Source organism: Salmo salar, chromosome 05 (assembly GCF_965601325.2).
Source record: "Salmo salar chromosome 05, fSalSal1, whole genome shotgun sequence".
NCBI classification, from domain to species: Eukaryota; Metazoa; Chordata; class Actinopteri; order Salmoniformes; family Salmonidae; genus Salmo; species Salmo salar.
The window spans coordinates 50,789,451-50,933,629 of record NC_138295.1 but is presented as its reverse complement, the minus strand read 5'-3'; the positions used below and the strand labels follow the sequence as shown (position 1 = coordinate 50,933,629).

Here is a 144,179-nt window from a genome sequence, read left to right as displayed (position 1 = left end):
CACAGAGAGTAAGACACAAACAGAGAAAGACAGGTCTGAACTAGATATATCCTGTGACAGTGGTAACCAAGGATGACCACAGGCTACCCAAGAGGACAAGGGTTGGGTGAATTACAACTGACACGCAGAGAGAGAGCGAGAGAGAATGTGTGTGTGAAAGAAAACGCTAATGAAACACTGATGGTCCCTGTAAGGCAATAGAAAAAACATTCTACTTATAAAAACTACACATATGGATATTACACTTTACCCAGCCCTGAACTTTCCCTCCCTCTGTGCTCATCCATAAGCATGAGTAGACTAGAACCTGAATCCTACTTCCTGTTCTGAGTGATCACTTGTGACATGGAAGTCTTCTCTTATCAATTCTGATTAGGATCAGAAGCCAACACTACATCACAGACTCACTGGCTGATTCATAGTCAGGGCCCACTACTAGGTTATGTCCCAAATCACCCCATATGTCCTACACGGTGAACTACTTTTGACCAGAGCCCTGTGGGCCACGGTCAATTTTTATTTAACCTTTATTTAACTAGGCATGTCAGTTAAGAACAAATTCTTATTTACAATGACGGCCTACCCCGGCCAAACCTGGACGACGCTGGGCCAATTGTGCGCTGCCCTATGGGACTCCCAATCACGGCTGGATGTGATACAGCCTGGATTCGAACCAGGGACTGTAGTGACGCCTCTTGCAGTGCCTTAGACCGCTGCGCAACTCGGGAGCCCAAATGTAGGGCACTACATAGGGAATAGGGTGCCATTAGAGACTGCACAGAGTGTGAGCGGACATCACAGACCAGAACGAGAGCGTTTCCAGTCTTTGGGCTTTAATCCATCTTGGCTCTTGGCATAGATAAAAGATCTACGTCTGGAAGACAGATGCCCCGAATGACCCTGATAGAAGAGGAAGTAAGCGAAAGTCAAGAGCTTCTGCAAAAACAGAGAAATCGACACCATTGGGTCACACAAGTGCACACACTTCCTGTAATTATTTTGCCTGATATGACTTGAGAGATGTCACAATTCAAAACATTGCTACCAAAGTAAAAACATCCACACATTGGTTTCACAAGCATTCCTCAAACACCTCTGCCCATATTGTGTTCATCTAGATGTCAACGTTATAGGATACAGCACCAGTACACGAACAATCTTCTCTTCCAAACGTTTTTGTTATGTCAAAACACCCCAAAATATATAATGCAATCACCACCTTCCGTAGACACCTGAAACCCCACCTCTTTAAGGAATACCTAGGATAGGATAAAGTAATCCTTCTAACCCCCCCCCCCTTAAAAGATTTAGATGCACTATTGTAAAGTGGTTGTTCCACTGGATATCATAAGGTGAATGCACCATTTTGTAAGTCGCTCTGGATAAGAGCGTCTGCTAAATGACTTAAATGTAAATGTACTTTACATCCTATAACGGTATTTGAAAGTTTGGTTTTTAAAATGTGATACGCCATGTGTAACATACATTTATAAAGTTTACTTCGCTACTTGAGTCATCTGTCTCCGCTCTCACTCCATGCCGCTTTCCACACAGACCTAGCCCCGTCCGTCACTCAAGGAGTGCATGTGTTATTCCTCAACCACGAGACACTTGCGTTCAGTCTGCATCCAGCACATACAACAATGTTGATGACAAGGATACTGTTTTCACTTTGATTCTTAATATAATTCGAACTAGCGTTCCACAACTACACTATTAGTTTGTGTTTTTTACATCTGCAAACAGCTAGTTTGTATTTTCTTTGCAAGTTGTGTCTAAATCTTGTTAGCCGCTAATGCTAATCACTAGCTAGCAAATAAACGTAGTCAGAGCAAACGTAATTAGCTATAACACACACACTGGTGACGGTGTAGACCTAATCAACAAGTTTGTGCAACAGTATCTTCTAAATCAGAGAGGAATACGCGAAGCATAATGTAGCCAAAGATTATTGGGTCCCCTTGGTAACACTTAACAATTTTGGTTCCTACCCTGTCACAATAACTCCTCCTTGGCATTTTTAATTGTTGTCACGTCAAACACTGTATTCAAAGCTCCCACTATTATAGTCCAACTATAGAATTTTAATAATGATTATATTTCAATGACGCCAACAGTTCAACGAAGTGTTTTGCTCTAAATCACATGTCAAATCGCAGTTGCAACATTTGGTTAAAAATAATGCCTATAAAAGCATGGAAATGATCTCAAATGAGTGCAGAAAATGCAGAAACGTATGAAAATAAAAATGGGTTGAATTGATCAGATATCCACTGGATATCATAAGGTGAATGCACCAATTTGTAAGTCGCTCTGGATAAGAGCGTCTGCTAAATGACTTAAATGTAATGTAAATGTAATCAGTATAAACAAAGACCCATTGAAATCAGATTTGACAGTCACGCACTGATATAGCAAATGTAGAACTTGTATTATTCAAAAACTTTAAAAGAAAACATTTAAAACGTCATACCATCCCAATTTTTTTCAAATACCGTAACATGATATTTTGGCCACGGGAACCTGGTAAAATTATGTTTACGTTTGTAGTGTGGCTAGCCACTGATTGGCTCTGAATGTACTGTGCATGCTGTCAAGGTACTAACCACGTTTGCGGCTAATAAGTGCTCTCAAATATTTTGCTGATGTCGACAGCAGATAAGTTATAGTCCTAATATAGCCAATTTAGCAAGCTAACTTAGAGAAAAACGTTATATTAAGTAGTTAGCTAGCTTTAGCCATGTTTGGTGCTCAATGAGAAAGATGCCAGTAACTAACCAGTTGAGCTAGCGAAGTACAATTTCGTGTTAGCAAAAATACTCCAAGAGTCTCTGCATTTCAGGAATCACAGTGGCAAGTACCCCTAGTGCATTGTTCAATTACTTAGCCATTTAAAACATATATGTTTTGAATAAAACTCAGTTTTTCCCCACTGCCCTCACTGGCTTTCATGTGTTCACAAGGTGTTGGACTCGACGACAGTTGCTATCCATTGGAGTGCTGCGATTGGTTGCCCAACATTCCAGGGCGGGCTTAGCGAAGGGAGTTAGGGCGATATTTTCCTCTCGCTAAAACAATGACGAGTTTGCCATTTTTTTGCCATCTGTATAGATCACTTTGCACCCATGTAGGCAGGAGTTTCATGAGAGTGAGTGTAGAGGAGAAGGCTTCTTACCTTCCGATGACATTTGAACATTTCCAATGCATCTGCTCAAGCAAACCATAGACTCTCAGGGCTGGTTTCCCAGGCTAGCCTAGTCCTGGACTAAAGATCATGGTCAATAGAGAGTCCAGGATGTGGCTTAATCTGTGTCTGGGAAACCGCACTCCAGAGCGTTTCATTTGGACAGTAAAGCTCAACATAGTCAACTCTAAATTCTCTGTATAAAAACAAGTAGTCCAAATCATTATTCCTTCTTTCGTCTGCTTCCCTTTGGAATAACTGAGAATCATCATAGAGAAACTCTGCCAGTCACTTGCCGCTTTCTTAGTGACTGTGTTAATTCTAAAGAGATACCTCACAGAGTTTGAACTAATTCCTGTATAGTTAACCATCAGCTACAACATAGGCCTAATTAAAGACACAATCACCATAGATACTATCTCCTTACTCCAACGAATTTGTTTCTCACCAAGGTAACCAAATGACATTGACGCTAGTAGATTTGTTAGTGTCAGATTCCTGTCTGATAGAAACAAGAAAATGCATGAGCAAGGCAACACACTAGAGACATCTAGTGGACAACCCTGGTACTTTGGGGTAGAAGACTAGTTCATAGATTTCTATTTTATTTAACTAGGCAAGTCAGTTAAGAACAAATTATTATTTACAATGATGGCCTACCGGGGAACAGTGGGTTAACTGCCTTGTTCAGGGGCAGAACGACAAATTTTAACATTGTCAGCTCGGGGATTCGATCCAGTAACTTTTAGGTTACTGGCCCAATGCTCTAACCACTACCTGCCGCCCCAAAATTCATCAGCAATAAGGGCATTTATCCCTTGGCCATACACAAATGCTAGTCTATATTGTGTGTTTATATAATGGTCACCTCTATGTGTGTTGGTGACGATGAACATAATATATGACAGACTGTATGTGTGCGTGTGCATAGTCTTACCCGGCGGGTCTCTCTGGCTCACTGGGGGGCTCAGCAGTACATTTGAAGTTAACCCTCCTGGCAGCAGAGACCAGAGGCCCCTGAGCTACTGGTCTTCCCGGGGCCCCTAGACCCCCGTTCCTGACCCGGCTCTCCTCCTCCACCAGGAGGTCCCGGAACGCTCGAGACGAAGGGGGTGTCTGGAACGGAGTGGCCCTGGAGAGAGGAGGGAGGTGGAACCACATTTGATAATCAAAAGTTCTACTTCAAAGCATTAAAAAGTACTACTTTTACAGCTGAGGGAATAGGCAGAGTTTGTACTTGTACATTTTCAACACAAATGAGAGACCGGGACAGGACCTATTTTATTACATAGGGATTGTCACACCAACCCACCACCTTCTGTGCTGGCTATGATATCAGGAGCATTCCTTATGGAGACGGGCTTACCATGCTTTCACACTCTTTGAGGGAGTAATCACTGGTGTCGATTTGGATAGCACGCCCTCAACACTGCCCTCCTTGGTTGCCATGGCGATCATCTTCCTCTGCTTCTGGGAGAGCTTGGCTGGGAGAGGGGACTGCTTGCTGCTGCTGCCAACACTGCCAGGACTTTTGGGAGTGGCTCCGAGACTTTGTGTCTTTGAGCTGGCTTCCATATCCATGATTGCCCTGAGATCCAAGACAGGAAGTGGCAGAGCAGGACTGGAGAAAGAGAGAAACGACACAATGTCACATACAGTTCCACCCCTGACCTGGTCCACAGTGACCTGGCTCACCTGGCTGTGACCTTGGGGATGTGCTCTAGGGCAGAACTCTTTGGGGGTTCGGCGGGGAGGCCGTTCCTCATGGTGGTGGTGGGGGTGCTGGGGGGAGTCTTCAGCCTGGGACCTCCTCCAGCCCTCTCCTCCTCGGGCCTGTCGTGGAACACGGGACTCTGGAGTTCTCGGGGGCTGCCCACACCCATGTAGCTGCCCTCAGAGTCAGATGTCATCAGCTCCTGCAGAGACTCCATGGAGTTGGTCTTTCCTGACTTTACCAGGCTGGGAGAGAGGACTGAGACTAGAAGAGATATCATAATCCATATCAGCCCAACTCCAATTAAAGGAAATAATTATTACGTGCCGTGACAGAGTGTGTGTGTGTGTGTGTGTGTGTGTGTGTGTGTGTGTGTGTTATACCTGCAGCAGGTGGGCTCTGGATGATGTCAGAAAGAGTGTAACCCCCTGAGCTGTCGGAGCGTCGCCTTGGTTTTCTCTTGGCCTTTAACTTAGCCTTCTTCAACAGAGTCTCCCTGAGAGGAGGGAGATGAGACAGATGATGAAGAGGAACAAATTCGGCCATAGTTCAAATGTTAGGGAGGTTACTGGCTGGATGCATTTCATTCCAAAACATTGGAACCTAGTTTCAGCACCAATTCAGTCCCATCTCATTCATGACAGGGAGTGAACAAAGGAGCAACTTTGTGGAATGAGATGCAGCCACAGTGTTGTACATAGTTTGATAGACGGTATAGTACCTGCAGGAGTAGTTCAGTTCAGTGTCAGCATTAGAGCTGAATGAAGAGTCCCTGTCCTCGTACACACTTAGGTCCGGGGCGTCTGGGTAAGGCGTGATGAGTCGCATCTGCATGGCCGGAATCTGACAGGAACAGGACGGTAACAGGTCAGTTAGTCAGAACCAACGGTTGTGTTCAGTTCAGAACCCATGGTTGTGTTCAGTAGGAATCGAATGGAAGAAAACAAGTTTAACAGGGAGGGACTATCTAAGGAACCATTCAATAAGAAACCCCTATTGTCGTTTTCTGTTTGGAACAGTTTCTGTTGAGTTCCCCTAATGTACATATGCCAGGTATCTCACTATGCAGTTATGGCCACGGCACTGAGGAGAAATGACTCACCATACTCCTATAAGAGGTAGAGAGCTCCACCAGCACGTCATCACTCAAGATATCCAGCGCTCTGAAGAGAGAGTGTTACGGATATATAAACAGAGAGGGAGACAGAACAAGAGAGGGAGGGGCGGAGAGAGGGAGAGAGAGTCTATTGAAGAATCCATAGATTTCCAATTTTACCAGAAGTGGCTAAACACAAAACAAACCACACAAAGAGTTATCGATCCAAAATGGAGATGTATGGGTAAACCACTTCTCCAATATTTTTGGCCCTATAACAAAGAAAAACAGCAAAAACATGTACATGATCAAATACAAATCTTAGAATCAACTATTAAAAGACTACCTGAACCTACTGGATTCTCCAATTACATTGAATGAACTACAGGACAAAATACAAACCCTCCACCCCAAAAAGGCCTGTGGTGTTGACGGTATCCTCAATTAAATGATAAAATATACAGACAAATTCCAATTGGCTATTCTTAAACTATTTAACATCATCCTCAGCTCTGGCACAAAAGTGGAGACAAATTTAACCCCAATATGAGTCAACAGAAACCTTGGGAAAATCCTCTGCATTTCATTAAGAGCAGACTCCAACATTTCCTCAGCGAAAATAATGTACTGAGCAAATGTCAAATAGGATTTTTACCTAATTACCATACGACAGACCACGTAGTCACCCTGCACACCCTAATTGACAAACAAATCAAAACAAAGGTAAAGTATTCTCATGCTTTGTTGATTTCAAAAAAGCTTTTGACTCAATTTGACACGAGGGCCTGGTATACAAATTGATGGAAAGTGGTGTTGGGGGAAAAATATACAACATTATAAAATCCATGTACACAAACAAGTGTGCGGTTAAAATTGCAAAAAAACATTTATTTTCACAGGGCCATGGGGTGAGACATGGATGCAGCTTAAGCCCTACCCTCAACACACACACACATAAATTAATTGCCGAGGGCACTAGAACAGTCTGCAGCACCCGGCATCACCCTACTAAAATCTGAAGTCAAATGTCTACCGTTTGCTAATGATCTGGTGCTTCTGTACCCAACCAAGGAGGGCCTACACAGCAGCACCTAGATCTTTGACAGATTATGTCAGACCTGGGCCCTGACAGTAAATCTCAGTATGAGTAAAATAATGGGGTTCCAAAAAAGGTTCAGTTGCCAGGACCACAAATACAAATTCCATCTAGACAAGGTTGCCCTAGAGCACACAAAAACAATACATACCTCAGCCTAAACATCGGTGCCACAGGTAAGCTGTGAACGATCTGAGAGAAAAGGCAAGAAGGGCCTTCTATGCCATCAAAAGGAACATACAATTTGACATACCAATTAGGATCTAGCAAAAAATACTTGAATCAGTTATAGAACCCATTGCCCTTTATGGTTGTGAGGTCTGGGGTCCGCTCACCAACCAAGAAATCACAAAATGGGACAAACACCAAATTGAGACTGCATGCAGAATTCTGCAAAAACATCCACTGTGTGCAACATAAAACATCAAATAATGCATGCAGAGCAGAATTAGGCCGATACCTGCTAATGATCAAAATCCTGAAAAGAGCCATTCAATTCTACACCCACCTAAAAGGAAGCGATTCCCAAACCTTCCATAACAAAGGCCAGCACATACAAAGAGATGAACCTGGAGAAGAGTCCCCTAAGCAAGCTGGTCCTGTAGCTCTGTTCACAAACAGACCCCACAGAGCCCAGCACAGCAACACAATTAGACCCAACCAAATCTAGAGAAATCAAAAAGATAATTACTTGACACATTGGAAAGAATTAACAAAAAAACAGAGCAAACTAGCATGTAATTTGGCCCTAAACAGAGAGTACACAGTGGCAGAATACCAGACCTAAACTTAAGGAAAGCTTTGACTATGTACAGACTCAGTGAGCATAGCCTTGCTATTGAGAAAGGCCGCCAAAGACAGACCTGGCTCTAAAGAGAAGACATTTTGTGGGCAGTGTGCACATAGCCTGAGGTGGAAACTGAGCTGAACTTCCTAACCTCCTGCCAAATGTATGACCATATTAGAGGCACATATTTCCCTCAGATTACACAGATCCACAAAGAATTCAAAAACAAATCCAATTTTGATAACCTCCCATATCTACTTGGTGAAATACCACAGTGTGCCATCACAGCAGCAAGATGTGTGACCTGTTGCCACAAGGGAAACCAGTGAAGAACAAGACCATTGTAAATACACAGAGAGCGCGAGCGAGAACGAGCAAGAGAATCATCATCGGTTTCCTAAGTAGTATACAGCATGTTCACATTACATTTACATTACATTTAAGTCATTTAGCAGACGCTCTTATCCAGAGCGACTTACAAATTGGTGCATTCACCTTATGATATCCAGTGGAACAACCACTTTACAATAGTGCATCTAAATCTTTTAAGGGGGGGGGGGGGGGGGGGGGGGGGGTTAGAAGGATTACTTTATCCTATCCTAGGTATTCCTTAAAGAGGTGGGGTTTCAGGTGTCTCCGGAAGGTGGTGATTGACTCCGCTGTCCTGGCGTCGTGAGGGAGCATGTTCCACCATTGGGGTGCCAGAGCAGCGAACAGTTTTGACTGGGCTGAGCGGGAACTGTGCTTCCTCAGAGGTAGGGGGGCCAGCAGGCCAGAGGTGGATGAACGCAGTGCCCTTGTTTGGGTGTAGGGCCTGATCAGAGCCTGAAGGTATGGAGGTGCCGTTCCCTTCACAGCTCCGTAGGCAAGCACCATGGTCTTGTAGCGGATGCGAGCTTCAACTGGAAGCCAGTGGAGAGAGCGGAGGAGCGGGGTGACTTGAGAGAACTTGGGAAGGTTGAACACCAGACGGGCTGCGGCGTTCTGGATGAGTTGTAGGGGTTTAATGGCACAGGCAGGGAGCCCAGCCAACAGCGAGTTGCAGTAATCCAGACGGGAGATGACAAGTGCCTGGATTAGGACCTGCGCCGCTTCCTGTGTGAGGCAGGGTCGTACTCTGCGAATGTTGTAGAGCATGAACCTACAGGATCGGGTCACCGCCTTGATGTTAGTGGAGAACGACAGGGTGTTGTCCAGGATCACGCCAAGGTTCTTAGCACTCTGGGAGGAGGACACAAGGGAGTTGTCAACCGCGATGGCGAGATCATGGAACGGGCAGTCCTTCCCCGGGAGGAAGAGCAGCTCCGTCTTGCCGAGGTTCACATATCATAAGCCATACATCCAACATCAATATCTCATTTACATAAGTATTCAGACCCTCTGCTGAAACTCAAAATTGAGTTCAGGTACATCCTGTTTACACTGATAATCCTTGAGATGTTTCTACAACTTGATTGGAGTCCACCTGTGGTAAAATCAATTGGTGGGACATGATTTTGAAAAGGCACACAGTCTATTTAAGGTCCCACAGTTGACAGTGCATGTCAGAGCATAAACCAAGCATTGAGGTCGAAGGAATTGTCCGTAGAGCTCCAGACAGGATTGTATTGAGGCACAGATCTGGGGAAGGGTACCAAAACACTTCTGCAGCATTGAAGGTCCCTAAGAACACAGTGGCATTCATCATTTTTAAACGGAATAATTTTTGTTACCACCAAGGCTCTTCCTTGAGCTGGCCGACCCAGCCAAACTGAGCAATCAGGGGAGAAGGGCCTTGGTCAGGCAGGTGACCAATAACCCAATGGTCACTGACGGAGCTGTAGAGTTCCTCTGTGGAGATGGGAGAACCTTCCAGAAGGACATCCATCCCTGCAGCACTCCACCAATCAGACCTTTTTGGTAGGAGTGGTCAGATGGAAGCCACTCCTCAATAAAAAGGCACATGACAGCTTGCTTGGAGTTTGCCAAAAGGCACCAAAAGGACTCAGACCATGAGAAACAAGATCCTCTGGTCTGATGAAACAAAGAGTGAACTCTTTGGCCTGAATACCAAGTATCACGTCTGGAGGAAACCTGGCACCAACCATATGGTGAAGCATGGTGGTGGCAGCGTCATGCTGTGGGGATGTTTTTCAGCAGCGGGGACTGGGAGACTAGTTAGGATCAGGGGAAAGAGGAATGGCTCAGGTCCTCAGACTGGGGTGAGCCAAGACAACGCAGGAGTGTCTTCAGAAAAAGTCTCTGAATGTCCTTGAGTGGCCCAGCCAGAGCCCGGACTTGAACCTGATCAAACATCTCTGGAGAGACCTGAAAATAGCTGCAGCGACACTCCCCATCCAACTTGACAGAGCTTGAGAGGCTCTGCAGAGAAAAAAAATGGGAGAAACTCCCCAAATACAGGTGTGCCAAGCTTGTAGCGCCATACCCAAGAAGACTCAAGGCTGTAATTGTTGCCAAAGATGCTTCAACAAATTACTGAGTAAAGAGTCTGAATAATTATGTAAATGTGATATTTCAGTTATTTTATTTGTAATACATTTGCATTATGGGGTATTGTGTGAAGATTGATGAGGGGAATTTTTTTTTTTAAATCTATTTTAAAATAAGGCTGTAACATGACAAAATGTGGAAAAAGTCAAGGGGTCTAAATACTGAATACTCCGAACGCACTGTATACACACACACTCACTTGGACTCGAGCAGGGCAGCCATGTTGAGCACAATGAACTGGATGCAGGATAGTTTGAGCTGCTCAGCGTTGTACATGGCAGAAAACTGTAGCAGCTCTGCAGCGTTCTTCAGTGTCACTGAGTAGACAGAAGAGGAAGCCATTTTTAAAAACAAGCAGGACAGTGCTCTCACAGGAGTGCTTTTTAAGACAACAAAGCTGTTTGATATCATGTTGAGAGGCATGAGAGAGAGAGGGCAGAAGAATGTGACAGGAGAGCAGAGGAGGCTAAGAGGACAGAGGGAAGATGAGAGGACGTACGGTTCTCAGTAATGGTCACTTCACACATCTCCTTCAGTCGGGTGATGAGAAGCTGATCGGCCACCACCAACACGTTGCAGACAAACTCCACATTCAGAGACTCTGGAAGAGGATAGAGACTGTTTCCACCATGTAGCTTTCAACTACCTTGTGCATCAAGATCAAAGTCAACATGATGAGGTTCATAAATAGCATTATGGGTAGCCACATGTAACTTATTTTTAAATCAATATTTATGTAATGCACTTATTTGACAGGGACAGCGCACATGTATTTCAGAGTCAATGTATTTGTACCCAAGTTGGCAAAAGAGCTATTTTCCATCCATAGTCCCGAAGCATTTTTCACTGAGTATTTGTGTGTGTACAGGTTGTATATGCATGATCTGGTGTGTTCTGTGTACCTTTGATAGTGGGAGACTCGTCAGTGTAGACATAATCTAGGATGACCTGAAGTATATCTGAGCTGGTGGGCATCCCCAGTGCACTACATGAAGTGGCCTGTGGGGAGCGCACAACAACAACATTACCAACACTGATCACAAGTAGCAGCACACTTACTCAAGCACAATGTGAGACAATGTTTTTCAGAGCCAATGAGTCAATGGTTACTTCTGGCAATATTAAAATTAAGCTTTTAGCGTACAATGAGCAAGACCTCCAATTGCCAACAACTAACAGACATTTTATCATTTGTATAAACTAATATAGATTAATAAAAATGAAACGTCAAAGAAACAAAAAAAATACGACATACCTCTATCCAGGGGTTCGCCAGCATACTGTGGAAGTACTCTGAAACACATACATGACATATGTTTACAATACAACCGCCTCTAAGAAATGTAAAAAAAAAACAAAAAAACCCACTTCAAATCATCTCCCAGACACTGATTAATCTTAGTGCTTAATTAAAAATCATTTTCAATTGAGATTCTCCATTGAGCATGCTTTTAGTCCAGGGCTAGGCTTAATCGGTGTACGGATAACCGGCCCCATAGCTTCAACAAATGACTGGCAAATCTAGTGTCAAATGTCAACAACATTGAATAACCCAAACCCACAGTTCACCCCTCACACTCCAAGAAACGCAACAATATGTTGACACACTGTAGCTCACCAAGTCTGGCACACAGCACACACTTGTGACAGGGGAACTCCTTTCCATCCACAGACCTCAGAGTGACGTCACAGAGGTAGGAGCTTGGGGGAGACACAGATACAGCTTACATGGAGCAATATCTCCTCTGATATTTTACCACCGTGATTATCTGACAACAATTGAATAGAATCACAAAACATTGACTTGAATAGGAATGTCCATTCTAGTAATTATCTTTCTATGAACACAATATTGTCTCAGGTAATCTGCCACATGGCAATTACTCACCACTTTTTCTGGTTATATCGTGGCTTGTTGGCCGTCATCTTATGCACTACATTGATCTTCCCGTTTTCATATTTCACCCCGTCCAAACTGTAATAAATGTATTTAACAAAATACACTACATGTTAATAACCTCCCCTAAGGTCGATGCCCATGCGGAAATCAATTAACATAATATAAAATTGCCATCAAAATCCGACAGTTAGAGACTTTTTGTTGTTGTTTCATGGGCTGTGTCTCAATCCAACGCATCTGGTGATGTCCTCCTTCCGCATGTGCAATAGAAGATGGCAGAGCTACAGCTGTGTTTGTCAGACCAGGAGACATCCCGAAAAATTGGTTTTCACAAAATGTACGCAGTGTCAAAACGGTGGTGGCTAGAAACTATTTGAACACAAACGTGTTCTCGGTTTTGCTCTAAGACACCCACACGCTTCACAGGACTAGTCTTATGTCGCTAACACCGCCGTCTCAACTCCGAACACTTTTGTCAAGTCTGAACGGTTTGAGCTACAAACTAATATGACCCCACCATCAAAAGCTAAGACTCACAAACGTGTTCTCAAACGCCCACAAGTTTCACGACTCGTCTCAAGGTAACCTGGTAAAAAAATTAATGAAAATTAATAGGATTTTTTGGGACAAGGTTACACATGTAACCTTTTTTTATGCTTTTATAGATAGATACACACTGTATCTCAGATGCATATCAGACACCTCAAACCATACTTCATTTTGATATATTTTTTGACTGTTTTGTCATGTATGAATGTGTTAACAAATTTATTTATTACATCAGCCGATGTCAAAGTGCTATACAGTAACCCTGCCTAAAACCCCAAACAGCAAGCAATGCAGAAGCACGGTGGCTAGGAAAAACTCCCTAGGAAGAAACGTAGAGAGGAACCAGACTCTGTTATTCAATGCATTTAAGGCTAATAGCAGAAGTCCAAATTCAATGTTTCAAATATATATATATATAATACCTACAGGTATCGTCCCCCACAAATGTCAAAATCGGGCAAGTGGTGTTTGAGATATCGCATGTGACTAACGTACATACAGTTGATTACTATAGCGCCCCCTTGGGTAAATCAGTGTAATTTTGCAAATGCTGGATCTCTATGGCAAGGCTATCAGTCACACGAGCTGACAAAAATCGGCCAGTGTTGACTGAGATATCTCATGGGTTAGCTAGACTTATGTCCTGAGCAAATGTGCCAAATTTCCTCACTCCGAGTCAAACAGATCAAGAGATATAACATGTGCCTGTAATGGCGCCACCGTGTGGTCGATATGAGTCTTGACAGTGTTTGTGTTCTTGCACACGAGTCTTGACAGTGATTACGAAAATGTGTACAACATTTTTTTTAAATACAAATATCCTTGACTGATTTATATGCATTTATGTGCCAAACCACACCCACGTGAATGTTTACTGGTCATGTTGTTTCTGGTACTAGTTTTAAAATTATTGCGTCGAGAGACATTTTTCCATTGATGCCACATATCAAGTTTCATCATTTCAGTCATTCGGTGCCAGAAGAGCTGCGTTTTAAGTGTTTTTCACAAAATTCTAAATGGCGGAGAATCCATCATGGCGGACCTTGTGTCCCTGAGGCAAATTTGTTCCTTGTGGGGAGAAGGACCTGTTTCGAATTTCATGACTTCAGATCAAAACGGGGTGAGGAGCATGACCTTTCAAATCTCATTTTATAGCACCACCATCTGGTCAATCAGTATAATTTTGCAAATGCCGGATCTCTATGGCAAGACACATCATTCACCCAAGTTGTCAAAAATCGGGCCAGTGAGGTCTGAGATATCGCGTGTGACGAACGTACTTACGGACAGAGACAGACCCACAGTCCACTACCCGATTTCATCGTGGGGGACAACAATCATAATCAACTCAGTCCTCACCGTGCCGACAGACTGCCCATGCCGAGCTTCTTGGCCACGCCCTGTAAGGTCTTGACCGGGTTGACTCTTCCTCCCTCTCCAGCTCCAGCCTTGCCTCCCTTGCCTTTTTTCCCAGGCTTGGTACCCTTGCTTTTGGGCTTGTCTCCGTCCCCTCGAGCCGAGGGGGTCAGCGAGCGGTACACTTCCAGGGCGGAGCGGTCCCTCAAGTTGCCCTCATGGAAGCCCAGGTCCTGCAGGCTGCTGATCAGCTGCTCCTGCTCCGGGTCTGGGCCCTGTTGATTCTGGTTCTGGCCGAAGACTCGAGGGCAGTGGCCCTGCACCAGCAGATCACAGGAATCCGTATAGATGAACTTCAGGACGTGCTCCAGCATCTCAGGGCTCACCGTCTCCACCACCAGCAGATCACAGCACACCGCATCCTCGCTCCTCCTCACCTCCCAGTCTCCCTCCTCCCCGTCCAGCACCAGCTGCTTCCTGAAGAACTCAGATCTCATGGACAGGAGGTACTTGTGGGCGGGGAAGGTGCGGTCTCCGCTTTGCAGGGTCACGTCGTGAATACTATCCGTCTCGTCCGCTTCCTCCAGCAGGCTCTGGAAGTGTTGGGAGAAGGAGGAGGGAGACACGCTGGGAATCTCATACAGGCTGGGCGGGGGAAGGAGAGAAATCAGCCATTTTGTTCACTAGGCACGAAATGCTCCAAAATTGAGTTAGTACATCCCTGTTTATGTGAATTTACCCAACAAACACTTCTTGTCCATTTCAAAACCTTTTGTTACAGTGTGGCCTAATGAAGACGATATAGTTCAAACGTTTTAAAGGAGCGACAACACACAGAGAGGAACAGTACCTGGTTTTGGGGTCCGACTGCAGCACTCCAAAGTTGCGTCCCTTGGAGTCCATGGTGATGCTGACCGCACGGTGGACGTAGGGGAGCTTCTCCAAGCGGATTCGCTCGTACACAGTTCCACCCTCAGGGTAACCACACACCTCCACACTCCCATCTAAAGCACACAAGGGAGAAATACTTTAGAATCACTGCATTGCAATTTGACTAACTTAATTCCCAATGATTAAAATACAAAACATTTCAGATTTATCTTGGATGATACACATCATGAAGTACAGAGAAATAGTAAACAAGATTACTTTTGAATCTAAGTCTTGTTTACCATTTCTCCATGAAGTTTATCATCCACCATACATGTAAAAGAGGAAAGTGTGAAATAATACTGGTAGTACTCAGAAGTATCATTATGTCATCGCTGAGCTATGAGAGTAAACAATTTTCTCATCTCACCTTTCTTCTCCACGCTCTTCCTGTACTCTCCGTGCCACTGTCCGCTGAAGCCCTCCCCTTCCTGTGTGACAAACATCATGTTGTTCCTGCTCAGGGCAATGTCCGACATGAACACCTGGCGCCCGTACACCCACCTGCATTGTCTCACCGAACCACCCACTGAACGCCAGCAGAACACCTGATGGAGAGAGAGAAATCAATTGAATACAACATTAATAATCCAGAGGGACAATTAGAAAGGCATTGTCAGTGAGTGGCGACAACAAATACATTGAATAACCATAAAAGACCATACAGGTCAACACATGTCATCATCCAAACTTCATAACATCCACACACAGAAAAAAATAAGTGAGAAAGACTGGGATAAGATGATCAATGACTCAAATACATCAGCTAGAGAAGCAATCATATGGAGTGAACATTAAGAAACCACCAACAAATGACTGTAGCTAGGCACTACTAAGTATTTGGTATTTTTCCAATGTATCGGACCCAGCTGGTCCTTACCCGCCCAGCTTCATCCAGGGCCAGGATGGCCACCTTCTCTCCACCTCCCTCGTTCAGGACCTGGGGGTCCACACGATGGTCCAGGCTGCCTCCGCTCACAAGGACCTTCCGGATGTTCAGTTGTCTGAAAGAGAGGCATCAACTATGAGTTGACAGAGAGCGAGTGACTGAGTAAAATGATTACATATCTCACGCTCTCCCTCTCCTGTTAACCCATAAGAGTCTAAACTGAAGATCTCGTACAACGCTGTGTACTACTCCCTTCACAGAACAGCGCGAACTGGCTCTAACCAGAATAGAAAGAGTGGAAGACCCTGGTGCACAACTGAGCAAGAGGATGAGTACATTAGAGTATCTAGTTTGAGAAACAGATGCCTCACAAGTCCTCAACTGGCAGCTGAATTAAATTGTACCCGCAAAACACCATTCTCAACGTCAACAGTGAAGATGCAACTCCGGGATGCTGGCCTTCTAGGCAGAGTTGCAAAGAAAAAGCTATATATCAGACTGGCCAATAAAAATAAAAGATTAAGATGAGCAAAAGAACACAGACACTGGACAGAGGAACTCTACATAGAAGGCCAACATCCCGGAGTCGCCTCTTCACTGTTGACGTTGAGACTGGTGTTTTGCGGGTACTATTTAATGAAGCTGCCAGTTGAGGACTTGTGAGGCATTCGTTTCTCAAACTAGACACTCTAATGTACTTGTCCTCTTGCTCAGTTGGGCATCAGGGCCTCCCACTCCTCTTTCTAATCTGGTTAGAGCCAGTTTGCGCTGTTCTGTGAAAGGAGTAGTACACATGCATTGTACGAGATCTTCAGTTTCTTGGCAATTCTCACATGGAATAGCCTTCATTTCTCAGAACAAGAATAGACTGATGAGTTTCAGAATAAAGTGCTTTGTTTCTGGCCTTTTTGAGCCTGTAATCGAACCCACAAATGCTGATGCTCCAGATACTCAACAAGTGTAAGAAGGCCAGTTTTATTGCTTCTTTTTCTGCTGTGCTAACATAATTGCAAAAGAGTTTTCTAATGCTCAATTAGCCTTTTAAAATGATCAACTTAGATTAGCTAACACAACGTGCCATTGGAACACAGGAGTGATGGTTGCTGATAATGGGCCTCTGTACACCTATGTAGACATTCCATTAATTTCTTTTAACGCCGTTTCTAGTTACAATAGTCATTTACAACATTAATGTCCACACTGCATTTCTGATCAATGTGATGTTATTTTAATGGACAAACATTTGATTTTCTTTAAAAAACAAGGACATTTCTAAGCGACCCCAAACTTTTTAGCAGTAGTATATGTGTTCATGAGTCTCACCTTTACACAGAGGGGTCATATTAGTATGTAGCCCAAACTGTTCTGCCACTACAGACAGACGTTTTGGAGACTGGCTATACCGACTTCAGACGAGTCCCAAGACACTTGTGGGGGTCGTAGAGGAAACACTATCGTGTTCGTGAGAGTAATCTTTCCATAGAGTGGACATAATATTTTGTAGGCCAAACTGGTCAGATGATCCAGACGATTTTGTGATTAGACTGATTTTCGGGATGTCGCATGGTCTGACAAACACTGCTCAAGGTCTGTAACCTTTCACCGCAAATGCGGAAGTGTTAAATAGGCAGATGCAGTGGATTGAGACGCATCCAATGCAAAACAGATATCTCTAGCTTAAACTGACATTATGGGGATTTTTGTATTATGCTAATTAGATGGACCTTAGGTTAACGTCATCTCTCTCCATCATAAAGAAAAATGTAATTTGGAATTCAGTCAATTCAGGAGGTAAATTTAAATTTGTATCCCAATTCTCCTCAATGAGAAATTGGAATTGCGGTTTACTTCCTGAGATGACCGAAATGGAATTGACATCAACCCTGGTAGTCACTTCTCCACTATCGATGTAGTCACCTGGATGCCAACTTCTTGCACTGATAGTTAGCCAGCAAGTAGACATCTCCTTTCTCTGTCACCACCAACGTTGCCCCATTACTGGCCACTGCCATGGCGATGGTGACGTCCTTGTGGTAGAGGGCGGACACCTGGCGAGGCGCGGTCACACACCTCTCCCCGTTGGGGTCCATCAGGTAGCCTAGATGTCAAAAGTCAATCATCACCATGTATAATGATAGGGGAATAATAGAGCATATCATTATAGTTGCCTTGGCTTAGCTTCAAGGGCATTGGACACCAATGTTTTGCTATGGTGTGCCAGTCATAATGACTTACCCAGCTGCCCTCCATTCAGTCCCACTGTGTAGACAGCCTCCCTGGTCCACAGCACTGTGTGGAATCTCCCTGCTGCTACACCAATCACAGTCCTGCCTTTAAGGTTCTTGGAGAATACCTGCATCCCATTGGTCAAGACCAATGTCAGTCAACAACCAATCCAAACTGTAATTCAGCATACCACACATTCAAGTGTCTGCTCTATGTACATGTTAGTCTTATGATGGGGGCCAGGGGCAGTGAGTGGCACGTTCATAAATCATTAATATAAAACACTTTGTCAATGTGATTTCAGCATTTACATAAGTTTAAGTTGATTGAAAAGGAGAACAAACAATTTATGCAGTAAGTATTCTTGCATTGATTATGTTTATGCAATTGTCATAATAAAATGAGACCCCAGGAGTTTTTCCTTAGCTTGTCCTACTCCGGTCACATGGTAAGGGGAAACTCCCCATCTAGCTGCCTAGCTATGATGGCCAGGTGCTCTCTTACCTGTTTGGGCAGGTGGCTAGAGGCGGGCGGGGGAGCCAGGCCCAGCTGGTGGAAGGTGTTGAGGCCGAAGGTGTAGACATAGCCCTCCTCGGTCAGCACCACTGTGTGATCCTTGGCTGCAGCCACCTGGGAGCAGTGATGGGACAGGAGCCCCTCCACCATCCGAGGAACCTGACAGATGAAATGCACATGAGCCCAAAATCCACAGCCCTATTTGACTTTTTAAATATATCAAATACTTTGAGCGTTTGCTTGAGCCTGCTCTGGAGTACCTTCAAAATGGAGCAATATTGAAGTTTACACTTTTGGAACTATTCCATTGTGCCAGATAAGCTCAAACATTTCAAAAACTATTTGACCCCAGGTTAACAAAATGATGTTATAGAGAGAGGCGGCGGCAACTAAACCCCAGGTACACTCAGGGTGGAGTGGTTACAGCTAACCAAGCTAGAAGCATGTGAACACAGTTAGACAGCCATACAGCAGGTAGCCTAGCAGTTAAGAGCGCTGGTCCAGTAACCGAAAGGTTGCTGGTTCGAATCACCGAGCCAACTATGACAGATTTTGCACTATGTGCCCTTGAGAAAGGCACTTAACCCTAATTGCTCCAGGGTCGCCGTCAATAATGGCTGATCCCTGGTCATGACTCCCTCTCGAAGGGTGTCTCAGGGGGGAGTAGGATATGCAAAATACACATTTCCAATTCACACGTGTAGAATATACATGTGAAAAAGGACAAATGTAAGCACCAACCTAATTATTATAACACAGGCCAAACAGTCGGAGTAGGTCATAGGTCAAGCATTTCACTACACCCGCAATAACATCTGCTAAACACGTGTATGTGACCAATAAATTATGATAGGTCAGATATAATACATCAGAGGTGTGGACTCGAGTCACATGACTTGGACTCAAGTCACAAATATGATGACTTGCAACTCGACTTTGACACCAATGACTCGTGACTTGACTTATGACTCGACCTGACACCCTCCCCAAGCCTAAATATTAAATATGATGCTATTAAAAAAAGTGTGCAGCGCATCAACTCCTCATTTAACGAATTACAGTTTGAATCAGACAGCAGCCAATCAAATTGTGCCAGCTGAGAAAAGGTTGTGCGTGGCAGTGCAGAGGAATGTCAGCGGATGAATTCAGATGGAGCCCTTGGAAAGATGATACCCCAAAATATTATTTTTCGGATATAAAGACGACGCTGTATCAACAAAAAATGGATTACAGACGGAGGCGCTACAATTTCCAACTTTGTTTGACATTTGAAGCAGCACAAAGAACGGTAATTTAGCCGACAGCTATATATTTTATAACTTTACTAGCGTATCATGTAGGCTTGTGTAACGTTAAATCAATGAGCCTCCACACAGTCAGTCAGTCAGTCAGTCAGTGCGGGAACATTGCACCCAAGATTGAGCTACAACTGGCTAGGCAGTTGGTAACCTAAATCCTGCCTGATGTTACTGCTGTTCCTAAAATAAGGTTGGGCGATTGTGTACAAGCCTACGTCGCCCGATTGCGCCCCATTGTGATCCTCAATAGTCGTACACTATTGGGTGAGGGGTGGTAATAAATAGATATTTTTAAAAGCATTCATGATTTGCGTAAATGTAATATACTAACTATTACTCTTGTTAAAAATATTAAATGGTATTACATTTGGTGAGGAGTACATTATGACTTGTTTAGGACTCGAAACTCAAAGTTAAGGACTTGAGACTTGACACTTAATGGGCTTGACTTGAGACTTGACTGTCTTGACTTGGGACTTGAGTGCTAAGACTTACTTGTGACTTGTAAAACAATGACTTGGTCCTACCTCTGCAAAACAGTGTAGTATTCTCACCAGATATGTCTGTTCGTCCCCGTGTCCCAGCCGACCTCCCTGCCCGTGTCCACAGGTATACACCCGTCCCTTCTGAGACAGGAACACTGAGTGGAACTTACACAGCACCACCTGAGAGGAAAGGAGAAAAAAAAAATGTGGTAATCAATAACGTAGGTCTATTCGGTGAGACAAATTTTGCTCCGTTGTCAAATACTCTTTACAAGAACTCAAAGAAAGGACATCAGCATGTTTGATTGTGCGGGTCTTTCCATTTCCGTGGCCAAAGCCCTCTCATAGTAATAGTCAAATAGTGGTGGTACTATAGCCCGGGGAACAAGTGGAAAAGTAAACATCATTACTAATGCATCACTCCCCTCCAGCTCGCAATAGGGCGAAAGGGATGTTTCCCCGAGTATCACATTGATAACGAGACAGCCCCACACACACAGCCGTGGCTCATTTAATTAAAGCATGTCATACTGGGATAAATATTTAACACTCAGCACCTGCTGAACTGTGAGCAGGAAGCACTGAGGACAAAGGCTCTCTGCCTCCATGTGGGGGGTACCAGTAGGTCGCTGAGAGGTCTTGAAATGGGACCTGCTCCCCACTGAGCAAAGGTCATGAAAATGCACAGGTCGTGAAAATGTGTATAAAATATAGAAGCTAAACAGCAACCTGCCATAGGACAATAATGAAACTTAGAGAAACTCAAAAGTTTGGTCATTACATTTCAATATGACATCTGATATATCTAGAATGTATCTAACCCAAAGACTTTTGTCAAAATCTGTAGTAAACTAGGAATGCGTGCCATCCTATGGCATCATGAGCTGTAGCAGAGCTCTAGAGCTGATGTCATAGGATTGCATTCCCTAGCATAGCTCCCTGTAAAAAGGTCCTTCCTGTCAGAGTCTAAATAACCGCTGGAAAACGGTTCTAACCAGAGTTAGGGTCTACATCTTTACAACATTATATCATAGATCTCTAGAACGTTACCTAAAAAACACAAAGTTACCTTACAAGGTTTCTTCCTCAGACGTCTCAACGCCCTCTATACCAGTGATGGATTCTGGGTTCTAACTCCTAAACTTTGAATAAGGGTAAATTATCAGGTATCATATTGAAATTTTAAGTGATTAGGTTTAGGTCTACACCAAAAGTTACCAATCATGTGGCAGCACTGATAAGGGGAGAGAGCATGGATTAGTGATGAAGGGGGTCGAGGTCAGGTCACGTTAAGGGAGAAGGAAGAGTTTTTTTTGCCCGCGTCACTTAATTTCCTGCCTAACAGAGATGTAGTGTTGAGAGGAGGAGGAGAATCCACCCCAAATTAGGGTACATATACCACCACTATTGTAAACATGTCTGTTCCGCTGTTTGATCCTTTAGGAAGAATAAACTTGGTTTAAGCTTTCATAGTGTCCATCGAGTTCTTACTCTGATAATTAAAACATAACACCAGGGACCATCAACTAGATTAAGCCGCAGCCAGATTTGTTTTTGAGCGGATGATGGCGGCAGGAACATTCAGTTGAAGTCGGAAGTTTACATACACTTATGTTGGTGTCATTAAAACTTGTTTTTCAACCGCTCCACAAATTTCTTGTTAAGAAACTATAGTTTTGGCAAGGCGGTTAGGACATCTACTTTCTGCATAACAAGTCATTTTCCAACAATTGTTTACAGACAGATCATTTCACTGTATCACAATTCCAGTGGGTCAGAAGTTTACATACACTAAGTTGACTGTGCCTTTAAACAGCTTGGAAAATTCCAGAAAATTATGTCATGGCTTTAGAAGCTTCTGATAGGCAAATTGACATCATTTGAGTCAATTGGAGGTGTACCTGTGGATGTATTTCAAGGCCTACCTTCAAACTCAGTGCCTCTTTGCTTGACATCATAGGAAAATCAAAAGAAAACAGCCAAGACCTCAGAAAAAAAAATTGTAGACCTCCACATGTCTGGCTCATCCTTGGGAGGCATTTCTAAACGCCTGAAAGTACCACGATCATCTGTACAAACAATAGTACACAAGTATATAACACCATGGGACCACGCAGCCGTCATACCGCTCAGGAAGGAGACGCGTTCTGTCTCCTAGAGATAAACGTACTTTGGTTTGAAAAGTGCAAATCTGTCCCAGAACAGGACAAAAGGACCTTGTGAAGATGCTGGAGGAAACAGGAACAAAAGTATCTATATCCACAGTAAAACGAGTCCTATATCGACATTACCTGAAAGGCCGCTCAGCAAGGAAGAAGCCACTGCTCCAAAACCGCCATAAAAAAGCCAGACTACGGTTTGTAACTGCACATGGGGACGAAGATCGTACTTTTTGGAGAAATGTCCTCTGGTCTGATGAAACAAAAATATAACTGTTTGCCCATAATGACCATCGTTATGTTTGGAGGAAAAAGGGGGAGGCTTGCAAGCAACAGACACCATCCCAACCGTGAAGCACAGGGGTGGCAGCATCATGTTGTGGGGGTGCTTTGCTGCAGGAGGGACTGGTGCACTTCACAAAATAGATGGCATTTTGAGGAAGGAAAATGATGTGGATATATTGAAGCAACATCTTAAGACATCAGTCAGGAAGTTAAAGCTTGGTCACAAATGGGTCTTCCAAATGGACAATGACCCCAAGCATACTTCCAAAGTTGTGGCAAAATGGCTTAAGGACAACAAAGTCAAGGTATTGGAGTGGCCATCACAAAGCCCTGACCTCAATCCCATAGAAAATTTGTGGGCAAAAACTGAAAAAGCTTGTGCGAGCAAGGAGGCCTACAAACCTGACTCAGTTACACCAGCTCTGTCAGGAGGAATGGGCCAAAATTCACCCAACATATTGTGGGAAGCTTGTGGAACGCTACCCGAAACATTTGACCCAAGTTAAACAATTTAAAATGCTACCAAATACAAATTGAGTGTATGTAAACTTCTGACCCACTGTGAATGTGATGAAATAAAAGCTGAAATAAATAATTTTCTACTATTATTCTGACATTTCACATTCTTAAAATAAAGTGGTGATCCTAACTGACCTAAGACAGGGAATTTTTACAAGGATTAAATGTCAGGAATTGTGAAAAACCGAGTTTAAACGTATTTGGCTAAGGTATATGTAAACTTCCGACTTCAACTGTAATTACAAATCATTTGTAAACTGAAAATTGACCGCAAGACGCCCAAAAATATCCCGTTTGACTAAAACAATAATTTCAAACCTTGCTTAAATTTGGATACGACACATCTCTCTATTATGCTTGGGAATACTTGAAACAGATTTCTTAAATTAAAATCACTTGGAGCTGATTTTCTGGTGTTTTTACAGTCTTTTATGTCCAACAATGAAAATTACATTTTTTTTTTCTCCGTAAACTTGGGGGCCAAATAAAACAAGGGGCCACGAGTTGGGAAACCCTGCTCTATACTAAAGAGAGGAGACAGACTGGGCAGTGACACAGGTGCTGTCTGGTGCCAATAGCTGTAATCACACTAAGAGCCTCCACATGGCCATCACTGACATTGTAGAGCAGACCGCACATAAGGCCAACGTGGGTTAAACCATGCAGAGCTGGGCTAGACAAAGCCAGACACAGAACCCAAGCCCAGTGCACCTGTCCTACTCCTCTCATTCATTCACCCTCTCACTCAGCAGCTCACTCAAAGGAGATTACGACTGATATTTCAATTTCTAAAACCCCAAATCCATAGTGATGGGAGGACAATGATGTCAGTCAGTGTTTCCCCTGTATTCATTTAGGCGCACTGCCTCAAAATTGTTGCAACCACAAAAAAATGAAATAAGGATCAGGGGAAAAAAATACAGCAATGCTAATGATAATTGTCTTCTGGTAGATGGAAAGGCTTTCCCAAAAACCTAATCAATTAAAACGTTAACTAAAAAGTAGCCTCTGCCTACCTGGTAGAATGATTTCATGAATATTTGCATCAATCGAGTGGGCATTTGTTTTGCTAACTCTATCACGTGTGCTACAGAAAAACACAGCTAACTAAACAGTGCTCGGTGCATGTGCGCTTGAATTAAAAGGTAACTACACAAACAAAATGTCTTAGATGTTGCCCAGACTTCAAAAGTAGTCTCCTGATGTGGTTTTAGCATTGTTAATAGAGAGGTTCATAATAGCCAGTTACCATCGCTGTGATTTTACCCCTTATACCGTACACAACCACCCAATAAGAACTTTGTTTCCTAGTTTCTACCCATGCCCGTTGTTCCCGGGAGAGCAGCCTGTTGTCAGGGGAATATCCCAGGAGGGGGTCTGTTTTGCAGGAGGTGCGGGGGGGGGGGCAGGTGACGTGTCTGTTATCCAGGAGACGCAGATGGTACAACCGTGTTTTTACATAAGCATTGTTGTGATGGATCCCCCTGGTGAGCCATATATTGTGGCCAAGTCTATGTGGAGGGAGGAGGCCCCAGGGAACTAGGGTGTTTAAGGTGGGGAAGCCCTATAATGACTCATGTGACTATCTAATGGCTGGTGGCAAACAGAGGCAGAACATCTTCTCCCCTTAAGAGGAACGGAACAGAGCGTAGACTGAAAATAATTCAAGAGAACATTTATTGGATCGGTTTGTTTACCTGTTTGACGTAAACCCCGGTCCGGGCAAACAGATCCACAATCTCCGGGTGATGCCTGCTCTCCTGGTTCCCATGCCCCAGACTGAAATTGGTGTTATTCCCCCAAGTATATACCTCAGTGGGGTCTGAGAGAGAGAAAAATAAAGTTAAAAAATAATGCCTGCCACAGCCAAGACTTCCAACACTATTTTCTACAAGTAGGCAACAACGAATGACAACTGTCTTAAACTACGTGCTTAAAAGAAACATCCACTTTTCACTTTTTATCATGCATAGTCTAAATGAGAGATGGATATGAAATGATAAGCTATCCTCACCAGTCTTTGTAAATACCACGTGTGCTGGTCTGTCCTTTATGGTTAAGTCCAGGACAGAGAGGCCCTCCTTATCCTGGGTGGAGAGAATGCCGCCATGCTGCAACACAGAAGCACCATTCTAGACTAGAGCCACAATATTATTTCCATTTAACTACACCTAGCTGTAGGCCAGTGATGAAGCAAGCAAGAATAGAGTAGCTACAGAACAAAAGTACTGCCAATGGAAGCCATATACATGTCTTCCTCCACATACCAATCATTTACAGTGGCAAGCAAAAGTATGTGAACCCTTTGGAATTACCTGGATTTCTGCATAAATTGGACCAACATTTTTATCTGATCTTCATCTAAGTCACAACAATTTAGAAACAGTGTGCTACAACTAATAACACACAAAATATTGTATTTGTCTTGTCTATATTGAATACATAATTTAAATATTCACAGTGTAGGTTGGGAAAAGTATGTGAACCCCTAGGCTAATGACTTCTCCAAAAGCTAATTGGAGTCAGCTAACCTGGAGTCCAATCAATGAGACAAGATTGGAGATGTTGGTTAGAGCTGCCCTGCCCTATAAAAAAACTCACAAAATGCAGGTTTGCTGTTAACAAGAAGCATTTCCTGATGTGAACCATTCCTCGAACAAAAGAGATCTCAGAAGACCTAAGATTAATAATTGTTGACTTGCACAAACCTGGAAAGGTTTACAAAATGATCTCTAAAAGCTTTGATGTTCGTCAGTCCACGGTAAGACAAATTGTCTATCAATGGAGAAAGTTCAGTACTGTTGCTACTCTCCCTAGGAGTGGCCATCCTGCAAAGATGACTACAAGAGCAGTGCAGAATGCTCAATGAGGTTAAGAAGAATCCTAGAGTGTCAGCTAAAGACTTACAGAAATCTCTGGAACATAATAACATCTCTGTTGACAAGTCTACGATACGTAAAACACTAAACAAAAATGGTGTTCATGGGAGGACACCACGGAAGAAGCCACTGGTGTCCAAAAAAACATTGCTGCACATCTGAAAGAGCACCTGGATGTTCCACAGCGCTACTGGCAAAATATTCTGTGGACAGATGAAACTAAAGTTGAGTTCTTTGGAAGGAACACACAACACTATGTGTGGAGAAAAAAATGGCAAAGGACACCACACCAACATCAAAACCTCATCCCAACTGTAAAGTATGGTGGAGGGAGCATCATGGTTTGGGGCTACTTTGCTGCCTCAGCAAGCTGTCCATGCCCTATCAGACTGAAAAATGAATTCCCAAGTTTATCAAGACATTTTGCAGGAGAACAAAATGCTATCTGTCTGCCAGTTGAAACTCAGAAGTTGGGTGATGCAACAGGACAATGACCCAAAACACACAAAAGAAAATATTTTTAAAAATGGCTTCAACAGAAGCAAATACACCTTCTGGAGTGGCCCAGTCAGAGTCCTGACCTCAACGAATGGAGATGCTGTGGCATGACCTCAAGAGAGCGGTTCAACTAGACATCCCAAGAACATTGCTGAACTGAAACAGTTTTATAAAGAGGAATGGTCCAAAACTCCTGACCGTTGTGCAGGTCAACTACAGAAAACTTTTGGTTGAGGTCATTGCTGCCAAAGGAGGGTCAACCACTTATTAAATCCATGGGTTCACATACTTTTCCCACCCTGCATTGTGAATGTTAACACAGTATGCTCAATAAAGACATGAAAACATATTTTTGTGTGTTATTGGTTTAAGCACACTGTGTTTGTCTATTGTTTGACTTCGATGAAGATCAAATTTGATGACCAATTTATGCAGAAATCTAGGTAATACAAAAGGGTTCACATACTTTTTCTTGCCACTGTATGTAAAGGCCAAAGGAGGCCCAGTCATCTCAACATTAGTTCTGAAACACAGAGGGAGACTCACCTTAACAAGTGACATGAGGCAGTGGATGTGTCCGTAGAAGACGCTGCGGTGCAGGGCGGTCCAGCCAGACTCCTTGTCCTTCACCATGAGGTCAGCGCTCTTCCTCTCCAGCAGCCACTCCAGCAGGGCCCTCTTGCCCAGCGAGGCGGCCAGGTGCAGGGCCGTGCGGCCGAAGGCGTCCCTCAGTGTGGCCGCGTTGTGGCAGTGGGTGTTGAGGAAGGCCTGCAAGCGCCCCTCTGAACCCTGCGTCAGCGCCGCCACCACCTCATCTGCATGCCGCATGGAGCGGCACTTTGGCGTGCAGTCTGGGGTTGCCATCACCACGCTCATCCTGAGTGACTTCTAAACTTTGCTGTGAACTCCCCGCTCTAATGCAGTCACAGAGACCCTGCTCCCCCCCACACTCCCAACTCTAAAACAAACACTGAAACAGCAACCCTTCAGTACAACAAACCCTAAGATAATGCTTTAGGTCAAGTCAGTTTGACTTTGAAACTATAATGTAACTGCTCTCGGAAGAAAATAGAAAAAAGTGGGAGATTGTTTTGGGGTGCTAGAATTGTGCTTGTGTTGAGGTTCCACCGCACCCTAGCAACCCCAGGGCCTTGTTTTAGGTCATCTCAGTCCACCATGTCAACCCAAAGCTCAACACAACCAAATGTGTTTGAAACATACAATGGCATCAGGAATTCATTAAATAAACGTCTATAACTACTATACTTACATAAAATACAAATATACTAGAAATATTTCTTAAAAATACTTTCTCCTTTAAAAATTTGTTTATTTTTTTTAAATACAATATTTTACAAAGGGCAACAAGTTCATTAACCCTCCAGAAAGTCTCTTCAAATAGTCCATCCAAATTGAGGGGAAAGGCCCCCTTTCCCCCCCAACACACACAAAACCCTTCTCAAAACTCCATAATTGTATTAGGAACCTGGGGAAGAAAGTGTGGACACAGTCATTAGTTGTAAAACACTGGAAGTACATGCAAGGCAGAGAAAACAACTGGATTCATAGCTACACAACATAAACCTGGCATGTACTAAATTTGTCCACAACGCCACAGAACAGGCTTATTCAAAGCGCCAAGAACAAATACATGCTCTGGAAAATCCAACATACCAAACTTGCTCTTTAACTGTACTATGTTACATAGATTAAACGGTTAAAACCTAGCAAGCAATGTTGAAAGGTCAACAGAGGTCAAAGTACAGTTCAGCACCCCAGATATGCAGAGACAACCAGCAAGGATCAATTGACTTGACCCTACTATGCCTATAATAGTTGCCCAGCTAGGCTGTCTATTGACTCCAGGCCAAAAATACTGCACAAACGTTTTAGTAACACGACAATAAACAAGGGGATCAAAACAGGAACATGCAACTGCAACAGTTTTCCACTGACTGTTTCCACATCATGCACAGTTTGGAGTTGTGAAAGTGAAAAACATGAGTATAATAAAAAAGGTATTTAAATAAAGATGCATTGGTCTACAAAATACCTGTCAGATGTATGGTGTGCATTAAATGTCCACAGTGTAGTGAACATAGCTAACATATCTTGATTAGCTAAGTTACTAGCAGATACAGTCGATGCTGCTTCCATCTACCCTACTTGCTAAGTTACTTAGTTGGCTAACTAACAAACATAGTTATCCTAACGTTAAGTCTCTTAAGGAGAACAGCAGACAATAGGCCTCCATTATTTTTTATTCACTGGGCTGCTAGTTACAATGTAATCCAGTGGTATTGCAACTAGATATATACATCTACACCAACATTTTTCACCATGATTTAACAGTTTCCTGAATCGTTCATTCTCTAAATCATGGCTAGTTACCTGGTACATTGATAGCTAGCTAGCATTTGAACTTGGAAAGCTGAAAATTAGCTACAAACCATTAACATACTGGACAATCTCTCAAATACTTTAATCTAAATAAAACTTGTTATATACGGCACGGGTGACAATGTAGTTGGTTGTTACTCTGATATGACCATCGAGGTCTGAATGACGTTACTGACGTGGTGATGTTTAGTTAGATTAGCTATGCTAGCGAGTTGCAGTGAAAATAGATTGCCACGATCACATTTCACTTTCTCACCTGTCGCTAGATGAAGACGAAAGTGGTTATGAAGCTTGCTCCAATGATACACATCCACTGTGTCATCGTTTCAAAAATATACATCGCTAAATGCTCCTATTAAACCTGGATATTTGGGCAAAACAGATGCTATTCCACAGTTAAGTAAGGTTCCAAAAAAGGAGGAAGGCTGGGCAACACGGAGACTTCTGATTGGTTGAGAGATCTTGCAATCCCGTTTTCAATTGGACGGTTTCACTATAATCGCTTTAGATTACCATACGAAAGTCTGGTCAAACCTCCGTGGTCTGGTTGCATTTGTCAATGTGGAGTTGATTAAGCACTTTATATTGAAAACCTGGCACAGGTACTAAATGACTGCATTAAAAATATGAACACCGATATGTGCACCAGTCACAGGAGAACGTATATCTTCTAGCCACATATGTAAATCCCTGATAGCGCCCTCCCTCTGTCACAGATGATTGGCACACTGTCAAAATAATTCCTCTCGATGATTGACGTCACTGCTTGGAGAAATAGGCTGTCTTTTAATAAACGAAAAGTGACACATCCTCTAAGTTATGAGCTGGGAGTAGACTAATTACATCATGTATTGGTTGTTTAATCAACACAATATGTTTTTGCATGAAGGTTCCTGCATGAAGGTTCCTGAAAAGGAAAAATGATTTCACCTCCACATCTCTTAGTTTCAAATGATGGTCACGTGGGCTCCAGTTAAGAATAGATAAGGGGTCAAGGTTGGAGCTAGGGTTAGACATTGGGTTCACACCAGGGCTTGACACACAATTACATATTGATGAGTCTTTCCTTCTCTAGTCACACATTTACTTTTTTTGCTACAATAGCAGCATTATTCTTCTTAATCCTAGGAGAACAATTCTGCTGCTGACTAAGATCAGGAGGCCAGTCATTAGAAACCACCACTAATGAGGAAAGAGTGCAGTCAGAAAGACTTTGGTACATACTTTGGTAAAACTTTAAATTAGGTTATTCTTCAAAACATATGCCTGTGTAGTTATGAAGAGTTTCAATTGAAAACACTATATATCCATTTTCAGAAATGTTGGTAAATACACTTTTTTAGTTTAAAGAACGAAGGAAGGAGATTGGTGTGTTTTTTCACCATCTAATCATGGCATGGGGTTGTTTTAATGACAGGCATGTATTTGTTTGAAACCTATCACTAGATTTTATTTCATGGAGACAAACATTTTGTTGCAAAACGAGATACAATACATGCCCAAAAGTATGTGGACAACCCTTCAAATTAGTGGATTTGGCTATTTCAGCCATACCCGTTGCTATTTCAGCCATACCCGAATCACGCTTCACCACCTGGCAGTCTGACGGACGAATCTGGGTATCCGGGGGTATCATCGGACGGGGCCACAGTGTCTCCTGACCCCTCCTGTCTCAGCCTCCAGTATTTATGCTGCAGTAGTTTATGTGTCGGGGGGGCTAGGGTCAGTCTGTTACATCTGGAGTATTTCTCGTCTTATCCGGTGTCCTGTGTGAATTTAAATATGCTCTCTCTAAATTCTCTCTTTCTCTCTTTCTTTCTCTCTCTCAGAGGACCTGAGCCCTAGGACCATGCCTCAGGACTACCTGGCATGATGACTCCTTGCTGTCCCCAGTCCACCTGGCCGTGCTGCTGCTCCAGTTTCAACTGTTCTGCCTGCGGCTATGGAACCCTGACCTGTTCACCGGACGTGCTACCTGTCCCAGACCTGCTGTTTTCAACTCTCTAGAGACAGCAGGAGCGGTAGAGGTACTCTCAAAGATCGGCTATGAAAAAGCCAACTGACATTTACTCATGAGTTGCTGACTTGTTGCACACTCGACAACTACTATGATTATTATTATTTGACCATGCTGGTCATTTATGAACATTTGAACATCTTGGCCATGTTCTGTTATAATCTCCACCCGGCACAGCCAGAAGAGGACTGGCCACCCCTCATAGCCTGGTTCCTCTCAAGGTTTCTTCCTAGGTTTTGGCCTTTCTAGGGAGTTTTTCCTAGCCACCGTGCTTCTACACCTGCATTGCTTGCTGTTTGGGGTTTTAGGCTGGGTTTCTGTACAGCACTTTGAGATATCAGCTGATGTAAGAAGGGCTATATAAATACATATGATTTGATATGATTTGATGTAGTGTTATGTTTGCCTCACTCTGAGAAACAAAGTTGCACTACAAAGTTTTACACAGTTAAATGTGACACATAATTACATTTTAATAAAGAACTGTACAAATGTATTTGTGACTTAAATATTAAGAAAATAGGCCTATATTTAACCGTCATATGAGATCTGGGCTCTGGTCAAAAGTAGTGTACAATACAGGGAATAGGGTGCTATTTGGGACGAGACCAACTAAACGCTATAGCATGAGGCTGGATTTATTATGGGTAGAATTTATATGTTAAATATACAGGATACTTCTATTCCAGCTAAACAATGGGATATATATATATATATATATATATATATATATATATATATATATATAGCGTTTTGCAGAAGAAAAATAACATTTTAATACACATCTAAAATCTACGAATTAAAAATCTGAGAACAGTAATATTTTACACACACACAAAGGTACCCATAAACATATATTTCTGATGAAAAAAAAAAACGTGAAAAATTGGTGGATATACCATTTTGGAAATAAACTATTTTTATGCTGCTCTCCTTTATTTAGACCAGATTAAGTTCTTAACTTTTGGTACAGGAAGATCTGGTGAGCAGCAGTTCAACTATTTTACAAGGGGATAAGTTTATCTTATGTAATTACAAAAACATTACATTTGATCAATAAAAGTTATGTTAATAGGTTTTTATCAATTAACATTTTAATAGAATGTTGTTACTAGAGTAATTACAGTGCAGGTAGCCTAACGGTTAAGAGCGTTGGGCCAGTAACCAAAAGGTCACTGGTTTGAATCCCTGAGCCGACAAGGTGAAAAATGTGTTGATGTGCCCTTGAGCAAGGCACTTAACCCATATTGCTCCAGTAAGTCGCTCTGGATAAGAGTGTCTGCTAAATGACGTAAATGTAACTACATGTATAAGAGCATGAATTTTACTGTGTAAACCTATGTACTATCTCGCTCTCAATCACACACACACACACACACACACACACACACACACACACACACACACACACACACACACACACACACACAGCAGTGCTTGGTTTCTCTCCACCCCAGAACTTCATCAGTGTTATGCCCTGGACCCTTTGTGCTCCTCATCAATCAATTAGGATTATATATTGGCTGTTAACTAATATAAATTAATGATAACTGTCTAAAATGACACATGGCCGCGAGAAGATGTTCTGGGTTGGGGGTGCTGTCGGGTGAGGGGGATCTAGTTCACTAATTTTGTGGAACCAAAAAAATAGTCATATTTTATTTATTATTATATATTTTTTATTTATCTGCAGCATCCTCAGAACCCCTACTTCCCACTGCTGGCTATGCTCACATTTTACTGCTGGCTATTCAAAAAAGTGCAGCCCAGTAGGCTATAGTACATTAAACCACCCACATTATGCACTATCTTTTGATTGTCATTCCCCTCTAAAAGCACATAATAGCCTACATTAAGTGAGGAAGTGCATTACACAACCAAAGTGATGGATTTTCACTTGACAATAATCATTCAATTGAATCATAAAGTCTGAGACTAATGGGTTCTTGTGTTCTGAGGTTTAAAATTGCATTCCCTTAGCTCTCCAGCACATTGGCTGAGTGGCCCAGATATCTACAATGTATCTGAGATGTAACTAATGATATTAAATCATATGCAATACTTGTTTACAGTTTCCAATAATTGAGTATAGTTGATGATGTGTTTGATTTTGGATCGAAAACCTTTCATTAGATCAAACTAGGCTACTTCTGCTATGAAGCGGTGTTTTTTTTGGTGCACACCCATAGCATTTTCTTGACCATTAGGGAAATGCCCAATAGAGACTGCAAATATTGTGATTGTATATACATTTAAATAAATAAAGGAAACAAGAAATGTGAGCAATAATAAGGATATATAACAAATATTGAATTTGCTGAATGCCAACATTAAGTTACAAAAGTTTCATTGCTCACCCATTGTAATGGAACATGGTATAGCCTAAGCCTTGCAGTGGTTTGGCCGTCGCGGATTAATTTTTCGCATACCCCACTTGCAGAAGGGTCTATTCTGTTGATTCGAGGGAAGCATCGTTGGACCAAGTGTGCTCATATACTTTTGTTCGAACATTATATGGTGTTTTCTTTGTTTTATTGGACTCCTCGAAATCTAATGGCTGTTTACGCACTTCACGTCAAAGGCTGACTCGAGCGTGTGCGAATACATTTTAGTGAGAACTGTGCGATAAAACGAACATCAACCGGATTTGAAAGCCCCACAAACACGAGGAGCATGATGAGAGACTGGTTGGCAACAAAAACTTTTCTCTTCGTAAATGTATGCGAGAATGCTGTTTAGCTAATGAATGTAATCGTTGCCACCCAGTTTAAATCGGAAGTGAAGATATTTCCTTCAGGAAAAAGGTTGAAAAGTAGCATTTTGCATGTGGAGGACAGGAACTTGAAGTTGGATTGATTCGGGGGGAAAAAAAACATTTGTACACGTTCTACGCGTTGTGCTTCGTTTCATATATCAGATTCATTGGAACCACGGGTGAGAAAATGCGTTTTGTGAGCTCATTGTTATGTTGTAAACTTGAAGAAACCCGAGAGAATACGACTCTGCTTCGTTTGTGGTTTTTCTTTGCTGTCCTTGTTTCAAATTCAGCCTGTCCTGACAAATGCGTCTGTTTCACATCCACGGTCAAATGTTTGAACCAGGGTTTATTCGCGGTTCCACAGCCATTGCCAGCAAACACTAAAACCCTGTTCATTACTGGGAACAACATTTCCCATCTCACAGCTGTGTCTTTCCCTGTGCCTCTTGAGCAGTTAACAGACTTGTATCTCACAGGAAACCAGGTGGAGCTGGTGGACCACAATGTATTCAACAACTTGCCAAATCTCAGGCTGCTAGACTTGAGTAACAACAGGATTCTGCATTTTAGTGCTCAAGCCTTCCCTGATTACAACAAACTGCTGGACCTTAACCTCAGCAGGGCTTTTTACAACCGTACTTCCATGGATGAGCTCTTCAGTCTGCTACGGAGTGGCGGAGCCCTTCAACTTACCCGCTTAGACCTGTCCAACAATGACCTGGTGGTCCTCCCTGAGGACATGTTCTCCCGGCTCTCCAACCTCACCATCCTCAACCTACAAAACAACTCCCTAATTTTCATCCAGAAAGGGATGCTGAGTGTTCCTCGGCTCCGTGAGTTAGACTTGAGGAACAATGCCCTGAGGGAACTACCCAACACTACACTGATGGACTTAAGCCTCAAGCCTGGGCTTCAGGTGCATCTGGCAGGAAACCCTTGGCTCTGTGACTGCAATATTGAGGACCTTGTGGCCTGGCTGAAGAGCTCTGAGCAGGTCACAGACAAGCAGAATATGACCTGTTCTGACCCGGAGGTTCTGCGGCAGTTACCGTTGCTCCAGATAAAAGAGTTGGAGTGTACCTTTTCAGGTGAAATGAAAGGTGTGCTGGAGACCTCGTATGTCTTTCTGGGCATGGTGCTGGCCTTGATTGGAGTGATCTTTCTGCTGGTCCTCTACCTCAACAGGAAGGGGATCAAGCGGTGGATATACAATATTCGGGATGCATGCAGGGACCACATGGAGGGATACCATTACAGGTATGAGATCAACTCGGACCCCAGGTTGGCCAGCCTCAACTTAGACATTTAAGTGGACTGCTATGTAAGCCAGGGCCCCACAGTGACTGAGGCATTATGACTTGTCAAGAGCAAGATATACATGAGCAACTCTTTAGTTCCGGGGTGCTTCAGCCTGCCTGCAACCCCCTCCATGGTACTGTCCAGACTTCTACATCAGTCATGACGACCCACAATCTGCCATCACGCATGCCCTTGGCCCCTGCAACGCAGTGTCTGATTATTTGTTTTTACTCCTTTTCATGCAGTTCAACGTTCCATGGATTGAGAATCATGACTCAGACGGGGTTTGTGAGCGGGCTCTCTGTATTATAAAATGTTCCCTTCCTTGAGCAAAAAATTATGGTACGTAAAACTCCAACTAACAGACTTATTTTGACTGGTATTAACTAGGCTATATACACACATCTATATCCTTTCTGCTGGTTATATTTTAATCACGTTTTTGTTTCCACTTTCCTCCCACTGCACAGTGTTGCTATGCTTGTTTAGATGTCTTTATTCCTTTTTAATATGTGATTATTAAAGCACTTGCTAATTTCTCATTAGTATTGCACTTGTTAGGTGGACATTATCAACATTTTTCATGATGTACAGCTGAATAAATTGTATGGCGTTGCTGTTTTCCTTTCTCGACTGAGGTCCTTTAAACTCCAGAGACAGGAATGTGGAGGTATTTTGGGCAGCAGAGATTCAGGGTCATGAAATGGAGAAGTGCCCACTCATTGCAGATTCAAACACATGCAGACAGAGGTCATCATGCTACAGTCAGCACCAACCATACCACACAGGCAAGACTTTACATGTCACCTCTATACATTAACAAGCTCTGTCAGCTCGTGCAGATGAGACATTACAGGCAGAAGCATTATTGAGTGGCCAAATTTTACTCTTAAGGAGGTGAGAAAAGGCTAACTGGGACTTTCGACGGTGGCAGAATGACCTGGAAGATTAATTGATTTTGAAATACTTTCCAATGATTAATTCATCTGTCACTCTATTTGGGAATCTAGATGTGAAGGAATGTTTCTGTCCAATTTAATCCCTGCAGGGATTCGGGTAGAAATCCCTGGCGCGATAGTCAAATGATTGCATAGCTGCGAACCATCCAAAATAATATTTTGACGTATGGTCAGTGAACAAGCTCTTTGATTCAACTACACCAGTTACAGGAATGGCACTCATTCAAAGCATTCCAGCGTTGTGAGTGCAAACAGCTGCAAAAGGGGAAAGATAAGTGCTGTGTTTCCTGACAAATGCTAAGGAAGCTACACAGTACCCAAGGTTCTTACCAGGAGGGCACTCTACAGGCAGTATGGTATGGAAATGAGCTCAAACTCTGCTTTAAGCTGCAGTGTTTTAGGGGTGTGGCATTAAAGTATCTTATTTTCATGCATTGTTTCCTTTCCTGCTAACTAAACACTGTGATCTGTTTCTTTCTGGTGTCAGTATGGATTAGTAAATATCAAATGTGGAACATTTATTTCACAGTAAAAGTGGTCAGGTATAGTAGACATACAATTTGGATGGTAAAGTAACTGCACAGTTGGTGAATGTGTGAGTAAAACATTCCTGGCCGTTACCTCACCATGCACATAGAAGACCACCCGAGAGGTAGTATGAGCTAACAAGCACAAAACAGAAACACACTAAGTCTCTGTGCACAACTAACTACCTTTACATAGCCCTGAGCTACTGTAGATATCCTCTTACCATAACAATGGCCAGACCTCCCCCAGTTACTAGTTATGTGTGCTTTTCAGGCAATGTGTTTGAATATGTGGCTCTTGTGTAAACTGTTTTTGTATTTCCCAGGTTTGTGATCATACAGAGATTTTGTGTCCAAATTTAATGCTGTGTGTGGGGGTTAACCATGTTTCTTCATCCCGCATTAAAACCATTACCCAGTAGATGCATTTTAACCCCGGATTGACTATGGAGATGAGTTTAAAATATATAGGCCTATTACGTATTACGTCTGCAATCAATCTTCCCAAGGCATTGTTTGCTTTTAAATAAGCCAATAAGGTATCAGAAGTAGAGGCTAGGCTATCCATTTCAGGAATTCATTGTTTTTGTCATCATTCATCTTAGTTCCTTTCCAGCCAACCACCATTGCTATTTATTTTATATACACACTACCTTTCAAAAGTTTGGGGGTCACTTAGAAATGTCCATGTTTTTGAATGGAAATTACTTTTTTTTGTCCATTAAAATAACATCAAATTGATCAGAAATACAGTGTAGACATTGTTAATGTTGTAAATTACTATTGTAGCTGGAACGGCTGATATTTAATGCAATACCTACATAGGCGTACAGAGGCCCATTCTCAGCAACCATCACTCCTGTGTTCCAATGGCACGGTGTGTTAGCTAACACCAGTCTCAACAGTAAAGAGGTGACTCTGGGATGCTGGCCTAGGCACAATTCCTCTGTCCAGTGTCTGTGTTGTTTTGCCCATCTTAATCTTTTCTTTTTATTGGCCAGTCTGAGATATGGCATTTTCTTTGCAACTCTGCAATATATGTAGTGTTTTCAGTAATAGCATTACGATCTCCGTAATCCCACCCCTCAGCTACTCTCAGCCCATCCCATCATGGCCAGCCCGCTCATTCGGCAGGATTGACAAGGGTGGAATTTGATGTAAATTGACCAAGACTCACCTCCAACAACACATAATTCTGCCCATAAACAATGACAATTTCTCTTAACCAGTGCCATTTTGGCTTTTTAGGTGAGCGTTGATGCCTCTGTGACAAGCAGTGCCCACTTTGTCAAAGGCAGAGGCGCAAAATATTTTGCTTGTCCGTTCCCAGCGCGCCTCACCAGGGTGCTGTTGGAGAGACGCATGCTGCCGCACTCCACCAACGTTGCGTCAAAAAAAATGATCTAACATAAATCATGTAGCAGATATAGGATATGGTAGAAAGAGTATATGGCCTTTTCTGTAGTCTACAGGCTGGAGATAAATTGTATGACAATGCAATGAAACGGACACTACATTATGCAGGTTTCTCTGATCAAATAGCCTAACCTAAATGGCGCTCAATCAAATAAAAAATGTACTATCACATCAACAAAACATGTCCTAAAAACAGGACAGGTCAAAGTAAAATGGACAATATGGAATGGACAATCACAACTGTTGTCCAGGAGTTTCAATCCATTGTAATGATCAGTGATTTCAAGTTTGTATCCATCATTTTTTGACAAGCTGATCATGGCGAAAAAGAAAATACTTCTGCATTTCCCGCTGTGTAAAGACATTGCAAATAGGCTCACGATAACTGCTTGAAAGTTGGGTAGCTGATTTTCAGAGCTTAAATAGCCAAATTGATTAGTCACATGAATCAGGACTAATAAAGCCAATGCATCAGCCAATTTTACGAACGGTGGGCCTACAACATGGATGGGCATTCATACAATTCCATTGCTGGCCAACATACCCCAATAAGCAAGAGCAGACGTCTTTTGGACATCTTTTTTTTTTTTATCCTGTAGACTTACCACATAGATGGGCATTCATAAAACCATTTGGACGTATTTTTTTGGTGAGTCCGGACTTAATTTCCACATCGACATGCATTGGTCTTTGGTCTGGTCTGGACCAGCCTTGATTTGGCCCAAACATAGACGTCTATAAATTACTTATTTTCAACTTTCATTCAGAACCCAAAATGTGCCTGATTTCAACATCCATAAAATAGATCTAGAAAATACATATTTTCAACATACGGAAAATAAGTAGCCTATTTTCAACTTTCATTCAGAACTGAAAATTAACCTGATTTCATCGTCTGGAAAATATGTATTGTTCAACATCCAGAACATTTTAAACATATGGAAAATATATTTTCACATTTAATTCAGTATTTAAATTGAACCTAACTTCAACGTCTGGAAAATATATATATTTTTAAAAACATTTTCAATGTCATTTTGCTCACTTTTTTTAGTTTCCCCTAGAGCGGCAGAACGGAAAAGACGGGCCCTGCATTCCACCTATCACCATAGACCACCCTCGTGTCATATTTTTCTGCTATAATGTGATGTTTTACATTCATTTAGAATATTTCTAATCGCATGGTATCCACCGATTTTGAGCTAAAGATGAAAACCTTTCCGACAAGTATTAGTATATTATTGATTGATTGACTATGACTTTCCAAATCGCCCAACAATGCTATTTGTAGGGTTAATTAATGTTGTGATTTTTTTGTCATTTCTGAACCTGTGACCAGAAGCTACATGTCTCGTCACAGCAAAATATGCAGAGCTGAGATTTTTGGGTGCCCGATGTACCGATTCCATGGCACATGGGATATGAACCAATACAAAAAACAATACTTGATTCAACAGTTCGAGTTTTTCCAATTTGAATTATTATACAAAATTCTTTCCAAAAACAGAATGCAAGAATTTTGTATAATAATTCAAATTGGAAAAACTCGAACCGTGGAATCAAGTATTGTTTTTTGTATTGGTTCATATCCCATGTGCCATGGAATCGGTACATTGAAAATCTATTCCCAGCTATTTGGCGCAGCTGTCAACATTTTTTCCCTCAAATGAAACTGGTATATTTTTCTATTTATGCCGACCTTTTTCAGACTATTTGTATCTTTAATATATGGCAGACAAACACGTTTCCTACCTTCTCCCCCTTCCACTTGCATCCTCCATTTCTGCGGTAATTCTGCAATCAGTTGATTAACTTTGGATTGAGCAAACTTCCCATATATTTTCGAAAGCTGCCTATTAAGTCCACCATTCCTATTCAAAATATAGTTAATAAAGCATTTTTAATCCATAAGCAATGTGTTTTTATAAATCAGTATATTTGAGTTTCACATAACTCTAATATTTGTTGTAATATATTTTTTCTGGGGGATAAAATTGAAATTGTAACCAGCTTTGTATGGCTTGTTTAAGAAAGGGCAATACTTTGAACAAAGTTTCATTTTAAATGAATCAGTAATGAGAAGTTGCAGTCTGTATAAAGGCAAAAAGGCAATTTTTGAACAAATTATAAGCCTTCTTAATAGAGAACCAGTTCAGGTTTAAATATATTTTATGTATTTTAATTTTGCCTGGCTTAGTGTTCCAAATAAAGTGAATCTTTTTTGCTCATATGATAAAAAAAAGGAGTCATCTGGAGTAGGTGGCGCCATTATTAATTCACCTAATACAACCGGTGTAGACCTTACAGTGAAATGCTTACTTACAAGCCCTTAACCAACAATGCAGCTAAGAAAAAACAAGTGTTAAGAAAGTATTTACTAAATAAACTGAAGAGTTTATATATATATATATATATAACAGTAATGAGGCTATATACAGGGGGTCAATGCAAATAGTCCGGGTAGCCATTTGATTAGCTGTTCAGGAGAAATTATGGCTTGGGTGTAGAACAGTCTATGACTAGGGTGGCTGGAGGCTGGCAATTTTTAGGGCCTTGCGCTGACGCCTGGTATAACTTAATGATGGTGTTGGAGTCGTGTTTGGCCACACAGTCGGGGGTGAACAGGGAGTACAAGAGGGGACTAAGTACACACCCCTGAGGGGCCCCAGTGTTGAGGATCAGCATGGCTGATCAACGTGCTGTTGCCTAGCATTACTACCTGAGGGTGGCCCATCAGGAAGTCCAGGATCCAGTTGTTTAGTCCCAGGGTCTTAGTGTTGAGCTTCGTGGGCACTATGGTGTTGAGCTGTAGTCAATGAACAGCATTCTCACATATGTGTTCCTTTTGTCCAGGTGGGAAAGGGCAGTGTGGAGTGCGATTGAGATTGTGTCATCTGTGGATCTGTTGGGGCGGTATTCGAATTGGAGTGAGTCTAGGGTATCTGGGAGGATGTTCTTGATGTGAGCCATGACCAGCCTTTCAAAGCACTTCATGGCTACAGACGTGAGTGCTATGGGTTGGTAGTCATTTAGGCAGGTTACCTTGGTGTTCTTGGGCACATGGACTATGGTGGTCTGCATGAAACATGTAGGTATTACAAACTTGGTCAGGGACAGGTTGAAAATGCCAATTGGTCAGCTCATGCTCGGAGTGCACATCCTGGTAATCCGTCTGGCCTTGCGTCCTTGTGAATGTTCACCTGTTTAAAGGTTTTACTCACATCGGCTACGGAGAGTTTGATCACACAGTCGTCCGGAACAGCTGAGGTGCTCTCATTGGAAGTAAGTAAACTGTGATAGGACCAAAGAGTTAATAAATGTATTTTTTCCATAAATAGACAGGTATTTACCTCTCCATGGTTGCAGAAACTTGTCTATTTTAACTAACTTTCTATTGAAATTGGTTGTGTTAAGTGCATTTATATATTTTTTAGATATGAATACCAGCTATGACTACTTCACCATCAGACCATTTTATTGGTAAACTACAAGGTACTGTAGTGTAAACGTTGTGTCTTTTAACGATCCAACACTTATCGGAATTCGGTTTTAGTCCAGAGTGACTAGAAAAGTGATCTAGATCATCACTGAGACTGTGCAGGGATCCAGATTGCGGACTTAAGAAGAAACTTGAGTCATCGGCATACACTGACACTTTTGTTTTTAACCCCTTGATGTTCTTGTTGGATCTAATTTTAATAGCTAGCATTTCAATGGCCATAATAAATAGATATGGAGACAATGGACAGCCTTGTTTTACTCCTCTTGACAGCTGAATACTTTCTGAGATGTAACAATTATTTAATATTTTACACCTGGGGTTGCCATACATAATTTAACCCATTGTATAAGAGATTCACCAAAATTCAAATAGTCCAGGCATTTATATATAAATTGTAGTCGTACTTTATCGAAAGTATTTTCAAAATCTGCTATGAAGACCAGGCCTGGTCCTGCATCTTTGATGTTTCATAATGTGCTACTGTTTCAATTAATTGTTTTATATTATCTGGTAAAACCTTTTTTAATTATTTTCTTTGCCAGGATTTTCACATCACAACATTGCAGTGTAAGAGGCCTCCAGTTTTTTAAAATGGACTGGATCTTTATACTTACCACCTGGATCCTGTTTCAGTAGTAATGAAATCAGACCTTGCTGAGTACACAATAGTCTACCATTTTTATAGCAGTAGTTAAAACATGCTAATAATGGATCTTTGAGTACATTAAAAAAAGGTCTGATACACCTCTACTGGTATACCAACAAGCCCTGGTGTTTTTCCAGACTGAAAGGATTTAATTGCCTCAAGAAGTTCCTCCTTTCTAAGATGTCCTTCACACAAGTCTTTCTGTACAATTGTTAATTTTAGATTATTATTATTATTAGGAAAGAAGTTCTTACAGTTAACATTTTTCAGTGGAGATGGAGGAGATTGAAAAGTAAACATATGCTTAAAATATTTTGCTTCCTCTTTCAAAATATAATTTTATGAATCATGGATGACTCCTTCGTTTGTAATGAGTTTTTGTAAATTATTTTTGGTAGCATTTCTATGTTGAAGATTCAAGAAACATTCTGTGCATTTTTCACCATTTTCCATCCAATTCACTTTATTTTTGTAATAAATTACACTTGATTGTTCTTGAATAAGTTCCTCCAATGTTTTTTGTTTTTTGTCTACAGTAGTTTTATTGCCATCTACCTGTACTGTTATTTCCTCTATTAGTCTATCTTTTGACCATGACTGATTTACACAAGTTTAACTTACAATCTACCCCGCCAAAGCCATGGCAAGATAGCAACGAAGCACATGCAGTACGAAAATCTAGAGTAGGGGTGTCCAACCCTGCTCTAGGATGGGGTGTCCAACCTACAGGATGGTAGCTCTCCAGGAACAGGTTTGGAGAGCCCTGATCTAGAGAGCGTAACCGGCAAAACCAACCTCTCCACACACTTTTTATTGTTTTATTCCAATGAGATTTACTGTCATTGGCCTATGCACAATGTCAAAGTGGAATTATGTGTTTTGAAATGTTTACAAATTAATAAAAAATGTATCTTTAATAGCTTGAGTCAATATGTATTCAACCCCTTTGTCATGGCAAGCCTAAATAAGTAAATAAGTAAAAAATATAATAAGTTGCATGGAAAGGGAAAGGGGGGATACCTAGTCAGTTGTCCAACTGAATGTATTCAACTGAAATGTATCTTCCGCATTTAACCCCTCTCTGAATCAGAGAGGTGCGGGGGGCTGCCTTAATCAACATCCACGTCTTCGGCGCCCGGCTTTGGTAACAGGGGTATTATAAAGGTAGGGGAGGGTGTGATGGGCTTAGGGTTTCGGACTACGGTAACGGGTATTATAAAGGTAGGGGAGGGGGATTCACTCTGTGTGCAATAATAGTGTTTAACATGATTAGTGAATGACTCTCATCCCATACAGATACTTGTAAGGTCCCTCAGCCGAGTAGTGAATTTCAAACACAGATTCAACCACAATGACCAAGGTAGGTTTTCCGAAGCTTCACAAAGAAGGGCACCTATTGGTAGAATCAATACACCCAGTCACTACAAAGATACAGGCGTCCTTCATAACTCAGTTGCCAGAGAGGAAGGAAACCGCTCAGGGATTTCACCATGAGGCCATGGTAATAAAAATAGTTGAATAGTTATGTAATCAAGATATATTAGTATTTTATTTTTCATATTGTTTTTGACAAATGTTAGAATTTTTCTTCCAATTTGACGTTACAGGATATTTTGTGTAGATTGCTGACAAAAAAATACAATTAAATTCATTTTAATCTCACCTTGTAACACAACAAAATGTGGAAAAAGTCTAGGGGGGTGTGAATATGTTCTGAAGGCGCTGTATTTTATTAATGGAGATGGACTGGTCTGTGTTAACAATCAGAATTAGTATAATATTACGTCAACATATTTCAGTTATATGTTACCCAAAATATTGTAGTCTGACCTCTCAATTGATGAGGATTTCACTTGTTCCATTGTTGGTTTTGAGTCTGCTAAACCAACTCCTGCCAAAGGCAGCTGGCCTGGGGGTCTTTTTAATAGCAGAGAGCTCTGTGTGCATGTGTGTGTGTGCGTGTGCGCGGGCACACGTGCATATGTGTATGTGGAGACTGGCGAGTAGCCTACCGCAGGCAACAGTGGATGCATCCCAGTGGACGTACAGTAGCCACACCTTCTCCTCCCAACAGGGGAATGTTCTGTCCTTCTGTCCCGGGAGGAGATACAGGTGCATGCTGCCCAATTACACACTATCTCACGTTTCCACGGTGACCATCTCAGCCCTCACTCACGCAACTCAAGGACGTTCTGCGAGCAACAGCACTCAACATATTTTTATTAAACGGTATTGAAAACAAGGGTGTCAATAGTTTTGACCCCTACATTTTGAGAAAATAAATGATTACTTGTTAAACAAAATCTCTTTCACTGAGCAATTGCATTAGTATAAAATAATAGAATTTACCTATTTTTCTGAGCTTACAATACCCACTTGGCAAAAACAGGTTGGAATCAATGTTTTTTCCATGTCATTTCAACAATTGTATTAGTAGAAAGTGGAGACGAAGAGAGATGGAAATCAGGAGGGTACATATTGGGCAGGAGAATGACAATAGGAGAAGCAAAAGAAGAAGGAGAACGTCTCACTGTCACACTCCCATTCACATTCAGTGTATCTGTAACAAGGCTTCTAGTCTGTGACAAACAACATCAGTCCTGCTTTTTCTGAATGTGAATTGGATTCTGTCAACAGGCTGGTGTGTGGTAATAAAAAAACAGAGACAGTTCTCTCTCTGTGTGATAGACTCCTGCCTTTCTGGCCTGGCCTCAACAACATAAATCAAGCAGGTGTGATGAGGGACTTGTTGGAGCTGTTTGGAGACTTGTTTTAACAAGCACAAAAGGGGCACTGTCTATCCAGTGGTCAGAACACTCCCTCTCTTCATCAGTCTCACTTCTCTCCACCCCCTCCCCCCACTCAACTCCTCACATTATCTCCCACGTAATTACACCTGCTCCTCCAAGTACGCCCAGGGGCGCGTTGCACACCCTTGTTAATAAAAATCCAATCAATCAAATTGTATTTGTCACACGCGTCGAATAAAACAGGTGTAGACCTTACTGTGAAATGCTTACTTACAAGCCCTTAACCAACAATTCAGTTCAAGAAATAGAGTTTAAAATAGTTACTAAATAAAAGTTTAAAAAATCAAATCAATCAAAAGTAACACAATAAATGTACTTAACAATAACAAGGTTATATACGGGGTCTACCGGTACCGAGTCAATGTGCGGGGGTACAAGTTAGTCGAGGTAATTTGTAAAGTGTATATGCTTAGATAATAAACAGCGAGTAGCAGCAGTGTAAAAACAAAGGGGAGAGGGGGTAAATGTAAATAGTCCGGGTGGCCATTTGATGTGTTTAGTTGTTCAGAAGTCTTATGGCTTGGGGGTAGAAGCGCCTTTTGGTCCTTAACAGCACTCCAGTACCGCTTGCCGTGCGATAGCAGAGAGAACAGTCTATGATAATACCTCACCTTGCAGTCTATTACCTCACATTGCAAGGATAACTGCACTGAGCCTTTTTCTAAAATGTTTTATGAGTTGGAGAACATATTGGGAGGGATCTTAGCTCATTCCTCCATACAGAATCCTTCCAGATCCTTGATATCCTTCATCTGCATGGCCTAAGAGCTCTATTTTCATGTCATCCAACAAATGTAAGTGCCTGGAGTTTGCTAAACAGCATCTGCACATGGATTGAATCTGGTGCTTTGGTCAGATGACATGAAAATAGAGCTCTTTGTCCACGCACACCAGTGGTGGGTTTTGCATCGAAATGAGAATGCATAAGCCTAAAAGAACCCCATACCTACTGTAAAATGGGCCTGACATCATGAACTTCACCCAGTACAAGGGCATTTTAGCCAAAAACCTGGTTGCTTCTGCCAGGAGGCTGAAACTTGGCCGCAAGTGGAACTTCCAGCAAGACAATAACCCCAAGCCCAAAATAGCTAATTGGCCACAAAATCAACATTTTGCAATGGCCATCTCAGTCTCTGGTCTTGAAAGTGATTGAAAACCTGTGGTTTGAACTGAAGAGGGCAGTCGATAATCGCAAACGAAGGATATCAAAGGATCTGAAAGGATTGTTCGGAGAAGGACTAAGAATCCTTCCCAATGTGTTCTCCAACATTTTAGAAAAAGGAGTGGAAATGTGGGTAATTTTTGGTTGAGACATTGATCAATTTATTTTATTTATTTCACCTTTATTCAATGAGATGTTAACCTTTATTCACCCACTGAAAAAGACAGTCAGAAGTTTGGGTATTCCCAATGTATTATCACTATGCTTTCAACCATCTAAAAGCACATCCAAATTCCAATCAAAAAACAATGTCAGATTTTTGGTTTAGTTGTCATCCAAATGTGTTATTGCTGCGCTTTGAACCATTTAAAAGCACAAAAAGGTTCAAATGGGAATACAATGTCAGATATTTTGTATTTGTAAAAAAAATAATGTGTTATCACTGTGCTTCATCTAATAGCACAACCAAGTGACCTGGATTGTAGTTGAGATTACATTAAAAGTGCGTAGTGCAGGTGATCAATGCTGTTCAAGATTCTGTGCGGATTATTACAGACCTGTGATCTTTGCATGCTTAATTTGAACATGCATTTATCAAACATTGAATATCCTTTTGAGCATGAAGTTATTAATTACACTTTGGATGGTGTATCAACACACCCAGTCACTACATGCAGGGATTTCACTCCCACACACCACACACACACACACACACACACACACACACACACACACACACACACACACACACACACACACACACACACACACACACACACACACACACACACACACACACACACACACACACACACACCTTCCTTCCCCAGTGTCCTTTCAATACAGGACCACAGCAGCAAGTGAAAGAGAGACAGAGAGAGAGAGAGGGAAAGGGAGAGAGAGAGACAGCGAGAAAGAGAGGGGAGAAAGACTGATTAAGTGAACCTCTACTGCAATCTTTTTATTTAATGTCCAAACAAGCAGTGACAGATTTAATGTTTTTGAAGTCTGGGAAAATCAGCTACGGGATGCTAGGGGTTATTTACCACAGGAGTGGAAAAGAGGTAAAATGGGTTAAAGGGGAACTGCACCTGCTGATTTGGCCTCGTTTTTTTGGCTTGCTCCTCAAGAAATGCTGGGGGCCATGACAGAAGCCAAACGTGAGTTGGCTTGGGTGTGTGGTTTGATGTGGGTGTTTCCTTGCCACTATCAAGACACCCATCTGTCAGAACCTTGCAGCTGTTTCCCCCAACTCAGTCCATACAAAAAAAACTCCTGCAGGTTAGGTTCAATAACTACAGGCAGATGTATGGTAAGATGCCGGAGGAAGTTTTGAATAGGTCAGTAGCTTACAGAGTAATATGAGAAGAATACAATTGCTGAATTTATGTAGATATTCTGAACTAAGTGTTTTAATAACTTGCAAATGTAGTAACAGGTCCATGAAGAATAAACAACCCTTTACATAATACCATAGAAGCAGTGTTCTGCTAATATAACAATGTGCACCTTTCATTGTCTTTCCCAGCCGATAAAGATACTGTGCCTATCGGCATTTTGTCTTGTGGTAATGGGGCTACCTTGGCAAACATGTCAGAGTGGTCATACCTTCCTGTGTGGTGTCCCGTATTCAACAGGAGTTCCCTGATCCTGGCGCAGAATACACAGGATTTCTTCCTCCCCATACTAACTGATACCATTCAATTCAATAATAAAATTAGACAAAGAACTTTGGTAGCGTTTTCTCGGGGAGGGAGGGGTTCGGCGGCGTGGGTGGGAGGGCAGCGAGGGGGCGGCGGGGAGGCAAGTCGAAATGCTTGATAATGTATGTGATATCAACAGAGAGGTATATTTTCTGGGTGATTTAAATGTTGACTGGCTTTCATCAGGCTGCTCAAGAGAAAGCTTCAAACTGTAATTAGTGCCTGCAACCTGGTTCAGGTTATCAGTAACCTACCAGGGTAGTTACAAACAGCACAGGAATGAAATCAACATGTATTGATCACATCTTTACTAATGCTGCATAAATTTGCTTGAAAACAGTATCCAAATCCATCGGATGTAGTGATCACAATATAGTAGCCATGTCTAGGAAAAACATGGTTCCAAAGGCCAGGCCTAATATATAATATACAATAAGTTTTGTAGTGATTCCTATGTTGTTGATATAAAGAATATTTGTTGGTCCGTGGTGTGTTATGAGAAGCAACCAACCGCTGCACTTGACACATTTAAGAAATTGCCCAGTTACTAATAAGCATGCACCCTTCTGTTCTCTTAAATCCCTGTGGATTGATTAGGAATTGAAAAATGGTATGGTTGAGAGGGATGATGCAAAAGAAAGGGCAAATAAGTCTGGCTGCACAACTGATAGGCAAACGTACTGCAAATAGAGAAATCATGTGACTAAACTGACTAAAAAGAAGAAGAAACTACACTATGAAAAAAGATAAATGACATAAAGAATGATAGTAAAAAGCTTTGGAGCACCTTAAATGAAGTTTTGGTCAAAAAGGCAAACTCCGCTCCATCATTCATTGAATCAGATGGCTCATTCATCAAAACCCACTGATATTGCCAACTACTTTGATGATTTTTTTCATTTGCAAGATTATCAAACTTAGGCATGTCATGCCAACAACAAACGCTGACACTACACATCCATGTGTATCTGACCAAATTATGAAAGACAAGCATTGTCATTTGAATTCCGTAAAGTGAGTGTGGAAGATGTGAAAAAAATATTGTTGTCTATCAACAATAACAAGCCCCCGGGGTCTGACAACTTGGATGGAAATTACTGAGCATAATAATGGATAATATTGCCACTCCTATTTGCCATATCTTCAATTTAAGCCTATTATAAAGTGTGTGCCCTCAGGCCTGGAGGGAAGCAAATGTCATTCCCCTACCTAGGAATAGTCTAGTCCCCTTTACTGGCTCAAATAGCCGACCAAGCAGCCTGTTACCAACCCTTAGTAAACTTTTGGAAAAAATGGTGTTTGACCAGATACAATGCCATTTCACAGTAAATAAATTAACAGAAGACTTTCAGCACACTTATAGGGAAGGACATTCAACAAGCACAACACTTACACAAATGACTGATGCCTGGCTGAGAGAAATTGATTATAAAAAGATTGCGGGGGCTGTTTTGTTAGACTTCAGTGCGACTTTTGACATTATCGATCATAGTCTACTGCTGGAAAAATGAAAGTGTTATGGCTTTACACACCCTGCTATATTGTGGATAAAATGTTACCTGTCTAACAGAACACAGAGGATGTTCTTTAATGGAAGACTATCCAACATAATCCAGGTAGAATCAGGAATTCCCCAGGGCAGCTGTTTAGGCCCCTTACTTTTTTCAATCTTTACTAACGACATGTCACTGACTTTGAGCAAAGCGTCTATGTATGCGAATGCCTCAACACTATACACGTCAGCTACTACGGTGACTGAAATGACTGCAACACTTAACAAAGAGCTGTAGTTAGTTTCAGAATGGGTGGCAAGGAATAAGTTAGTCCTAAATATTTCAAAAGCTAAAAGCATTGCATTTGGGACAAATAATTCACTAAACTGCAACTAAATCTTGTAATGAATAATGTGGAAATTGGGCAAGTTGAGGGGATTAAACTGCTTGGAGTATCCCTGGTGTAACGATGTACGCTGAGAGTCGGGAAGCAAGTTCAGGGAGTGAATACATTTAATAAATAAATGAACAAAACAAGAAACACAAACAGTGCACCGACATGAAACAGAAACAATGACGACTGGGAAAGAAACAAAAGGGAGTGACATATAAAGAGCAGGTTATCCAGGAGGTGATGGTGTCCAGGTGAGTGTCATTATGCACGTAATAGCTGTGTCACGACTGTGTGTAGGAACGGACCAAGGCGCAGCGTGCGTATCATTCCACATCTTTATTATATAGTGAAACGTAGCCAAACAAACAATAAACTATAAACAAAACACAAACCGGGACGACAGCGGTGCAACATGCACTAACTCAAAATAATCTCCCACAAATACAGGTGGGAAAAACAACTACTTAAATCCCCAATTAGAGACAACGATGACCAGCTGCCTCTAATTGGGAATCATACAAAACCCCCAACATAGAAAAAATAAACTAGAACACAGCATAGAAAAAATAAACTAGATAAATCCCCCCAGTCATGCCCTGACCTACTCTACCATAGAAAATAAGAGCACTCTATGGTCAGGACGTGACAAGCTGGTGAAAGGTGTACGCCATAAACAAGCAGCCTGGTGACCTAGAGGCACTATCAACAAGGCAGGTCCTACAGGCCCTAGTTTTGTCGCACCTGAACTACTGTTCAGTCATGTGGTCAAGTGCCCCAAAGAGGGACATAGAAAAATTGCATTTGGCTCAGAAGAGGGTAGCACGGCTGGCCCTTAGATGCACACAGAGAGCTAACATTAATAATATGCATGTCAATCTCTAATGGCTCAAAGTGGAAGAGAGACTGACTTCAACACTACTTGTATTTGTGAGAGGTATTGATATGATGAATGCACCGAGCTGTCTGTTTGAACTACTGGCACACAGCTCAGACATCCATGCATACCGCATAAGACATGCCACCAGAGGTCTCTTCACGGCCCCCAAGTCCAGAACAGACTATGGGAGGTGCACAGTACTACATGAGCCATGAATACATGGAACTCTATTCCACATCAAGTAACTCATGCAAGCAGTAAAAGTAGATAAAAAACAGATAAAATACACCTTATGGAACAGAGGGGACTGTGAAGCAACACAAACATAGACACATGCATACAAACACACAATAACATAGACTATACACACACGTACATATGGATTTTGTGTTGTAGATATGTGGTAGTAGAGTAGGGGCCTGAGGGCACACACTTAATCTGTTATGAATGTATTGTAATGTTTTTTAAATTGTAAAACTGCCGTAATTTTGCTGGACCCCAGGAAGAGTAGCTGCTGCCAGATCCATTATAAATACAAATACACCATAAGTATTTAGTCATGAAACATATACCTCCGCCTTTCTTCTTTGCAGAGTTCTTTATTCCTATCTGCATGTACTGAGAACCCAGATGTCTGTATATCCAGAGAAAGCCATGATTGCTTGAAACAGATTATGTTACAGTTCCTGATGTCTCTCTGGAAGGAGATCCTCACCCTGAGCTCATCTACATTATTGTCCAGGGACTGAACATTAGCGAGTAATATACTCAGAAGCGGTGGATGGTGTGCACGCCTCCTGAGTTGAACTAGAAGTTCACTCCGAATACCTCTTCTCCGCCGGTGGCATCTTGGAGCAGCCTCAGGGATAAGTTAAAATTGTCTTGCATCCAATCCAAAGTCGTATTTCTGGTCGGAATGCTGATGAGTTACTGCCGCTCTGATATCAAAAAGTAATTTCCGTCTGTATATAATTACGCAAAAAAACTTTCTGAACTAATAATGTAAGAAATAACACACAAAAATGACTATCGGTGTCACGTTCTAACTCGAGACCGCCAGTGCGCCTTGACGGCCCAGTGTATCCTGTTCCCGCTCCTCGCACTTGCCTTGAGGTGCGTGTTTCCAGTCTGGCACCTCCCAAGCCAGCGCCCAGACGCCCACGCCTAGGCTTCCAGTGCATCAGCCCAGTCCTGTACGTCCTGTTCCTGCTCCTCGCACTAGCCTTGGGGTGCGTGTCTCCAGTCTGATACCTCCAGTACCAGTCCCACGCACCAGGCTTCCAGTGCATCAGCCCAGTCCAACTCGTCCTGTTCCTGCTCCTCGCACTAGCCCTGAGGTGCGTGTCTCCAGTCTGGTACCTCCACTACCACCCCACGCACCAGGCCTCCAGTGCGTCAGCCCAGTCCAGCTCGTCCTGTCCCTGCTCCTCGTACTAGCCCTGTGGTGTGTGTCCTTAGTCCGGCGCGTCCTAAGCCAGCCCCACGCATCAGGCCTTCCGGCAACAGTGCCCCATCCAGAGTGTCCGGCAACAGTGCCCCGTCCAGAGTGTCCGGCAACAGTGCCCCGTCCAGAGTGTCCAGCAACAGTGCCCCGTCCAGAGTGTCCGGCGACAATGCCCCGTCTAGAAATGGCCCACAGTCCGGAACCGAGTGAGATGGCCTACAGTCCGGAACCGATTGAGACGGCCTACAGTTCGGAGCTCCCAGAGTCGCCCTACAGTCCGAGGTCTACAGTGACGCGCTTCAGGCCGAGGTATTCAGCAGGGGTGGACTGGTTAGCTGGGGGACTAAGGCCAGAGCCTGAGCCACCTCCACAGTAGGAGGTTTGGGGAGGGGGGTGTAGCACGGCAGCCACCCTCCCTTCCCTCCCTTTAGTTTGGGGGGTTTATTTTTGGGTATATTTTTTGTGTGAGGTGTATCCGGGGTCTGCACCTTTGGGGGGGGGGGGGGGTACTACTGTCACATTCTGACCAGTAGGGGTTATTTGTTATTGTAGTTTGGTCAGGACGTGGCAGGGGGGTATTTGTTTTATGTGGTTCGGGGTATGTTAGAGTATGTATTTTGTAGAGGGGTGTTTGTTTAGATTAGTCCGGGGTTTTTGGTTAGGTTCTATGTTGTGTATTTCTATGTCTGATCTAGGGTGTTTAGTTCTATGTTTAGTTTATTGGGATTGGGCCTTCAATTGGAGGCAGCTGTGTCTCGTTGCCTCTGATTGAAGGTCCTATATATAGGGGTGTGTTTCTTATGGGAATTGTGGGAGGTTGATTTTGCATTGCTGTGTGTTAGCCTGCATTACTGTTTGTCGTCCGTTCGTTTTCTTGTTTAAGTGTTCAATAAATGTTAAAAATGAGCACTCAACCTGCTGCGCCTTGGTCCACTTCCTACGACGACCGTTACAATCGGCGCCATTTTGCATCTAAAATAAGCAGCAAATAATATCAGATTACATAAATTATGTTTCATAGTTGGTTTATCAAATGTACAAAAGTAATGAAGTGGGTTACCTTTCGTATTTGTACACATTCTGAGTCTGTGAAAGCTGTTGCCACTGACAGGTGAAGGTTGCTGGCCAGATACTTGCCAAAATGTGGCTGACTGTTCCATTCATTGGAATGCTCATAGCGAGGGCATGCCTGTATAATGCTGATAATGGCCCTCTTGCTGGTCTTCTCTATGCTGCATGTTGGGCTGCAAACTGGACTGCACCTACTACCATACACTGTTCAAAGGCACTTAAATATTTTGTCTTGCCCATTCCCCCTCTGAATGGCACACAAACACAATCCATGTCTCAATCCATGTCTCCTTTAACCTTTAACTCATCTACACTGACTGAAGAGGATTTAAGCGACATGTCTCAAGGCTTAAAAATCCTTCTTTAACCTGTCTCCTCCCTTTCATCTACACTGATTGAAGTGGATTTAACAAGTGACATCAATAAGGGATCATAGCTTTCACCTGGATTTACCTGGTCAATCTATGTCCTGGAAATAACAGTTTTTGTTTGTATTTTATTTTATTTTTTAAAGCTAAGCAGAGTACATAGAGGTAGGTATCAGGATGATAGACTTGTTCTCACTGAAGTGCATTACTCCTCGTATACCAATAAAGTAACTGTTCAGTCAGAAATCTTGGGCCTCTGGCTTCACATTATTACAAAGTACCTCTTTATTTAGGTTGATATTGTAGCATGACGTTGAAACAAGGACGTTGATTCAAACATACCATTTTACCATCAACATTGAAACAAGGTCAAATAAAATATGTCTTATCTCCCCTTATCAGTACTGTCACACGTTTCCCCTGCACTCGGCCCCTCCCAAGCTTCATTATGGCACCCCCCATGTGTCCTTTGAAACTAATGTTCCTATACTCTTGAGTATTACAATGTTCAAAGTTTACCCCAGAATCCAACAAGATACACGATGATGTTTTACAGGGTTACACACTGGTCCTACACAGATGGTGTGCTAATTTATTCAACTCAAATGCACTTATCTCAAAGGTGTTATGACTCATAATTGTAAGCCTGGTTGAATATATTAACACTGTTCTTATTCCCTATTTCGGTGCCAACAAGTTCCCACCTGGGTCTGAGAGGTGTAGAGTGTTCTATGTCTGAAACAACATGAACATACCATGCCATTCACCACTTACATGCATTTGTGTGTGTATCTTTGTGTGTGTGGTGTATACATGTGTGTATACATTATGCACTTGCACACATTCATGACAACCCCAGAGTCCATCCATGGAACCTGAGTGCTAGTGGAAACACTCCCATACTAAATTTCTCTGATTACAATATCAGCTCCCTGTTGTCAACTGCATCGTCGTTCCGCCCGCCTGATCTCCATCTTGTCATTTTCCATTCTCTTTATGAAATGAGACGAGTCGCCTCACCAGGGAAGCTTACTGGCATTCGACAAGGGGAATAATGAAATAGGCCTGAGACAGTGAGACACAGACACAGACTGCCTCCCGAGTCCCGACAGATGTAATGAAATATTCTTAAAGTGCTGTGTAATCTGAGTATTATATGTAGATATCAGATCAATTATGTGGCACTTGACAAGACCTCCCGATATCGTCTACAATCCAACATTTTGTGCAATTGAGCCCCTCTCCACTTACTACCCCCTTCCAATTCGCTCATTCATCCCCCTCCTTTCCCCTGTAACTATTCCCCAGGTCGTTGCTGTAAATGAGAATGTGTTGTCAGTCAACTTAACTGGTTAAATAAGGGTTAAGTAAATAAATACAAAATAGAAGTCTATGAGCTCAGAGGAGATGACAAGGAAAAAAGCTAATTTAGGCTTGTAGGGACTTGCCTATCTCACTCGTGCCAGCCCATGTCCAACCACAGACCACAGCCAGGTACTTTGTTGTTTCAAACACTGACATAAGTGCTCTCCAGTTGCCCGGTTTGACCGTTGTACTCACGACTCGTGATTTCAAAATGGTAATCCAATTTGTCCTGACAAAAGCAAATTCCTGAAATGCGCTGGAGTAGAGCAGAGCTGTAGAGAGGATTCATCTCTTGTGCTCTCCAACAAATCCAATTAACTATGTGAAAATAAACGGTGAATAGACGGTTAGATGGTGCCTTTAAAAACCCGATACGACAATTTAGCCTTGAGTTAATAACCTGCCCAGGGACTGCAGTTGAAAATTAGCCGGCTGGCTAAAACCAGGCACTTTTACTGAAACGCTGTACCTGTAAAAAATAATCTCAATGAAGTAAAGTAAAAGTTAAATGATAGGGCAACATTTTTATTTCTACCTAAATAGACACCCCAAAATAATTGTTTTTCAAGGGATGGCCATAAACAATCAATCATTCTGGATCTCACCTTTCGTAAAATAGTTATAAATTGCGGAGGTGTACTCACTTTTGAGGACCCAAGCTCAAGTACATAGTACAAATATTATTTAACAAAAGTGGGGCAATAGGGCTTGAAATGACTGAAATACTTTCTAAATATAGTAACAATACAACTTATACAACTAACTATAAGATTTCACATTTCTTATAAATGTAAAATTAGTGACAGTACAATATTGGCAGTTTTTCATATAACCGCCGGCAGAGAATTTTCTCCTAAACGTTCACTGAACTGCACAGACACCATTCAAATGTGGGCAGACTCGTTACAACTTCACCTTTAAGCATGAAGGGATTTCGAGAAAGAAGTCTTAATTTCATTTAATCCTATGATGTTGAGAGCTCTAAATCCGGCTGAGGATATCACAGCGAGATGAAACTAGTATTGTTGCATCTGCCAGATTCTCACTTTAAATAATTAATTGCCCCCCCCCCCCATTTTTTTTGGGTGTGTGTGAGGAGGGGGGTGGGGGGTGGGGGGGGCGGCGGTCTCAGTTTCATATGCGCTATTGCAATTGTGAGTTTCACCGACACAGGAAACCGTTCCTTTGTCTGGATAGGACAGAAAATGTTACACGTCACTCCCTATGCAAATGTAGGGTGTGAAACCTGCTGGAAGAGTGGGAGCAGAGAGCAGAGAGATGGGGCTTTCTTGTACTTTAAGACACGGGACCATACGATGTTCACAGAGCACTTTGTACACCAAAATGTCAGTCTGAACCGGTCCAGAACCGGTCAAATTCCCCCAAATAGGGGACATGACATCTAAGAGGTTTTAATGGTACTTGAGCAGGTATTTAGGTATCTGTGCCTATAGGTTTTAATCATTGTTCTTCTGGCATTCACCAACTTAACTGGCATCTGTATCTTAAACAACAATACGTACAGTACCTGTCAAATGTTTGGACACACCTACTCATTCCAGGGTTTTTCTTTATTTTTACTATTTTCTACACTGTAGAATAATAGTGAAGACATCAAAACTATGAAATAACACATATTGAATCATGTAGTAACCAAAATGTGTTAATCAAAATATATTTTATATTTGAGATTCTTCAAAGTAGCCAGGGTTTGGGATGAGTTGTGGGAACAGCATATGTGGGAACTTCTTCAAGGTTGAGAGAATGCCAGGAGTGTGCAAAGCTTTCATCAAGGCAAAGGGTGGCTACTTTGAAGAATCTAAAATCTAAAATATATTTTGATTTGTTTAACACTTTTTTGGTTACTACATGATGTGTTATTTCATAGTTTTGATGTCTTCACTATTATTCTACAATGTAGAAAATAGTAAAAATTAAGAAAAACCCTTGAATGAGTAGGTGTGTCCAAACCTTTGACATGTACTGTATATTGTGGATACTGTACAGCTATAAGAATCAGGAATACGTTACACCAATAATCTGCTGTGTATGCTCTCTGCCAATGAAACTGAATTTACACTTTTCTATCTCCGATACTCTACTTTGCTTACTTCCCTCTTATACTTTCTGTCTCTCTTTCCCTAGAGCAACTTGAATAATGCTGAATTCAGATTAATCATTTTAATCACGTCACAAAAAACAAATATGCCAAGATCTGGGGAGGAAATCTTCCCAAACAATGGCTGCAGGGCACTGTTCCTTCCAAGTGCATGAAGAAGGAACACGATACACCCCACTGCATGCTGGGAGCTATTCTGTAAATATCTCTGTGATTAGAGAGGATATATGATGATCAGAGCAACAACAGCCAGACCATTTATTTCAAATCTCTTTCATTCTGCATTTGTGTTCAGCTTGAGTCCCCCTTGTTTAGCTCAGTTTTACCATGCAGTGAGAATATTCAAGTGCATTGAAGACTGAAAACAAAGGGCTACGCTACAAGCTCATTTAGCCCGGCAAGACAGCAGGTGAGGCTCCGGCAATAATTAGAGAGATAGATTAACAAAGATGGATAGAAGAGACTAAATGTTTGCTGTGAGAGAGAGAGAGAGAGAGAGAGAGAGAGAGAGAGAGAGAGAGAGAGAGAGAAAGGAATCAGGAGAATGGAATAAAAAGGGGGATGGGGGGGGTTGTAAGGAGTCAAGCTGACATCTGCAGTGTTAAATGACTGTTTCCTCCATGTGGTTCATTCAGGCAATGTCTCATCAACGCTGAGCCACAAAATGAACTCAGAGTGAGGGCTGAGATGGGTGTGTGTCAGGGACATGACTGCGTGCACCTACATTCTGGAGATATTATGTCACAAAGGAGTAGTTCTGGCCCTGGGGTAAGTATTAAACTCTTTTTACCTAAATCATAATGGCACTCAAACATAATACAACATAATAAAATATGCTTATACAGAATGTGCATGCATACACACATCTTCATTTGATTTGTTTTACTTATATACGTATGAACATATGTAGGTGGCGCGTACACATGCACAAACTAATGGCCTATAGTGTTCTGACAGTGAGTTTAGACTCCACTCCTCACTGCGCTTCACAGTAGTAAATTCCATTCCAATAATATGGAACCCAGTCAACTCCACAAACCAATCCTTCGGCCCGCTCATCTGAACAGAGTGCCCTGGGATTGCATGGCAGAGACAGGCACCTGAGCAGAGGAATAGAAAGAGAGAGGAAAGAGAGAGAGAGAGAGCGAGAGAGATTCTAATTCAGAGATAGAGACAGGCTTGTGAGATGGCAGATGGAGGCTAGGGATAAATGATAGCTACCAGTACACTATGACAGCCAAAAGCTACTGTCAGTGTGAGGGCATATAGCAAATGTTTTGTGTGTGTGTAAATTAGCAAGGATATGCCATGTGATACAAAGATAAAAATGTGTTGACGTGTTAAAAAGCCACATTTTATCCAGTTACAATACACGACACAGTAACTTGAAATGTCTCCTAACTTTTGATGAGAAGCTGCAATGAGAATTTCAGATCATTTGCACATAAAGTCAAAATGGCAGCTTACTGACTGATGAAATAAAGATGGAAAAAAATGATTTAAAGCAGCAACACAGCAGCACAGACATTGCATCAAAAGAAATCCCCTTAAAAGAAAAATAGCAGAAAGTACATCTTCCCTTTTTTCTATGGGCGATGAGGCATTATGATGAAATAGGGTGGCAGGGGCGCTTTAAAGAGCGAGACCAAGAAAAAATGTATAATGTGCTCTCTATTTGTTAGGGTGAGCCCTCCACCGCCCCCGCTCACTTCCTCCTCACCCCATTTGGTTGAGTGTAGGTCTTTCGTCAGTCAGAAGACACGGTAATATCTCCATCCCAGAATAAAGTCTGGGATCGTATAGAGCAAGCTGCCTCTGAGACCTTTGTTTTGGGTGAACTACAATCACCTGCGACTGCTCTGTGAGACAGAACTCACAGACCACAAAGCACCTCAGCACATCAGAATAATGTGGAAAGTGCATGCCTCATTCAGCAAGCGAAAGAAAGGTTTTGGTCACAATGACTTTCAAGTATGCCACCAAACTCAGATGAATCCAGGGAAATGTGCATGAGACTTCTTCTGCAGCACTTAACAGTAGTAGAACAACCTTTAGCCATACACAGACACACATTCTGGATACTGGCCAGCAGGATTATCTGCTGGACATTATTTAATTTGGTTTACAGCTCTCTTGAGCTAATCACATGAGTGGGATATTGCTCCCGTGTCCTGAGGCTTCGTCTCCCACACAAACAGCAGCCCCTCTCACCAAGACCATGATAACTGAAAACAGATAGACGGAGTAGGAGTGGAAGAGTGAGTGGGAGAGAGAGAGAGAGCGAGTGAGAGCGAGAGAAAGACCTTTCTCTTTACAGACCCTATTTTCTGATCCTGCTATGACCCGGCAGTTTGAGGTGACAGAACATATTTCCCTCTGTGCTGATGCTCCTACATGGGTAACGTAGGCTCAGGACACAGCTGCTGCAGGGAGGGATGCCACGAGGCAAACAGAAGAGACATTGGCCTGCTCAAATAGGGCCATTCATCTTGGCTTTAGATGCTAACAGATTGCCCTGTCCATAACCCCCTCCATCCATCCATGTATCTATTCACCTCTCATGTAGCACTCCCCTAGAGAGGTCAAGTCAGCTCAGAAGTTCATTTTACTGACATGTCATTTGAGACTTGGTGAGAGATTCATCCGTGTGTTGGGAGTAAGTGGTTATCATCCCAACTAACTGTCTTTTATCATGGGGACCTCACCTGGTCTAACTAGTCAAACTCAGGTACCACAACTCATACAGCCACAAAGACCATGCTAAAATATACTGAACAAAAAATATAAAACGCAACATGCAACAGTTTCAAAGATTTTACTGAGTTACAGTTCATATAAGGAAATCAGTCAATTGAAATAAATTCATTAGGCCCTAATCTATGGATTTCACATGACTGGGCAGGGGGCCCGGGAGTGCATAGGCCCACCCACTTGGCAGCCCAGCCAATCAGAATGAGTTTTTCCCCACAAAAGAGCTTTATTACAGACAGAAATACACCTCAGCCCCCTATTCTTTTATTTTACCTTTATTTAACTAGGCAAGTCAGTCAAGAACACATTCTTATTTTCAATGACGGCTTAGGAACAGTGGGTTAACTGCCTTGTTCAGGGGTAGAACAACAGATTTTTACCTTGTCAGCTCGGGGATTCGATCTTGCAACCTTTCGGTTACTAGTCCAAAGCTCGAACCACTAGGATACCTGCCACCCCACTATCATGCTGTTTAATCAGTTTCTTGATATACCACACCTGCCAGGTGGACGGATTATCTTGGCAAAGGAGAAATGCTCACCAACAGGAATGTAAACAAATTTGTGCACAACATTTGAGAGAAATAAGCGTTTTGTGCGTATGGAACATTTCTGGGATTTCTGAGACCAACACTTTACATGTTGTGTTTGTATTTTTGTTTAGTGTAGATTGCTATCTTCATTATAGAAACCATTCCTTTTCCATTTATTTACTTCAGCGGTCTGCTCACCAACTATACTAAGCTACTACCAAGTGTGCATTTTTGTTCCAGCCCTACGCTAAAACATATGATTCTACTAATCACCTAGTCATCTCAGGTGTATTATTGCTGGGCCGCAACCAAAGCCTGCATATCCTGTAGGTCTTTATGACCAAGGTTGATCCCCACCATATTCTATGGTTACCACATCATGGAACTTTTCCATATTTATACTATGTGTACATAATGACAGTAATATACACTGAGTATACAAAACATTAAGAACAGACTGACCAGGTGAAAGCTATGATCTCTTATAGATGTCACTTGTTAGATCCACTTCAATCAGAGTAGATGAATGGGAGGAGGGGTTAAATAAGGATTTCTAAGCCTTGGGACAATTTAGAGATGAATTGTGTATATGTGACATTCAGAGGGTGAATGGGCAAGACACAAGATGTTTGGTATACTCAGAGTATCTAACTGCCCCTATGCAGTTGACCTCGGACAGTGACATTTAAAAGACTGAGCAGCTGTTCCGTTCCTCTTGAAAGATACTAAAATATCTACTGCTACACCATACAGGCGCTGTACACCCTGGTCTCATCATTACCAACGCTCCAATCTCTCCTGTCAACTGTCACTGGAAAGTCTGTTCTCCTGACTGTCAGGTCTACCACTCAGACACGCCATCAATCTATACTGAGAACTCCACGCTGCCTTTAAGGAAAAGTTGAAATATACAAAAACAACCACACATTGCTGTTCAAATGTTTATCTTATATAGTGAAGATACACAGGTAACCGCTAAAAAAAAGGAAACACATACTGTCTTAATAGGGCGTTGGCTGCCAGAACAGCTTCAATGCACCTTTGCATAGATTCTACAAGTGTCTGGAACTCTATTGGAGGGATGCGACACCATCCTTCTATGAGAAATTCCAGAATTTGATGTTTTGTTGATGGTGGTGGAAAACGCTGTCTCAGGCACTGCTCCAGAATCTCCCATAAGTGTTCAATTGGGTTGAGATCTGGTGATTGAGACACCCACACCCTTTAAACCCCCTATGCTCGCTTGTGACACCTCTTTCAAATTCCCTGAGATCTCTTCTTTGAGACACGGTAGCCACAATAATGGGCAACTGGGCATTTGTATACATGACCCTAAGCATGATGGGATGAATTCATTGCTTAATTAACTCAGGGACCACACCTGTGTGGAAGCACTTGCTTTCAATATACTTTGTATCCCTCATTTACTCAAGTGTTTCCTTTATTTTGGCAGTTACCTGTTTATAGATAGATATACAGAGTGTATTAAACATTAGGAACACCTTCCTAACATTGAGTTGCACCCCCTTTTGACCTCAGAACAGCCTGAATTCACCAGGGCATAGACTCTACAAGCCCATGTTGACTCCAATGCTTCACACAGTTGTGTCAAGTTGGATGTCCTTTAGGTGGTAGACCACCCAGTAGCATTGCAGTGCTTGACATACTTAAACCGGTGCACCTGACACCTACTACCATACCCTGTTCAAAGGCACTTAAATCTTTGGTCTTGCCCATTCACCCTCTGAATGGCACACATACACAATCCATGTCTCAATCCATGTCTCCTTTAACCTTTAACTCATCTACACTGACTGAAGAGGATTTAAGCGACATCAATAAGGGATCATAGCTTTCACGTGGATTCACCGGGTCAGTCTATGCCATGGAAAGAGCAGGTGTTCCTAATGGCTTGCATATATCATAAAATATAGATACTGAGCACACAGATGCTGATTCAGATTGTTTCGATTAGAATGTTAAAATTGACTGACTGCATGCCATCACACCATCTTGTACTATCATAAGTCTTAGTGGACATCTGTGGGAGTACAACTCACCAATTAACAGTTAATTAACATGTAACATACATTAGTATGTTTAATATTGTAATGTGTGTCTGCTATGCAATGGACTCATATATTATGGATTTTTATTTTTGGGAGAACAGTAGCACAGAATCCAGAGCAAGATTTATTCTTGAGCATCTCATGCCTACTGATGTGGTGGTACGATCCTTGCCCAGGGGAGGGCTGGCACTACTGTATGCTCAAACCTTTCACTGCGGGCATGGCATTTTCACAGGTTCTCGTCCGGGGGTGGCACCCAGGCCAATGGGCAAACTAATGAGTCACAGGGGACCCGCAGATACACCACGATGCCATATTAGTGAGCGGTAGGAAGAGAGAGGGAGTAAGGTAAGCGCAGAGGAGAGAGAGAGGGGGAGGGAGGGAGGAGAAGGAGCATAGGAGGTAATAGTGGAAGTAGCTGAAGGTTCGGAGAGGGACAGAGAGGGGGATGAGGAAGGGGTTAGGATAGGATGAGAAGAAGCTGACAATGCAGTCGGAAGAGCAAGAAGAGAAATGTACCAGACGAGAAAATGAGAGAACAAGACGAATTATAGAAAGATGTGAAGAGTAATAAGCATGCTCAAAGAGGGAGGAAAGAGAGAAATAAAAGATGGCAATATTATCTTGGGGTGCCCTACAGCAAAGAAAGCTATCATATTAATTCCACCTGCTATCAATATCATTCTTTTTTTTACCCATATCTTTTAACCCCAGTAATGACAAGGATTCACAAAGAGAGAATAACAAAGGTTCAGGAATCATTTGTAGGGGGAATGAGCTTGAAGATGCACTTGGGCAGAGAAAACATTAGGGCTGGTTGACTGCAGCAGGAACTCTATCTGATGCCTCATTGACTAAAATAAATGAGGTAGGAGCTTGGTTCCTCTGACATTATACCAATGGATCTCACCCTCTACACAGGTCACGTAATCTCACACACCACCCGTCCCAGTTAATCGAAAAATAATACAGAACGAATTCATTTGGGCACATGCCTGGAACATCCAATCTGAAATTGATATCGGAGAGCTCTGAATGGGTCTGTCTGTACGTATGTGATGTTATCTAATAATGAACTATCTACAATGGGAGTTGGGAGAAAACTGAAAACATTTGCAGGGGTTGGAGAGTAAAATGGGATATCAATGTCTTATACTCACTGGGCTGGTTTCCAAGACACAGATAAAAAAAAATTACAAAATCAGTCTCCATTGAAAATGTGTTCTAGTCCCGGATTGGGTTTAATCTGTGTCCGGGAAACCGGCCTACTGTGTCTGTTTTGGGGGCACTGAGAACTCCAGAGAGTCAGTGAGGATGGGGAGAAATGTATTTGAAATGTGTTAATGCAATCCATACCTGAATGAGTTTGAATGGGTCCCCTTTCTTAAATTGGTGTGTGTTCTCCAGAAATAGTGTGTGCCTAATCTCACACGCAACACATTTTCAATCTTGCTATCACATACAAGCTCCCTGATTGACAAACACACTCACACACTCAGCCAGTGTTCACCCCTTAGATTAGATAAATGTAAGACCGTAATCACATTTGAGAGTTACAGTACTAAAGGCTAGTTACAACCTTTCATTCTCTCAAGGTAGGTTTTGATCCCTTCTTTTTTACCTTCTACCTTTTCTAAGGCATCCTCTGAGATGAAAAAAACCTGTCAAGCTACATCCAAATAGGAAGAGAATTAATCCTGAAAATGTTTCTCTTTTTTTTTTTTGCAGTCGTGCATTTCTCTAGCGATAATTAGGTGAGGAGACTAATGAGCAGTACAATGACAACACAGGGCAGCCCAACATCACCTTGGAGGATGTTTTCTCTTTTTTTGACACTGTTTTCTTTGATCAAAGACGAGAGGAATGAAAGAAAGCATCTCCTCAAGGCTACGAAACGCAGTGATTCCGAACAATAAACACTGTTAATGTATCTGTCGTGTGTGTGTGTCTTCAGAACGAGGGCAACTCTTCCAGTACCTCTTCCCACTCAGTCTGCTTTGGTTCATGCTGATGGTTTATATAGAGCTCGCTTAATTGACTCTCGTGTGACAAGGGCTGGAAAGAAAGCCGAGACCCTCTTGACCGTTCAACACGGGAAATATTTAATTAGCCAATTCACTCTCTGCTTTGCCACCTCAGTGAGCACAATGTGCCTTTGTATTGTTTCAAAGTTATTGTCAGTTGCCGCATCAGCACATGGCTGATCCAGGAAGACAAACCAGAGGAATCTACATCTGCTGGGGAGCTTGTAAAAATAACGTTAGACACCTTATGTCGACAGAGACACCATGCTGAATAGTCTTTCATTGTCTGCTACATAACCTACGCAGATAGCTTGTCTTATTCACAAAACAATGATGGAGAGGGGTAGGCCTGAATAGCTCCAAAACAGAGACAGCAAAAAAATATTGAGGAATAGAGCCTAGAGCTTGATACATTTGTTCTTTCTGTTGGATCAATGTTGCGAAGCTTAGTTCCCCCATCCGTTATACAGTACTGTTAAGGTCTACCTTTTATCTTATTATAGACAGCTACAAGCTGGTCTAACTCTGCATCTACATCAGCTAGGGCAGACCCTGTTACAGTTTCTTGCTGTTGTACAGCTACCAACAATGACCCTCTTATACTGTACCTGTGTTGGGATTCACTATAGTTATGTCCTAATATTGGTTCACAAAACCATGATAGACAAGATGGGTCTGAAAAGCCCCAAAATAGAGAGCAAAAAAAATATATGTATCTGTACAATTGGGTAACTTAGTTTGTCATGAAGCTCTGCTCCTGGTACTCAAACCATGACCTTTTAGCTTGCTCACTACAGACATTAAGTGATACTGAATATAACCCCTCCCTTATTCTAAATAGTGCAGACCCTGTTCCACTTCATTGCTATTCTATTTACAGTTGCTACCAACAATGACCTCCTTATAGCCTATGGGGATGCACAATATTTGTGTCCTATTATCGGTTATGCCCTGTTTATAGACCCACTGTAAGAGAACATCCAGATCCTCAAAATGAAACTGAATCACACTGGCTTTCCTTGAGTCTAACGGAGTTATAGAACAATATTCTATTGCACATTAATCTATGGAAGTATTTGTAATTAAAGCTTGACTAGCTGACATTCAGAAAACTCTGGAGCATTCGATCTCATAAGCAACCACATAATTACTAGCTCTCTGGTAAAAAAAAGTCATTATAGCGGAGTTATTATAATGATGCTGTCAGTTGATTTTCCTCTCACACAGTAGCAGGTAGTGTGGCTTTGAAAAGTGGGTAGAGGTCAAATGAAAAGCCTGTCACAAAAAGGTACCGTCTGTCACAGAGGTTACATAGTTCCCTCCGTAAATATTGGGACAGTGAAGCATTTTTGGCTATTTTGGCTTTATACTTCAACAGTTTGGATTTGAAATCAAACAATGTTAAAGTGTAGACTGTCAGCTTTATTTTGAGGGTATTTTCATCCATATCGGGTGAACCGTTTTTTTGTTGTTGTACATAGTCCCCCCATTTTAGGGGGAGCAAAAGTATTGGGACAAATTCCCTTATGTGTATTAAAGTAGTAAAAAGTTAAGTATTCATAGCACGCATTGACTACATCAAGCTTGTGACTCCACACATTTGTTGGATGCATTTGCTGTTTGTTTTGGTTGTGTTTCAGATGATTTTGTGCCCAATAGAAATTAATGGTAAATAATCTATTGTGTCATTTTGGAGTCACTTTTATTGTAAAAAAAAAAGAATAGACGGATAATCCTGAAGGAATCGTGAATAATGATGAGTGAGAAAGTTAGATGCACAAATATCATACCTACAAGCCATTTTTTGAGCGTCTGTAACTTTGTCACTCATCATTATTCACGATTCATTCAGGATTACCTGTAATCATGGTAGCATCCACATTCATGCAGAAGTGTTTAGAAACATATTCTATTGTTATTTACAATAAAAGTGCCCCCCCATCTAATAAACATGCACTTCAACATAGGCATGTTAGTCAGATTCACTACTTAATCTGGGCAGGTCATCAATAACTCAGACATTCCAATGGAATGATTAGTTACAAGTCTTTTTACATGGTCTGCATTACAGCAGCTATCAGGGTCATGTTCAGTAGGACCAAACTGAATAAACCTATTCAAAACGTATAACGGAATGAGCGTTCTTTTTGGAAAATGCTCAAAACTTGGGTTTTCCATTACGTGCCTCTTGAACACAGCCTAAGACAGATAAGTCACTGTACTCTAGTGTTCCAGTGCTGCTTCTGCTGGTCCTCCCTCTAGGAAAGATGAGTGGATCCATGGCTCTTGACCTCTGACATTACAGTCTCATGTACGCCACCTGTAGAGAATTCAGAGAGGTAGGGTTAGATCTCTAAAGTGTAACAATAAGAGAAACAGTATTACTTTTCTCACCTGCATATGTACATTCAGATATACAGCCAGCAAAATATAATCTTCATTACGTACAATGAAACTGACTTATGATGAGTATACTGTATGGATTGTTTTAAAACAATGGTGAAAACAGTGACATTTAGGTAAACAATGTGCTCAGATAAAATTAGGGTATTTGTCGGCTCGTGGCACGTCCTGTCCTTTTTCATGGTCAGATGGCTGACATAACAGTACATTAAAAATAATTTAAAAAACACAGGTCTTGCACATACATGCACACAAAACTCAAAGGCATCTCCTAGTCCTGGTTGTTTGCCTGGAAGAGGGTCACAGCTATGCCTGGCTGTATCTCCAGTGAGACCGCTATATTGGGATGATGGATGAGGGCATTGGCTTCACTCAAGGCTCCCTCCCGAAACTCATGACTCAGCCTGTACACCGCATCAAGACAAATGATAATTTGCTGTCACAGACTAATTTGTTAAGCCCTAAGGTGAATGTGCTACAAAATAGCTAAGCCCCCAAAGAATACAAGAAAAACTAAGCAAGAAACAAGCTACTATTTATTCCCTTTGACTGAAGAGAGTGAACCTCAACCTCTAACGTTAATGCTTTCAAGTATGTACCTTTGAACCAGCTGCTGTCATTGATAGATGGTTGCAATGGCGCCTAGTGGCAGACGTGGTAGTTTACTCCTGCAAACTTATTCTTAATTATTTGTTTTAAGTTTTTTTTAATGTGCATTGCTTTTATAAACTTTTAGTTTTTTGTGTTGAACACATATCTAGTTTTTCTCTTTTAATCAACAATGTTAAAATTAGTTAACATATTTGACTCCTAGCTAATTATTTGGATTCAAATACCAGCACAGATCCTTAGATCTCATATCTACTGCACCAAAGCCTGGACAGAAAGATACAGAAATGGCAGCAACTATCACTCACTACACACAAGGATTCCTCAGAAGTGTTGAACATATTAAAACAACCCTGTGCAGGGAGCAGAGAGAACAATCTTATGCAATACGGGATCCTCCGGAAAAAATGCAGATGGCGAGGACGACGGGGCGGCAGGAGACTAATGAACAAACTTAAATCTATTGTGTGCACTCGCAATGCGAGCAGTAGATCGTGCACACCGGATGTGGATCATAAAAGACACTGGCCAGTTCTGCAGGTTTCCCCTCAGGCAACTTCCAAAGTAATTCAATTGAGGCTTTCACATGCAACATTCATAAGCAACAAAGGCTAACTACTGAATGACATCATCACTGACAGAGTTCTAGACTTTCGCTGCCTCACAGACTGAGTACATATCCCTCAACCAATTGCACTCCATCTGGCAACACCTACCTGGACTGTCCTCGCACATCTGGACAGGTTTGCTGGATTGTCTAATCTGCAGGAGTGACTGCACTGTGAAGTCTACTCCAGTACCAGCTGTCTCATCTTTTGAATGCATGGCTTTCAAAATCACTGGCTCTGTATCAGTACTTTCTGTGCTGATTTATCGGCCTCCTAAGCTCAACTCTGACTTTTTTGTGGAACTATCTGTGGCTCAATACAACACTGCCTTGGCCTCCATACTGGATGAAGTTGCTCCTTTGAAAACCCACCTGGTGTCTTTCTCCAAATATTCTCCCTGGTACACTGAGGAGCTACGCTCTCTTTAAGCAACTGGCTATCGTCTAGAACGACAGTATAAGACAACTGGGCTAACAGTACATGCGCAGATGTTTGAGCAACATCAGCAAGAATACAAACAGACCATAAATTCAGCTCGGACAATCTACTTCTCCCAACTGATCAACAACTCCCGGGTGCTGTTCTCTACTGTGAGCAAGCTCCTCCAACCTGTCAACAATTCTGCTACCTCAGCCTCCCCAGAACAGTGCAACAAATACCTGTGCTTCTTCCAAAGCAAAATTGAAAACCCCAAAACACCATCCTGTCCATTCCAGCCCCTGTAGTTGATCTACCCAGTCCTACACTCTCTGAGTCAAGGTTCTCCACCTTCACCGCAGTCACTGCAGCTGATGTAACCAAGCTTGTTAGAACAACTTGCTCACTTGACCCTATCCCCACCTCGTCAAGACCTGCTTACCTGCTCTGGAGCGTTTCTTCACAGAAATTATCAACAAGTCCCTCATCACTGGATGTGTCCCTCCTCAGCTCAAACGGTCCACAGTCACATCAGTACTTATAAAGCCTGACAACCTCCAGAACTACAGGCATATTTCCAATCTGCCCTTCCCGAGTCAGCTCCTCCCTCAAACGTGCTGTTTCTAACCAACTCCAAAACCACCTGGCCACTCACAACCTACTTGAACCCTTCCAGTTTAGTTTCAGAGCTAGACACAGCACCAAGACTGCCCCGGTAAGGGTCACCAATGACGACCTCATGAATGCTAACTCTGGGGCTGCCATCATCTTCATACTCAACACGGTCAGCCACACCATCCTGCTGGACTGCATGGAGAAGCACCTGGGCCTGTCAGACACTGTTCTGGTTCAGGACCTATCCCACGGCTCGCTACCAGTTTGTAGCCGTCGGTCCTAGTAGGTGAGACAGTTGTGGTCCGACAAGGGGTCCCCCTCAAGGCTCGGTTCTGGGGCCACTACTGTTTTGTATCTACATGTTGCCACTGAGAAACATCCTGAGGAAACACGGACTGGGCTTTCACTTCTATGATGACACTCAGCTGTTTGTCTCCACAAACACTGACACTGCCAATGCCACTGCACTCCTGGTCAGCTGCCTGCAGGACATCAAAGCGTGGATGCAGTTTAGTTTCCTGCAGTTAAGATAGAGGTCGTCCTGATTGGCACTCTCATCATCATTGACTAAATCAGCAGCTACAGCCTCAATATTGATGGTGTCAAGGTCCTCCCCTCCAGTGAGGTTCACAACCTGGGTGTGATATTTGACAGTCAGCTCTCGTTTGAAGCCCACGTCAAATGTGTGACCAAAGTCAAATTTTTCCATCTATGGAACATTTGCCAGGTTACGACCTATGCTATCAAAACCTACAGCTGAGCCACTCATCCACGGCTTTATTTCAGTTTAAACACCCCTTTTGTTGCCCTATCGGCCAAGTGCCTAAACAGGCTACAATATGTCCAGAACTGTGCTGGACGTGTCCTCATCCACACGTCCCTCCGTGAGCACATCAATTCATATGCTCAGGCATCGACTACAAAATCCTGGTTCACACCTACTGAGCTATCCACAACTCTGGACCCAAGTACCTGCTGAACCTCGTTCTATCCTCCTGCACCCTTAGCTCCTCCAGGTCCGTCTTCCTTCAGCAGCCCTGCAGCAGACTAAAAACGACAGGTGACAGGGCTTTCAGTTGTGCAGCTCCGTGGCTGTGGAACACACGTCCAGACACTATTAGGGCAGAGTCTCTTCCAGACATTATTAGTGCAGTGTCTCTGTCCTCCTTTAAGGCGCAGCTCAAGACCGTGCTGTTCAGAAAAGCTTTCAAGGACCTCAGCTAATTCTGTTCTCATGTCCTCCAGAGTTGATGATACCTGTATATAGCTTTGTTTCTTGTCTGTCTATGTTCTGTTTTGTGGATTGTTTTTATTATTATTATTTTTTTTTAAATGGCGCCTTCGGTGTGAGAAAAACAAGTTACAAATTAAATGAATTATTATTGACATAAGGTCCTGCTACATTCCAAGAATAGTTGTGATATGCTAATGTTCTACCCAACAGTTTCTCATCACAGCTTCGTCGTGAGCTCACAGCAGTTACAAATTCGAATAATGGAAATACAATTTTAGGCCGTCTATTCTCCCCCGACGTCCTAGGGATATTCTTTTTTATATATGTATTTAAGAGAAACACTTCTTCCAGTAGTAGGATATTGCATTTGCCAGTACAGTTTATTTTATTTCTATCACCGTACTATGGCTCTTTTGTCAGAGTTAGTACTATTCACAGCGGTGTGTTTATCTGTCAGCATTAAAAGGGCTGATACGCTATAGGCTCAGCTTTGATGCTCTCGTACAGGCGTTCTGTTATCACAACACTCAACATCTTGGCAAGGTGACAGAGGGAATATTATTTTCTTCACTTGACAATAAATATAACTGAGGGGGAAAACACATAAATGATGTGTGAACGGGAATGAGCTGCTGAAGTGAAAGCAGTTTGCCTACACTAAAACTGTGTTCTATAGGGATTAAGGCATTTCTGAAAGTGTGATCTAGTGGCGCAGCGGTCTAAGGCACTGTATCTCAGTGCTAGAGGCGTCACTACAGACACCCTGGTTCGAATCCAGGCTGTATCACAACCGGCCGTGATTGGGAGTCCCATAGGACGGCGCACAATTGCCCCAGCGTTGTTCGGGTTTGGCCGGTGTAGGCCGTCATTGTAAATAAGAATTTGTTCTTATCTGACTTGCCAAGTTAAATAAAGGCAATTTTTTTAATAATAATAATTAAAAAAATAGGCTACTGACTGAGGGAGGTTTCCGATTCTGATTGAGAGCCACAGCAACTGACTGAGTAATCTAAATTATGGGTACCAGCCACACTGACTGAGTTTCACAAGTCATTCAGTCTAATACAATTAAGTGCGGGTTAGCAGAGAATTCTTCTTCCGAAATCCCTTTTTTTCATGCATCCCCTGGCACAGAAGTAATGAAAAGAGGCGCGTCTATCTGAGGGAGGTAATTGATTTCAACAATGCGCCACACTAGTGTTCAAGACATCATTAGGGTGAGACTTGATTTAGATCAAATTTTTTCTGCATTTTGCCCCTTACCCTTTTCTGTCCAGTTTTATCTTCCAGTGTGCCTCTCTGTGTGGGAGATTAATGAGTTGGTGGGCAGGGTTCTGTCTGTTCCCTGATGCAGGTGGCACTCTGCACTGGAACTACTTTACACCCCATTACACCGCAGCACAGCTCAGAGGTGGAACACAACACCCCAGACAACACACCATTCCTCCTCCAATAAATGAGAGGCTAGATCTGGTTAGAAGGGCTAACACAATAGACTGGCACACTCACCATTTCACATGCCAACACATATGCACACAAACAAAAACATACACACACTATTAAGGCTACATTATCAATTTGGGAGTTTTCAGCCCTCATATGCTGTATCTCTATCTGACTATGTGATCGCACTACTCTCTGGTACTACTAGGCCTACAGCAGAGCAGTGAATCCATCTCTCTAGTAGGCTCATCTCTCTAATCACTCACGGAGGTATTTAAGTGACTAAAATCAGACACTCTTCATCACTCCCCTCAGTCCCTCTTGTCTCTTCTCCATTTTAGTGGCATGCAGTCTAAGTACCCCGTCCTAAAACAAGTCCCTTGTCAGCAGTAGGATAATCACTCACGGTCAGGACAAGCCATTGATATCCTCAATTTCCAGGCTTTCCAGCTGATTGATGAACGGGACTTGGGAATATGGTAACGTGGGAGGAGTATGGCATCGCAACTGTAGACAATTGATGGTTTCTATGGAAAATATGCATGTAAACTAAAAAGAATTATTGCGACATCTGGAATGTACAGAATTACTAACTCTTAACACCCTGCACGCCCATCAGACTGAAATACGACAAACTGAAAATAACTTATTTCCTTACTTTTTCAATTTTCTCTCTCCCCTCCCTCTATCTAAGGAGAATTGATAGCTTCTACCAGAGTCAAAATGAGTTCCTCCTCCCCTGTACAGACCCAGAGGGCAAGTAACAGAGTTTTGTGAAAGAGGGAAGGAACACAAAATATGAGATTGCAAAGCCTGGGAGAGAGAGAGAGAGAGAGAGAGAGAGAGAGATAGGGAGGGGAGCTCTTAAATGTAATAAGCAGTCTCGTAGAGGTTTGGTACTGTAGTAGTGGTGGGAAGTGTGAACAGTAAGTAGAAAGCATTTTAATCAAAGGACCCAGAGTCATGATAACTATATAATGAGACAGGAGCCAGAGGCCTTATTTACAGCCACACTAAATATGCAGGAGCTCAAATGTTTGTTATTTTTCAAATGTTTTGTGGATGTTAGGCTACTTCAACTATACGTCTTTCTCTCAGGTGAGTGCTGCTGTGACAGGTAAAGAGGCAGGGATGAGACAATGTTGGTAATTACTGTGCAACTGTCTGGAAAGTCTTCGGAGAGTCCCTGGTGAAGTCAGAAAAGTTTACACCTCCTAGTCTTGCCTTGGTGCAAGAAAACTCTCCCTTTTGTACTGTAGAGGAGACTGTTTTTGTGTGCACTAATAAGTTAGACTGCCCAACAGTATTGGCGGTGCTCCAGCGTCTTCTAAAGATAGTTTGTCAAAAAAATCCCTCTGGACCTCTTTTCGAAAATGAGCTTAAAGAAAATGGGCGCAACGATAGCTACTAGGCAGAGGCTGTAAATAATGGATAGCAGCAATATGGAATCAAACAGTGTTATGCTCCTCCTGCCAAAGGGAGAAGCTATGCCTACATTACCCAGAGGCCCTGTTACCTGGTAGGAGTTCATGGAATGCAGCGACAGAGGGAGACAGGAAGTACTGGCTGTCAGCACCGCCAACAGCTCCTGGCACGTGGTCTGGGGCAGGTCTAGGGGGTGGACACCGATGTCCTTCTCCCAGGTGTCTACAACACTGGACACACACAGAGATACGGGATAGCGAGAGAAAGAGACAAAGAAATAAAAAAGATTACGAGACCGAGAGAAAGACATGAAGAAAATGTACAACACTGCATCAGTCAGAGTAATACATAAGTCAAATATCTCTCAGAGGTTCACATCTTCTAGGCAAGGGGACATAAATCCCAGTTTGAAGTGTTATGATGTTAATCAAATAATTCTAATATATCCCATGGTAATGTTGAACAGCGGGAGTTTGAAAGGGATGGAGGAATGAGAAAGTGATTGATTCCCTGTCACAGGTTGTGGAAGCGATCCAGGTTTTGTCATTACATTTGGCCATCTGTGCAGTAGCTCTGTGAGAGACACTCAGAATTATAATGCTGATAAGCCCTTAGTACAGAAAGTAACACTCAGTATACAGTGAATACAACTGCTTTTACAGTAAAGAAAAGCATAACACATGCAGCGCTGGTCATAACACTTCAACAGTCACCCAAGTCCACCTGGGGTGTAGTGTTTAGGAACCATTGTCCAAACAGAAGCAAACAGCTGAAACAGGGAGGGACTAACCTGAACTTGTCCAATAAGAAACCCTCGTATTCATTGAACAAAAAAAAAATTATACGGTTTGTACTAATGAGTACACCCCTGGTATTAAATTAGATGAGTTCTGCAGTTGTCAACTCTACACTAATCAAGTCATTGCCCTCAGTGACAGCCACAATTCAATTAAGCAGAGGCTCACTGATTCTCCAACCAATTAGAGACACATTGCTGGTGTGCATCTCCAACAAACACCACGTCACCTCCAGTATATTCAACCAAGACAGCCGGTGCTCTGTGACTTACACGGCTGACTGAATTAAAACATGGTCAGGGATGAATGTCACATATGTAACAGTAGGTAACGTTAGGCCTAGATGAAACAGATGTTTCTCTACCTCTTCCCCACCTTCATATAAGCTGTGTCAACCAATAGCCACGCTGTTTTCTTCATGAAATGTTGGAGGAGTGATCCGGTTTAAACTACTGTAGGTCAGGCCTCTCCAACCTGGTTCCTGGAGAGCTAACCTCCTGTAGGTTTTCGCTCCAACCCCAGTTGTAACTAACCTGATTTAGCTTATCGACCTGCTAATTATCAACCTGCGTGCTAAGGTTGGAGCGAAAACCTACAGGATGATAGCTCTCCAGGAGCAGGGTTGGAGAGCCTTGACGTAGGGTGTTCGTGTATTAAAATCCATGCCTGGAGTTCCAGAGTATTGCAGGCTTTCTGTTCTTACCTGATATTTAATTCCACCCACCTGGTGTCCCAGGTCTAAATCAGTCCCTGATTAGACCGGAAGAATGAAAATCAGCAGTGGAACTGGCTTCGAGGTCCAGATTTGAATACCCCTGAATACCCCCTGTCATACTTAAAACAGCAGGCAATTTCCCATCCTACATGCAGTTAACAGCACTGATGTGATGCGCTGAGCTACGCTGTACTGTAGCGCCGTGCGGATAGGAGTGGAGTCCTCTCCTTTCATCTACAGTTTGTTAATTACAGCTCTGCTGCCAGTCTGCCGGAGGGGCTGTCACATCCTACTAGCAAAACAAGACTTCTCTAAGGTGAAGAGGAAGAAGGAAATCATAACAGAAGTGAAGAATCCTCCTGCGGGGAACTCAGCATGGAGGAACATGGAGCAGCCACCACATCTATCTGTGACTCATTTCTGTTCTCAGTTGCAAAACACAATTTTATAATAAAAAAATCATACTCTAGCAGAAATGCAGAGGCTGTCAGGCTGACATTCAGCAGGAGATTGGTATGTAGGCTATATCTCACTCTTGGTGTGTGCTGCCAGAGGGAGAACAGGGGAGATAGAGGACTTTGACGGTGCTGCCAGCCTTAGTGGGTGATTGACGCTCAGAACACTGGCGGTGGCTGGGAGAAGTGACAGCATCACCTCTGACAGTCGATGACATAGCGGCAGAGAGAGAGACGATGAGGGAGTCACTGTTCAGGAGCCAGAGCTGAGGATCAGAAGAAGTCATTTAACACTTCACATCCTCTCTGTTAAAGCCACACACATTTCACCAATGCAAACACCACCTCTACCTCACAGTACGAAAATAAATTAAAAAAATGTATGAAATGTATGTATTCACTACTGTAAGTCGCTCTGGATAAGAGCATCTGCTAAATGACTAAAATGTAAAAATGTAAAACATATTTCAAGCGCTCTCGCTCACCCATATGCACACCTCTTACCAATATTAAGGCTTTTCCATCTGGGGTCTGGATAAAGAAACGATACATGCTCTGGGAGGAGGACAGCTCCACCAGTCTGGCAGCTATGGTCTGTTCCAGGAACAGTGACCTGTGGAAGAGTAGGGCATGGTTAACCATCATTATGAACTCTATCTTCCTGTGTCTATTATAATATTCTACATCTCATTGGCATTGTAGTAACAAAAGGTCATATCTGGCATCTGCATAATGAGAAACGATACATTTACATTGATTTGCACTTTGAGAAGCTGAGTATCCGTATGATGACGAGTGTCCACAGACGTTACAGCAATATGCACCAGTCTGAGAAGCATCAGCATAGTTACCTGTCTAGAGAGGTATCAAACTGGCTGTCTCCCACACTGGGTCTCACTGTCACCTCTGTGATGTAGAGTTTCAGGGTCCCTGCAACATTTACAGAAACTGTTACTACTGAGCGAACCCTCATGTAGACCGAACCTGGCCTGGCCGTCTTTCCTAATGCAATGAAACTTTGTTATGGTTCAAGCCCCAGGGTAGATGATAAAAGTTGGGAATTGAACTGGCAAACGAAGGGCTGCTGATCTCATGCCATTCACTGCCTATGTGCCCTTGAGCAAGGAACTTAAGCACTAAAATTGCTCTGGTAGTGCCGCTCTGAGGCAGACGCTGTGCTGCTCCCAACCAGTGTGTGCGTGTGTGTGTGTGTGTGTGTGTGTGTGTGTGTGTGTGTGTGTGTGTGTGTGTGTGTGTGTGAGACATTGGGTATTATGACATCAAATCAATAAATTCCTGTTGAAAAAAATGGACAATATACAGTATCTATTCTATAATGACTGTTGTGTACCTGGTGCCACAGCCTCTCCCAGGCCGGCTGTACAGCTCTTACAGGAGACAAGTGTACGCCTGCGGTTGGGTTTCTACAAAAAGAACAGAAAAATACAAAATAAAGCTAAAAGACAAGAACACACAGTTCGAATTTAAGTTCCTCCAAAACGGAAATCGATAACCACAATCAAACAGCCTAAAAAGAGGAGAGAGCAACGGGCAGGCAGAATTCCTCTCCTCGTCTCTCTTTCCACTTCCCATCCTCTCAACCACAGCCACACTAAAAGGCCCAGGCTGAGCCACAGATAGTGACTAATAGATGGAGAGGGAAATAAATCCCACTCCAGATAGTGATGGAGGGAGGGAGAGAGAGAGAGAGAGAGAGAGAGAGAGAGAGAGAGAGAGAGAGAGAGAGAGAGAGCGAGAGCGAGAGAGAGCAGCAGAGAGATATATAAAAAAAAAGCTTGGCTTCAAACACCAGGCCTGGCTGTAGGCTCGGGTTAAAGTGGCTCACGATATGTGTTGATGTGCTGCCTGTCTGTCCGCCTCCTCAAGTTTCCTCTCTAAAAAGGAGTGCTGCTAGCTGCTGCTGGTAGTGAAGTAGAATGTGTCCATCTAATCCTGCCAGTCTCAGGCCCAGTGGGATGGGGGTATACAGATACAGTCTCCCACTAACAATGAGCCTGAAGCACATACACTGCTGATGTAATAACTACAGTACACTTTCCAAACATGAGGGAAACTTTTGAAAATGTTGCTTTACTTTTTGGTAGGTATACGGCACATTGGGGAGGGAGTGAGAGGGAGGTGAAACGCCAAACTTATGTATCTAACGAACATCAAAGTGATGAGCAATGCTAAAACAGCATTGATCTTCTGCCTCAGAGGTTCCTTCCTTCCTTGCCTCCTCTCACCTGTGTGTCCTGATTTTTACCATCAGCCATTTTGTTTGTGATGGGCCTGGGGCTGGGGCTGAGCTCCTGGGTGAGAGTCTCCTCACAGCCTCTATCCCGGTGCACAAGGAGGTGAGTGTCGCCCAGTAAACAGTCCTCCGCTCTGGGCAGCAGCTTCAGGTTGGCAAAGGGGTCCGGATGGCAGCACCAGTCATCCACCAGGGAGCTCCAGTTGCCGTTGGGGAGAGGGAGCACTCGCTTGAACACCCTGAGAAAAATCAATGACATTACATTGTTACACAATGGAGACTATTTGTACTGTGATGAAATTAATCGATAACTTCAATCAAAAACCTATTTGCATGAATCAATCAAAAACATATTTGCATTAACAGGGAAAGCTGGGCAATATTCCAGTTCTACCCATTTTCCATGACATAATGTCACAAACATATGTATTCACTAAGCTATGGCAGGTGTGTGTGGGTGTGCATGTATCCCCCTATCCAATGTCTCCATGACATTGGGAGATGAGCTGAGACAGAACACAGCATTGTCCTCTAGCTCAAACAGCCATCCATCTCCCTCACTGAACCCATCTTCTCCACTATTATGAGCGGCACCACTTCCTGTGTCTGAACGGAGGATGTAAATCAACCAACAAACCAACTTCCTTCCTGTGGTCATCTCACCTCTCCTCCAGCACCCTGGTCCCACAGGACTGGCAGTGGAAGCAATAACTCTCTTGGACCAGCAGCCTCTCCATCACACTCCCCAGGGCCCCTGTTATGGGAGAGTAACCACAGAAAACATAAACAACTCTATCGGCGGAAAAGAGCTTCACCTAGAGACGGAGCAAAAGTCGATAAACACTGGGGTGGTGGCGGACTGGCGGTGGTGAAAGAAGCTTGGAAGAAAGCTGCCAATCAATCTGTTTTTGATTGGATTTGTCAATGAATACCCCCCCCAGCTGTCCTTGTGTTGTGTCGGCTGGGCCGGCTTCCTCTCAGCTGGAGAGAGACCGTTGGGTGGGGCGCTAAATTACTCCCTCACACCATAAAACACACAGAGTGAACACAGGCAGAGAGATGAAGGCCTGGGGTCTTAGGGGTCTGGGCCCATATCCAAAAAGCATTTCAGAGAAGGAGTGCTCAAAAACAGATTAATTGCCAGCTTTCTTCCAAGCTGCTTTCACCACCGCCAGTCCACTACCACCGCAGTGTTTATCGACTTTTGCCCCCTAGATCAGACTTTTTGTGGATATGGATGTGGGCCCTGTTCTCTCAGGGAGAGAGACATGGGAGCAATCTCCTCTGGTTCCCAGGTTAGTGCTGCAATGACTACAGTTAATATAAGCCAGATCTGATGTGTGAGACAAAGTAAACCTGGGGTGTATTCATTGGACACCAAACGGAAGAAAACAGACTGGTGCCAGGACAACAACCTCTCCCTCAACGTGATCAAGACAAAGGAGATGATTGTGGACTACAGGAAAAGGAGGGCCGAGTATGCCCCCATTCTCATCGATGGGGCTGTAGTGGAGCAGGTTGAGAGCTTCAAGTTCCTTGGTGTCCACATCACCAACAAACTAACATGGTCCAAGCACACCAAGACAGTTGTGAAGAGGGCATGACAATACCTATTCCCCCTGATGAGAATATTTGTCATGGGTCCTCAGATCCTCAAAAGGTTCTACAGCTGCACCATCGAGAGCATCCTGACTGGTTGCATCACTGCCTGGTATGGCAACTGCTCGGCCTCCAACCGCAAGGCACTACAGTGGATAGTGCGTACGACCCAGTACATCACTGGGGCCAAGCTTCCTGCCATCCAGGACCTCTATACCAGGCGGTGTCAGAGGAAGGCCCTAAAAATTGTCAAAAGACTCCAGCCACAATAGTCATAGACTGTTCTCTCTGCTACCGCACGGCAAGCGGTACCGGTGCGCCACGTCTAGGTCCAAGAGGCTTCTAAACAGCTTCTACCCCCAAGCCATAAGAATCCTGAACATCTAATCAAATGGCTACCCAGACTAATAGGAAAATCAAGTTACAGCTGATTCAGGTCAAATATTCACATTGTCTGTATATCTATCAGTGTGTATAGCTTTAGGCACCAGACAAGACGGGACAATTACTGAGCTGATGACTCAGTCCTTTATAGATCAGTACTGTGTGGGCTGATCAGGCTACAGAGAGCACACAGGAGGACTCCTCCACTGTCTCAGTTAGAGGGAAGGCTTCACAGCCACGGACTAACTGACTCAAACCAGATGTGAATAAATTATATAATCAGCCATAAATAACAAATGATCTGCTGATACTGTTCCATCTTACCTGAAGTGGAGATGGTAATTAGGCTATGTGAGAAACATACATTTACATGGTAGTAATTCTCTGTCTCTGTGTGTGTGGTGTATGTGCGTACGTGCACACATTTATTTTTGAGTGCGTCCATACAGCTACCCTCACCATTACCTGTGTCATCTGTGTGCTGGTCCACATTAAGGCGCATTCTGAAGTGTATCTCATCTCCTGTTCCAGGTGCCTCCCTGCAGGAGCCCTCCACCAGGCTGACCCCTGCTGGCAGCTCCACGATTAGCAGGCCCCGAGGAGTCCGGATGTGGAGGGACGAATCTCCTCCTGTAACTCTCACCTCTGCATAGCTCTTAGCCACATCTCTCCTGAGGGAGGGACAGACAGAGAGTGTCTTATTTTTCTAAGCACAGATAAACCTGGTAACAAAACATATACAAATGGATTAATGATTCAGCATAATGGCAGGCTTCTGCACAATGGCTAACAGACAAATGAGACCGCGTTCCTTGACAAGTGGATGATAAACAAGTGAATGGTAGACCAGTGTGTGTGTGTGACAGTACTAACGTCATTTATCATAACCTTCCAACCTGTCCTTATCCCCCTCTACCTCCTGCCTGTTGCTGTCTCAGCTCAAAGTAGAAGTCTAATGAGTTAGAGGAAAACTTGCAAAGAGAGAGGATGCACTCACTGCTCTGGAGGAAGGGAAAACAGCTGTAGGCCAACTGAAGAGAGAGAGGGAGAGAGAAATAAAGAGATGTATATTGTGTGTGTGTGTGTGTGTGTGTGTGTGTAAGAAAGTGAAATGAAGGAAGATAAAAAGAGTGGTGGGTAGGGGAAAGCGCATGTACAATGTTTGTCTAATACAGAAAAAGGGTTTTTTTTCTCCCCCTGGCAGCGACACCCCTGATGCACTCATGCACGGATGATATGTTGCCCTCTGCTCAATCTCTGGGTTCGATACAATTATTTTCATTAGCCATGCAATGTGTCTCTGTCCATGCTTGACACAACTGCTGCCCTCCAGGAAGAAAAACATATTTCCCAGCGAAGAGAGCTTTAAAGACTTGGGTCGGCTGCATTGAATTTTCTCACTTCCAACCGGGTGGAGGAAGCAACAACAAACAACTGGAAGGAACCATCGTCAGATTTGCTCTAAATTATTCTGTCTACAATTAGATATTTCGACACAAGTCTACTTCATATAGGCTACTACTGCCACACCAGACAATACACAAGCGATTGGTAAAACAAGGGTCTCTAACCAGTAAACCTGCTCTTTTTTACAAGATATTATCCAACTATAGAACAATTAGGCTATGCAGCAAAGCACCGACTAGGCTATAGGCCTAACCTACAGAATCCCACACCAATAATCTGTAACATATTTAGGGGACTTTTCTGTTTCCATCTGGCTCAGTTGGTAGAGCGTGGTGTTTGCAACACCAGCATGGTGTGTGCAACGCCAGGGTTGTGGGTTCGATTCCCACGGGGGGCCAGTACAAAAAAAAATGCATGAAATGAAATGTATGCATTCACTACTGTAAGTCGCTCTGGATAAGCGCATCTGCTAAAAGACTAAAATGTAAATGTACTGTGTCTCACTGGGCCATGGCTCCGGCAGACCTGCTCTCACTTGGGGCAAAAGCCAGGCCACTGGTACTTTTCAGATTGTATTTACATAACAATGGCTAACTGTGAACATTAAAACCTTCTCACAAAGCAACTGTTTTGATAACCTATGCAGAGGTTGTTGATTCTGCTCTTCACAAGTCCTCACTGTCAGCCCCAACAGTGGAAACACAATTTCCCTAGTATCGCAGAAGGGTGTATACACTAGTGTAACACTGGTGCTAGTCAAAAAGCAGCATTAAGTGAGAAGAGTATACATTTATTCTCAGAGATGGAAAGATTCATTAGGGGCTGATTCAAATTTGAGATATGCAAACTAAACATGGACTTAGGTCCATAAAACATGGATTTAAGTCAAAATATTTTGTTTTAAGTCCATCTTAAGTCAACTTATCTCAAGTCTGAATAGGGCCCTAATGCTGCTTTTGTCCAAATGCAGCATTAGGGCCCTATTAAAACAAAACATTTTGACTTAAGAGCATGTTTTATGGACTCAAGTCCATGTTAAGTCTGAATGGCCCATTTCATTTTACAATATCAACGAAACAAAAAATAGCCCAATGTGAAACTGTTCATTTCCTACTTCAAAACCCCACCTGGTGTCAAAATATAGCATTACATCCATGAGAACATGTTGGCCCAATATATGTGATGTAAAGGCCGTCACCAGTTTCATAACTTTCGGGGGTCATATCTGAAGAGCAGGGGCGGAGGGGGTTTCCTGCAGGTCAGAGGAGAAAAAGAGGCCCTTTTCCAATATAACTTCCTGCAATTCTACGTCATTTTATATGACTGGAGATATTCATATTTTTTATACCACACAAATTATGAAAATGGCAAGCTACTCTGACGTTGAAATAGGCCTACTGAGATCAATAAAACGAACTGCCCATGTCTTAAACGCAATCAATAGCATAGGCCAATTAAGAGAGGATACAGATTTTAGGCCTACAATATGAGGAAATTAAAGTACACCAACTTTCTGGTGGCACTCACTTATACAGATTTTTTTCCCGCAATTGTATTTTGAAATATTGCAAAAATACCTAGAAAATGCTGTTCATTGACAGCTACAACTCAACAGTCGGCGGTTTGATATTTGGCGCGCGGGCTGCAGCCTTGGCACTCATTTCCGACTGCAGCCTTGGCGCTCATGTGACAAAACACAATCAACAGCATTAAAAAAAGAAGAGAGATATTGATCATCTATGGCTATATTATGCTCTCTGGTGTAGTATTTTCAACGATTTAATTTATTTCTGTAGAGACGGGAGTAGTTACATAATTGGCACATGCATTTCAATTTAACTGGAGCACTTCCAGCACCCCTTCCTGCAGCGCGATGTTTTCTTCCATGCGCTGTATTCTCCAAGGCCAAATAATCAACACTTCTTATTATTAATTAAATTGATTGTGGTCAATAACCCCCATGAGGTTATTGTCAAGGTAGCCCTACTGTAACAATAATATATCAACAAGTAGCCTAGCCTATTACAAGATAATCATTTCAGTAAGTCAATGGACCCAATAGTGGTTTCAGCTATACTGTTATAGGCCTTATGACCTTTTTAACCAATAAGAAAAGATGTCCAATGACTTGAATAGCCTATAGGAAAAGTGTACACGTGTATTTGCATCAGTAGGCTATGTGACTGAAATGCATCAGAAAAGTATTGGAAAGTTGGGCTATAGGCCTAATGTGTGTGTAGAGAAGTTCCGAATTGCTTTCAATTGCTAGACTAAAGATCATGAGCACTCACCTCATTTTAGCTACTATTTCCCAGCATAATTGTAACCAAATATCCAAACGGAGATTCACTGAAAACAAAAATCGGACATGGATTGATTTATCAAGATGAGTTCCCATGCGTGTCTCAAAACAGCACAATGACGCTGTCTCAATCAAAACGGTGCTGGTATTATCAGTTGACCACACATGGCAATCGCGTTACATTTATTATAACCAGCGGTGTAGTGATGTTTTTTTAGGTTGCCTACAGGAGCACAATTTTGCATTATTATTACGTCATCATTCCTGAATGAAAGTCGGTACCGACATTGTATAAGATCATTTTATAATATACATACAATGCACAATCCAAATTGCACGATTTCCTACACATACTGTAAGTAGCTCAAGGAAAATTGTATATTTTTTTAATTCTAAAATTCCAAATTATGCCTAGTTTATTATAAATTAGGCCGTCATCACTGTCAATCGTGAATAATAATTCTTCACGTTTTACATGTGAAACGTCCATGCTGCGTGCATGCCAACCATTTGATCCAATCAGTTTCATGGGAATATGCATTTACATCTTGAATTATGTAAGGGCCTAACTACTGTCTAATCGAATTTTCTAGCAGATGGAGCATGAGAACAAAAATGCAACACAATCATCCTAAATTGACATAAACAATTACGTGGTGTTTTTGGTATAACAGAAGCCTGACATTATCTATGCTATTATATTTGGTGTGTTATGTAGAATACTAATTAATCATTAAGTGATCTTGCGAGAAATATCACCATTCTCCACCCGGCACAGACAGAAGAGGACTGGCCACCCCTCATAGCCTGGTTCCTCTCTAGGTTTCTTCCTTGGTTTTGGCCTTTCTATGGAGTTTTTCCTAGCCACCGTACTTCTACACCTGCATTGCTTGCTGTTTGGGGTTTTAGGCTGGGTTTCTGTACAGCACTTTGAGATATCAGCTGATGTAAGAAGGGCTATATAAATACATTTGATTTGATTCTGAGAAGTGGCACCAGCAGAACTACACCCCTGATTATAACCGTTGGATGACTTCGGGAAATACACATAACGGCAGCTCAATGAACTAAGCGGCGCATTCAGTTGACTAACGTTATAATTGTTTTACAACATTGCAGCAGCGCAAAAGATTCGGGGTTGACCCAAAATCAATCGGGACTAAAACCAGGTCCTGGTTAAGTCCCTGTGATGTAGGGCCCGGAGTTGATGTTATAAATATCACATAAGTGTGTGGTCCTTGCTTGAGATGTTGAATCCCTTTCTTTGCGTCTGTTCTGCGAGAATTTGTGTACGGCACGAACGCACCTCCTCTGTCCTGTCGTGCTAACGTTAGCTAAGACTAGATAACGTTACCTAGCTAGAGCTTGCTAACTATTTCGCAAATAATTACCGGAGAACAAGAAGACCACTTTGCAACCGCTTCCTTAGTTCGATAAACACCCCACTGGGGTCCCCAGCTCCTTTGGTATTTTCTCCCATGGTGTGTCTTGTCTTTTTCTTCTATTTACTTCTGGGACTCGCAATGGCTAACGTTAGCTGGCTAACATTTAACAACAAAGACACGTGCAGTTTACTTGTTGCTTTAACAGAGATAACTGAGTCCAAAGCGAAATGGCTTTGTACATCTGATTGTCAGTATGGTGAATTAAAGTAAATGTAGCAATAAAAATAATCAGCCTATCAATTTAAAACAGTGAAGACTTTTAAGGCATATATTTGACTAGCCATCAACACGATCCGGAACTTGTCTACTGCTAAATGGATTGCAGTCGGACAAATGAAGTAGACGTGCAACAATCTGCAATGCAGTCTGGGACAGCTGTAAACGGGATTGTTTGGGCTTTGTGAACCTGAACGTAGGGCAGGTGTGGTTTTGATGGTAGTTTGTTATTCAATAATAAAGGTAAAGACATCGACAATCTCAGAATATGTAGGATACACGTTATTATCTGACCCGTGAGCGTTGTATGCTTACTTGACAAGTGCCACGGTTTAACTGAGTCGACGACGGGGGCCCGGCAGCAGCAACATCAATACGGGCATTGCTGTCACATACCGTTAGCTAGCAAGGATACATTTCCCACTGTGCCAATAGCGCAGACTGAATGTTTTTTCATTCGTCAAGATGGATAAATAATTTAGTGACCGTGGTTTTCAAATATCCTACTAACGGTAAGCATTTATCGTTGATTGTCACGGCCGAGAAATAACAGACTGTCGTTGCTAGCTTTGGGACACAACATCGGGAGTTAAGTCTGTCTGAGATGATGTGTCCCAAAGCTAGACTTTGCAGGCTGTAACGTTACAGCTAACTAAGTTACATGGTACTATTGTAGCCATCTGGGTGTTGGTTCCATGCATTGACTGAGTTAGCTAGCTAACTTATTACGATAGGTGATGTCATTCAAGTTTGGTTGCGAGTTATTTTTAGCTGCCTTGATACGTGTATAACGTCGTTTGCCTTCGAAGTAACACTTGCTGTCTTGTCTCCATCTTTTTAAATAGGTGACTTGCTAGCTTGTTTGATCTTGCGTTTTATAATTTGCATATCATTATATTGTTCTTCTCAATATCTAGTTGGTGTCATTATGAAATTAGGCTCTTTTGCCAACTATCTACAACTATTGCACCAAGTACAACGACTAGGGCTGTCACTTAGTTTCCTGTGTCGCCCACCCCACCAAGAACACATTTTATTGAGGCAATGACGGGGCTATCATGTGATGCATGTACTGTACCACGTAGGTCTGTCCCTTCCCTGATTACCAGGCGGCAGGAATTTAGGTTTCTGCCAAGGTTGACATTGTATTCGATACTGGTACTCCCTGTATCAAGCCATGTTATTTTCTACTCCCTATATATAGCCATGTTTTTTTTTTTTTTTAACTCATTATTTTTATTTGCTATTCACTGTGCCACGATTTCCATGTATTATTTTTTATAATCTGTAACTCTGCACTGTTGGAAATGGACCCATAAATAAGCATTTCACTGTTAGTCTACACCTCTTGTCTACAAAGCATGTGACAAATAAAATGTTATTTGATTTGATTGTAGTTGGAACCCAACTCTCACACACATCTTTCTCTCTGTTCAGCTCTCTCTGTTCACTTGACTTCTGTATCGTCTGTTGAAGCTCGCCCATCTATCTACCTCTTCCATCCCTAAGGCATCTGTTTCACTAAGACATGTCTAGAAGAAGACACTCATGATTAAGCACTATCTTCACATACCAACATTAACTGTATCAATTTCCTGTACCCTGTCAGACTTTGTTCCTAATAAACATTTGTCATGTGTATATGACTGGTCAATAAACAGCTCCATCTGTGCACCATCATCAATCCATGTACTTCTCCTCTGTAATGCTCTCATTCTGACAGATTCACTGGCCTGCACATTAAGGACACATATGTAGTGTGAGACTAATGAAGCTTCCCTACGCAATGTTCTGATTAATCACTCACTATGACTCAGATTAATGATCTTCTCTTTCTGCCCCCCTCCTGACTCATTCACTCCAGGTGTGATGTGTGTATGTGAGCTTGGTGTTGACAAGTAGCAGAATAACCACCCAGGAGGATGAATGCAGAGGAAGTGGAGCTGCTCAGTGACTCCAAGTACAGGAATTATGTGGCGGCGGTGGACAAGGCCCTCAAGAACTTTGAGTACTCTAGCGAATGGGCAGACCTCATCTCTGCACTGGGCAAACTCAACAAGGTAATGACCACAAACATTTACTTGTTTGGATATTTCACATATGTACATTTTAGTTTGGAATGGATACACAATGACCACATCAGCAATTTAAACCAGATCTGCATAGTCTAATGCGCTAAATGCATTTATTTTGAAACTCGACACTATTGTGGAAAGATGTAGATTGGCCACTGGTACCCCACATCTGATGTTTGAATCTGTTTCTCAGGTTTTGCAAAGCAATGCCAAGTACCAGGTGGTGCCCAAGAAGCTGACGATAGGCAAGCGTCTGGCTCAATGCCTCCACCCAGCTCTGCCCAGCGGGGTGCATCGCAAGGCCCTGGAGACCTATGAGATCATCTTCAAGATCATAGGGCCCAAGAGGCTGGCCAAAGACCTCTTCCTCTACAGGTACCGACTAGGCTACTGGATGTCAACACTTGTTCAGGACAGTAGGAGAAGTACAGTAGCTTTATTGTAACTGGAGAACATGTCATGAACTGAATTTGAACTAGTGAAGTAAGTAAATAAGCCTTGTCCATGCCAGAATGGTCCATAGGGCAGGAGCCTGTTTCTCCTGTTTCTGTAGCGTGAGGCAGCATGATGTAGAAGTACACCCCCTGGACAGAACGCTAGTCTATCGCAGGGCCTTACCCTCAATCCATCGCCTTAGAACTAGTAAGAGAATGAAAATAAGGCATATTTTTCTACAGTTGACCTATCTGCCCTATAATTTCCCCTTTACTCTATTACCCCACCACCTAACACCTGCCCCCTGCTTTCTGTTTCAGCTCTGGGCTTTTCCCTCTACTCTCCAATGCTGCTATGTCTGTGAAGCCGGTGCTGCTGGGCCTGTATGAGACATACTACCTGCCCCTGGGAAAGACCCTCAAACCTGGCCTGCAGGGGCTGCTGACTGGGGTCCTACCGGGCCTGGAGGAGGGCTCTGAATACTATGATAGGTAAGAGATGGAGGGCTGGAGAAAGATAAATTATTTCATTGAATGAAGTAAATTGCTAATAATGAAGAAAAAAAATATTCAGTCAGAATCAACCTTAGTAACTATTCAATCATCTGGGATTCAGTTGTCTTGTCAATGTATGTTTGATTTGCAACCCACATTCAGTTATTTCAATTCAATGCAATCCTCTCCAGGACCAACATGTTGCTGGAGAAGGTGGCTGCGGCGGTGGAGCAGTCGGCCTTCTACAGCGCCCTGTGGGGCAGCATCCTGACCAGCCCTGCCGTGCGCCTGCCTGGGGTCACCTTTGTCCTGCTGCACCTCAACCGCAAACTCTCCATGGAGGACCAGCTCTACGTCATGGGCAGCGACATCGAGCTCATGGTACACGAAAAGAAGAATCATTTTCAGAGACACTTGTCTTTTTCCTTTATCCCAACCCCCCCAAGATACACACCAAGTAGAGCTTGTAGTGCCTGTGTTTGGGGAACATTTAGAAATCATTAGAAGTGTATTCATGATGCAGACTGAGAAATTAAATCCTGTGAACTTGTATTGAGTAGGGCCAGGAGTTTTTCCTAATAAAAAAACAACTTCAACTTTGGGCCCTACTTCTTTCCTGAAGAACAAGAACAAGCAACAAATGCAATAGGAGTCAACCTAGTTTGGTTGTTCTGAAATTCGACATATTCACAAAATGATTTACTGTACATTAGATAGATGTAAATGGGGCTTGATTTAACCCTGTGTGGTGTCGAACCCTGCAGGTAGAGGCAGTCAGCACGTCAGTGCAGGACTCCAGTGTTCTGGTCCAGAGGAGCACCCTGGACCTGATCCTCTTCTGCTTCCCATTTCACATGAGTCAGGTAAGGACAGATCTGCACTACTCTTGTCAGCACTGCTCAGCACACAAGACCGCAGTCATAGCACTTTTGGGAACTGGCCATTCTTGATGATGAGGCTATCCGACATCCAGTTAGAGGGAGAGAGAGAGAATGCAGTGACTCACAGTGGATGCTTGTTTGGCTGTTCACCTCTCCATTCAATCATCGAAGCACAATGTGCCTCAGAGCCAAAACAGCCCAAATTACGGCATCCTTCTAATTAAGAACTCATTTGACCTCAGCTATTATTTCATTACTTTTGTTGTGTGTGTTGCTGTTCCAGGCCACCCGTCCAGACATGATTCGGATCCTCTCTGCAGCGCTGCACGTGGTTCTGAGGAGGGACATGTCACTCAACCGCAGACTGTACGCCTGGCTGCTGGGTAAAATACACACTCACGCACACGCAATGGTTTTCCTTAGCCGGTAATAGCTGGCTTCTGGACGTAATCCTTTTTTTGAAAATCCGATAAATAAAATTGGCACCGGCAAATTGTCTGGGAGAAGAAGAAAAAAAATCCCTTTGCGAAATAATACTTTTTAGCCTATTCACTGATGGAAATACCAGTCTATGTAAATACATTTGACTGGTCATGCTTATCAGTCTATAAGATAATTAGCATAATTTAGTGAAATTAAATTGGCGCGTGTTCAGTATATTTATCACATGCGTACAGCATACAGAGCGTTTTAGCGGAGAATCTGTCGGACAGCGCGCTAGCTGCTGCAACAGCAAAGGCATAGGCAACCGAAAACAGGCTTCATCAGCGTGTCACACCAATTTGCAATGAGTTGTGTCAAGTTGGCTGGATGTTCTTTGGCTGGTGGACCATTCTTGATACACACGGGAAACAGTTGAGTGTGAAACCCAGCAGCGTTGCAGTTCTTGACACAAACCAGTGTACCTGGCACCTACCACCATACCCTGTTCAAAGGCATTCCAAATTTTTGTCTTGACCATTCACCCTCTGAATGGCACACATACACAATCCACGTCTCAATTGTCTCAAGGCTTTAAAATCCTTCTTTAACCTGTCTCCTCCCCTATACTGATTGAAGTGGATTTAACAAGTGACATCAATAAGGGATCTTAGCCTTCACCTGGATTCACCTGGTTAGTGTATCATAGAAAGAGCAGGTGTTCTCAACTTTCTTTCATTGTCCAGTAGCCAAAGGCACAATCCTAGTCATATTAGCAACCCATGCTAGTGGCTGCATATCTCTCCTCTCTCTGTCACATGAAACCACTAGAATGTGGGGTGTGCTTTCTCCAACTGTGTTTTCCCACTAATTGCATTATGGAACGAACATTCACGCCTACCTACTGCCTTGTGAGCATTGCTGCACTTATAATGTGAAGAAATAATAGTTTATCAACATTTTTAAGCTAAACGTTCTGATCTGTTGCATCAGAATCATTGCTTTAAAAAAAAAAAAAAGTATTTACGTAGCCTAGGCCACTGGTTGTATGAATTTAGGATCTATCGTGCCACAACTGTCCCAGAGTCTGTTTGGATTAGGTTATTTCTTTCTTGCACAGAATGACAAGATGACCAATAGAATAGGTCAGCTTTTCTATGGGGGAATAGTAGATTGACATAGGCTAGTGATTTTGCTGTTCATTACTCCCTCGTCTTGTTGGCTGAGGAAAAGTAAATATGGACAGTTATTCTATCTTCAAAGTGCACATCAGAATTTGGTAAGAACATTGTTGCCTCCTCGTCTTGCATGTTCTTTTAATATGAATTACCATAATCTAAATGTGATTTCTGTTATTCTAATCACTGGGTGGAAGCCCTAATCAGGTCACACATCCAATGCATATGGGTTCGGTATATTTCCGGTAATTGAAGTGCTGCTGGTCAAATATCCGGCGCCACATTTTCATAATGGAAACCCTGGTATGCAGGCACAAACAAGCACATGCACACATACATACCACTGCATGCGTTCTGTACAACTTAGTATAGTTGAGCTGTTGGACTTTGCCTGTTGGAATGATCATCCGGCCATTTATGTCTTGTGCAGTAACATGTCTTGTAACAAGTCATATGCCAGTGCTTATTTCCCTACTTTGTTTTGTCTTATTTGCGTCTTTCTTGCTGTGGATTAAAAAAAAAAAAATGCTGGTAAGTGTCTGCTTGGCTGAGCAGGGCTCCTTTTTTTACACTCAGAAAAGCTTGTTTGTTTGCTAAATTACTGGTAACTCAATCTCACCCCACCCTCTTCTCCCTTGTCTTTTGTCATATTGTGTGCGTGTGTGTGTGCTGTGCTCCTAGGCTTTGACAACAATGGTGTGAGGACAGGCCCTCGCAGCTCTCGACAGAGCAACCCTGAGGACCATGCTACCCAGTATTTCAATGCCTACTCCAAGGACATGCTGGTCCAGGTACGCCTTGTATGCACACAAACCCACCCACACCTACACACACACACACACACAGGTGCTTTATGGCCTTCTATAAAAAAAAACATGCGTACAAAAACAAGACAAGCTTTTCCATGTGCATTTGCTCAGCCTTTAAATACAGATTGCTAACACACACTTACAAGACAAACTGTTACAAAGCTATTTGCTTAAATTATTATTTTCAAAGACCTCAAAGTTTGAGTGGGTCGTCTGAAAGGGAGCAAGGTAAATGCCTTACATTTTTCAGCAGGTGAAATTCAGACCCCTACTGCTCCCCCTCTGTGCCCCCTTTTAATCTCTAAACTACTCCCCCCCCACCTACACACACACACACACACACACCACACACACCCTTAGGGGTTTGCCTGTAATGCCTGTAGCCCCCTACTTCCACACCCCATCTAATCCCAGGGGCCTTCTCTTTGAAGCGCTCCCTAAATCTGCTCCGTGCCTGGGCCATGATCACACACTCGCACACTATTCCCATTTGTAATGCAGTGTCATGCTCCAACAGCATTGGCCCTTATGACGGCGGGGCCTACATGTGATGTGTCCTGTTACTCCAGGGGTTGGGACAGACAGACCAGGGCTTTAATTTGTTCATCTGCCATCTGTTCATGGACACTTGTTGTGTCTCCTGCTGGGAAACGGGGCTACTGCAGGGACCGTCTGTTCCCCAGACCCATCCGCTTCTGTGTTAGACGAGGCGTGAAAAACACACACACACACTGAAGGACAAAAATAAGACTTGCCTTGGAAAATGTCCCCAGGCCCTTTACCCAAAAATGTAATCCCAACCAGAAACTAGATAGCTAACCAGCTGAGTCCATGTTCTGCCGCCTGTCTCTGGAGTTGCTTTGATCGTTCTGTATTTTTTGAATGCGGTTTGATCCAGAAGTTTTGACCGTGTGTGTGCAGGCAATGGTGGGGATCCTGCAAGGGAAGGCCCGAGGCGGGGAGGAGGAGAGCGTCCTGATGCATGACCTCAAGCCTTTCCGCATTCTCATCAGTCTGCTGGACAAACCTGAACTCGGTACGGTACATTACTACATCCATCAGATCAATGCAACACATATCATTCATGTCACTGTTACACACCGAATAGAACACAAACAACATTTTGGTCATAGTGATCCACATGTCACTACTGTGCCGCTTTCAGAAGGGAACACCATAGCAAAACGTTTCACAGCTGACAATTAAAATGAGCGCTTCTTATTGGACAAATCCAGGCAGTCCGTCCCCGTTTCAGTTCATTTCCTACCATTTGGTGCCTAATGACCCTATTTCCCTTCGACTGTTCAAGATACATTTGTAAATGGACATGATCAGTGACTGATTTGTAATCCTGTGTGTTCCAGGACCAGCCATCCTGGAGGACGTTCTGATCGAGGTGTTCAGGACATTACACACACAGTGCCGAGCAGAGCTGGACCTGCAGAACCACAACCCATTCAGCAAGGATCATGCTCATCTCAGCAGGTTGGCCAGCGTGTGCGTGTGCGTGTGCGTGTGCGTGTGCGTGTGTGTGTGTGTGTGTGTGTGTGTGTGTGTGTGTGTGTGTGTGTGTGTGTGTGTGTGTGTGTGTGTGTGTGTGTGTGTGTGTGTGTGTGTGTGTGTGTGCGCGCGCGTGTAACACTAAACACATGAAAAAAGCCAAAGCTTTAATAACCATTGTAAGCTAAGGGTCGTATTGATTGTTTCCCTCAGCAAACTGCGAGAGAACAAGAAAACTGCGGAGCTTATCAAAACGGCCAATCTCCTGTTCAACTCTTTTGAGCCGTACTACATGTGGGACTACATCGCTCGCTGGTTCGAGGACTGCTGCAGGTCTGTGTGTATGTGCTGCTCCATGTGTGTATGCTGACATGGTAAGATAGCGAGATAGAGCCGGAGTCGTGTTCATTAGGCCACACCGTAGCAAAATGTTTCGCAACAGAAAATAAAGTTCAGCATTTCTTATTGGACAAGTTTTACTCAGTTTTTTGCGGGAGGAACACCATCCTGTTTTGTGTTTGTAAATGGGTCACTCTGTCCATCTTGCAGGAAGGCAAAGAATGGACCAGGGAATGCTGGGAGCACAGAGTCCTTAGGGCTCTCATTGGTGGAGTTCTGTCTGCTGGTGGACTTCCTACTGGACATTGTGTCCTTGGTGAGACACACACACACCCTTCTCTCCCCACCTTCCTTTCTCACTCATACTATAGTCTCTCTATACAGAACAACAGCCATTGAAATATCAGCACTCATACAATAGAATATTTACTAATTATAAGTCGCAGTTTCTGAATGTGAGTGCTCATGGCAATCCCTTATGGTGTGTGCTGTCTTTCTATCTGTGTGTGTGCAATGCATTAACAGGTTCTAGAACTGCCTGTATTTAGTGTCATTGCATCTTCTAGTAGAGAGAATGCTTGTCTTCATTTCCAATCTGAATAGGTTGGAAAGCCCCTGACACCTTTATTACTGTCTGTGTGAGTGCACAGCGTGTGTGTGAGTGATTGCGTGCGACCATGCGCAGGTGTTTGCGTGCTTGAGTGTGTGTGTGAGCGTGCAGATGTTTCTCTGCATGATTATGTTCTGCATACAAAGTGTCCTCTGGCCTATGCTCTGCTTGCTCCTGTCTGTTCAATCTATCTGCTCTCTTTCCTTGAAGCCTACTAGAAGCATGAGGGTAATCTGCCAGGTAAAGTACTGCTCTCTCCTGCTTCTTCACCCTTCATCCTGCCTGACTGCTTTACTGTGCTTGGATAACATTTTAGCAACATTCATAAAGCCAATTTTTAATTGTGGTTTTTTTTCTGGCTTTGAATATGGTTATTGTTCTTCAGAGTGAGTGAAATTTTCCTGTAATGTTGGGAATATGGTGGAATTTCTACCTAGTCCAATAGAATTTGGATTTTTTTTGTCAGAATATACTTTATATATATTCATAGTTTGGTAGGGGATGTTGTGAAAATAAAATTTCAGCCTGGTGTGTCATTATCCTGCATGCACAGAATAATATGCTTCCATTGCTCACATTTTAAAGAAGTAGCCTTTGGCTTTTTGAAAATTTCACGTTTGTTTATTCTTCATTTGCCCATTGTTCTGTTTTCTTTTAGCATTATTTTTTAATGTCATTTGTAAAGAAAATGTCCATTACAACATTCAAGGAAAAGGTACAATGTAAGATGACAATGATTTGAGGATGCCTGCTCATGATGAAATATTTTAGTGGGGGTTGTATTTTTCAAATGGTCTAACCTCTTAAACTTTGACGGCCTCTGATGGCTTTTTCTAAACAACGCATAATATTGTGTACTACCCTCATAAAATACAATGCTTTCCGAAAGTATTCACACCCCTTGACTTTTTCAAAATGTTTATTTTTTTTACAAAGTGGGATTAAAATGGATTTAGTTGTAATTTTAAGTGAACGACCTACACAAAATACTCATGTCAAAGTGGAATAATATTTTTAATGGAAAATAAAACATTAATATATCTTGATTAGATAAGTATTCAACCCCCTTAGTCAATACATGTTAGAATCACATTTGGCAGCGACTATAGCTGTGTGTCTTTCTGGGTAAGCTTTGCACATCTGTATTGTACAATATTTGCACCTTATTCTTAAAAAAATTCTTCAAGCTCTGTCAACTTGGTTGTTGATCATTGCAAGACAGCCATTTTCAAGTCTTGCCATAGATTTTCAAGCCAATTTAAGTCAATTGTAACTCGGCCACTCAGGAACATTCAATGTCGTCTTGGTAATCAACTCCAGTGTAGATATGGCCTTGTGTTTTAACTTATTGTCTTGCTGAAAGGTGAATTTGTCTTCCAGTGTCTGTTGAAAAGCAGACTGAACCAGGTTTTTCTCAAGGATTTTCCCTGTGCCTAACTTTATTCTGTTTATTTTTATCCCCCAAGAAACTCACTAGTCCATAACATGATGCATTTTGTTGGATTTGCCCCAACATAACACTTTGTATTCAGGAAAAAAAGTTAATTTCTTTGCCACATTTCTTGCACTATTAGTAGTGCCTTATTGAAAACAGGATGCATGCTTCGGAATAGTTATGTTTTTACAAGCTTTAGTATTTTGGATTTATGTTAGTGTTGTTGAGCCACACTCAGTTATCTCCTATCACAGCCATTAAACTCTGTAACTGTTGTAAGATCACCATTGGCCTCATGGTAATATCCCTGAGGGTTTTTCTTCCCCTCTGGCAACTGATTTGGGAAGAGCACCTGTGTCTTTGTAGTGACTGCGTATATTGATACACCATCCAAAGTGTAAAATTAATAACTGACGCCATTCTCAAAGGGATATTCAATGTCAGCTTTTTTTTTTACTTACCATCTACCAATAGGTGCCTTTCTTTGCGAACCACAGGAAAACCTCCCTGGTCTTCATGGTTGAATCTGCTTGAAATTCACTGCTAGACTGAGGGACCTTGTAGATAATTGTATGTGTAGGGTACAGAGATGAGGTAATCATTTAAAAATAATATTAAACACAATTATTGCACACAGTGAGTCCATTCAACTTATGTGATTTGTTAAGCAGATTTTTACTCCTACATTTATTTAAGCTTGCCATAACAAAAGGGTTGAATACTTATTGACTCAAGACAATTTCTGGTTCAGTCAGCTTTTAGAACTGTAAACATTTCTTAAAACAGACTGAACCAAGCTTTCCTCTGAGATTTTGCCTGTGCTTAGCTATATTCCATTTATTTTTATTAACAAAAAAAACTCCCTAGTCCTAGCCAGTGACACAATCTCAATTCAGGCTGTAACAAAACACAATGTGGAAAAAGGGGTGTGAATACTTTCTGAAGGCACTGTACATTTTAAGTTTCAAAACTGTAAGTCCTATAAGCACATGCTTAGTACTGTTAGAAAGGTAAGAACTGTTGGATTCTGATAAAGAAAAACAGTGTGACTACTACAGAGCCCGAGATGCAGCAGGCAAAAAAAACCACATTGATTTTAGTTAATGTTTTTCTTTGGGGGGTGGGGGGGCAACGTGCCATGCCTTCATTTTTTGTCTTGCTGGAATTATATACAGTGCTTTCAGAAAGTATTTATACCCCTTGACTTATTCCACATTTTGCTGTTAAAGATCTTTTTCTCTCACCCATTTACACACAATACCCCATAATGACAAAGTGGAAACGTGTTTTATAGAATGTTTTGCAAATCTATTGAAAATGAAATACAGAAATATATCTCATTGACGTAAGTATTCAGACACATTTTAGTTTATTGCATTCAGTTATACAACTGACAGGGTATCCCCCTTTCCCTCCAAATTGTTGGATGCGGTACTGGGTCCAAAACAACCACAGATTATTCTGGAAATGCTAACAAAGCCAGGGTAATGGTATACAGTTTCTCTAATGTGTGGACTTATTTTAAAGAATCGAGAGGTTAAACACAGCGTTGTACTGATAACTTATAATAATAAATAACTATATAGATTTGGAATTGGATTTTAATTACATCAAGCACCAACAAGAGCTTTCTCAGATATGCTTGATGCTGCCTTTTTATGTTATTACGTTTATTTGACAGGGACTATTTACAATTAAAACACAAATCAGGTAATGTGATGCATTGTACCAGATTAATCTAGGCATCTAATTTCCATCTCCAGTCACCAGGCGAGTGGCGACCCTATTCTCCAGAGCCCTCTCACCCTCCTCTTCCTCCTCCCTTCAGGAGACCTACATAGAGATCCAGACGGAGCACCTTCCCCAGCTTCTGCTGCGCATGGTTTCTGCCCTGACCTCTCACCTCCCGGCCCTGGGCCTTGGGGAGCTCACCCACTGCCTGCGCCTCTGCTCCAAGATCCTTAGCAAGGTGCAGCCCCCTCTGGTGTCCCCCCTGTCCCTGCCCACGGGCCACCTCGCCTCCACAGTCTCTGCTAAGGAGGAGAAACGGGTAAGAAGTACTGAGATGGTGCCCCAGTCTGGGACACCTATACGAGTTAGATTAACCTTGGTTGTTATAGCCAGAGCATATTCTATAGCTTTTGTTGTTTATGTGTGTTTTTTTTTTAACCATTGTATGCATATGTAAAATGGATGCTTAGATGTATTTAAAAAATATATATATTTCACCTTTAACTAGGCAAATCAGTTAGGAACAAATTCTTATTTTCAATGACGGCCTAGAAACAGTAGGTTAACTGCCTTGTTCAGGGGCAGGACGACAGATTTTTACCTTGTCAGCTCGGGGATTTGATCTTGCAACCTTTCGGTTACTAGGCCAATGCTCTAACCACTAGGCTACCTGCCGCCGCAATGTATGATGAATCAGTATTTCTTGCAGACATTTCCCAGGTAATAAGGATAATCTATAGGCTACCTTTTCATGACAAAAGCAACTGGACTTTGTCTATCCTGACTTGCGCTTTTAACCCAGTTACATTTGATCCCGTAAAGCATTGGTGATGATGAATGAGTTTCAGTCATGACCTCTGCCAAGTCTGAAAGCATCCTGTTGTCTTCCTAGTTCTTCCCTGCCTTTACAGTTTTCTTTAGCATATTGTCTCTGAGCATTTGGTTGATCATAAAATAACATGGTTCCTTTTATCTCTGAACAGTATGAAATCCATGCAAAGGTTAAATCGTTTTTGCCTTTTGTCACTGTCAAGTGGATGTTCAAAGGCAAACATTCAACCCCCTAACACGCCCACGTTCATTGATTCTCACTTTGAAAATTAAAACTTTGTAAATTTTTCAGTTCCTAGCTGATGACTGACTACCTTTGATAGTAGACAAATGTCACTTCTTTCACTTCCTGCCAAATAAAATCATCAGAGCAGGGCTCCTCTGTTGTTGACCTATCAGAGACAACAGCCATTTGGCCTGCTTCCCTCGCCCTCAAAAACATAAACAACTATCCAAGGCCCTCGTGGTGTCCCCTGGTCCCAGAGCTGGCCCCCACCCCTCTACCCCCTTAATTTGGCTGGGTGGTCCCCACTCCAGGACTGGCGGGGAGCTGGAGAACTGTCCCTCCCCCTTTCCCCAGACAGAGGCGTTAGAAGCTGGGATCAGTCAACTCAAAAAAATCGAATCAAATTTAGTTGTCACATACACATGGTTAGCAGGTGTTAATGCAAGTGTAGTGAAATGCTTGTGCTTCTAGTTCCGACCATGCAGTAATATCTAACAAGTAATATAACCTAACAATTTCACAACAACTACCTTATACACACAAGTGTAAAGGAATGAATACGAATGTGTACATAAAAATATATAAATGAGTGATGGCCGAACGGCATAGGCAAGATGCAGTGGATGGTATAGAGTACAGTATATACATATGAGATGAGTAATGTAGGGTAAGTAAACATGTAATATGAAGTGGCTAGTAATAAATTGATTACATCAATTTTTCCATTATTAAAGTGGCTGTTGTTGAGTCAGTGTGTTGGCAGCAGCCACTCAATGTTAGTGATGGCTGTTTAACAGTCTGATGGCCTTGAGATAGAAGCTGTTTTTCAGTCTCTCGGTCCCCGCTTTGATGCACCTGTACTGACCTCGCCTTCTGGATGGTAGCGGGGTGAACAGGCAGTGGCTCGGGTGGTTGTTGTCCTTGATGATCTTTTTGGCCTTCCTGTGACATCGGGTGGTGTAGATGTCCCAACTGTCTTTGCCCCCCCTGTCTGTTACCTGGCGGTCTGGTAGAGTGTTTCAGTGCTCAGTAAGGCTTGACTAAAAGTTGACAGACTCCTAGGCTAGAGGTAGAGGCCAGGGAGGGGGCACATAGAGACACACACAAGTGGTAACTAACAAACAGCTGAGCCCCTCTTTCTCTCTGAGGAGGATCAGACTACCCTATGGTTTCCCCTTGGGTCTGTCTGCTCCATTGGAGTGGAAGGCTTCCTTCCCTCCCTTCAGCTCTATCCATCCTCCCCCCTCTCCCTTCCTCCTGTTCTCCAGCTACCCTCCTGGGGACATTTACAGGACGTAGTTTGCCATCTGAGTCCTGCCGCCAGAATGTGTAGCCTCAGCCTGCTGCATTGCATGCTGGGATAGCCCTGGGGCGGTTTTGTGGCATGGCAATGTGGGGGTGGGGCTGTCTGTCGATCTGTCCTAAGCTGGCTGGCATGATGCAGGGAGGGAGCTGTATGTAGGGTGTAGTAGAGTCCATTCAGTTTGGGGCAACAGCTGTCCACTTCCCTGTCTGTGCTGTGGGTGCCCAAGGTGTGAGGGGGGGAGCCTGTCAGGGAGTGTCTGTGCTTAGAAATCCTCTCCCTCCTTGTCTCCTGAGAGACCTGCGCTCTTCTCTTGACCTGATGCACTTTGGTCCTCACTGATAATCCTAAAACAGTCCCCGTTAGAATTATTAAGAACCCTGCCCTTGTTACACGGTCAATTTGTTCACTGGAGGGTCCAGTTTTTGGTTTCCAGCTTGTTTAACATGGACGCCTTTTGTTTCCACTCCTGATATGTATTGTTGCTGTCTGTGTTTGACCTCTTCTCCTTTCTCCTCTCTTCTTCCTGTTCTCCTAAGCCCCTGCCCTCTACTCTGGAGCTCCCCAGCGGCGAGGTGTTTGAGAACCCCAACAGCAGTCGATCCTCTGAGAGTGGCTTCACAGACTTTGTCCAGTACCAGGCCTCTGAGGAACCAGCACTACCCACTCAGCCTTCCCTCAAGACGGGCTGCAGCGGCTCCCTCCCAGCCTCCCAGAACAAGCCGCAAGACAAGCCCGTCATGCAGTGCTGTCTGGAGCATTTCCAGCACTTCCTCTCCCGCCTGGTCACCCTTTACATCACCCCGGGGATGGTAGAAGGAGCTGGGGGTGAGAGGAGCGAAGTGGTACGAGCGGAACCAGAGGGTGGCGCCCAGCAGAACGGGCGTGATGTGGTTGAGGTGCCGGGGCAAAGGGAGTGTCTGGCGGCCTTTACTGCCGCCTGCCAGCTCTTCCTGGAGTGCTCCAGCTTCCCCGTCTACATCGCCGAGGGCAACCTCAAGTCCACGCCCCTGCCTAAGGAGCAGACTGGTAAGACAGACTGACTGACCACGTTTGAGATACAGTACAGGCTCTGTGCAGATGAACAGATCTTCACTATGGCTGGAGAAGCGTTTAACTACATTTCAGTTTGATATGATAATCCTATGCCCTTCTCCATCTGTCAAACATATGGTCTCTCCCCTTTGTGTTAGATGAGCACATCTGGACTACATCTATTTACTGTTGTATGTCTTCTCCCCTTCTCTCAATACAGTATCGTTTCTATTCTCTCCTGCAGACAGCGAGCAGATGTGTCCTGCCGTGTGGTTGCAGACCCTGATGGACGCCTGCTGCCTGGCCAGTGACTTCAGCGTCCAGGGCGTGGCCATCTCCCTGGTCATGGACCTGGTGGGCCTCACCCAGTCCGTCGCCATGGTCACCGCTGAGGGCAGCATCGCCGGTGGCAACCCAGACTCCACCCAGCCCATGAGCCCTAGCCAGGGCCGTGTTGCTGTGGTGATCAGGCCACCACTCACACAGGGAATCCTGAAGTACATCGCAGAAAAGACAGACTTCTTCAAGGTAAGTGACAGGGAAGAGATGTGTGGCTTATTTGAATCTGATATTGTTGAGATGTTTAGAAGTGGTTCAGTACAGAGAACAGAGAATGTATCTCAGTGTGATAAATGGAAGAAACTTTTGAGATCTCTTTGCCATTGTTCACCATGATAAATGGTAGAAACTTATGTTCATAAATCTGTTTTGCAGCATGATGAATAGTACAAACTTACAGTACCAGTCAAAGGTTTGGACACACCTACTCATTCAAGGGTTTTTCTTTATTTTTTAAATATTTTCTACATTGTAGAATAATAGTGAAGACATCACAACTATGAAATAACACACATGGAATCATGTAGTAACCAAAAAAGTGTTAAACAAATCAAAATATATTTAATATTTTAGGTTCTTCAATGTAGCCACCCTTTGCCTTGATGCCAGTTTTGCACACTCTTGGTATTCTCTCAACCAGCTTCACCTGGAATGCTATTCCAGTCTTGAAGGAGTTCCCACATATGCTGAGTACTTGTTGGCGGCTTTTCCTTCACTCTGCGGTCCAACTCATCCCAAACCATCTCAATTGGGTTGAGGTCGGGTGATTGTGGAGGCCAGATCATCTGATGCAGCACTCCATCACTCTCCTTCTTGGTCAAATAGCCCTTACACAGCCTGTAGGTGTGTTGGGTCATTGTCCTGTTGAAAAACAAATGATAGTCCCACTAAGCGCAAACCAGATGGCGTATCGCTGCAGAATTCTGTGGTAACCATGCTGGTTAAGTGTGGCTTTAAATTCTAAATAAATCACTGACAGTCACCAACAAAGCACCATCACACCTTCTCTTCCATGCGTCAAGGTGGAAACTATACATGGAGAGATCATCTGTTCACCTACTCTGCATCTCACAGACACGGCGGTTTGAACCAAAAATCTCAAATTTGGCCTCATCAGAACAATGGACAGATTTTCTCCGGTCTAATGTCCATTGCTCGTGTTTCTTGGCCCAAGCAAGTCTCTTCTTCTTATTGGTGTCGTTTAGTAGTGGTTTCTTTGCAGCAATTTGACCATGAAGGCCTGATTTCACGCAGTCTCCTCTGAACAGTTGTTGTTGGGATGTGTCTGCTACTTGAACTCTGTGAAGCATTTATTTGGGCTGCAACTTCTTAGGCTGGTAACTCTAATGAACTTATCCTCTGCAGCAGAGGTAACTATTTGGTAAAATACCCATGCAAAAATGTGGGTCTTCCTTTCCTGTGTAGGTCCTCATGAGAGCCAGTTTCATCACAGCGCTTGATGGTTTTTGTAACTGCACTTGAAGAAACATTCAAAGTTCTTAATTTTCTGTTATAACTGACCTTCGTGTCTTAAAGTAATGATGGATTGTCGTTTCTCTTTGCTTATTTGAGCTGTTCTTGCCGTAATATGGACTTGGTATTTTACCAAATAGGGCTATCTTCGTATACCACCCCTACCTTGTCACAACACAACTGATTGGCTGAAACGCATTAAGAAGGAAAGAAATTCCACAAATGAACTTTTTAACAAGACTAACTTGTTAATTGAAATGCATTCCAGGTGTCTACTTCATGAAGCTGGTTAAAAGAATGCCAAGAGTGTGCAAAGCTCTCATCAATGGAAAGGGTGGCTACTTTGAATAATCTCAAATATAGAATAACATATATTTTTTGTTGTTGGTTACTACATGATTCCATATGTGTTATTTCATAGTTTTGATGTCTTCACTATTATTTTACAATGTAGAAAATAGTACACATAAAGAAAAACCCTTGAATGAGTAGGTGTGTCCTAACTGTTGGCTGGTACTGTATGTTGATAAATCTGTTTTTCAGCATGATAAATGGTAGTAAACCTATGCTAATAAATCATGCATCTTCGAAGCTTTAGATATCTCTAACACGCTCTCTCTCTCCCCCTCACCTCTCCAGAGTGTGGCCCTTATCCTGTGGGGACAGTTAGGGGAGGGGACCCCTCAGCACCACCAGCGCAGTGTGGAGCTCTTCTACCAGCTCCACAACCTGGTGCCCTCCTCCAGCATCTGTGAGGATGTCATCAGCCAGCAGCTCATGCACAGAGACAAGGTTGGTCAGCTCAGTACATATGAAGTCAGACACATAGGAACACACACAGCTTCACAGTATGCTTGTAAGAATTCTGTATGCCTGAAGGAATACGCTCCAACACACACGCATCCACACACGATTTCTGTGTTTTTTTTGTGTGTTTTTTTCAGGTAATCCGTCTTGAGGCCCATGTGAAGTTCTCTGTGCTTTGGCATCTGACCAGAGACTTGAACATCACCAAGTCTTCCCCTTTCAACCGCACCTTTGACAGGTAGGCCTTCCCTCTCTACTGACACCCCACTCAAAAGTTTGGTTTTATCCCTTGTTTTATCAAGGGTGGACAGAACAGCTGCTAATATATTAATGTAATACATATCTCGTACTCTTTTTCTGTCGGCATCTCACGCACGCACGCACACATACCGTTTGGACGCTACAGACTTTTTTTGTGAGAAGACCAATTTTCGGGATGTCTCATGGTCCGACAAAGACCGCTGTAGCTCGGCCACCTTCCTCGGCAGATTGAGATGCAGCCCATGCCAAAGAAACATGTCTCTTGCGTAAACTGACCAATTTTGATAGGGATTTTTTTTAAAGATGTTACTTAGATTGACGCTCGGTGGATTATTAATATACACATCACAATAAATCCATTAAGAAACATGATATGTTTTAAATGTATTTCAGAAGAACTGGATAGCATAGATCTGGCTATGCGCCATGCCAATGGCAGCTTAAGCTGTAGACTAGTTCATTGAGCAGACAAGATATGCTTATAATTCCCATACCGTTATTTTATAATATATCATTTTAGAGTTATATGAATATAATTGATCTTAGTTGAATAAAATAGAAAGGATATTTTCCCCAAACGATTATTGAGTGAGTGCGTACATGAAGGTCCTATACGCTTCATTTAGAGCTATTTGACAATTTTTACTTGAATGATTTTTTTTTCAATTTAGAATGTCCATTATCAGCGATGCAGGCGTAGAGGGAAAAAAGACAAGTAATCCATATGCACTCTAATAGAGAATGGAGCATGCGCTTTCCCGTGCTTCCTTTTTCAATCATGCTGGGTAGGCTACAGCGGGATTGCGTATAGAAATATATGGGCTAATAAGAACTTACTTCACGCCACGCATCAACCAGCTCAAACTATGTATGTCAGACTCCAACCCTGTCCCTGCAAGCTACCCAGTGCTTAATTTGGGAACGGACAGTAGCCCACTTAAGCCACAACATCGAAAACCAAGTGAAATCTATTCGGAAACATCGATGGTAAACCCCCACCCCCCTTTGCCCTCAGAACAGCCTCAATTCATCGGGGTATGGACTCTACAAGGTGTTGAAAGTGTTCCACAGGATGCTGGTCCATGTTGACTCCAGTGTTTCCCACAGTTGTGTCAAGTTTGCTGAATGTCCTTTGGGTGGTGGACCAATCTCGATCCATACGGGAAGCTGTTGAGTGTGAAAACCCCAGCAGTGTTGCAGTTCTTGACACCAACCGATGCGCCTGGCACCTACTACCATACACTGTTCAAAGGCACTTCAATATTTTCTTGCCCATTCACCTTCTGAATGGCACACATACACAATCCATGGCTCTATAATATTGAGGCTTAAAAATCCTTCTTTAACCTGTCGCCTCCCCTTAATCTACACGGATTGAAGTGGATTTAACAAGTGACATCAATAAGGGATTATAGCTTTCACCTGGATTTACTTGGTCAGTCTGTCATGGAAAGAGCAGGTGTCCTTAATGTTTTGTACACTCAGTGTATGTATAAGCTTTAAAATAGGCTTATATAGGTTTAGGCAGAGCTATATGTATGTATTGTAATTATTTTAATTCACGCTTGGATTCATATAGGCTAGGCTTATGCATATGCATAAGCTCTAATATGCATATGAGGGTTCTGCATGTGACGTCTTAATTGCTTTGAATTAATCAGCGAGGTTAACCAATGGAGACTAATGCTGAGTTTCGCAAGCATGATATTCCCAAACACCCACCCCAAAATAATCAGACTGCCATTGATAAAGATGTAGAACTCCCGCCATCACCAGTTATCCTCATCATTCAGATTCTTATAATTCAGTCTTGAAATGTTTGATGTTATTTTTGGATGCATTTGAATTGATGTCAGACTGATTAGAGACAATCAAGTGCTGAGTACCAGGCCGTTAGCGAGTTGGGTTTCTACCAATGCATCAACTACAGAGCGGAGAATAGGAGGAGATTACTGTGACTCAGCGGTCACTTGGATTTTGACTGTGGTCATGACTCGTGATTGCCGGTGTGGCTTCTGTCTATCTCTCTCCCTCTCCCAGGTCTCTGTTCATCATGCTGGACAGTCTAAGTTACTGGGATGCGTCAGCCAGCGCAGTGGGCCGGGCCTGGCTCAACCAGGTGCTCCAGAGGCACGACATCGCCCGGGTCCTGGAGCCCCTCCTGCTGCTGCTGCTGCACCCCAAGACCCACCGTGTGTCCATCCAGCGCGTCCAGGCCCAGCGCCACTGGGCCCAGGCGTTCCCTAACCACAACCCCCAGGCCGAACAGGACCCCTCAGAACCCATCTACATGAGAGACTCAGGAATCTCTGACAGTGAGTATAGGGGAGACACGGGTTAGAATGGTGGTGGACAGGACAGCCATGGTCGTGAAGAGATACAGGGCACTGCAGGCTTTTGTTCCAGCCCAGCACTAATAGATTCAACACTCATCTCATGATTGTATAATGTTGGGCTGGAAGAAAAGTCTATAGCTCTAAAGGATCAGTGTAGTTTGGTGAACATTGGTTTGGAGTGAATCTAGTTCAAGGTTCATTTCGACTCTGTAATTTATTTTCATAATCAGTATGTCACATATCCTCTTCTCTCAGACTTCAGCCAGATGCCGGGGGACTCTCTGAAGTCAGGGCTCCGAGGGCTGCCGTTGAGCGACATGGAGCCCTTCTGCCTGACAGTCAACCCTCTGAGTGACAGCCTGTCCTTGCTCAGCCTGAGCAGTGAGAACCTGGCGCTGAGCGGTGACTACCGTTCTCCTGACCAGCAGGGGGAACCCCACCTCCATGGCTCTGAGTCCAGCGGCTCCCACTCCTCCTCCATAGACAATGGCAGCTTCGAGGAGCCAGACGGCACCTGCAGCACAGTGAACGGATGTGGATCCGACCAAGTCCCTGTCCTTATCGAGTCAGACAGTATGGTTCCTGATGAGGAAAATTCACTAGAAGAGGTTGTGTTGTCGGTGTTAAATGAGTTGATAGACAGGGTGGTGGTTATGGGAGAGGAGGAGGGGCCACCTGAAACGCCGTCCCCCCCTGAAGCGTGGGCGCAAACAGACTCAGATAGCTCCTCATCAGACACGCAGGCCGGTCTTCGGCTCGATTCGGGCCCCCACGCCCCCTCCCACCGCCTCGAGATGTTAGCGGGAGGCACCCTGGGGTTCTTCCATGTCACCCCACCGGACCAGACAGGGGAGGAGTGGGAGAGGCACCGTGAGGGCATCACTCGCCACAGCTCGTCCCCCTCCATCGTGACCCTACCGGACAGCTCGGGCCCGGCAGCCCCTCACGACCGGAACCGGCGCTTGGACGTCGTGGACCTGCGGGCCCGTAAGCGCTCCCACAGCAGCACCCAGCTCAGCCTCAAGGGTAAGATCATGGAGCGTCTGCAAGACAAGTCCCCCGGTGCCAAGCCCAAGGTGAAGAAGAGCAAGCGGAAGGAGGAGGAGAGGCAGAGGAAGGCCCTGCAGGCCGAGAAGCTCCGGCCGCCCAGTATCTTCTTCGGAGACAGCCTGGATCTGGAGAATTGGTATAGCTGCGGAGAAGGTGAGGTGTCCGAGATCGAGAGTGACACCGGCTCGCCCAGTGGGGGCGAAGGGGTGAGCGGGGGCAATGGTCCCAATGGGAGAGCGGGGTGTAGAGCTTCCGCCTCGCCGCCTCGGTTCAACATCCACCCCCTCTACCAGCACGTGCTGCTCTACCTGCAGCTGTACGACTCATCCCGCACACTGCACGCCCTTTCGGCCATCGCCGCCATGCTGCGGGCAGTGCCATCGGACTTTGTGGACGCCATCTCCACCACCAGCATCAACAACACCTACACGCCCCAGCTGTCACTGCTGCAGAACCTGCTGGCACGCCACCGCGTCTCCGTCATGGGCAAGTCATATTTATTTTTTTATGCATAACAACACGGATAAAGACCGCTAAACACATATGAACTAAAGGGGTAAAATGTATGCCAGAGGTGTAACACATTACGCTGATTCTAAGTTGCGCTGGATAAGAGCTACTAAATGACTAAAATGTCAATTTAAAATGTACACAAAGACCTTAAAAACCATACAATCTAAAGTTTTCTTATTATTAGGATGTAAAATAATGTGATGTTCAATCTCCTCCTCCTCCCAGGTAAGGACTTCTACTGCCCCATCTCCCAGGACAGCCACTCCCACTCGTTCCGCAGCGCCATGTTCCTAGAGATCATCATCTCCCTCTGCCTCTACTTCCTGCGCTCCTACTACTCTGCCCACGTGGGCACGGCCGCCACCGACCTGGCGGGCAACCGGGCCATGCAGCTGACCAGCTTGGAGGTCCTCACCCTTCTCTTCAGCGAGCTGTCCAAGGTGACCGGCGGCTCGGCCAAAGGCTTCGCCAGCTTCATCAGTGACGTGCTGTCCAAGTGTAAGGTCCAGAAGGTGGTGCTCCACTGCCTGCTCTCCTCCATCTTTTCGGCCCAGAAGTGGCACGAGCAGCGGTCGGCCGGTGTCAACGTGGCCTCCCAAGAGGAGGGTCTCTCAGAGGACAGCGTAATCAACCTCTCAGAAGATCAGATGGACGGCTGCAGCGCCGTTCAGTCCCAGTTGCTGAGGCTTCTCCAGAGCCTGGTGGTGCTGGAGCACAGGGTGCTAGTGCCCGCCGAGGAGGGGGGCGACGGGGGGCCCGTGGTCGTCCCGGGCGGTGTAACATTAGGGACAGGTAGCGGGGCAGGGACGGGCTTCGAACTGCTGGGAGGTGAGGTGGAGCACATGAACCCACAGCAGCCAATGACGTCGCTGCAGTACCTTCACGGGCAGCCTATCACGGCGCAGGGTATGTTCCTGTGTGCGGTGATCCGGGCGCTGCACCAGCACCACGCGTGTAAGATGCACCCGCAGTGGATCGGCCTGATCACGGCCACGCTGCCCTACATGGGCAAGGTACTGCGCAGGGTGGTGGCCTCGGTCACGCTGCAGCTCTGTAGGAACCTGGATAACCTCATTCAACAGTACCGCTATGAGACCGCTATCACAGACACCAGGTAACTGCTATAGTATAGTTTCTTATAAGGCCATATGGGATAGGCATTTGAAATGGTACTGAGACATCCATATCCACCCACCCATCCATCAGTACTGGTTAGCCATTGTAAAACCACACCAACTGCTTCCTTTGTCGTCCACAGGACGATGGGATAGTGGCTATATTGGAAGGTTTTTACATGCACTGTTAATGTGTGTGTTTTAGGCCTACCTACTTAAGTTGATTGTACTGATTCTAAGTCACTCTGAATAAAAGTGTCTGCTAAATAACTTAAATGTAAAAGTGTAGAAATTGGTGTTCCAGGATCTGGTGTGAAGGCAACTGCAAGCAGATTGTCAGTAACCAGGTTTCCATCCAACCATTTCATGAATTACCTCATGCAAAAAAAATGTCACGACCGGGCTAATGGAAACAGGAAATGTTGGGGAACAATTTGTTGATTCGACATGGTGTCAGTAAAATTTGGCTAATTATGCGAGAAATGCAAGTGGAAACGCTTTTATTTATCGATTTTTTATTTTATTTTATTTAACTAGGCAGGTCAGTTAGGAACAGATTCTTATTTTTAATGACAGCCTAGGAACAGTGCATTATTAACTGCCTTGTTCAAGGGCAGAGCGACAGATTTTTACCTTGTCAGCTCGGGGATTCGATCTTGCAACCTTTTGGTTACTATTCCAACGCTCTAACCACTAGGCTACTGCCGCCCCATGTGCAAATATTGATTTAATAACCGAAATAAACTTGGAGTCACGCGATTCTATTTTGTGTGGTCCTCCCACTACGACTCGGGGAAAGCATGCAGTTTATTAGGCGTCAGATTAAATACATGATGAACTTCAAAAGGTTGCGAAAGTGCACGGTGATGAGCTTGATGCGCCTTTACAATAAATATCAATGGTCTTATTCTGGTGACATGATAATCGATGCTTGGCTGCCATTTGATAAATAAAAATAATCTCGCTCTTATCCATAATAATGTCATCATATAGGCTAGCCTTACCCACACTGTATCTGCAAACTGCAGATACCAAGACCATAGTGGGCACATTAGCTATTTAACGCAACAGTTTTTGTGACAAAACCATCGGTACAGTTGAAAATGAGATGAAGACACGTTGAACTATAGGTTTCTATTCGGTACACATTTAAAGGGATAGTTCAAGATTTTGGCCGTGAAGCCCTTTTATCTATTTCCCCAAAATCAGATGGACCCGTGGATAACATTTTTATATCTGGAAGTTAGAGGTAGTTTCATGAGCCAATGCTAACTAGCGTTAGCGCAATAACTTGAAGTCTACAGGAACACCTAGCATGCTACTTAGCAACTTCCTTCAAACTGCAAACAGAGACATAAAAATGGTATCCACAAGTTCATCTGGCTCTGGGAAAGTATATAAAGGGCTTCATTCACAAAATCTCAAACCATCCCTTTAAAAGAAAAAATGTTACCTTTTTATGTGCTCTACTTCATCACGTAGTGATTTCTATTCACAAGTCAGTTTGGTGGAAACGCCACTGGTGGGAAAATGCGCATATTCTTTTATGCAGATTTTTGAGTATTCATCAGAAAATCTGTCGCCAATTGGATGAACCTAGCTAGTGAAGTGAAATATTTGTATGAGGATGAATTGGTTAATTTAAGTACATATCCAAGGCAATGGATTTACAGCTGTTTTGTAGTAGAGGGAATGTTTGTGAGAAATTAGGTGAGTGATGCTGCCACACGATGTCTCTCTTGACCAGCAGTTACCTCAATTACCCACCTTTGACTTATGCCTTTGTGGATTCTAAATTGGTACTGTATATTCTATGACAAGATGAATTGTTTATGGCAAAATAGTTTTTTATACCAAATGATGACTATCAATTTATACTTTCCCCACTATCCCTCTTCCAGACCTCAGTGGATGGCCCTGTGCATCCCCCCGGATTTGATTCTAACAGTACTGGAAGGAGTGACAGCTATCATCCACTACTGTCTACTGGACCCATCCTCCCAGTACCACCAGGTGAGGGCGCTAGTCCGCCGTACTGCACTGCCAAGTAGACAGACATGTCATATCTGCATTGATTTAATGCTGATGTCACTTATTTACACATCGACAGACCTCCTTCGTTTATAAAGCACACATTTATCTAAAAAGGATGACATTTTCTGTACAGATCTACACAACCTACGACACCATTTTCAAAGTGAAATAAAATTATTGGACATTTTCCCAAGTTAATAAATAAAAAACTAAGATGTCTTGATTGCGTATGTCTTCACACCCCAGAGTTAATACTTGGTAGAAGCTCCTTTGGCAGCCATTACATCTGTAAATCATTTTGAAGAAGATTTTACCAACTTTGCACTTAGGGCAACATGTATCCATTGTTATTGTCAAAATTGCTCCAGCTCAGTGCATTTTGTTGGAAGTCATTAATGGACAGCAATATTCAAACAGTGATTGCTATTATCATGGCTATTGTGGTAGCAGCATCAAGTTATGGGTATGCTTGTCACCGGCAGGGACTTGGGAGTTTGTCATGATCAAAATAAATATGAAAGAAGCAAAGCCCAGGTAAAAAGTTAGCGGGAAACCGAACGTAGTCTTCTGAAAACCTATCCCCGGGATAGAGTTTTATTTTTCAATGTGACAATTACACAAGCTTTAATGCCAAAGACACACCAGAATGGCTTTCCTAGAGGTGGTGAGTGTTCCTGAATAGTCCAGTCTCAGTCCTGACATGAAAATCTGCTTGGAAATGTAGAGACAAGGTTTAAATATTGCTGTCCATCAATGACTCCCAACCACATTTACTGAGCTTGAGCAATTTTGTCAAAATTTGGCTGCCAATGGTGCTTCCACCAAATGTTAACTCTGGGGTGTGAGTACATACGCAATCAATACATCTTCCTTTTACTTTACATTTTTTATTCATTTGTTAATGTTTCTATCATTTTTCTTTAACTTTGAAAATGTGGAGTAGGTTGAGTATATTGGTAGGATTTTTTGTTGTTGAATATAATCCCTTTTTAGATGTCCTTTTAAGGCAGCTAAACGTGAAGACTGCGTGGGGTGTGTTGACTGACTAGTGACTGTATCTCCATGTCCCTGTTTCTCCTCTCAGCTGCAGGTGAGTGTGGACCAGAAGCACTTGGCGGAGGCTCGCTCAGGGATCCTGTCCATCCTCCACACCATCATGTCCTCCGTCACCCTGCTGTGGAGCGTCCTATACCAGGCCGACAGCACTGACCGGCCAGCTGCCGCCTCCGCTGCATCCACTTCCAACATCAACCTGGGATCCACCAAGGTACTGCGGTTACACACTGACCCTAAGCCTTTTCACAATACTGAATCGGACTAAGGCGAGCCAAACCAAGCTCTACTGAGCTGATCTGATTACTCATCCATCCATAGTTGCTAGAACTGAGCTGAAATGGACAATGTGATAATAGCCATCACAGTTTGGTCTGGGTCGACACGATACTGTGAATAGAGTACCTGTAGTTGATACCTAGATCAGTGTTCTTCAATATAGTCAAATCTAATTATTATTATTTTTTTGGTAGTGTACCCGGTTTAGCATGTGTTATAGTGGATACAGCAAAATGCTTATGTTACTAGCTCCTAACTATCATGCTCCTAGGGACCCTACAGGGTGTGCAGGCTTTTGTTTCAGCCCAGTACTCCTGATTTGAGGATTCGACTAAGCATTCGTTAGCGTTGGACTGGAACAAAAGCCTGCACAACGTGTGGGTTTCCCCAGGACTCAAATATTGTTCAAGGAGGATGGACCGCCCACTGCTTGTTGGCCTGGTCTTATTTCTGACACTGCATAGAGAGCTCAATCTTTCCTCTTTCTCTTCAGAACTTGCGTCAGCAGATCCTGGAGCTGCTAGGCCCCATCTCCATGAACCACGGAGCCCACTTCATGGCAGCTATCGCCTACGTGTGGAACGAGAGGAAGCAGGTCAAGACCTCTGCCGCTTACAAGGTAAGCTCCAGAAATCAACATGGCAGAAACCCTTACTAAACACATACATTTTGTTATTTGTGTGGTTAATGGCGGTGCGCGGAGGTCTCTTAACCTGCTTGTGTCCGTGTCCATGTTCGCGCACGTGTGTATGTGTGTGTGTAGGTGATCCCCACTGCCAGTGAGGAGCAGTTGTTGTTGGTGGAGCTGGTGCGGTCGGTCAGCGCCATGCGGACCGAGACCGTGATGCAGACGGTCAAAGAGGTCCTGAAGCAGCCGCCGGCCATCGCCAAAGAGAAGGTTGGTGCTGCGGTCTCCCAATAGTCTGGAATATAAACTGACATTCTCTGTTTTACCGTTAAAATAAAGCGAATTAGTTTCCCAATACATACGCTTAGAGCACACTGTGCTACTCTAACCTTGTTACAGTTTATGACTACATACAAAGCTGCACGACTCCTAGCCTCCTGCTTCCATTAGTCCTAATTCACCCTAATGCAGGTCCTCTGTTACTATTACATTGGACAGATACCATCTTATTGTTACAGTATATCAAAGTAAACTGGCAGCTTCCCTGCCACGGCCTCATTATTTTGTAATTAAATGTAATTCTGTCCAGTGTTACCTCTTCCTCAACCCTCTCTCACTCGCCTTCCCTCTTTCTCACCGTCTCTCCATAGAAGCATCTCTCTCTGGAGGTGTGCATGCTGCAGTTCTTCTATGCCTACGTTCAGAGGTGAGACCAACAGACCTCCACCTGTCTGTCAAGTGTGTTAAGCATAAGTAACAAATATATGAGATGTTGGCAATGAAAATCCATATGATTCCTAAGACAATCAATGCCTGGAAGAAGTGTACCAACTGAGCTTTCCCTCTTTTGTAGTTTAGTTCATGTGATGTCATGTTTAGTTTGACATTTCTGTATGTCAAGTGTGTTGAGCATGTAGAATAAAATCAAGTTAAATTCGGATAAAACCCCTGAATTTTGTTAGTCCAATTCATTGAGTTCTGTAGCTTTACTATTATTCGTACTAAACTGTTTATACAGGTGTCTTACTTAAATTAATACTTGACCCATCATTAGAACATTGTTTGTGACTGTATCCTTCTTGTCTGTCTATGTAGGATCCCTGTGTCCAGTCTGGTGGACAGTTGGCCGTCTCTGCTGGCACTGCTGAAGGACTCGATACAGCTGGGGCTGCCTGCTCCTGGACAGTTCCTCATACTGGGGTTAGACCACACGCACACCCGCACGCACACACACACGCACGCACGCACGCACACATGCACACACACCAGCTCCCGAGTGGCGCAGCGTTCTAAGCCACTGCATCTCAGTGCAAGAGGCGTCACTACTGTCCTAGGTTCGAATCCAGGCTGTATCACATCCGGCCGTGATTGGGAGACCCATAGGGCGCTGCACAATTGGCCCAGTGTTATCCGGGTTTGGCCGGGGTAGGCAGTTATTGTAAATAAGAATTTATTCTTAACTGACTTGCGTAGTTAAATAAAATAAAAACATTTAATAAATACAAATTATACCAGGCTCTAGTGATCAAGCTACTGAAGACCAGTCATTTTCTATAAGGGGAAGAAGACACAAGGATACATTTTAAGCAATAAGGCCTGGGGTATATGGCCAATATACCGCGGCTAAGGGCTGTTCTTGTGCGCAACGCGGATTGCCTGGACTAACCCCTTAGCCGTGGTATCTTGGCCATGTACCACAAACCCCCAGGTGCCTTATTGCTATTATAAACTGCTTACCAAAGTAATTAGAGCAGCTAATATACCACAGCTGTCAGCCAGTCAGCATTCAGGGCTCGAACCACACAGTTTATAATTAGCTAATAATCAAGTCGGAGGAGGGAGAATCCTGCGAGCTAGCTTTGACACTGTGCTGAATACGCTAATATCCAACGTGACGTTGTGAGCCTGTTGTTTGGAAGCTACACCCACAAAGGGGGAGAGCTCTGCGATTCCTTACTACTTTGTAGTTTTTGGTATAACTGCGCTTTACGACGCTTTCTGAGACTCTGCCCTCTCTCACTTACACCATCACTCCCTTCCCCTTATCTACCCTGTACATACGCAGCCACCAGACTAACCTATCCATCTCTCTTCCCCAGAGTTCTGAATGAGTTTATCCTCAAGAACCCAAACCTAGAGAGCAAGAAGGACCAACGAGAGCTGCAGGTAAGCCTCAGTCCCATGCAAAAGGATTCACTATTCTTCTATCTTTAAGATGACATAATTCACAAATCTTATCTTCTAGATAAGATAATATTAATCGAGGTAAAAGCCCCATCAAGGACCACTTTGGAATCAAGTGTTTTGAATAATCATTTTAAGTGCTATCTTCTGGGATTACAATGTACATATTGCTGAATATGTTTTTGCCCAAATAAATTCAATTCAAGAGTTCCGTTCCATTATTTACCCCAGCATGCCAATTAGATTGAAGCAATGTATTGGGCATGCATTTTATTGGTATGGTAGTATGGGTATTGTAATGAAGCTAGTATGATTATTCACCGTTTGTGTGTGTGTGTGTGTGTGTGTGTGTGTGTGTGTGTGTGTGTGTGTGTGTGTGTGTGTGTGTGTGTGTGTGTGCGTGTGCGTGCGCAGGATGTGACCCACAAGGTGGTGGAGGCCATCGGGACCATCGCAGGCTCCTCTCTGGAGCAGACCACCTGGCTGAGGAGGAACCTGGAGGTCAAGGCCTCGCCACAGATCATGGTGGACGGGACCAGCCTGGAGCAAGACGTAGAGGGTAGGAGCGATGAGAGGACCCTGGCTGTCTGTGCTAGTTGTGTACAATACGTCAGCTTCATGTTCATTGGGGCACCGGATTCTTATTGGACAAGTCCAGGGTAGTCCCTCCCTGTTACAGTCCGTTTTCTTCTGTTTGGTCCCTAATGAACACAACCTTAATTGGGAATGTGCAGATTAGATGCGTTTCTTGTTTGACTGAATGTATGGCTGTGTTTTCAATATCCACACTATCATACCACTTAGAATGACCCAATGTATTGGGAATGCATTCAAAGGGGTATGTTATGTTAGTGTGGATATTTGATCGTGCACACGAACAGCATGTGTCTGCATGTGTGTGTGCTGCGTATGATCTGTCACTAATGGCGTGTGTGTTTCAGATCTAATGCTCACAGTGATGGAGGCGTCCAGCTTCACTCCATCTGTGTACAGCGTTCACGCCCTCACACTGCTAGCGGAGGTAAAAACACCAAGCGCACTGTCTGGCCGTCTGTCTGGCGGTCTGTGGCCGTCCGTCTGTGCATCCTCTCCACTCACGGCTACCAACAGCCGTGCTTCTGCTATTAGGACCCACACACAGTCTACTCACACTCAGCTGATTTACGATCAGCTCTCCCTCCCCCAGGCCCAACCTCAATCAGTATTAGCAAAGCAATACATCCTTCCCTGGACACTGTTGCTGTTGAAGCCAGATAGAAACTGGAGGCACTAAGTGTGCCTCTCTTGCTTTAGTGTTATAAACAGACCTCCCTCTCTTCCCATTGTTTAGGATTATGTCACTCTCACATGACCCGTTTACTCATTGCGGTGCATTAGTGTTTATTGGTCGGTTTATGTCTGCTGTAGTGCAAGGATGTATCTTTTAAAGCAATATTGCAATTTGCTAAGTTTTATATTACATTTTAGTGTAGTATGCTGTTGCCATGTATCCTATCTGAACAGTGCAGAGTATTGAGTGTAGTGATTGTGTGTTGTCAGGTGCTGGCCCATCTCCTAGACATGGTGTTCTACAGTGATGAGAAGGAGAGGGTGATCCCCCTACTGGTGAACATTATGCACTATGTCGTGCCCTACCTCCGCAACCACAGGTAAGGATGGACCAGCCAATACACTACACTCCTTCACTAGAGCCTAGAGTACACCCAGGTCCTCAGTTACACTAAATAACATGCCCATGGGATCTGCCAAGGAAACACTCCCAAGCTGTATAACTAGGGCCTAGTATTTCCTGGTCAGGTCATATCTGGGTCCTATCTCTAATGTGCAGTGTGTCTCTGTGCCCTCTTCCCTGGCAGTGCCCACAACGCCCCCAGCTACCGGGCGTGTATCCAGCTGCTGAGCAGCCTGAGTGGGTACCAGTACACCCGGCGGGCCTGGAAGAAAGAAGCCTTCGACCTTTTCATGGACCACACCTTTTTCCAGATGGATTCCTCCTGTGTCAGCCAGTGAGTTGAGAATTGTTGAGTGTGTGTGGGGGAGGGGAACATTGGGGGACGGGGATCGTGTATTTTTGTTATATGTGTTTCATATAATAGGATTCTATCTGACGTCCTCTCCTGTATTTTCCAGTTGGAGAGCCATCATTGATCATCTTATGACCCACGACAAGACCACGTTTAGAGATCTTATGAGTAAGTATAATTGAGTAGCCTGATTCTTCTAAATGAGAATTTCTGTGTGTATATAATTTCTGTGTATAGTTGTATGTGTGCTTTACAGGTAAATATATGGGTAGATATTATATTAGAACTGTTATAGTATAATAGTTAACACGCGTGTGTCTGCAGCTCGTGTGGCGGTGGCTCAGAGCAGCTCTCTGAATCTGTTCTCTAACCGAGACGCAGAGCTGGAGCAGAGAGCAATGCTGCTCAAACGCCTGGCCTTCACCATCTACAGCAGCGAGGTGGACCAGTACCAGAAATACCTACCTGACATACAGGGTAAACACACACATGCAGACAGGCATGCACACAAACACACACACACGCCACTAAGAAATAAACACAAACATCCTTCTGTTTTCAAATATTTACACACACACACACACACACACACACACACACACACACACACACACACACACACACACACACACACACACACAGCGATGGAGTATTGACTTATGAGTGTGTGTGTTTCCCCTATCAGAGCGGCTGGTGGAGAGTCTTCGTCTGCCCCAGGTGCCCATCCTCCATGCCCAGGTGTTCCTGTTCTTCAGAGTTCTACTGCTGCGCATGTCTCCTCAACACCTCACCTCACTGTGGCCCACCATGATCACTGAACTGGTGAGAGACACTAGAGCACACTACAAACATACACCACAAAAAATGTACGCACTTAGTCTCTCTCACGCACACACACACAAGCGACAACTGCCGATGAACAGCCTGATGAAGGCCTACGCCAAGCCCAAACACCTCTGCGTTTTGTTTGTCCTGCTGTTTTATAAATATTTCGATAGAATTTCCAAGTAATGAGTATCTTGATTGGATAAGTAAGCCCCACTGTTATTCTTGCAATACTTTTCGATTGCTGAGTTGTGGTTATCATCCCCTTTGTCTCAAACTACTGTACTATAGATCGTCGACCAAGATAATAGATTGTTATACAGTGCCTTGCGAAAGTATTCGGCCCCCTTGAACTTTTCGACCTTTTGACACATTTCAGGCTTCAAACATAAAGATATAAAACTGTAATTTTTTGTGAAGAATCAACAACAAGTGGGACACAATTATGAAGTGGAACGAAATTTATTGGATATTTCAAACTTTTTTTAACAAATAAAAAACTGAAACATTGGCCGTGCAAAATTATTCAGCCCCTTTACTTTCAGTGCAGTAAACTCTCTCCAGAAGTTCAGTGAGGATCTCTGAATGATCCAATGTTGACCTAAATGACTAATGATGATAAATAGAATCCACCTGTGTGTAATCAAGTCTCCGTATAAATGCACCTGCTCTGTGATAGTCTCAGAGGTCCGTTTAAAGCGCAGAGAGCATCATGAAGAACAAGGAACACACCAGGCAGGTCCGAGATACTGTTGTGGAGAAGTTTAAAGCCGGATTTGGATACAAAAAGATTTCCCAAGCTTTAAACATCCCAAGGAGCACTGTGCAAGCGATAATATTGAAATGGAAGGAGTATCGAACCACTGCAAATCTACGAAGACCCGGCCGTCCCTCTAAACTTTCAGCTCATACAAGGAGAAAACTGATCAGAGATGCAGCCAAGAGGCCCATGATCACTCTGGATGAACTGCAGAGATCTACAGCTGAGGTGGGAGACTCTGTCCATAGGACAACAATCGTATACTGCACAAATCTGGCCTTTATGGAAGAGTGGCAAGAAGAAAGCCATTTCTTAAAGATATCCATAAAAAGTGTCGTTTAAAGTTTGCCACTAGCCACCTGGGAGACACACCAAACATGTGGAAGAAGGTGCTCTGGTCAGATGAAACCAAAATCGAACTTTTTGGCAACAATGCAAAACGTTATGTTTGGCGTAAAAGCAACACAGCTCATCACCCTGAACACACCATCCCCACTGTCAAACATGGTGGTGGCAGCATCATGGTTTGGGCCTGCTTTTCTTCAGCAGGGGCAGGGAAGATGGTTAAAATTGATGGGAAGATGGATGGTGCCAAATACAGGACCATTCTAGAAGAAAACCTGATGGAGTCTGCAAAAGACCTGAGACTGGGACGGAGATTTGTCTTCCAACAAGACAATGATCCAAAACATAAAGCAAAATCTACAATGGAATGGTTCACATATAAACATATCCAGGTGTTAGAATGGCCAAGTCAAAGTCCAGACCTGAATCCAATCAAGAATCTGTGGAAAGAACTGAAAACTGCTGTTCACAAACGCTCTCCATCCAACCTCACTGAGCTCGAGCTGTTTTGCAAGGAGGAATGGGGAAAATTTTCAGTCTCTCGATGTGCAAAACTGATAGACATACCCCAAGCGACTTACAGCTGTAATCGCAGCAAAAGGTGGCGCTACAAAGTATTAAGTTAAGGGGGGCTGAATAATTTTGCACGCCCAATTTTTCAGTTTATTTGTTAAAAACGTTTGAAATATCCAATAAATTTTGTTCCACTTCATGATTGTGTCCCACTTGTTGTTGATTCTTCACAAAAAATTACAGTTTTATATCTTTATGTTTGAAGCCTGAAATGTGGCAAAAGGTCGAAAAGTTCAAGGGGGCCGAATACTTTCGCAAGGCACTGTATATAATCCTAACATTGTGTGGCTTTTCTCCTATTTACTTACCTATGTATTTCCTCCCTCTCAGGTTCAGGTATTTTTACTCATGGAGCAGGAGCTTACTGCAGACGAGGACATGTCAAGGTAACTGTCAGTCCACCAAATGGGAGTGGACATTGATTAATACATGATAATGAGAGTGTGTGTTTTTCCTGCCATAGAAATGTGACTTGATGATGATGGATTGGATTTATCGAGTTTTCAGGTGCTCAACGCGATTTAGATTGTATGGTGGGGAAACATCCACAACCAATGTGTATCTTCAACCTGGGTGACTTTGTAGGGCTTGTTTCCTGGACACAGATTACGAATAGACCTGAAATGTAAAAGCATGTTCAATGGAGATTCTCTGTTGAAAGTGTATTTGAGTCCAGGGCTAGGTTTAATCTGTGTCCAGGAAACTGGTCAGTACTGTCTGAATCTATGCTGTGTGTATGCATTGGTCATGTTTCCATCTGGGTTTGACTTGTAGGACGTCAGGTCCATCGGTGGCTGGCCTGGAGACCACCTACTCTGGAGGGAACGGTTTCTCCACCTCCTACAACAGCCAGCGCTGGCTCAACCTCTACCTGTCTGCCTGCAAACTGCTGGACCTGGCCCTGGCCCTGCCCTCAGAGAGCCTTCCCCAGTTCCAGATGTGTGTACTAACCCACTACTCGTGCCTGGATTCATACACTCACATACAGTACATTTATCTGAAGACTGCACACTGCACTATTTCATTTAGATTTTTTTGGAAGGTATAAAAGGTTTAAGCACATACTTTAATGTGTTATGAAACACAATCTACGTTGCAACACTTTTACCCAATGATGTCCTCAAGCCTTTTCACACTATCATACTGAACGAAACCATTCAGTGATGGCTCATATATTTTCCTGTAACTTTGTCCTTTCCATCATAAATTGTGTGTTTTTTGCTCAGGAGTGTGAAAAGGTTTATGTCTGTGTAATGTTTGGGCATTGGCTGTGTTCTTTCCCAGGTACCGCTGGGCCTTTATCCCTGAGGCATCTGATGACTCTGGCCTGGAGGTGAGACGACAGGGGACCCACCAGAGAGAGTTCAAACCCTATGTTGTCCGACTTGCCAAGCTGCTGAGGAAACGAGCCAAGGTAACTGCTCTGGTCTACCTTCAGAGAAACATAATGCAAGGCTGGACATAGACCCACATTAGCAAAAGTGACCAATCCCAATGACCATGGTAACTTTAGCTATTACTGACATTTGGGACAACTTACTGTACCCCTAAGGCCAGTAGTGTAAGAGCCTGGACACAGCAGGCTGAAAATCTTTTCTGAAGGCTATCAGTGGGCGAACATCAGCTGCAGTCCACACGGTGTGTTCCGGGGGCCACCTGCCGGGTGGTCGAGAGTGATGGCAATCTTTCACGATTCAACATGTAGAATGTTGGAGGAGCGTCAGGAATAGCTTCACACCCTTGAGCCAATCAGAGCGCTAGGGCGCTTTCCCCATGTGACAACAAAAATGAAACTTGAGAAATGTAAATGTCAGCTGTAGCCTGGACAGTGTGTTCCAGCAGGTTTTGTACTTAATTTGTAAAAAATGAATATGTTAGAAAAATTCTGGCAGACAATCCAGTCAGATAATGGCACACCAACAAAGCACATACACTACCATTCAAAAGTTTGGGGTCACTTAGAAATGTCCTTGTTTTTGAAAGAAAAGCACTTTTTTTTTTGTCCATTAAATAACATCAAATTGATCAGAAATACAGTGTAGACATTGTTAATGATTGTATTTGACTATTGTAGCTGGAAACCGCAGATTGTTTTTTTTATGTTAGCTAATCCAAGTTTTTTTATTTAAAAATCTAATTGATCATTAGAAAACCCTTTGGCAATTATGTTAGCACAGCTGAAAACTGTTATTCTGATTAAAGAAGCAATAAAACGGGCCTTCTTTAGACTAGTTGAGTATCTGAAACATCAGCATTTTTGGATTCGATTACAAGCTCAAAATGGCAAGAAATAAAGAACTTTCTTCTGAAACTCATCAATCTACATTTTTTACATTTTAGTCATTTTAGCAGACGCTCTTATCCAGAGCGACTTACAGTAGTGAATGCATACATTTCATACATTGTTTTCTGTACTGGTCCCCCGTGGGAATCGAACCCACAACCCTGGCGTGCAAACACCATGCTCTATCAACTGAGCCACACGGGACCACAATCTATTCTTGTTCTGAGAAATGAATGCACAACTGAGCAAGAGGACAAGTACATTAAAGTGGTTTGAGAAACAGACGCCTCACAAGTCCTCAACTGGCAGCTTCATTAAATAGTACCCACAAAACACCAGTCTCAACGTCAACAGTGAAGAGGCGACTCTGGGATGTTGTCCTTTTCATTTCCAGCTACAATAGTCATTTACAACATTAACAATGTCTACACTGTATTTCTGATCAATTTGATGTTATTTTAATGGACCAAAAAATTTGCTTTTCTTTCAAAATCCAGGACATTTCTAAGTGACCCCAAACTTTTGAACGGTAGTGTACATATAATGTATTCATAGCTGTATAAAGTCACAACTCTTTGCTCATTCTGCTGTCGTCTGTTTCCATCCATTTGTCCATAGAAGAACCCAGAGGAGGACTGTTCCCTGCGTACTCTGTCCTGGGAACCGGGCCACCTCACCCTGACACTCTACATGATCCGCAGCATGGAGCAGCTCCTCCCCTTCTTCAACCTGCTCAGTCAGGTGTTCAACAGTAAGGCCAGCAGCCGCAATGGCCCCACCCACAACGCCGCCCCTAGCCACTCTGGCCACTCCTTCCCCAACAAGGAGGGCAAGCTGGAGAGCCAAAAAGTGTTCTGGAGCCGGGCACGGCAGAACATTGAGGAGATGGTGGAGAAAGACTTTTTAGAGGGCCTTATCAAGACGTGAATACGAGGGACAGAGGGAAATGTATTTTCCGAGGCGATATATATTAATGAAAAACATTAGTGAATTAGACTAATCTTGTATATAATGGAACATATTAGGGACATAAACCATGGGAAGTAAAAATAAATCTGTTTTCTGTTTTTGTATTTATGACTGTATTTTACTTTTCAAAGGCTTTTAATTATTTGTATATACAGGGCAGCTGTGAAGACTGATTTTGACAGTTTGTGTAAGCCCTCTGGGACAATGTGAAGATGCAGTGCAATTCTATATTGTTGTGACTTACTGAATTAAAGACATCATGAGATCCACATGCCCTATGTGTCTCGGTCTCACCCTCACCATGGACAGACATGTTATTTGAAATGTTTTGAGCATCATAGGGTGGAAAGCACTTAAAGGTCCAGTGCAGCTGTTTTTATCTCAATAACACATTTCTGTTAAGCAATTAAATCCCTTACTGTGATTGTTTTCAATTAAAATTGTCAAAAAATAATAATAGCTTCTTGGCAAAGAGCAATTTCTCAAGCAAGAATTTTGCTAGGACTGTCTGGAAGTCGTCTGAGTGAAGAGGGGAAAACTGAAAGCTAGCTGTTATTTGCAGAGAGGTTTGGAACTCTCTATCTTATTGGTCTATTCACCAGGCAGGCCAAACTTAATCCCCCAGAACATGCTGATATTTCAGTCTTTTCAAACCGCTGTCACTGAAAGTGTGTGGAAACACAGGAAAATCACTTTTTACTGCACTGGGCCTTTAACATGTTCTCTCTCATGTTGTACATAAATAGTGTGATTGATTTATACCATTTTTGTGTGTAATTTCATATATAGGGTTGGGGACAGAAGCTGTAATTTGTGCTTATTTTGGCTTCGTGACTAATTGAATGAATAACTAGAATGTTGCCACACATTTTGGCCAGTTACATCCACCACTTTGTGAAATATGATATTAGATAGATTCAAAAGACAAACTACAATAAGATTAGTATAATAAGACTAATACATTCCTCTACAAGGTCTTGCAGCAGGAAGATTTTTTTGGAAGTCTTCCTCAGGCATGAAAACATCCTCACAAAGAGGGAGTGCTTGCATGGTTTCTACTGTGGTTGAGAGGTAGATTTTCTGGCAATATGTACGGTGCTAGGCAGGTGAGAGGGTTGACATGAATTTGTGTCTGTCAAACATTTTCCTCCAAACTTTAATATTTACTGTAATGACTGTCCATGTTGAGGCATTGGAAGTACATTAAAGGCCGAAACATTCTTGATTGGCAGAATAAAATGTAAAGATTTGTTTCATTTTTTGTACACAGTTAAACATAACCATATACTAAAGGGGTCTTAATGTATGGACTTACAAATGCAATAGTCATCCTCGTGGACAATCTTAGCCTGGTCCCGTGCTGCCTCTGAGGCCTGGCTGTTCTTTAAAAATATACAGTGCCTTTGAAAAGTATTCAGACCCCTTCACTTGTTCTACATTTTGTTAGGTTACAGCCTTATTCTAAAATGTATTAAATCGTTTTTTCACCTCATCAATCTACACACAATACCCAATAATGACAAAGCAAAAACAGTTTTATTGAATTTTTTGCTAATTTATTTAAGATAAAATGAAATATCACATTTTCATAACTATTCAGAACCTTTACTCAGTACTTTGTTAAATCACCTTTTGCAGTGATTACAGACTCGAGTCTTCTTGGGTATGACACTACAAGCTTGGCACACCTGTATTCGGGGAGTTCCTCCCATTCTTCCTTCAAGTCCGGGCTCTGGCCGGGCCACTCAAGGACATTCAGAGACTTGTCCTGGAGCCACTCCTGCGTTGTCTTGGCTGTGTGCTTAGGGTCCTGTAGGAAGCTGAACCTTTGCCCCAGTCTGAGGTCCTGAGTGCTCTGGAGCAGGTTTTCATCAAGGATCTCTGTACTTTGCTCCATTCATCTTTGCCTTGATCCTTACTAGTCTCCCAGTCCCTGCTGCTGAAAAACATCCCCACAGCATGATGATGCCACCACCATGCTTCAATCAATCAAATGTATTTATTAAACCCTTTTTACATCAGCCGATGTCATAAAGTGCTATACAGAAACCCAGCCTAAAACCCCAAACAGCAAGCAATGCAGATGTAGAAGCACTGTGGCTTGGAAAAACTCCCTAGAAAGGCAGTGTCGTGACGTTGGTACCATTAATGCGATGGTGATTATTTTATCAAATCAATGAACTATGTTTAATTATTACAATGATTCAATGAATCATGTCACAAGTATTAACAATCTTTAGCAATCTTGAGGCACCACAGAAAAAGTTTGTTTAATGAGTTACCGTTTCCCAAATTAACTCCAAAGATATAAATAGTCATACGTGGTGTGATCATGGTTCATGACTTCTAATAACTTTCCTCCTGAATGGACAGTTCTATTTATTAGTGGCATGTGTGTTAATCATCAGAAGAGTGTTCTGGAGATTCCCTTACGTGTTGCAATCTGCGTGACTACTAACTCCTCTATCACTGTTATCAATAGCAATTTGACTTGTGTGGTCCCTAACCTTCTTACTGATTGTGGCTGGTCTGACTGTGCTGGCATTGGTACTGGTACTCAAGGGGACCAGTTATCCTACTGACTTATTCTGAAATGTTATCCTACCGGAACACATGAGTATAGCATTTTACTAGTTGCTGTGATATCTCAGATTTGTTCTCAGGTTCTCATTGGGAAGTTTTCAGCTAGATTTGTTTCCTGCTTTGGCTGCCTCGTACAGTGTTGCATGTAGTCTCAACCCCCCCACTGGCCTCGATGAGGATCATCATGGGTCTGGAATAGTATTTCCCCCCTTTGTGTCTCAGGACCGCCCCACCAGCGGTTGGTGTTGGCACAAACAAAAAGATATAACCCTATGTATGTGTTGTCAGCGGCCACGTTATTAGATTGGCTGTAACCTTTCAACCAAATCTCCTGGTGTGCTGTCGACAGATACCCCTTTTAGATGATTGCGTTGCAGCTAGCTTTAGGGGAAGACAGTGTGGTCAGTGGAGAAAGCACTGTGACCTGTGACCATATGTGAATGGTTATCCAATCCATTAGTGGGAGTAAGCGATCCATCAAGTCTGCTCCGAGTAGCAGGGGTTCAGATTCGAGGCTGGTAACATACACAAGGTGAACAGGCGATACGTCCTGGAAGTGTAGTTTCAGCATGAGTCTCAATGTGAGAGGCGAGGCAGTGTGACAGGCGAGGCAGAGTGAAACCTCAAAGTGTAGTGTCGGATCGTTCCCTTTTTAACCAACATTTAGTTGGCTTCAAAGCCCTTTTGAGATCACTGAACATAGTTTGAGAGATGAGCAATATTGTCGAGCCCGAATCAATTACCATATGAGAGGTTAAGCAGTCCTCCGGGACTGTTTCCAGGTATGGCCATTTTGAGTTTCATTTAGTGGACATATTCCCCACAAAGTGGAGTGGTTGTTCGCAACGACGTAATGTGTCATTTCTGTTCAAGGTGAAAGCAGATCGACTTTTCGGGTTTTGAATTGACTTGGCTTTTGTGAAGCTTTTGACCTTTTTCTTCACAATTTTTGTATCAGAGTGTCATGAGAATTTTCAATCCCAATAATGATAATTAAACAATCATTTAATCTTTGACCAATTTCCTGAGGTTTGTAAGACCCCGGGTTCAATAATAATTGGGCAAAGTCTCAGATTTTATAAAAGGTTCATTGATCTTTATTCACGAGAGCTCTAAAGTCAAAAATGAGGACCCAATCCTTTTATAATACACACACACATTCCTATCTTTAGACCACTCCCTGCTCAAACAACCAGTACATTTCCACTAACCACAAAGAACCATACATTTTGTCACATCCTTCAAGGCTTTCACCTCCCCTCCCCCGCTGGGGCCCTCTTGGTTTGAAAACCTCTAATGATTTTCTATTATCAACTCTACAACTTCACTCTGCTTACATCTCTACTAAAGAATATTATATCCTAGTATTAAAATTCTAACAGATCTACACACATCCTCGTTTTATCTTCTCATGATTCTCAAACATTTCACACTATCATACAATTTCAGAGTGGAACACTTTAGCCATTATTCTAAAACATACAAAGTATTCTATCAATCCACCCTTTGACTAAATGTTACACACTGATACTTAAATTTTTATTACAAAATAAAGTCATACCAAATCAAACCATTAAATGTATATACATCATCTACCTACTACTTCCAACCATAACACTTCTGTTTAGAACATTAACTTCTGTTTACTAACATCAAGGCGGTGACCCGATCCTGTAGGTTCATGCTCTACAACATTCGCAGAGTACGACCCTGCCTCACACAGGAAGCGGCGCAGGTCCTAATCCAGGCACTTGTCATCTCCTGTCTGGATTACTGCAACTCGCTGTTGGCTGGGCTCCCTGCCTGTGCCATTAAACCCCTACAACTCATCCAGAACGCCGCAGCCCGTCTGGTGTTCAACCTTCCCAAGTTCTCTCACGTCACCCCGCTCCTCCGCTCTCTCCACTGGCTTCCAGTTGAAGCTCGCATCCGCCACAAGACCATGGTGATTGCCTACGGAGCTGTGATGGGAACGGCACCTCCATACCTTCAGGCTCTGATCAGGCCCTACACCCAAACAAGGGCACTTCGTTCATCCACCTCTGGCCTGCTGGCCCCCCTACCTCTGAGGAAGCACAGTTCCCGCTCAGCCCAGTCAAAACTGTTCGCTGCTCTGGCACCCCAATGGTGGAACAAGCTCCCTCACGACGCCAGGACAGCGGAGTCAATCACCACCTTCCGGAGACACCTGAAACCCCACCTCTTTAAGGAATACCTAGGATAGGATAAAGTAATCCTTCTAACCCCCCCCCCCTTAAAAGATTTAGATGCACTATTGTAAAGTGGTTGTTCCACTGGATATCATAAGGTGAATGCACCAATTTGTAAGTCGCTCTGGATAAGAGCGTCTGCTAAATGACTTAAATGTAAATGTAAATGTAATGTAAATGTTTAGGATTTTCATTATGATTTTCATTGAAAAAACAGTCTTTCTAAACATTGAAAATAGTCTCATTTAATTCGGGCTCCTCAGAATCGAATGAATCCGCAGTGTCCACCAGGTCTGGATATCTATAGTGTTCAATCCATTGGTCAGACTCTGGGATGGGCCTGTACCTCACCATCTGCTGAGTCACTGCATTCTCCAATACCTTGCTCACCAAACCTCAGACACAGGGAATAAAACAACAACCACATAATACCAGCATACCCATACACACAATAGCAGCCTCCAAGATGGTAGTGACTATGGTTTTCCATTTGCCAAACATTTCATCAAACCACCCTGTCACAGATGTATTAACCCCTGAGTTCTCAGGCCATTCTTCACTTAGTGCGGTCAACCCAGCCAAGGCTCTAGTTACAGTCCCCTCTGGTGATACATTATTAGGAATAAAAGTACAGCAACCCCCCACCATTCTACAAACCCAACCCATTTCTGCCAATAACATATCGAGAGCCAACCTATTTTGCCAGGTCATGAGAGAGGTGGCGGATAATTGGTCAGAGATTCCCTTCACTGCATCTCTAGTCTGATTCACAAATCTTTGTTGATTATAATAGATATAGTTTATCCAATCCACATTCTTTTTTTATCATAACCCACCAAAAGAAAGTAGTAGTGAACCCTTCCCCTCTTTGATTCAACGCCTTGTATTCATCGGGTACTCCCCTAGGGATCCCTATGGAATCCATCCATATGGAGCAACCCTCATCTAGGACCAGACTTCTCTTATTTCTTTCTATTTTACTCACAACTGGCTGTTGATGACTAATCCTCACTGGTTGAACCAATAACACCGGGGCGCAAGTACCTACCCACCCTTTTGGTAGCATCTGCCTTATGTGTAGTCTGTGGCATTGGAGCAGTCAACATAGTTGGTCGCCCGGTGGAACATGCATAACAATTGGTTTGGCCCAGAGCCCTGGCCGTGTAATTCATCCACCTTAACCAGAGATTTTCATCTGGTATTCCTTCTATCTCCCCTTGGTTCCTTTCTTGGAGAAGGAAATCCTTCACATCAGGTAGACTAGTAGAACCAAAGGAATTTCCACCTGAATGATCAACTCGATTTGTTCCTAGTAATGGATTTACTACAGGATATTTCATTGTGGTGTCTGTCAATTGAAATGATAGGCAGGTATCCTTGCCATACTCATCAGCGCATGTCATATACTTCATCTGCATGTCTCTCCTAGTTACTTTTTGTATAGTTACTACTATTCCCAACATACATGAGGGAATATCCTTATTCCATTCAACACCCCATCGTGCACTCCATTTCCAGATATTAGTCTCATATTCCCTGCCCCATGTGTGTTTAAATACCTGGGATCAGGAACACGTGGACATAGTTGGTTGACACAGGTATAAGGGGGTGTTGTCGTCCGTTATCTCCTTATAACAGTAATCCCACCCGTTAGTCATATTTAGTACCCTTATCTTACATTTCGCGTTTTGTCCTTCTCTAACCCCTATTGTATATGTCACTCTCCCTTGCCTGTCCTTATTTTGAGTAGTTTGTCTTTCGCTTCTCAACAATGGTAAATTCGGTACGATTTATGCCGACTGGTGGTGGATCTGGATGTATTAAGAATATTATTACCGTAATTTCCAGACTATAAGCCGCAACTTTTTTCCCACGCTTTGAACCTCGCGGCTTAAACAATGACGCGGCTAATATATGGATTTTTCCCGCTTTCAATGTTGTTTTTTTTTTAAAAACACATTCTGTGACGTGCTCAGTTTTTTGGTGGCATGAAGCTTTCATTAGACCAATGAAATTGCCAAACGGGTTAAGGTCAAACAACTTTTTTGTTTACTGTTTAGATTAAATCGAGCGCTCTCAAACTTACCATCATTCTGATTACGGTAGTCATTTTGTCACCCTCATCATGGCAAAGACACGGAGAAATGCATATGATGCAGCTTTCAAGTTGAAGGCGATTGATCTGGCTGTTGGAAAAGGAAATAGAGCTGCTGCACGGGAGCTTGGTCTTAATGAGTCGATGATAAGACGTTGGAAACCGCAGCGTTAGGAATTGACTCAGTGCAAAAAGACAACTAAAGCTTACTGCTAATTATAATTTTTTTGTTACCAGCCGTGTTTCGTTAAAGCCTATTTATTTTTGTTACAAGCCGTGTTTCGTTAAAAGCCTGTGTAAAGTTAATTTGTTTCAATGTAGGCACCTGCGGCTTATAGACATGTGCGGCTTGTTTATGTTCAAAATATATATATTTTTTTAATTCAGTGGGTGCGGCTTGTATTCAAGTGCGCTCAATAGTCCGGAAATTACGGTAGTACTATGATGCATCTTAGGGTCCCCCATATTCCCAAAAACCGCCAACCCTCTCCTGCCTGTAGCCTATCTGCCCGGAACCACCCCATACTCACACTCTTGGAGCACACACAGTGATGACAGGTCAGGTTAGGGAATCTTCGTTAACTTCTCAGGGCTGCGTGGGACTCTACCGTCCCACCCACGGTTCACACTATTCAACAGCCAGTGAAATATCAGGGTGGCATATTCAAAACAACAAAATGTCATAATTCAAATTTCTCAAACATACAACTATTTTACACCATTTTAAAGATAAACCTCTCCTTAATCCAACCACATTGTCCGATTTCAAAAAGGCTTTACGGCGAAAGCATAAAGTTAGATTATGTTAGGACCGTGCCAACACAAGAAAAACCACACAGCCATTTTCCTAGCAAGGACAGGCGTCACAAAAAACAGAAAACCAGCTAAAATGATGCACTAACCTTTGACGATCTTCATCAGATGACACTCCTAGGACATCATGTTACACAATACATGCATTTTTTGTTCGATCAAGTTCATATTTATATCCAAAAACCCCATTTTACATTGGCGTGTGACGTTCAGAAAATGTATTCCTCCCAAAACCTCAGATGAATCAGCACATCAATTTACAGAAATACTCATCATAAACGTTGACAAAATATATAACAATTATTTAAAGATTTATAGATTAACTACTCCTTAATGCATCCGCTGTGTCAGATTTCAAAATAACTTTACGGACAAAGCACATTGTTCAATATTCTGAATACAGAGCTCAGCCATCAATGCAAGCTATACAGTTAGCCGTCAAGCCACGGCGTCGTCAAAACTCTAAAATACTGTTATAAATATTTTCTTACCTTTGCTGATCTTCGGCGGAATGCACTCGGAAGGACTCCCACTTCCACAAGAAATGTTCATTTGTTCGATAAAGTCCATCATTTATGTCAAAATAAATCCATTTTGTTCGTGCGTCCAGATCACTATTCCAAAAGGCATGATGCGCGTCCATCCATCATAGATGAAAAGTTATAAAGTTCCCTTAGCATTTGTAGAAACATGTTTTGTGGTTTCGTGGTAGAAACCGTTGTTGTGTGTCATGTCTCAACTCTCCAATATCTGATAATGTACCCTCTAACTCGAGTGAGTGCTCCTAGTCAAACTTCAAAACCCAGATGCCAGGGCTCTTAGCGTTGCGTGCTTTTGATGATGCCTTAAAAGCTGTCCTTGCAAGCTCTCTGAGTTGTAAAATAGGCAAGACAACGTGGGCTGTAGGGCCCAAGTAGGTAATGAAGGTGGGATACATGTTCGACAGAAACATTTGTTTGAATGGTAACAGCTCTTCCATTCCTGTTTCAGTGAGTAGGCCAAAGTAAGCTGAACGAAGCCTATGATAGTAAGCTTGTGGGTGTTCATTCTGAGCTTGTTTGACAGTGTTAGCCAGTGAGCTGTTGTGTTTGCGAGTCGCAGAACCACTGAAATTCAATTTCAAAGCTGTGGCAAGTTTAGCATAGTTGTTTTGCACGTGTTGCTGTGGTAAACGAATGAACCTCGTCACGTGTCTATTCGACGTTCGCGTCAACAGGTAAAGCCTGTCATCCAAGGCGTCCTCTTTGTCTGCTAGGAACGTCTCAGTGTTGTTTGGCTGACCTGGAATGGGGTCAAAGGTGCGGAAAGTTTTGACGGGTTTGCAGGTAGAGGTCTTTTGTACGCAGCGAGAGATTCAGTGATGAGATTTCCTCCGCTTGCTTAAAAATCAATATTTCCATCTTCATCACCTGAGTTCTCTCATCATTCATTTGGTCAGTGACTTCCATGAGTTCTGCTGATTTGTCATCCAACTTAGTCATTGTGTTCATTAATACATTGTCTTTGGTTTGCAGCATTTGGACTCAGGGGCGGAAATTCCGGGGGGGGGGGGCGGGGGGGACACGACCCCCCCATCCTGGGAAAAATATGATTTGTCCCCCCCAATATATCACTGAAACATAACTATGTAATTTAAATAATATTAATAATATGCAATGAAAGCAATTGTGCTGATTATAGACACTTAATAGCGTGTTTTTAAGTTTTAAAAGATTGCGACCCCCCCACCCTTTGCCTCACAATGGTTTGATCCACTGCCAGTTCCTTAGCTTGCTAGGTAACAGAGAGGTCGTATCTACTGTCTGATAGGCACTCAATGCACGTAACTGACGTGAGGTTAATCCAGTCAATCGCGCACACACACTAGCTGAATATGCAGAGCTAGCGCGCAAATATTAACTATTAAGCTTGCTAGTACCTATTCCATTTATGTGGCGTCGTCAAAGATGGAATCTTTGCTATCGTCAATTTATTCCAAGATCAGCATGCAGATGATGTAAGTTAGTGCTTCAAAGTCCCTGTGATAAGGTTAGCGATAAACTGAAATCCAAACTGAACAGAACTACACTCTCTTCTACCATTGTCTTAAATATATTTAATGGTCTCGTTGCAAAAGCTAAATTGTCGCAAGGAAACTTTTATTTATTTATTTTATTTCACCTTTATTTAACCCGGGTAGCAAAGATTATAGCAAACACCACTGAAACTGAATTGGTGCTCGCTAGCTTTGCAAATTCAGCTATTGTTGGAAGCCAGCCAATATGAAACAAACTATTAAAATTACAAAAGGTTGCAGCATATGTTGTGTAAATGGTGAACTCATACAGCTGTCAACTCTTGTCATTTTAATCCGTTTCACATTTGCTAGCTACCTTTTAGATCGAAGCCCAAATAGAATGATTGAACATGATAGAAGCCCATCTCCTACTGTAAATAACCTACACACTGTGTGTGTGTGTAGCCAGCCAGGTAGAAAAATGGCAGAAAAATAAAAGACGGACATCAGAGTATTTTTCAATACACCAAAACGCATAGTAAGAACCCTAGTAGCCTAATATCTCAAAGACTAGTTGATAAAATGTTCATAAGAAAGAAATGAAATTCTAATGGAAATGTTTCACAATGATGTCATTAGGCAGAGCAGGCAACAGATGGCACACAGACAGCAGAGTTGAGGACAGATATGCAGGGACAGACTGGCAGAGACAGGGAGTCTCAGGTAAGTTTGTTGAGTCTTTGTTTGGCAACATTATGAAAGGTTCTCCATTTTTTTTTACTTGTAAAATAGGAACATAATTTGAAAATGCCATGGATACCCCCACTCTCAACTTAAACTGGTGACTGAACTAAGATTTGTTAAAGGCAATGGTATTGCTGTTGTGATTAGTTGTGTAGTTTTGGGTACCGGTAGTTAGGAGTACGGCAAACACCTTATTTCTTTGGTTCCTCAATATACATTTACCATATTACAATGTAGGCTATGTGTTACAGCACTACTTTTGGTGTCCCCCTCAGGAATTGCTCTTGAGAAAATTTCATGTAATTGTCCCGTCCAAAGTTGATATCAGATGTTCGCCCCTGTTTGGACTAGAACATTATTGCTTTGAGTAACGTTCATCAAAACTGCATGCATGTTATCAAATTGCGCGCTCCTGTTTATAGATAACTCGACAGATTTATCTAGTTTAGCGTGGACATCATCGTATTTAGTATTGTCTAAATCAAGTTGTTCCTGTAGAAAACGATTTTGTTGAAGAGTTTGTGCTCGTTCATCATCATAAGTATTTGCAATTACTTTTTAATTGTTCAGTTTTCAAACGCAGTTCCTCGGCTAGCAAAATGTTTTCACTTCCTGCTTTTGTCATTAGTTGCTTGGTTCTCTCCACCTGTCCCTTCATATCAGGCATTTCTTGCTCATGCTTCTGCTGAGCACTGCTGGATCGATGCCAGTCTCTGATGGCGATACATAAGGGCTAAAGTGGAGAGAACCTTTACAATGCCTGCATCCGACGGTTGATTTTGCGAGCGTTTTCGCAATTCCTGCTGTTTTTCCTCTAATGTCATAGTTAGGGTTTGTATCGCTGCTGAGGTCAGTGATCAATCCTTTTATGGGTGAGGGTTCACTAATTAGAGGGGGACTGCGAACCACCCCCTCTGATAGCTTTCACATTCTTTAAAAAATGTGGAGCTGCAAAAAACTATTTGAATCTATTTAAAGACGTTAATGAACCATCAATACTGGATCGGTAATGTGGGAGTTGGACGTGAATAAATTTGCAAAATAAAATGTAATTGATTAATCAATGTTAATAATGAATCATACCTGTATATGCCATTTGGGAATTAAACTTCAATTAACCTTAATATGGAAAAGTTAAAATGTTCTCATTTGTAGAAATCAATCAATTTGGATATTATTCAAAATATCCACCTGAAAAGGTTTAGATGGCAATTGAACTACCTAGTTTAATTGCATGAGACAACAATATCTAAAAATTTGAGATTGGCTGGATGTTACATGTTACAAACATGAGCATACGTTTTCTGTCACGTGGAATTAATGATAAAAAAATATGCCTGCTGATTCTTCACCACCAGGGGTCACTGATCGCAGAAAGCTGAAATCAAACGGCAGTCCAAAGGAGGCGGAACATCCATTTTCCCCGGCACAGGCATTGCCCTGTGAACAAAAGAAAAATGGCTGCTCTGTCTTTGTTAGCTTAGCATCTCATGCAAAGCTAATCCTACTTTTTACCAGAATTCCCACTTCCGAGTAACATAGGATCCCCTTAAACAAGGGAACGGTTTTACTAATAATGTCCTATGTTCAAACCCTTTCGGCGTTATTTTTCGCAATATTTTACCGGACCGTGCGGAAAACAACGAAATACACCTTTGGTCTACTCGCTCTGCTGAAAACGCGAGAGACCGAGAGATAATTAACCACTTCGGTTAAGCTAATATCGCTACTCAAATTTCTCTAATTTGCCAGCCCATATGTCTGGATTAAGAAATTAAAACTGACCGAGTCTACTCGCTTCTGAAATGCGGGAGACAGAAATAGCACTAACGTTTAGCCCAAAGCTCTATTTCTCAAATTTCTATAATTAGCTGGATTGTGTACCAGCACTAGACATTTTTATCACGGAGGCACCCTCCATATCTTTTGTTCAAATCGGAACACGCACACCTCAACAATTCCTGTCTACAGCTCCCATGGTGTATAACATAATCTTCTTTTCAATTTCATATATGCTGAATTGCAACATGAAGGCGTCATTTTATCTTAGATTCCTCGCACGGGCCATCACTATGTCATGACGTAGATACCATTAATTTGATGGCGATTATTTTAGCAAATCATTGAACTATGTTTAATTATTATGATGATTAAATTAATCATGTAACAATTAACTCATTAGCAATCTTGGGGCACCACGGAAAAAGTTTATTTAATGAGTTACCGTTTTCTGAATGAACTCTAAATATCTAAATATATCGTTATACCAATTATCGTTAATTATCATTATTACATCATCAGTCTCATTCTGAACGTCGTTGACTTCAAATCTACACGAACCCTATATCCATGATGATACACAAATTGGCTTAATTATTTATTTATTAAATAACTAAATAATCACACAGAATTAAATAAACACACACACAGGATAGATTATACATCGGTTACTAACATGATGCAATGAAAAGTCCCTAGTGGACAAACCCGATATGATGGCTTGGTACACAATGAAAGGGGTGGGGAACGAAAGAGCGGGAGGAGGAGAGACAAAGGAATTCAACAATCATACATACAGTTGAATAATACGCTCATCGTAAATATGGATATTTAGCACCCTAACAACCGCTCATTTGGATTTAGAAATGCAAAGTACATATTTACGCTTGTATGTCTTTGTCGTCTCTAGTTCATCAGAAGTCTCTAATTGTCCACCAGAGGTCACCATGTCCTTAGTAGTTGTAGTAGGTTGGTCTCGGAGTGTTATTTAGAATGTATCTTCAAGAGGTATACCACGCCATGTCCAGCGGGCCTTATTCTTCATACCCTAGAGATACCTATAGTGGTGAGAGAAAATTGTTCTTTGTCTCTCGTCTTCGGTCGAGTTTCCTAGGCTAACAGTGCATAAACAGCTGCAGACTGAATGTTCCTGTGTAGTCTTCTTCTTTGAGTTTCAGAGGGCTTTACAATTTTCTGGTATTGTAGTTTCAAACCATTTTGCCATATCCAGCTCGTGCTGTACTTCGGCTGGTCTTTAGTTTTAAACCATTTCTCAGCCGTGTAGCCACCGCTTCACGCTGTCTGGTCTGGTAGAGATTTTATTTTTCTCTGTTGAAAGTTTCAGAGTTTCTAACCATTTCGTACCTTTCAGCTCACGCTGTCGGTCATGCTGGTCTAATATGTTAATTCTTCAGAGTCCTTTTAAGCACTCGCCTTGGAGGGTGGTTCCATACCGTTGCCACAATGTCTGTGCTCATGTGGGTGTGGTTACTGACTTCGCAAAAGTATTTTGATGTTACAGTATTATCTCATTTAGAAGGCTAAAATCACATTTCATCTTCTCACAAAAAGTTCCACAACATTTAGATGTAAATCTGATAACTGGGACATATACATTTGTAGAGTTGCCGTTATTTGGTTATACCATCCTTAACGATATCACAAAACAACAACTTATTTGGCATGATTATTGTTTAGAGTCCCACAAACCATTTACCACATTATTTACGTTAGAAATATTGTTTCAATGTCCATCCGTTTGATGTTACAGTACTGCAAAATCTCTCCCTGTTGTAACAAAGGGATTTTTAACTTCCATTTCTGCAGAGTGGGAGAAAGAGTTCCTGCAAGGTATTTATGACCGTCATAAAACTGGCCAACTGTCACGACTTCTACCGAAGTTGATGCCCCTCCTTTTTCGGGTGGTGCTCGGCGATCGACGTCACCGGTCTTCTAGCCACCATTGATCAGTTTTTCATTTTCCATTGGTTTTGTATGGTTTCCTTACACACCTGTTTCTTATCCCAGTAATTACATGTTGTGTATTTAACCCTCTGTTTCCCCTCATATCCTTGTCGGTGATTGTTTGTTATGTTATGTACGTGTTGTTTATGTATCGGTGTCTGACGGGTTATTTGTTATTTGTTGGTTTTGGAGTTAGTTTTTGTAAATAAATACTCCATTTTTTAAACCACTTTGGTTTCTCCTGCACCTGACTTCCCTGCCACCTACATACACGGATTATGACACCAACTCCCACCCTTCCTCTCTGGTGGGAGAGGGGGCTCTCTCTGATCCTCACCCAGGAGGGAAAGTCATGACAGCAGGAACCTAGGAAGAACATGCTTGACTGTTAGTATAAGGTTCTTACTGTGGAATGCAGTGTTTTGTTTTTTTACCAGGCATAATGGGACCCATGTTGTCCAAAAAGTTATACTTTTTAATAATCTGTCCATATAACATTCTTCCAAGAGTCTTGATGATCATCCAGGTGCTTCTTGTCAAACTTGAGTAAACTTTTTTCATGACATGGGTAACATATTAGAAAGATAGAAACATATTCTATTTACAATAAAAGTGACTCCAAAATGACACAATACATTTTTTACCATTCATTTCTATTGGGCACAAAAATCTGAAACGCAAACAAAACAAACAGCAAGTGCATCCAACAGGTTTGTAGAGTCACAAGCTTGATGTAATTATTGCGTGCTTGGAATATGGAACCAAATATTAAACTTTTGGCTACTTTAATACACATATAAGTGAATTTGTCCCAATACTTTTGGTCCTCTAAAATTGGGGGAATATGTTTAAAAAGGGCTGTAATTTCTTAATGGTTCCCCGATATAGATGAAAATACCCTCAAATTAAAGCTGACAGTCTCCACTTAAAATTCAAAGTGCTGGAGTACTTAGCGAAAACAACAAAAAAATATTTCACTGTCCGAATACTTTTGGAACTCATTGTATATTGTAGGTTTCATGCTCTACCTGCTTTCCACCTACTCCCTGAATGTACGTTCTTTTCAAAATCTCGCTCCACTTGTTAAAACACATTCGATCACAGTAGACTACAAACGTCTTATGAGCAAAATATGGACAAGTGAATGCGGACGATAAATTCGACACCTGGAGGTGTCATAAAGATGATCTCATAATAGGCCTGCACCTGATCTTACAAGCAACCAGAGAAGGCTAGGCCTAGACATTTAAGCTAAAAACAATTATAAATAGGCTATTATTAGTGTTATTAGTCCTTATAGCCTACAATAAAAAATATATACACTACCATTCAAAATTTTGGGGTCACTTAGAAATGTCTTTGTTTTTGAGAGAAAATATATTTTTTTGTCCATTAAAATAGCATCAAATTGATCAGAAATACAGTGTAGACATTGTTAATGTTGTAAAGGACTATTGTAGCTGGAAACAGCAGATTTTTTATGGAATATCTACATAGGCATACAGAGGCCCATTATCAGCAACCATCACTCCTGTGTTCCAATGGCACGTTGTGTTAGCTAATCCAAGTTTATCATTTTAAAAGGCTAATTGATCATTAGAAAAAACTTTGGCAATTATCTTAGCACAGCTCTGATTAAAGAAGCAATAAAACTGGCATTCTTAAGACTAGTTGAGTATCTGGAGCATCAGCATTTGTGGATTTGATTACAGGCTCAAAATGACAAGAAACAAAGAACTTCTGAAACTCGTCAGTCTGTTCTTCTTCTGAGAAATGACGGCTATTCCATGCGATAAATTGGCAAGAAACTGAAGATCTCGTGCAATGCTGTGTACTATTCCCTTCACAGAACAGCGCAAACTGGCTCTAACCAGAATAGAAAGAGGAGTGGGAGGCCCCAGTGCACAACTGAGCAAGAGGACAAGTACATTAGAGTGTCTAGTTTGAGAAACAGATGCCTCACAAGTCCTCAACTGGCAGCTTCATTAAATAGTACCCGCAAAACACCAGTCTCAATGTCAACAGTGAAGAGGCGACTCCAGGATGCTGGTCTTCTTGGTGGAAGGTGTTTTTGGTGGAAACCAATTGAGGACAGCGCCATGATGCTGCAATGGTTCGAGATCCATAGACTGGGCAGCACTTGTGGACAGCACCATGGTGCTGAAATGGTTCTAATATAAATACTTGAAGTTTTCTCTATAATCACCAATAGATGCGCAAACATATCATTGTGAACAAAACATTCTTCTCGGGGAATCCAGAGGAAAAGACAGACAGACTTCCAACGGGGATTACATATGAAAGCATAATAAGCAGCGTAATACAACATAATATAGTTGAGTCAGGGAGCTTTCCACATCCTTCTCCAGCACTGGCTAGATCAGCTGTTAGTTACTCGTGCGTATCTGCCTATCAGTTGCATCGTTGGCTTCTGTAGTCCCCTTTAACCTTTTAAGAACTCGCCTCGCCATTGGGATGCAGCCCGCTGATTATATCGATTCTGCTACTGCTACTGGGTTCTTAAATGACGTGTCATCTGACTCAGACGAGGGGGAGGAGTGAGATAATAAATAAATAAACAAACAAGGCAAATCCATCGAAACGCCACCATCCACTTCCTCAGTTTCAAGCATCGTCGGTGGTGAACGGTGGATCACTGGGGGGAAAGAACGCCACTGTTATTTAATGGCCCATAAATTGAGAGGCGAAATAGTTGGCTGAAAAACGGGGGTCCTTGGTGAGGAATATAGTCCTTCGCTGGAAGAGGGAAGGACGCGTTGTCGGTCGAGCATCATCCACAGCGAACCATCATTTTATGAGGAGACCATCCAAACCGTTACAGTAAGGACTTTAGAATAGAATAACCTACAAGTAATTTAACTGATATTTAATTGTAAAACATTTATTACTAATGTAGAATTATACAAATCAAACATTGCAAAAAATAAATTCCCGTTTATAGACAATTACAACGAGAAGCTATCATAGAAAATAAATCGACCTCATCTCTCCCTTTGCCTTTTTGTATTGCATATTGAGGATAAATTGCACCTCTGTTAGCCTATAGGCCAATCTTATTTATCAAATCGAGTTCATATAGCATGGGCTAGGCCTAAGTAAGGCATAGGCTATCGGTAAATTGGACTCGAGAGGAAAGCACGACGCAACCTTATTTGCCATTATCCATGTCAAGCATCCTTTTCAATTTGTCGTTTCATTTCCGATCTCAGAACATTTCCCAATATCTAGGCTGAGAGTATTTTCCCTATATCCACCTCCCCAGTGGATTTTTAAGGGCACTCTGGAATACCACGACTGGTTGTGCTTTGGGGGGGACCATTTTTGACGTTTGATTCGTGAGGTTTGACGCCACGGAGAGAAGATGTCGGGGCAGACGCTGACGGACCGCATTGCCGCGGCGCAATACAGCTTGACGGGATCGGAGGTTGCTCGAGCTGTCTGCAAAGCTACCACTCATGAGCAGACAGCACCCAAGAAAAAACACCTGGAATGTAATTATGGCCTCTCCTCCCTATCTCTACACACACCTTACAAGTACTGGTTCCCTGTGTGTGTGTGTGTGTGTGTGTGTGTGTGTGTGTGTGTGTGTGTATGTATGTATGTATGTATGTATGTGTGTGTGTGTTCCTGTGATTGAATAATATTATACCTATCAGTGGAGGCTGTTAAGGGGAGGACGCTCATAATGGAGCAAATGGAATGTCATCAAACTATTTGTTTCATGTATTTAATACTAGTCTACTCATTCCGCTCCAGCCATTACCACGAGCCCGTCCTCCTCAATTAAGGTGCCACCAACCTCCTGTGATACCTATACCCATATTATAATATTATTAAATCAATAGCAATGGTTCACCATCTTCATTTGCTTTGCTTGTGTGAAATAAATGTTTTCAGCATGTAGACCTAAAACAAATGATGTTTCGCTTTAGCCAGACTATCCAGGCCCCTGCCAGGCATCACCGATCAATATTGATGCCTGCTGTGCTCATAAAAGGGGCAGTTAGACTGAAGTAGTCAACTCCGAGCCAGGACATTGAACAGAACAGAGCCATCAGCCTCCTACCTCTGCATCCTTCCTTCCACCCTCATCTGAGAGGTCCTGTTGTCACTACTACTAACACAGGCTTGTACCTCGGGACCTGGCCAATGTGAGGAGGTATAGGAGGCGGAGTGGCACTGTCTGTCAGCTGTGTCTGGTATCAAAGCCCCACTTTGTTAGATGGTGAGGAGATACAAGTTTGTTTTTCAGGTTTTGTCTTACAATGACATAGGAAACCCGATGTGCTGAATTAACTTCTTAGTTTCAGAGTTGTATTTTACTAAATGTCTAAAACACGCAATATACACTGAGCATACCAAACATTAGGAACGCCTTCCTAATACTGAGTTGCACCTCCAACCTTTTGCCCTAAGAACAGCTTCAATTTGTCAGGGCATGGACTCTACAAGCTGTTGAAAGCGTTCCACAGGGATGCTGGCCCATGTTGACTCCAATTACTTCCCACAGTTGTGTCAAGTTGGCTGGATGTCCTTTGGGTGGTGGACCATTCTTGATACACACAGGAAACTGTTGAGTGTGAAGCATCCGTCAGCGTTGCAGTTCTTGACACAAACCATATCCCGTTCAAAGGTGCTTAAATCTTTTGTCTTGCCCATTCACCCACTCAGTGGTGCACGATCCATGCCTCAATTGTCGCGAGGCTTGAAAATAATTATTTAACCTGTCTCCTCCCCTTCATCTACACTGATTGAATTGGATTTAACAAGTGACATTGATAAGGGGTCATAAGCGTTCACCTGGATTCACCTGGTCAGTCTATGTCATGGAACGAGCAGGTATTCTTAATGTTTTGTATACTAAGTGTATACCCCTGTATGCGATTATGTATAGCATTTGAAAGATCATACACTCCTACCTGAGAGAATCTTTGTCATGGGTGCCCAAGTCAGGCACCAGATCAATTTAATCCAAAGGCCTCTGTTTTGCATCAGGCCTACATGATCACTGATGGCAGGTGGCTTGTTTGCCTCACTTTCTCCATAAGGACCAGTGGTGATCAGTCTGTGGCAATTAGGCCAAGAGAGTCTGCTTGCCAGGATGATAGCCCAATACTGCGCCAGCTAGGTAACCTAAGGCTGTAGTTTCTCCTTCTGTACATCATCAATATGAAAACCAAGAGTGACCTTGGCAAAACCTCTCAGGGATAATTCAATCCACCCAATCCACCCTCTTTGAGTCTGGGAGTAAAGCATATTTATGTACTCCCCTTATTCATGGGATTGGGGGATTGGAAAGCCCACCCCCGGCCAATCATGTGTCAGCAATCTTTTGACATCTCGGAAAGTGCAGACTCGGTGTCCTCTGCTCCTCATAGCCAGTCACTCTCGTTTAGTGCTCTGAGTATATGTGATGTCGCCCACTGACTAGCTCTAAGGGACAATGCTCTCCACTGAATACACAACAGGTTCACACACATATATAGGCATGCACACGTACGCATGCGCACACCACACACACACACACACACACACACACACACACACACACACACACACACACACACAAAATAGTACATATGGCAAATAGTCACATAATTAAATCAAACATTGCTGTAGATATTACAAGTCTAATTCAACTGCAATATAATCACAAGTATTCCCTTTTTAGTGGGAGGGTAGGGGAGGGAAAGGGGGAGGTTTATATGAGTTGCGATCTGGGAGGGCTCTTGGAAAATGTAGTTTATTTTTAATTTTTACGTACTGTATTCTTTGCTGATTATTGATTACTCATCTATTTACTTTTTATTTACTTTATTTACTCATTATTACATTTGCAACAAAGTATTTTCCAGATTTTTAATGGTTAAGCTAACTGTGCTTTCTTGGAACTTACAGGGCATAAAAGGAGAAAAAAAAGCATACTAGTTGTTTTGATATTATGAATAGGAAAGGAGTAGATATTGCCATGCTCCAGGAATCTGATATAATGAAGGATGATATAAGCAAAATAGAAAACAACAACTTGAAGTTGGCTGCCTTTTCTTCTGTTAATAATAAAACAAAAGTGGTAATTGTTTTTTTTTCACCGTAATCTCAAGTTTCAATGATCAAGAAGGGAGAATTGCCTATGTGAAGGAAATATTTTCTGGCAAATTTCCAGCACCAATCAAAAGTTTGGACACACTGACTCATTCAAGGGTTTTTATATATATATATTTTTTAAACTATTTTCTACATTGTAGAATAATAGTGAAGACATCAACACTATGAAATAACTCATATGGAATCATGTGGTAAACAAAACAGTGTTAAACAGATCTAAATATATTTTATATTTGAGATTATTCACCCTTTGCCTTGATGACAGCTTTGCACACTCTTGGCATTCTCTCAACCAGCTTCATGAGGTAGTCACCTAGAATGCATTCAATTAACAGGTGTGCCTTGTTAAAAGTTAATTTGTGGAATTTCTTTCCTTCTTAATGCGTTTGAGACAAATCAGTTGGTATACAGAAGATAGCCCTATTTGGTAAAAGACCAAGTCCATGTTATGGCAAGAACAGCTCAAATAAGCAAAGAGAAATGACAATCCTTCATTACTTTAAGACATGAAGGTCAGTCAATGCGGAACATTTCAAGAACTTTGAATGTTTCTTCAAGTGCAGTCGCAAAAACCGTCAAGCACTTTGATGAAACTGGCTCTCATGAGGACCGCCACAGGAAAGGAAGACCCACAGTTACCTCTGCTGCAGGGAAGTTCATTTAAGTTAAGTGCACCTCAGATTGCAGCCCAAATAAATGCTTCACAGAGTTCAAGTAACGGGCACATCTCAACATCAACTGTTCAGAGGAGGCTGTGTGAACCAGGCCTTCATGGTCGAATTGCTGCAAAGAAACCACTAATAAAGGACACACATAAGAAGAAGTGACTTGCTTAGGCCAAGAAACACAGCAATTGACGTTAGTCCGGTGGAAATCTGTCCTTTGGTCTAATGAGTACAAATTGGAGATTTTGGTTCCAACCGCCGTGTCTTTGTGAGACACAGAGTAGATGAACGGATGATCTCCGCATGTGTGGTTCCCACCGTGAAGCATGTGGGAGGAGGTGTGATGGTGTGGGGCTGCTTTGCTGGTGACACTGTCAGTGATTTATTTCGAATTTAAGGCACACTTCACCAGCATGGCTACCACATCATTCTGCAACGATACGCCATCCCATCTGGTTTGTGCTTAGTGGGACTATCATTTGTTTTTCAACAGTACAATGACCCAACACACCTCCAGGCTGTGTAAGGGTTATATGACCAAGAAGGAGAGTGATGGAGTGCTGCATCAGATGACCTGGCCTCCACAATCACCCAACCTCAACCCAATTGAGATGGTTTGGGATGAGTTGGACCGCAGAGTGAAGGAAAAGCAGCCAACAAGTGCTCAGCATATGTGGGAACTCCTTCAAGACTGTTGGAAAAGCATTCCTCATGAAGCTGGTTGAGAGAATGCCAAGAGTGTTCAAAGCTGTCATGAAGGCAAAGGGTGGCTACTTTGAAGAATGTAAAATATATTTAAAAAATGTCAACACTTTTTTGGTTAATACATCTGTGTTTTTTCATAGTTTTGATGTCTTCACTATTATTCTTCAATGTAGAAAATAGTAAAAATAAAGAAAAACCCTTGAATGAGTATGTGTGTCCAAACTTTTGACTGGTACTGTATATATTTTGGTTTCTGCATATGCCCCCAATACTTACGATTATTAGTTTTTTTGTCTCTCTATCCAAAATTCTTGCTGGAGTATCTGATTTCCATATGGTCTTAGGTGGTGACATGAATACAACCATAAATCCGACAATGTGTAAATCTAACAAATCGGGTACTGTACCACTAGCCACTATAGCATAGCAAAATATGGTTTCTGATGTTACACTA

At 42.8% G+C, this 144,179-nt stretch overlaps 5 protein-coding genes across 15 annotated transcripts in view; 3 read left to right on the top strand and 2 right to left on the bottom strand.

Moving 5' to 3' along the window:
* The window catches only part of LOC106605044 (inhibitor of Bruton tyrosine kinase), a 31,564-nt gene extending 1,689 nt beyond the window's left edge, over positions 1-29,875 (bottom strand). The window contains exons 1-24 of the mRNA XM_014200284.3: positions 29,513-29,875; positions 27,403-28,342; positions 25,494-25,590; positions 25,177-25,301; positions 20,586-20,696; positions 18,722-18,892; positions 18,227-18,344; positions 17,909-18,089; positions 15,983-16,106; positions 15,473-15,650; positions 15,023-15,176; positions 14,176-14,817; positions 12,256-12,342; positions 11,986-12,068; positions 11,623-11,660; positions 11,270-11,366; positions 10,867-10,968; positions 10,567-10,684; positions 6,001-6,061; positions 5,620-5,741; positions 5,282-5,394; positions 4,880-5,162; positions 4,551-4,805; positions 4,122-4,316 (exon numbers count right to left, since the gene is read on the bottom strand). Coding sequence (XP_014055759.2) covers positions 4,122-4,316; positions 4,551-4,805; positions 4,880-5,162; positions 5,282-5,394; positions 5,620-5,741; positions 6,001-6,061; positions 10,567-10,684; positions 10,867-10,968; positions 11,270-11,366; positions 11,623-11,660; positions 11,986-12,068; positions 12,256-12,342; positions 14,176-14,817; positions 15,023-15,176; positions 15,473-15,650; positions 15,983-16,106; positions 17,909-18,089; positions 18,227-18,344; positions 18,722-18,892; positions 20,586-20,696; positions 25,177-25,301; positions 25,494-25,590; positions 27,403-27,732 — 3,785 coding nt within the window. The 5' untranslated portion in view covers positions 27,733-28,342; positions 29,513-29,875. The remainder of the gene's footprint in view (positions 1-4,121; positions 4,317-4,550; positions 4,806-4,879; positions 5,163-5,281; positions 5,395-5,619; positions 5,742-6,000; positions 6,062-10,566; positions 10,685-10,866; positions 10,969-11,269; positions 11,367-11,622; positions 11,661-11,985; positions 12,069-12,255; positions 12,343-14,175; positions 14,818-15,022; positions 15,177-15,472; positions 15,651-15,982; positions 16,107-17,908; positions 18,090-18,226; positions 18,345-18,721; positions 18,893-20,585; positions 20,697-25,176; positions 25,302-25,493; positions 25,591-27,402; positions 28,343-29,512) is intronic.
* A 3,806-nt stretch (positions 29,876-33,681) lies between these two features.
* Positions 33,682-35,951, top strand: LOC106605050 (trophoblast glycoprotein). Of its 3 annotated transcripts, XM_045718322.2 has the most exons (3): positions 33,682-35,288; positions 35,576-35,672; positions 35,801-35,951. In XM_045718322.2, the coding sequence occupies exons 1-2, from the start codon at positions 34,216-34,218 to the stop codon at positions 35,640-35,642; spliced, it is 1,140 nt and encodes a 379-aa protein (XP_045574278.1). In that variant the 5' UTR covers positions 33,682-34,215; the 3' UTR covers positions 35,643-35,672; positions 35,801-35,951. The 3 variants fall into 3 exon arrangements, 2 of the variants coding, with proteins under 2 accessions (XP_045574278.1, XP_014055773.2); XM_014200298.3 differs by having other exon boundaries at positions 35,576-35,951; XR_001328783.3 differs by having other exon boundaries at positions 33,683-35,463; positions 35,576-35,951.
* A 24,034-nt stretch (positions 35,952-59,985) lies between these two features.
* Positions 59,986-84,977, bottom strand: LOC106605047 (E3 ubiquitin-protein ligase E3D). Its single transcript, XM_045718321.2, has 10 exons — positions 84,621-84,977; positions 79,986-80,191; positions 78,201-78,291; positions 77,530-77,776; positions 76,635-76,707; positions 76,135-76,213; positions 75,788-75,896; positions 75,362-75,549; positions 73,408-73,546; positions 59,986-66,882 (listed from the first exon to the last, which is right to left on the bottom strand). The coding sequence occupies exons 1-10, from the start codon at positions 84,707-84,709 to the stop codon at positions 66,862-66,864; spliced, it is 1,242 nt and encodes a 413-aa protein (XP_045574277.1). The 5' UTR covers positions 84,710-84,977; the 3' UTR covers positions 59,986-66,861.
* A 13-nt stretch (positions 84,978-84,990) lies between these two features.
* On the top strand, positions 84,991-122,313 carry LOC106605043 (protein DOP1A). 7 transcript variants are annotated; one of them, XM_014200283.3, is made up of 39 exons: positions 84,991-85,402; positions 86,755-86,950; positions 87,159-87,340; positions 87,721-87,891; positions 88,086-88,275; positions 88,659-88,757; positions 89,059-89,158; positions 91,082-91,164; positions 92,104-92,218; positions 92,547-92,667; positions 92,896-93,015; positions 93,232-93,337; positions 93,842-93,871; positions 96,895-97,116; positions 99,697-100,186; positions 100,437-100,720; positions 102,644-102,796; positions 102,949-103,049; positions 105,113-105,387; positions 105,664-106,944; positions 107,197-108,085; positions 109,988-110,099; positions 111,205-111,387; positions 111,946-112,071; positions 112,216-112,350; positions 112,731-112,786; positions 113,176-113,280; positions 114,180-114,246; positions 114,679-114,823; positions 115,206-115,285; positions 115,804-115,913; positions 116,121-116,270; positions 116,395-116,456; positions 116,613-116,765; positions 116,974-117,110; positions 119,122-119,177; positions 119,566-119,730; positions 120,076-120,205; positions 121,694-122,313. In XM_014200283.3, the coding sequence occupies exons 2-39, from the start codon at positions 86,813-86,815 to the stop codon at positions 122,000-122,002; spliced, it is 7,431 nt and encodes a 2,476-aa protein (XP_014055758.3). In that variant the 5' UTR covers positions 84,991-85,402; positions 86,755-86,812; the 3' UTR covers positions 122,003-122,313. The 7 variants fall into 7 exon arrangements, with proteins under 7 accessions (XP_014055758.3, XP_014055756.3, XP_014055755.3 ...); XM_014200281.3 differs by having other exon boundaries at positions 100,413-100,720; XM_014200280.3 differs by having other exon boundaries at positions 91,055-91,164.
* A 16,477-nt stretch (positions 122,314-138,790) lies between these two features.
* Positions 138,791-144,179, top strand: part of LOC106605045 (clathrin coat assembly protein AP180) — a 49,599-nt gene continuing 44,210 nt past the window's right edge. The window contains exons 1-2 of one of the 3 annotated variants that reach the window (XM_082975264.1): positions 138,791-139,070; positions 139,460-139,741. In XM_082975264.1, coding sequence (XP_082831390.1) covers positions 139,612-139,741 — 130 coding nt within the window. In that variant the 5' untranslated portion in view covers positions 138,791-139,070; positions 139,460-139,611. Of the gene's footprint in view, positions 139,742-144,179 lie in introns of all 3 variants that reach the window. The other 2 variants (XM_082975262.1, XM_082975263.1) reach the window with 2 other exon arrangements.

Coding starts and splice junctions, on each gene's coding strand:
- LOC106605050 (XM_045718322.2), top strand. CDS start 34,216: ATGCGTTTTGTGAGCTCATTGTTATGTTGTAAACTTGAAGAAACCCGA. Junction 35,289..35,575: donor ATGGAGGGATACCATTACAG/GTATGAGATCAA, acceptor CTTTTCATGCAG/TTCAACGTTCCATGGATTGA.
- LOC106605047 (XM_045718321.2), bottom strand. CDS start 84,709: ATGGGAGAAAATACCAAAGGAGCTGGGGACCCCAGTGGGGTGTTTATC. Junction 75,897..76,134: donor TTTGATACCTCTCTAGACAG/GTAACTATGCTG, acceptor ACTCTTCCACAG/GTCACTGTTCCTGGAACAGA. Junction 66,883..73,407: donor ATTCCATGAACTCCTACCAG/GTAACAGGGCCT, acceptor AATTCTCTACAG/GTGGCGTACATGAGACTGTA.
- LOC106605043 (XM_014200279.3), top strand. CDS start 86,813: ATGAATGCAGAGGAAGTGGAGCTGCTCAGTGACTCCAAGTACAGGAAT. Junction 100,721..102,643: donor AAAAGACAGACTTCTTCAAG/GTAAGTGACAGG, acceptor TCACCTCTCCAG/AGTGTGGCCCTTATCCTGTG. Junction 116,766..116,973: donor ATACCTACCTGACATACAGG/GTAAACACACAC, acceptor TTCCCCTATCAG/AGCGGCTGGTGGAGAGTCTT.